At 37.6% G+C, this 113170-nt stretch overlaps 11 protein-coding genes and 4 pseudogenes across 14 annotated transcripts; 14 read left to right on the plus strand and 1 right to left on the minus strand.

Moving 5' to 3' along the window:
* Nucleotides 1–2822: 2822 nt before the first annotated feature.
* LOC149037860 (melanocortin receptor 5-like) lies at nucleotides 2823–4471 on the plus strand. The gene has a single exon (XM_089188519.1). It carries the CDS (start codon nucleotides 3090–3092, stop codon nucleotides 4038–4040), a length of 951 nt encoding a protein of 316 aa, XP_089044645.1. The 5' UTR covers nucleotides 2823–3089; the 3' UTR covers nucleotides 4041–4471.
* A 5361-nt stretch (nucleotides 4472–9832) lies between these two features.
* On the plus strand, nucleotides 9833–11911 carry LOC113668939 (melanocyte-stimulating hormone receptor). The gene has a single exon (XM_089186311.1). It carries the CDS (start codon nucleotides 10374–10376, stop codon nucleotides 11313–11315), a length of 942 nt encoding a protein of 313 aa, XP_089042437.1. The 5' UTR covers nucleotides 9833–10373; the 3' UTR covers nucleotides 11316–11911.
* A 7276-nt stretch (nucleotides 11912–19187) lies between these two features.
* LOC149037861 (melanocyte-stimulating hormone receptor-like) lies at nucleotides 19188–20430 on the plus strand (annotated as a pseudogene).
* Nucleotides 20431–27315: 6885 nt separating this feature from the next.
* LOC149037862 (melanocyte-stimulating hormone receptor-like) lies at nucleotides 27316–28630 on the plus strand. The gene has a single exon (XM_089188523.1). The coding sequence runs from the start codon at nucleotides 27618–27620 to the stop codon at nucleotides 28560–28562; it is 945 nt and encodes a 314-aa protein (XP_089044649.1). The 5' UTR covers nucleotides 27316–27617; the 3' UTR covers nucleotides 28563–28630.
* Nucleotides 28631–35415: 6785 nt separating this feature from the next.
* Nucleotides 35416–40759, plus strand: LOC149037863 (melanocyte-stimulating hormone receptor-like). The gene is made up of 2 exons (XM_089188524.1): nucleotides 35416–35494; nucleotides 39778–40759. Exons 1-2 carry the CDS (start codon nucleotides 35416–35418, stop codon nucleotides 40641–40643), a joined length of 945 nt encoding a protein of 314 aa, XP_089044650.1. The 3' UTR covers nucleotides 40644–40759.
* Nucleotides 40760–42040: 1281 nt separating this feature from the next.
* Nucleotides 42041–43838, plus strand: LOC149037864 (melanocyte-stimulating hormone receptor-like). The gene is made up of 2 exons (XM_089188525.1): nucleotides 42041–42137; nucleotides 42359–43838. Exon 2 carries the CDS (start codon nucleotides 42426–42428, stop codon nucleotides 43365–43367), a length of 942 nt encoding a protein of 313 aa, XP_089044651.1. The 5' UTR covers nucleotides 42041–42137; nucleotides 42359–42425; the 3' UTR covers nucleotides 43368–43838.
* A 7971-nt stretch (nucleotides 43839–51809) lies between these two features.
* Nucleotides 51810–53860, plus strand: LOC113668936 (melanocortin receptor 5-like). The gene has a single exon (XM_089188526.1). The coding sequence runs from the start codon at nucleotides 52842–52844 to the stop codon at nucleotides 53775–53777; it is 936 nt and encodes a 311-aa protein (XP_089044652.1). The 5' UTR covers nucleotides 51810–52841; the 3' UTR covers nucleotides 53778–53860.
* Nucleotides 53861–63750: 9890 nt separating this feature from the next.
* Nucleotides 63751–65400, plus strand: LOC149037865 (melanocyte-stimulating hormone receptor-like; annotated as a pseudogene). Its single transcript, XR_016181412.1, has one exon. The product of XR_016181412.1 is annotated as a melanocyte-stimulating hormone receptor-like (transcript).
* A 5852-nt stretch (nucleotides 65401–71252) lies between these two features.
* Nucleotides 71253–73967, plus strand: LOC149037866 (histamine H2 receptor-like). Its single transcript, XM_089188528.1, has one exon. The coding sequence runs from the start codon at nucleotides 72221–72223 to the stop codon at nucleotides 73160–73162; it is 942 nt and encodes a 313-aa protein (XP_089044654.1). The 5' UTR covers nucleotides 71253–72220; the 3' UTR covers nucleotides 73163–73967.
* A 732-nt stretch (nucleotides 73968–74699) lies between these two features.
* Nucleotides 74700–79735, minus strand: LOC149037867 (uncharacterized; annotated as a pseudogene). Its single transcript, XR_016180743.1, has one exon. The product of XR_016180743.1 is annotated as an uncharacterized LOC149037867 (transcript).
* On the plus strand, nucleotides 74939–76571 carry LOC149037868 (uncharacterized). The gene has a single exon (XM_089186265.1). It carries the CDS (start codon nucleotides 74939–74941, stop codon nucleotides 76298–76300), a length of 1362 nt encoding a protein of 453 aa, XP_089042391.1. The 3' UTR covers nucleotides 76301–76571.
* A 326-nt stretch (nucleotides 79736–80061) lies between the features above and the next one.
* LOC149037869 (melanocyte-stimulating hormone receptor-like) lies at nucleotides 80062–82869 on the plus strand. Its single transcript, XM_089188529.1, has one exon. It carries the CDS (start codon nucleotides 81381–81383, stop codon nucleotides 82326–82328), a length of 948 nt encoding a protein of 315 aa, XP_089044655.1. The 5' UTR covers nucleotides 80062–81380; the 3' UTR covers nucleotides 82329–82869.
* A 7040-nt stretch (nucleotides 82870–89909) lies between these two features.
* On the plus strand, nucleotides 89910–91334 carry LOC113668938 (histamine H2 receptor). The gene has a single exon (XM_027184916.2). The coding sequence runs from the start codon at nucleotides 90121–90123 to the stop codon at nucleotides 91060–91062; it is 942 nt and encodes a 313-aa protein (XP_027040717.2). The 5' UTR covers nucleotides 89910–90120; the 3' UTR covers nucleotides 91063–91334.
* A 1346-nt stretch (nucleotides 91335–92680) lies between these two features.
* Nucleotides 92681–93567, plus strand: LOC149037870 (uncharacterized; annotated as a pseudogene).
* A 6875-nt stretch (nucleotides 93568–100442) lies between these two features.
* Nucleotides 100443–112591, plus strand: LOC113668934 (mucolipin-3). 2 transcript variants are annotated; one of them, XM_089186516.1, is made up of 13 exons: nucleotides 100443–100691; nucleotides 100778–101112; nucleotides 103060–103218; nucleotides 103771–103924; nucleotides 105325–105412; nucleotides 106070–106160; nucleotides 106848–106959; nucleotides 107567–107682; nucleotides 108568–108717; nucleotides 109401–109505; nucleotides 110033–110155; nucleotides 110863–111069; nucleotides 111565–112591. In XM_089186516.1, exons 2-13 carry the CDS (start codon nucleotides 100780–100782, stop codon nucleotides 111691–111693), a joined length of 1767 nt encoding a protein of 588 aa, XP_089042642.1. In that variant the 5' UTR covers nucleotides 100443–100691; nucleotides 100778–100779; the 3' UTR covers nucleotides 111694–112591. The 2 variants fall into 2 exon arrangements, with proteins under 2 accessions (XP_089042642.1, XP_089042643.1); XM_089186517.1 differs by having other exon boundaries at nucleotides 100635–101112.
* Nucleotides 112592–113170: the final 579 nt, after the last annotated feature.

The following is a 113170-nucleotide window of genomic DNA, read 5'->3' on the forward strand; positions in this document are numbered from 1 at the left end:
ATTTGCTTGCGGTTTGCTGCTAATTAAAATTCGCAGAAAAACCTGGCCCCTTTTTTTCTTTGTCGTAAAACACACCAGACAGCTTGTCAGAGCATTTTGCATAGTCAAATGCTACTGATGAACTCTTTATGTAATTATTATTCACAAATTGAGGTTTGGCTAATTTACAAGATCATGTTTGACAACAGCCGAACAAAACAAATGCACCGAACATGGCGCGATACAGAAAATATCTTAAAGTTTAAACCGATTATCAAATTTCTCCATAATTGGTGGCATAGCGAATGTTGCAGTTTTCTTTAACTCCACATTTTTGAACTCTTTTCTTTACCGTTGGAAGATCAAAGATCTGAGACAATCATACATAAAATTTGCCATGTTTTGTTTCTTCCAAAGCTGTTTAACAGTTGTGGTTGTTAGTAGAGAGGAAAAGATATACCATTTGATAAAAGGGTAATATCGTGTGCCAAAGATTAATTTGAGCAAATAATTTGAAAGGCACCTTTATTAACAAATTCGAATATTCAAGAAGAGTTATGTCTCTATCACAGGCCGTGTACACACAACTGCTCTTATGAGAAAACATTTTCTCATTTTAATGACAATCGAGTACAAAAGCTGCTTACACCCGCTCTTAGGTACCTACCGCTGCACCTAACGAAAAAGATTTGTATGACAGCTCACCACTGCAAGGATCATTCCCGAGTCTGAATTTAATCTGATGGCCAAAAAAATTATTTATGTCATTCAGAATTCTGAAAAAAAAGTGAATAATTATAATTGAAGGAATAAGTTTCCATAAATAAAAATATATATCATCGATAAAACGAGAATCAAATAAATTTGGTGGGTGATGTTTGCTAGTTCAAAAATATTTATCGATCGACTGATTTCCAACCACGATTTCTAGATATCGTATATTTACGTTTTAAAATAATCCAGAAAAATTTTTAAACGTTTCTTTATTTACTTTGTCTTGCTAAGTCATGAGCTATGCCAGGCTGAAACCGATCTTAAAATAGATTATAATGAAATGATGTAGAATGACCCAGGACGTTAAGCATGTCTATGTAAGCAAAGCTCATATTTAGCTGGTGTTCTCATCACTAGCCTTTTCCAGGCGTTCATTTAGTAAAACGGAGCGAAATGGCACACAGGAGGATAGTAGCGGCGGAGTGGAAAAACGGGTCGGGTGAAAGCCGTTCTTTACCCATCTCGACCCAGTCTCACTCTTTTTTCGCTCCGCCGTGACTATCGCGCCGTTAACTTACTTTGCACTTCGTTTTGCAAGCTGAACACCTCGAAGAGGCTGTGTTGTCACCCGATAAGCTATCAGTAAAAGCTGTGATACAGACTTCAAGTGACTACAACGGATATTTTCTTCGAGTCAGTAGTGGGGCCATTTATTTCGAAGGGGGAATCGAGAGACAAAATGAATGCAACCATCTGTCGTGTACATAACAACTTTAACTGTTACCACGGTAATGTTTTGCAATCAAATAATGACTCAACGAAAAATTCAACTTAACTTACTTCAGCGTTATTAAGCAGACAATATAATAAGGTTTCTTTGGCTTTATGCTTGGCGATTTTAAAATGAATGAATTTTTTAAAAAACAAAACAAAACAAAATAAAACAAAAAAGAACCAAAACCTCGGCTAAAATAACATGTTATTGGTGACCATAGATTCATCCAAAGAAAGTATTCAAACTGCTTCCTGACCTAGTAACATCCGCGCTGCAACCTTTTCCTTTTTTTTATATGTGATCATGATTCTGACAAGTCCCATGATCACAGCATTGCCATAAGCACTTCATCATCTGTCAATAGCTTTCAGTGAAGGCTTTCCTATGTCAAAAACTGATGTTTTTTGCCATTTCTTTTGAAACGATGGTCACAGAGAGTGTAAATTTGTCCCTGTTATACGATGCCATTTCCAAAATTTGGTTTACGAACTAGATAAACAGGTAACTAAGACAAACAGCATTGTTCGGTAGCGAACTTCCGCTTTAAATCAAGATATAATTTGCACACAGCATGTCTTCCGTGGGAGGAATATTTGAGTTATTTGGATCTTTTGAGAAACATTTCCACCCTTTGACAAGTGTGACATGTAGAGAACAAAAATTCAAACATTTTTAGAATAACTTTCCATCTGTAATCTACATTAATTTTGAAATTGGAATTTTTCTCCCAGTTTGCCTAACCTGATAACAATTCATGTCGTCCCAAGTCACGTAAATTAATAATTCACGCTAGGCAGCCAATCTGATCAAATTCGTCAAAGTGTCGGTCGACTGTCGGTGTCCTATCAATGAAGGTTTGTTTAAGTGAGGAGTTATTTGTTTTTCTGTTGTATTATGAAATCAATCAAACAAAAATACTGGAGACAGTTACAAGTAAAACGCACGGTAAAAGGTTCAGACTGTTTTGTATACTTTACTTGACGCCTTAAATAACTTTATAATGCGTTTTCTTTGCAATTGAATTGTTTGCCCATGGATCAATTTGAGTCCGGATAACAAAGATGAAATTAAACATACTTCCAATATCAGAAAAGTTTCAATAGGAACGATCGATTTACTTCATGTTACTGGAATAAAAGGAGACAAAATTATGGAAATTTTTTCTCGTCTAAATAGTGCATCATCTATAGAACTGATATGAATGATATGAATGATATGAATGAGTAATTCACGCAATTGTCCTGGTAAGGCGACGAATCCGATCCAAACAACACGTTATCGAGCGACTGTCGGTCGACTTTCGATATCCTGAAAGTTTATTTGATAGAAGAAGTTTTTTTTCTGCTGTGTCGGGACAAATGCAATTTACTTTCTCAATATTACTAATTCAAATTCATGCGGCAAACATAGTCCTTTTTTTCTCTTTCGTGTGACAAACATCACAGCTTTCGGGAATTTTACAAGCGCAGGAGCTAAACTGATGTTTTTTTTTTTATCCTCTGTAATTGCTATTCAGAAATGAAAGTTTAACTGATCTTGACTTGGAGTATGCTGTTAAGGCGAAATATTCCTCGTTGTAACTAAGGAAAACGCGCAAAAGAGTGGAAACGACAACTGTAGAATGATGGCGACAACAAATATAACGGGAAGTGGAACAAACGCGCAAACATTTGAAGAATCGCTATGCTCCTCGGTTTGGGTGGGTGAGTTTAAACAACAGTCCATTTCATTCTCAGCAATAAACATTCTCCTCTTCACCACAGCAATTCTTGGGAATTCTCTTATTCTTGTTGCCCTTCACAAGGAATCTTCCCTCCATTCGCCATCCAAACTCTTGTATAGTTGTCTGGCAACGACTGATCTATTGGTTGGTCTTGTTACCCAGCCTCTCTATACTACCTACTGGATGTCTTTGGTTCACGAACACTGGAGTCTTTGTCAGTACGCAAGGAACGCAGTCTACGTTTCAAGCTATGCATTATGTTCAGTGTCTTTGTTGACTTTAACAGCCATAAGCGTGGACCGACTTCTCGCCATGTTGTTGGGACTGAGATACAAAGAGGTTGTAACTTTGAGGCGTACGTATATTATTTTAGCCATCTTTTGGGTTGTATGTATAGTCGCTGGTTTATTCTCTCATCTCAATTACCGTATAGGCCTTTGGTGTAGCTTTTTAATTACACCATCCTGTTTGATAATCTCATTCGCCTCGTACACAAAGATTTTCTGCGCTCTCAGTCATCATCAGGCTCAAATACGAGATTATGCTCAGCAACAGCCGAGCCAACCGAATGCACTGAACATGGCGCGACACAAAAAGGCAGTCTACAATGCGCTGTGGGTGCAGTTAGCTTTAGTTGTCTGTTATGTGCCACAATTTACAGTGAAAATTGTGATCTTTCTTAGTACAAAGAGTGGAATTTCGAATTTCTTCATATTCCTGGGAATGGCAAATGTCTTAGTGTTCTTCAACTCTACTTTAAACCCGTTCCTTTACTGCTGGAAGATAAGTGAAGTGAGACGAGCAGTAAAGCAGACAATCAGACAAGCAATCTGCTATGCAGAGGGGTAGACCTATTTTAACGTTGGTATGGACTGTTTCTTCTATAACTTATTTGAAAAAAGTATAGATGTTAGGAGAAAAGGGAAGATATGCCATCTCATGATGAAAAGAGCAAGGAAAAATATGAAGAGCTCCTTCTCAATAGTACATCGTAATCGAATTATTTAACGAACAACTAACAGGTGAAAAATTATAGTTTAGTAGCCATAAAAAAACAACAACATTTCTCCAATTTGCGCATTAGTAATTAAGTAATGACGGCTATTATTTGGAATCAAAATGAATTAAGGATTTTTCTTTTGATCAAAACTTGATGAGATATGTCGACTGAGCTCAGAAATACGGTTTAGTGATAACGTGCTTTTCACGAAGCCAGCCTCTCGATTTTGTTATGATGGGGAATTAGCCAAAGTGTTTATTACGAAATAAAAAAATTCCGTTTACTGTGGACTTCGTTTTACTAGCTGAACGCCTTAAACAGGCTGCGTTGTCACTCGATAAGCTGTCGAAAAGAGAAAAAGAAAAAGGAAAAGAAAAAATCTGTGATGCAGAAAAGAAGAGACTACTACAGATACTTTCTTCTTGTCAGTAGTGGAGCCACTTATAGCGAAAATGATTGTAATACCTGCTGTATACATAACAACTTTAATTAATTCGACGGTAATGTTTTGCAATCAAATGATGACTCAACAAAAAAAAATCTGACTTACCTAACTTAATGGTTTACAAAGCATAAAATATATATAATAAAGGTTTTTTTTAGCCTTGTGCTTTGCACCTATGAAATGATTCAATATTTCTAATCGATAACAAAACCATTTTGTAAAAAAAACGCTGGTGTGGTAATTTTTTTTTTCGGCGTAAATAACATGGTATTTTTGACCATAGATTCGTCCAAAGGAAGTCTTCAAACTAACGGATTGACATCTGCACTGCAACCTTTTGTATTTCCGTTTGCCGTACGTATGTGATCATAATTTTGACAGGTTCCAAGATCACAGCACTGGTATAAGCACTTCGCTAGCTATCAATAGCTTTCGGTGAAGGTTTTCCATAGTCAAACACTGATGTTTTCACCATTCCGGTCCAAAATGTCGTTTACCAATTTGATAAACATGTAACTAAGACAAACACCATTGTTAAGTAGCAAACTTCCGCCTTCAAACCAGAGATCATTTGCATACAAAATTTTTCCCATGGGAGGAATATTTGAATTATTTATGATCTTTGGAGCATATTTCCACCCTTTTAACTATCTGGAGACCTTTCAGGATAAAACGGCAAGATAAATTGTCGTAGAATCTTTTCTTGCTGAAAAACTGATTCCCTTATAGGGAATTAGTTATTTAATGCTACACATGCCAACCTCTGGGGAAATGTCAATATTAAGTTTTCAAACACAAAAGACACTTGAGATCGTTAGCGCATTCCAAATAATGTAAATATATCGTTCAAACGCTTGATTATCTATGCATTATGAAAAAGCGAGGTTTGAGCCACAGTTAAAGTGAAGTTGTTAGCAGGAAGCAGCAGTTTTGATGATGATAACGAAGTTAATGTATTTTTTAACATGGCATCAATTTCGACATTCTTCTCTGGTCAGGCGATTGAATCTTCAAGCAGTAAATCCGGCCAGTCTAGAGAAAACGAAGCGGTCAAAAACACAAACAAACTGGTTCTCGATCGACGAGAACTTTGGAAAAGGTGAGTTGCTAAAGGAACGGATTAAGAATTTGAAGGACTAGAAAACTTTCACTCTTGCCACAAAGCTCTCCCGCAAGCGGACGAGATCAAAAAATGCTCCTAGGAAACTTATCTCAAAGTTGGGTGGCCGAGACGAATGAATCTTCTCCCAGCTGCCAAAAGCGAAGACTTTTAGATCTCACGGTCCCCGGAAATTTCGATGAGTAGGGTTTTGTCTTGCCCCATCAAAGAACCTATTTAGAGGCACCCAGTCAAGTTTTTTTTTCGGCTGTTGCCGTTGAAGACTCGAAATCCCCCAGTGGCTTTCCATCGTTGTTTTTTTTTTTCTGATCTGGAAGCCTCACAGAACTCGTAAGTACTTAGTCAAACTCTAAACTTGTTTTCTCAGGTTTATTCTTAATAAGTTAAAAATACAGCAGCTAAAAAAGAAAACAAAGATTCTTATTTCTTCATTTGTTTCAACAATTTCTTTACTGACTGCCTTGATCCCCATCAATAGAGTACAGCTGAATTTTCATCACATGGAAATCAAATTTCATTGATGTCCTTCCGCTGCAAAAAACTGTCAAAGTAATGTTATCTTTACTTCTAACTTCTATGTGAATCAAATTCTAACAAATCATTTCCCAACCAAATTTGAATTTCGGCACCATAATCCTCAATTGTGACTGTAAACTGTCTTTTTTGATGTCACCAGCCAAATTATGACTATGATGTGTAGTTAATTGCTAATTTAAACTGTGATAAATCTGGAGTGCAGCAAAATGACTGTAAGTAACTATAAGGATGCAATTAACAATATGGAATTTCTCTTCGAGTGTTTAACTCGATAGCTCACGAGTGAGTGCAGCGAACGAGTGAGATGTCAAGTTGAATACGAGAAGAGAAATTCCATATCTGAAAGGAACCATCTATTATTTTGTTTATCATATAAGCGCAATAGCCCTTTGTGGAGTTTATATGAAATAATTCATATTTGTACTGCGGTTGTAGATGAAGGTGGAAATGTGATCATCGCAGTAAATTTTCCAATTTAAGCAATTGGAAAGAAGAAGCCTGAAAAAAATCAGGGCTTCAACGGGATTCGAACCCGTGACCTCCGCGATACCGGTGCGATGCTCTACCAACTGAGCTATGAAGCCACACATTGGGAGCGAGGTCAATTTATTGAGTTCATATCTTCCCGTGCAGTGAAATGATGTGGAGTTTATATGAAATAATTCATATTTGTACTGCGGTTGTAGATGAAAGTGGAAATGTGATCATCGCAGTAAATTTTCCAATTTAAGCAATTGAACCGGAATTTTCGGAAGTCTCTCCAGCAAAATACAAGTGTTAAGTCTTTAAATATGGAGTTGTTTAAAGGCAAATAGTTCACTTTCGCGAGGGAATGGATTAGAAAAAAGGTCTTCAAGGTCTTGGTTTGAACGCCTGGTCAATGTGGGAGGGGAGGGGGAGGGGGGGTGTCCGAGGGGGATTTTGAAGCTCGAATTGATTAACAAGTAACACAATACGCCTTTGAACCGTACACGTTTATAAACTCCTGCTTGGGAAATTAAACTGAAAATGAGGCGATTTGGTTTAGAAATCTGCAACACAACCGCGAATAAGCTTTGAAAAACAGGGTATTCAATTCATATTGATGGGGTTGGAAGATCAGGAAACAAGGCATTATGTCATTCATTATTGGCTGGAAAATGTTTGTTTAAATAAGAAATTCGATTTCTTATCATTTACAGCAAATGTAAACTAGCGCACAATTTCATTACATTCTTTATTTTACACACAGACCAACAAGCACAAGGCAAATCATTTCGTAACCAGTGGTCTCCTCTTTGAAATAGCCGAGCAAATGAAAAATGGGTAACTCACTTTATCAAAGTCTTGAAAATGGGAAGATAAAAGTTGACTTGTATCCCATTAGTTCCTCCTTTTTCTCCCTCTTAGTTGCCTTGTGCTTGTTGTATCATTTGTTTCCATTTCGTCTTTTATAGCACATTCACTTTTTCAAGTTATAAACTTTCTTTTCTTTAAAGTCTTGTGAGATTGATTCTGTAGATGTGCTGTGTACGTTGTCTGACCCGATTTGAATGGCTCCACTCAGTGACCGCGTGCTACGCAGGACTCTGTACATCAATAAGAACTGAAATATTTAATAATCAGTCAATTGTTTTCAACTGTGATAAACAAACCACTTAATTCGCCTTAGTATTCGCTTATAATTTTAATTACCAAAGGCGAACTGATAATCGCACAGAAAAACAGCAACAAAGAGAATCCAATCACCTGGCATATACATGACAGCTCGCTTGAAACAAGAATAAGAAACAAGAAGCTTACCTCACTAACGTGAACTGGGTACCATAAAGAATTTAAAAACTAGCATTTTGAACGTTAGCACTACGCCGGAGCGATTGGAGCAATTGTGGGTTGTGTGTGGGTTCATATACAGAAATGGAGCTACGCTATTGGTGGGAATATAGTGACGAGTAAACAAGAATAAATTAGTTAAATGAAAAGCGCTCGTTGATATCGCGGGTATTAAGAGTGCTGATTTGAAAGATAAATTTTCGTTTTACAGTTTAGCTGCTTTCCAAACTGCCTAGATGTAGGAAAAGACGTCCTTGCCATTTCTATGTACGTCGCAAAGGTGTTATCGGAATCGGTAACCTAGTCGTCTTCCTTCCAAGAAACAGGAAGCTTACCTCACCATTAATTAGATATTGGAAAAATTGGGACCTCAAGCTTCTTGACCTTTAATTTTCTCATGACCACAATAAATAATCTGGCTAAATTTGTGGCCATTAAAAGAACTTAGTAAATGGTGAATGAAACAGTTTAGATAAAGATGGGCTAACAACGTAACTTCTTACACCTGTCGCCGTTTCGTTCCTAAGTCAACACAGGTGCGACACGTAGAGAACAAAAATCCACGTGTCTTTAGAATAACTTTGCATCTGTAACCTGCATTTATTTTGAAATTGGACTTTTTTTTCAGGCTGTAATTTCACTAGGACAATTTTGGCTAAATAAAGTCGGAGAAGTCCGGAAATTCAGTGAAAACAGTTCGTATTGAGTTTAGCGAGTTAAGAATGCACGGTATTTTCACCAGTAATAACATGGGATTATCTAACCTATATGACCGGAAGTTCACGCCAAGTTATATTACCTCGCGAGATGGTATAACTTGTCCTCGTAAATGCTGCAAATCGCATCGTGCGTAGTGACAGACGCGTGCTAAATACTCTGGAATTGTTACTTACCAGACGCTCGTATCTTGGGTTAGTTTGCCTCGTGGTTTATTAAAATTCGGAAAATGTCTGACGACTTCTATAATGCTTCCCGTTTTTACCGATTTACCATCCCTCCGCTGCAATTGGATTCGCCAATTCCTCGGCCAGGACCATACTTATTCCATGGGGCTGGTGTACAGAACCAGAACCAGATTAGCCTACGTGTACCCGTACCCTTCCCCCCGCCAAGGTGAAACAGAGGCGAGGTAACGTCTACGCAAACCTGGCACTATTCGTGTTCCGTGACGTCACTCTCTTGCAAGAAAATGTGTTATGATTTTTTTTATTGGTTAACCCCTACGTCCCTAAAGCAAAATATATATTTGAAATCGGACGCTGAAACGCAAATTTACTCGAAAAATGGCGAATGAATTCACTTCAATGTTGTTGTTTATCTCGATAATCTTCACGCTAACACGTGCTATTTCACAAAAAAATATTATCAAATGACATTATTTTGCATAAATTAGAGTGGCGTCACGGAACACGATTAGTGTCAGGTCTGCGTAAACGTTCCCTCGCTTCCGTTTTACCTTGGAGGGGAGGGTACGGCTACGCGTAGGCTAGAAACAGATGGGTATTGTTTTCATTTTAAATCGACAGGATTGCCCTATTTCGTCGAATTCTCCTTGTTTGAAGAGGAATCAAATGCATCCTCTGCAAGAATCGCCTTCTCACTCACATCAATATGGCGAAAATTAGCACAAGATAGGTCATCAAGAACGCTTCGTCTCCCGCCATTTTTGCAATGTGCGCACCTTTGTAATTTGAATCGTCAGAGTCAGCGGGTTAAATTCTGGGTCAAATATCCCAATGAAAACAGATGTCACGTTTAACTAGCAAATGTTGGTTTGTAAACGAACACGAAGAATGTTTAGCTAGTTAATCGACCTGGTAAAAAAGCAACCTCAGTTTGCCTATGCCGATAACAATTCATGGCGTCCCAAGATCACGTGAATTAATAATTCAAAATAAGTCAACTGTCGACCGACTCTTGGTCGACTTTCAATATCCTATTACTAAAGGTTTATTTGAGCTTTTTTTTCTTTTTTTTTTTGTCATGTTGTATTGGGATATTAACCTATCACAAATGCAGCTTTAATTTCCCCTTATTACTAATTAAAATTCACGCAGGAAAACCGGTCTTTTTTTCTCTTTCGTGTGACGAACCTCACAGTTTTCGGGCATTTTACATAGTCGGACGTTACTGATAAATTTTTACGTGTTGTAAATTGCTACTCAAAAACTAAGGTTTAACTGATCTTTACTTGGCGGGTGCTGTTAAGACGAAATATTCCTCGTTGTAACTAAAGATAACCTGCAAAAGAGCGGAAACGATAGTAGGATGATGGCGATAGCAAGTGTAACGGGAAGTGGAACACAGACGAAACTATTTGGCGAATCGCCATGCTCCCCAGTTTGGGTAAATGAGTTCGAACAGCAGTCCATTTCATTCTCAGCAGTCAACATTCTCTTCTCCATCACAGCAATTATTGGGAATTCTCTTATCCTTGTTGCCCTTCATAAGGAATCTTCCCTCCATCCGCCATCCAAACTCTTGTATCGTTGTCTGGCAACAACTGATCTGTTGGTTGGTCTTATTACCCAGCCTCTGTACGCTACCTATTGGATGTCCTTGGCTCAAGAGCACTGGAGTCTTTGTCGATATTCTTTTGATGGATGTGTTGTAACAGGCTATGCATTATGTTCTGTGTCATTGTTGACAGTGACGGCCATCAGCGTGGACCGCCTTCTCGCTATGTTGTTGGGACTGAGGTACAAAGAGATTGTTACTTTGAGGCGCACGTATGTCATTTTAGCTATCGTTTGGGTTGTATCTCTAGTCACTGGATTATTCTGTCATCTCGATGACCGTATAACCGCTTGGTACAGCCTAATAGGTGTATCATGTTGCTTAGTTATCTCCATCGCCTCGTACATTAAGATTTTTTGCGCTCTCAGTCATCATCAGGCTCAAGTGCAAGATCACGTTCAACAACAGCCGAGCCAACGAAATGCACTGAACATTGCGCGATACAGAAAGGCAGTGCACAGCGCACTGTGGGTGCAGTTAGCTTTAATTGTTTGTTATGTACCAATTTTTATAGCGGAAACTGTAATTACTCTTACTAAAGAGCGATTTCGAAATTTCGTCACAATCGATGGAATGGCAGTTGTCTTGGTGTTATTTAACTCTACTTTAAACCCGTTCCTTTACTGCTGGAAGATAAGTGAGGTGAGGGGAGCTGTAAAGCAGACAATCAGACAGGCAGTCTGCTATGAATAGGAGCACACCTATATTAACGTTAGCTTGTGCTGTTACTTCTATAGCTTATTTGGAAAAATTATAATTGTTATGAGAGAGGGGAAGAAATGCCATTTCACGATAAGAAGAGTAAGGAAAAATATAAGGAGCTATTTCTAAATGGTATGTTGTACTTGAATTATCTAACGAACAACTAACAGGCGAAAAAATTGTGGTTTAATAACGAAACAAAACAATGATATGTCGCCAATTTGCGCATTTCTAATGAAGTAGTGAAGGCTATCAGTTATTTTGGAATCAGAACGCGCTCAGGATTTTTCTTTGCGATCAAATGTTGATGAGATATATATCACCTTAGCCGCAGCCGCTTGATTTTGTCATGGTTGGGAATTAGCCATTAGGTTTACAACGAAGTATTGTAAATTAAAGATGCGGACTTTGTAAACATCTGCTCAAATACACAGAAGGTAATGCTTAGAAAACAAGTTTATCATCTCTATTTCACATGGAGTTATTGTTTGAGACCAAGATGATTTGCAGAAAAAAGGATTGTCCCAAGTGAAGGAGAATTCGTAATTGTAATGATGTTTGAAGCAAATAAAATTTTGAATAGTTTTATTTAGTCCAGTTTTCTATTTTTTCCAATACCAATTAGCGTCTTCAAAGAGGGTTTTACATTCAACTAAGATAATTCACGGCGTCTTAAGGTTGCATAAATTATATCAAAAGTCGATAAACCACCTCATCAATGAAAGTTTATATGGGTAAACAGGGTTTTTGTAGTCATATTGTGAAATAATTCTACCACTGATGTATATTTGCTTGCAGTGTGCTGCTAATTCAAATTTGCAGAAAAACCTGGCCCCTTTTTTTCTTTTCCGTATAACACACCAGACAGTTTCTTAGTGCATTTTGCATAGTCCAACGCTACTGATGAGCTCTTTATGCAATTATTATTCACAAATTGAGGTTTGGCTCATTTACAAGATCATATTTGACAACAGTCGAACAAAACAAATGCACCGAATATGGCGCGATACAGAAAATATCTTAAAGTTTAAACCGATTATCGAATTTCTCCATAATCGAGGGCATAGTGAATGTTTTAGTTTTCTTTAACTCCACTTTTAAACCCGTTTCTTTACCGTTGGAAGATCAAAAGTGTAAGACAATCAGAAATGAAATTTGCCATGTTTTGTTTCTTTCGAAGCTGTTTAACAGTTGTGGTTGTGGTAGAGAGGAAAAGATATACTATTTGATAGAAGGGTAATATCGTGTGCCAAATTCGCACACTTGTGATGAAACAGTGAAGACTATTCTTTTCAAGCAGGATACGCTTAAGATTTTGTTTTTCTGTCAAAACTGGATGAGATATGTCACTTTGACTAAGAAACACGGTTAAGTGTCAATGTATTATAACAGGAGCTACGGGCTCGATTTGTTTTGAACGAAACTTGTAAAATAGTGGACTTGTAAAATAGTGTTTTCATCGGTTACTGTTTTGAAGTCAATTCTTGAAAAAGATAAAAGTTGGTCATCACTATTGTCCCATAGATTTATGGTTTGAGACCAATCGTTTGCCAGAGAGGAAGTTCTCAAATTATGACAGAAGAAACTTATGATCAGAAATAGTTCAAAAACTCTAACATGGCTGAGAAGACTAGCTTTTATAAACTATGTTACCAGCATCAATTAAGACTGTTAATCGTGTGCAAATTTTTAGTCCTCAGAAGTTATCCATAGATTAATTTGAGCAAAAAATTTAAAAAGCACCTTTCTAACCAAATTCGAATATTCAAGAATAATTTATGTCTCTATCACAGGCCGTGTACACACAGCTGGTCTTATGAGAAAACATTTTCTCATTTTAATGACAATCGAGTACAAAAGCTGTTTACACTCCCTCTTGAATACCTACCCCTGCTCCTAATTAAAAAGGTTTGTATGACAGCTCACCACTGCAAGGATCATTCCCGCGTCTGAATTTCATCATCAAGGTCAAAAAAATCATTTGTCATTAAAATTCTGAAAAAAAAAGACATTAATTATAACTGAAGGAATAAGACTGTTTTAAAAACTACTAACCTCTTTTGTACGAGGGCCTTTAACGCTTCCCTTTCGTCCTCGGGACCGTTACGAATATCACGGAATGAATGTCAGGTTGTATGCGAATTTTTGATTAGTAAATGATTTGAGGAAGTTGCCACAAATAATTTGGTGGGTGATGTTTAAAAGTTCAAAATTATTTATCGATTGACTGATTTCCAACTACGATCTCCAGATATCGTAGATTTATGTTTTAAAATAATCCAAAAAATATTACAATGTTTCTTTATTTACTTTGTCTTGCTGAGTCATGAGCTAAGCCAGGCATGCCAGGCTGAAACCGATCTTAAAATAGAATATAATGAAATGATGTAGAATGACCCAGGCTGTTAAGCATGTCTATGTAAGCAAAGCTCAAAGTAAGCTGGTGTTGGCATCACTAGCCTTTTCCAGGTGTGCATTTAAAATGGTACACGGCAAGATAGTAGCGGCGGAGTGGAAAAACGGGTCGGGTTGGGTCGGGTCAGTTCGGGTCGGGTTGGGTCGGGTCGGGTCGGATGAAAGCCGTTCTTTACCCGTCTCGACCCAAGCCTCACTCTTGTTTCGCTCCGCCGTGACTATCGCGCCGTTAACTTACTTTGCACTTCGTTTTACAAGCTGAACGCCCCGAAGAGGCTGTGATGCAGATAAGCTATCGATAAAAGCTGTGATGCAGACTTCAAGTGACTACAACAGATGAGACAAAATGAATGCAAACCCTTGTCGTATTTATAAATAGCAACTTTAATTGTTACCATGGTAATGTTTTGCAATCAAATAATGGCTCAACGAAAAATTTAACTTAACTTACTTCAGCCTTATTAAGAAGACAATGTAAAAAAGTTATTTTGGCTTTATGCTTTGCACCTTTAAAATGAATGAATATTTTTATGCGGTAGCAAAACCTTATTTAAAAAAAACAAAACAAAAAAGAACCAAAATCTTGGCTAAAATAACATGTTATTGGTGACCATAGATTCATCCAAAGGAAGTATTCAAACTGCTTCCTGACAAGTTACATCTGTGCAGCAACCTTTTCGTTTTTTAGTTTGCCGTAGATATGTGATCATGATTCTGACAAGTCCCGTGATCCCAGCATTGGCATAAGCACTTCATCGTCTGTCAATAGCTTTCAGCGAAGGCTTTCCTTTGCCAAAAACTGAAGTTTTATTGCCATTTCTTTTGAAACGATGGTCACAGGGAGTATAAATTTGTCCCCGTTATACGATGCCTTATCCAAAATTTTGTTTAGGAATTTGATAAACAGGTAACTAAGACAAACAGCATTGTTCAGTAGCAAACTTCCGCTTTGAAACAAGAAATAATTTGCACACAAAATGTCTCCCGTGGGAGTAATATTTGACTTATTTTGGATCTTTTGAGAAACATTTCCACCCTTTGACAGGTATGACACGTAGAGAACAAACATTCAAATATTTTTAGAATAACTTTTCATCTGTAATCTACATTAATTTTAAAATTGGACTTTTTCTGCCAGTTTGCCTAACCTAATAACAATTCATGTTGTCCCAAGATCACGTGAATTAATAATTCACGCTAGGCAGCGAAACTGATCCAAACAACACGTGGGCCGATGCATTCGTCAAAGTGTCGGTCGGCTGTCGGTGTTCTATCAATGAAGGTTTGTTTAAGTGAGGAGTTATTTTTTCTGTTTTATTACGAAATTAACCTATCACAAACGCAGTTTTGCTACCCCCCTTATTGCCAATTCAAATTCCAGCTAAAAAACCGGCCTTTTTTACTTTCGTGTGACAAACCTCACAGCATTCGGGCATTTTACACAGTCAGATGCTACTGATGAATTCTCAATCTCTGTTGTTGCTATCCAAGAACTAAGGTTTAACTGACCTTGACTTGGAGGCTGCTGTAAAGATGAAATATTTCTCGTTGTTACTAACTTAAGGATAATTTGCAAAAGGGTGGATACGCAATATGCAATCTAGCTTTCTACTTTTTCCATGCCGATAAACCTTTTAAAAAATTGGCATTTTAGATGTAGAAAATCAAATAATTTAGATGGTAAATTTTGGGCACGATACTAAACCAGACAAAAAAATGTTTTTTGTCTTCTCACGTGCGTAGAACGAAGAAGAAACCTTGAGTCTCCCTACAGGAAAGTATTAGGAAAACTTTTTACCATAACAATCACGGATGTACACAAAAGTGGGTCAATAAAACCAATGAAGCTTAGATTTTGTTGTGTTGAAAAATACTGGGGACAGTTACAAGTAAAACGCACAGAAAAAGTTCAGACTGTTTTGTATACTTAACTCAACGCCTCAAATAACTTGATAGTGCGTTTTCTTTGCTAATGAATTGTTTGCCCATGGATCAATTTGAATCCGGATAACAAAGATGAAATTAAACATACTTTCAATATCAGAAAATTTTTAATAGGAATGGTCGATTTCATGTTACTGGAATAAAAGGAGACAGAATTATGGAAATGTTTTCCTGTCTAAATAGTGCATCATCTATAGAACTGATGTAATGATATGGATGTTCCTGGCTTCAATGAAGTTAAAAGTCAATCTTGAAGTTAAAAATACAGCAGCTAAAAAAGAAAAAAAAGATTAATATGTCTTCATTTGTTTCAACAATTTCTTTACTGACTGCCTTGATCCCCATCAATCGAGTACATCTGAATTTTCATCACAAGGAATTCAAATTTCATTGATGTCCTTCTGCTCGAAAAAACTATCTGAGTAATGTTATCTTTACTTCTAACTTCTATGTGAATGAAATTCTAACAAATTATTTCCCAACCAAATTTGAATTTCGGCACCATAATCCTTAATTGTAGCTGTAGACTGTCTTTTTTGATGTCACCGGCCAAATTATGACTTTGATGCGTGTGTAGTTAATTGCTAATTTAAGCGGTGATAAAACTGGAGTGTAGCAAAATGACTGTAAGTAACTTTAAGGATGCATTTAACAATTCCTCTAAATCAGTTTTTTTTTTGGGCCCAAGGATACCGCAATTCAAATGGAACTTAAAGCAGACAATTTCTGAATGGATGAAGAGATAGGGAAATAGAGAATAATAGATAGCCGCGCGTAGATATGGAATTTCTCTTCGAGTGTTTAACTCGATAGCTCACGAGTGAGCGCAGCGAACGAGTGAGATGTCAAGTTGAATACGAGAAGAGAAATTCCATATCTAAAAGCAACCACGTATTATTTTGTTTATCATATTTTAAACTAGCGCACAATTTCATTACATTCGTTATTTACACACAGACCAACAAGCACAAGGCAAATCATTTCGTAACTAGTAGTCTCCTCTTTGAAATAGCCGAGCAAATGAAAAATGGGTAACTCACTTTATCAAAGTCTTGAAAATGGGAAGATAAAAGTTGACTTGTATCCCATTAGTTCCTCCTTTTTCTCCCTCTTAGTTGCCTTGTGCTTGTTGTATCATTTGTTTCCATTTCGTCTTTTATAGCACATTCACTTTTTCAAGTTATAAACTTTCTTTTCTTTAAAGTCTTGTGAGATTGATTCTGTAGATGTGCTGTGTACGTTGTCTGACCCGATTTGAATGGCTCCACTCAGTGACCGCGTGCTACGCAGGACTCTGTACATCAATAAGAACTGAAAGATTTAATAATCAGTCAATTATTTTCAACTGTGATAAACAGACCACTTAATTCGCCTTAGTATTCGCTTATAATTTTAATTACCAAAGGCGAACTGATAATCGCACAGAAAAACAGCAACAAAGAGAATCCAATCACCTGACATATACATGACAGCTCGCTTGAAACAAGAATAAGAAATAAGAAGCTTACCTCACTAACGTGAACTGGGTACCACAAAGAATTTAAAAACTAGCATTTTGAACGTTAGCACTACGCCGGAGCGATTGGAGCAATTGTGGGTTGTGTGTGGGTTCATATACAGAAATGGAGCTACGCTATTGGTGGGAATATAGCGACGAGTAAACAAGAATAAATTAGTTAAATGAAAAGCGCTCGTTGATATCGCGGGTATTAAGAGTGCTGATTTGAAAGATAAATTTTCGTTTTACAGTTTAGCTGCTTTCCAAACTGCCTAGATGTAGGAAAAGACGTCCTTGCCATTTCTATGTACGTCGCAAAGGTGTTATCGGAATCGGTAACCTAGTCGTCTTCCTTCCAAGAAACAGGAAGCTTACCTCACCATTAATTAGATATTGGAAAAATTGGGACCTCAAGCTTCTTGAACTTTAATTTTCTCATGACCGCAATAAATAATCTGGCTAAATTTGTGGCCATTAAAAGAACTTAGTAAATGGTGAATGAAACAGTTTAGATAAAGATGGGCTAACAACGTAACTTCTTACACCTGTCGCCGTTTCGTTCCTAAGTCAACACAGGTGCGACACGTAGAGAACAAAAATCCACGTGTCTTTAGAATAACTTTGCATCTGTAACCTGCATTTATTTTGAAATTGGACTTTTTTTTCAGGTTGTAATTTCACTAGGACAATTTTGGTTAAATAAAGTCGGAGAAGTCCGGAAATTCAGTGAAAACAGTTCGTATTGAGTTTAGCGAGTTGAGAATGCACGGTATTTTCACTAGTAATAACATGGGATTATCTAGCCTATATGACCGGAAGTTCACGCCAAGTTATATTACCTCGCGAGATGGTATAACTTGTCCTCGTAAATGCTGCAAATCGCATCGTGCGTAGTGACAGACGCGTGCTAAATACTCTGGAATTGTTACTTACCAGACGCTCGTATCTTGGGTTAGTTTGCCTCGTGGTTTATTAAAATTCGGAAAATGTCTGACGACTTCTATAATGCTTCCCGTTTTTACCGATTTACCATCCCTCCGCTGCAGTTGGATTCGCCAATTCCTCGGCCAGGACCATACTTATTCCATGGCGCTGGTGTACAGAACCAGAACCAGATTAGCCTACGTGTACCCGTACCCTTCCCCCCGCCAAGGTGAAACAGAGGCGAGGTAACGTCTACGCAAACCTGGCACTATTCGTGTTCCGTGACGTCACTCTCTTGCAAGAAAATGTGTTATGATTTTTTTTATTGGTTAACCCCTACGTCCCTAAAGCAAAATATATATTTGAAATCGGACGCTGAAACGCAAATTTACTCGAAAAATGGCGAATGAATTCACTTCAATGTTGTTGTTTATCTCGATAATCTTCACGCTAACACGTGCTATTTCACAAAAAAATATTATCAAATGACATTATTTTGCATAAATTAGAGTGGCGTCACGGAACACGATTAGTGTCAGGTCTGCGTAAACGTTCCCTCGCTTCCGTTTTACCTTGGAGGGGAGGGTACGGCTACGCGTAGGCTAGAAACAGGTGGGTATTGTTTTCATTTTAAATCGACAGGATTGCCCTATTTCGTCGAATTCTCCTTGTTTGAAGAGGAATCAAATGCATCCTCTGCAAGAATCGCCTTCTCACTCACATCAATATGGCGAAAATTAGCACAAGATAGGTCATCAAGAACGCTTCGTCTCCCGCCATTTTTGCAATGTGCGCACCTTTGTAATTTGAATCGTCAGAGTCAGCGGGTTAAATTCTGGGTCAAATATCCCAATGAAAACAGATGTCACGTTTAACTAGCAAATGTTGGTTTGTAAACGAACACGAAGAATGTTTAGCTAGTTAATCGACCTGGTAAAAAAGCAACCTCAGTTTGCCTATGCCGATAACAATTCATGGCGTCCCAAGATCACGTGAATTAATAATTCAAAATAAGTCAACTGTCGACCGACTCTTGGTCGACTTTCAATATCCTATTACTGATGGTTTATTCGAGCTTTTTTTTCTTTTTTTTTTGTCATGTTGTATTGGGATATTAACCTATCACAGATGCAGCTTTAATTTCCCCTTATTACTAATTAAAATTCACGCAGGAAAACCGGTCTTTTTTTCTCTTTCGTGTGACGAACCTCACAGTTTTCGGGCATTTTACATAGTCGGACGTTACTGATAAATTTTTACGTGTTGTAAATTGCTACTCAAAAACTAAGGTTTAACTGATCTTTACTTGGCGGGTGCTGTTAAGACGAAATATTCCTCGTTGTAACTAAAGATAACCTGCAAAAGAGCGGAAACGATAGTAGGATGCTGGCGACAGCAAGTGTAACGGGAAGTGGAACATAGATGAAACTATTTGATGAATCGCCATGCTCCCCAGTTTGGGTATATGAGTTCGAACAGCAGTCCATTTCATTCTCAGCAGTCAACATTCTCTTCTCCATCACAGCAATTATTGGGAATTCTCTTATCCTTGTTGCCCTTCATAAGGAACCTTCCCTCCATCCACCATCCAAACTCTTGTATCGTTGTCTGGCAACAACTGATCTGTTGGTTGGTCTTATTACCCAGCCTCTGTACGCTACCTATTGGATGTCCTTGGCTCAAGAGCACTGGAGTCTTTGTCGATATTCTTTTGATGGATGTGTTGTAACAGGCTATGCATTATGTTCTGTGTCATTGTCGACAGTGACGGCCATCAGCGTGGACCGCCTTCTCGCTATGTTGTTGGGACTGAGGTACAAAGAGATTGTTACTTTGAGGCGCACGTATGTCATTTTAGCTATCGTTTGGGTTGTATCTCTAGTTGCTGGATTATTCTGTCATCTCGATGACCGTATAACCGCTTGGTACAGCCTAATAGGTGTATTATGTTGCCTAATTATCTCCATCGCCTCGTACATTAAGATTTTTTGCGCTCTCAGTCATCATCAGGCTCAAGTGCAAGATCACGTTCAACAACAACCGAGCCAACGAAATGCACTGAACATTGCGCGATACAGAAAGGCAGTGCACAGCGCACTGTGGGTGCAGTTAGCTTTAATTGTTTGTTATGTACCATTTTTTATATCGAGAACTGTAATTACTCTTACTAAAGAGCGATTTCGAAATTTCGTCATAATCCATGAAATGGCAGTTGTCTTAGTGTTATTTAACTCTACTTTAAACCCGTTCCTTTACTGCTGGAAGATAAGTGAGGTGAGAGGAGCTGTAAAGCAGACAATCAGACAGGCAGTCTGCTATGAGTAGGAGCACACCTATTTTAACGTTAGCTTGTACTGTTACTTCTATAGCTTATTTGGAAAAATTATAATTGTTTTGAGAGAGGGGAAGAAATGCCATTTCATGATAAGAAGAGTAAGGAAAAATATAAGGAGCTATTTCTAAATAGTATGTTGTACTTGAATTATCAAACGAACAACTAACAGGCGAAAAATTGTGGTTTAATAACGAAACAAAACAATGATATGTCGCCAATTTGCGCATTTCTAATGAAGTAGTGAAGGCTATCAGTTATTTTGGAATCAGAACGCGCTCAGGATTTTTCTTTGCGATCAAATGTTGATGAGATATTTATCACCTTAGGTCACAAATTTGGTTACTTGATAACGCACTGTTAACGGAGGCAGCCGCTTGATTTTGTAATGGTTGGGAATTAGCCATTAGGTTTACAACGAAGCATTGTAAATTAAATTAATTAAAGATGCGGACTTTGTAAACATCTGCTCAAATACACAGAAGGTAATGCTTAGAAAACAAGTTTATCATCTCTATTTCATATGGAGTTATTATTTGAGACCAAGATGATTTGCAGAAAAAAGGATTGTCCCAAGTGAAGGATAATTCGTAATTGTAATGATGTTTGAAGCAAATGAAATTTTGAATAGTTTTATTTAGTCCAGTTTTCTATTTTCCCAATACTAATTAGCGTCTTCAAAGAGGGTTTTACATTCAACTAAGATAATTCACGGCGTCTTAAGGTTGCATAAATTATATTAAAAGTCGATAAACCACCTTATCGATGAAAGTTTATATGGGTAAACAGGGTTTTTTGTAGTCATATTGTGAAATAATTCTACCACTAAGGTATAATTGCTTGCAGTGTGCTGCTAATTCAAATTTGCAGAAAAACCTGGCCCCTTTTTTTCTTTTTCGTATAACACACCAGATAGTTTCTTAGTGCATTTTGCATAATCAAACGCTACTGAAGAACTCTTTATGCAATTATTATTCACAAATTGAGGTTTGGCTCATTTACAAGATCATATTTGACAACAGTCGAACAAAACAAATGCAACGAATATGGCGCGATACAGAAAATATCTTAAAGTTTAAACCGATTATCGAACCAGCATCAATTAAGACTGTTAATCGTGTGCAAATTTGTAATCTTCAGAAATTATCCATAGATTAATTTTATCTGATGATATCATTGATGTCCTTCCGCTCGAAAAAACTATCTAAGTAATGTTATCTTTACTTCTAACTTCTATGTGAATGAAATTCTAACAAATTATTTCCCAACCAAATTTGAATTTCGGCACCATAATCCTTAATTGTAGCTGTAGACTGTCTTTTTTGATGTCACCGGCCAAATTATGACTTTGATGCGTGTGTAGTTAATTGCTAATTTAAGCGGTGATAAAACTGGAGTGTAGCAAAATGACTGTAAGTAACTTTAAGGATGCATTTAACAATTCCTCTAAATCAGTTTTTTTTTTGGGCCCAAGCATACCGCAATTCAAATGGAACTTAAAGCAGACAATTTCTGAATGGATGAAGAGATAGGGAAATAGAGAATAATAGATAGGCGCGCGTAGATATGGAATTTCTCTTCGAGTGTTTAACTCGATAGCTCACGAGTGAGTGCAGCGAACGAGTGAGATGTCAAGTTAAATACGAGAAGAGAAATTCCATATCTAAAAGCAACCACGTATTATTTTGTTTATCATATAAACACAATAGCCCTTTAGTGAGAAGAAAAGCCGACTTCATCAATGAATGAAAATAAATGAATTGACAATCCCCGAATAACAATCGTAGAGTGCGTTGGCGCAAATTCTAAGAGGAAAAATTCGTTAAATCATGATTACAAATACAACAAGGGTCGTAATTTTTAATTTAAAAAACTATTATTTGCATACACAGAAATGGAGCTACGCTATTAGTGAGAATATGGTGACGAGTAAACAAGAATAAATTAGTGAAATGAAAAGCGCTCGTTGATACCGCGGGGATTAAGAGTGCTGATTTGAAAGATAAATTTTTGTTTTACAGTTTAGCTGCTTTCCAAACTGCCTATCTAGATGTAGGAAAAGACGTCCTTGCTATTTCTATGTACGTCGCAAAGGTGTTATCGGAATCGGTCACCTAGTCGTCTTCCTTTCAAGAAACAGGAAGCTTACCTCACCATTAATTAGATATTGGAAAAATTGGGACCTCAAGCTTCTTGACCTTTAATTTTCTCATGACCACAAAAAATAATCCGGATAAATTTGTGGCCATTAAAAGAACTGAGTAAATGGTGAATGAAACAGTTAAGAATAAGATGGGCTTACAACGTAGCATCTTACACCTGTCGCCGTTTCGTTCCCAAGTCAACACAGGTACGACACGTAGGGGTCAAGCGTCTTCGTCTTCGTCGCAGCATTAAAAGGGAAAGCAAAACCTCTTCATCCTCCGACGAGCTTGAATCTAGATTTTCACCGACATCGGCCATCTTGACTTCAATAAAACATGGCAAGGACGCATGCGCGTTCGCATTAATTCCTGAGCTGATAGCTCAAAACGCGCGCACACTGTGAGTCAATGTTCACTCGTGCACAAAATTATTCAACATGAATATTCTGAGCTCATGGCACGCGTGACAAAAATCGTAGAACAGGACACCGCACACTTGAGGAAACAGCTTACGCCAACATCCACGAGTGACGCTCAGCTCAGCTGATAGCTCTAGTGTGAGCCGGGCTTAAATGCTGCAAATCGGATCGAGCGTAGTGACAGACGCGTGCCAAACACTTTGGAATTGTTTCTTACCAGACGCTCGTATCGTGGCTCAGTTTGTCTCGTGGTTTATTAAAATTCAGAAAATGTCTGACAACTTCAAATATAATGAAATGATATAGAGTGACCCAAGCTGTTAAGCATGTCTATGTAAGCAAAGCTGATATTTAGCTAGTTTTGTCATCACCAGCCTTTCCAGGCGTTCATTGGGTAAAACGGAGTGAAATGGTACACGGCAAGATAGTAACGGCGGAGTGGAAAAACGAGTCAGAGTCGGGTCGGATCGGGTCGGGTGAAAGCCATTCTTTACCTGTCTCGACCCAAGCCTTACTTTTTTTTCCCTCCGCCGTGAAGATCGCGCCGTTAACTTACTTTGCACTAGCTGAACGCCTCGAAGAGGCTGTGTTGTCACCCGATAAGCTATTAATAAAAGCTTTGATGCAAACTACGAGTGTGACTACAACAAATATTTTCTTCGAGTCAATAGTGGGGCTATTTATTTCGAAAGAGGAATCGAGAGACAAAATGAATGCAATCACCTGTCATATATATACGTAACAACTTTAATTGTTACCACGGCAATGTTTTGCAATCAAATAATAACTCAAAGAAAAATTTAACTTAACTTGCTTCAGCTTTATTAAGCAGACAATGTAAAAAGGTTTCTATAGCTTTATGCTTTGCGCCTTTAAATTGAATGAATATTTTTATTCGGTAATAAAACTTTATTGTAGAAAAAAAGCTAACAGTTTAAAAAAAAAATTCACGCTATTATCCAGGTAAGGCAGCGAATCTGATCCAAACAACACGTTGCTATCCAAAAACTAAGGTTTAACTGATCTTGACTTGGAGGCTGCTGTAAAGACGAAATATTCCTCGTTGTTACTAACTTAAGGATAACTTGCAAAAGAGTGGAAACAACAGTGATGGCAACAACAACAAATATAACAGGAAGTGGAACACAGACGAAAACATTTGAAGGATTGGAATGCTCCCCATATTGGGTTGGTGAGTTAAAACAACAGTCCATTTCATTCTCAGTAATAAACATTCTCCTCTCCATCACAGCAACTCTTGGGAATTCTCTTATCCTTGCTGCCCTTTACAAAGAATCTTCCCTCCATCCGCCATCCAAACTCTTGTATCGTTGTCTGGCAACAACTGATCTGTTGGTTGGTCTTGTTACCCAGCCTGTCGCTGCTACTTATTGGATGTCTTTGGTTCACGAACACTGGAGTCTTTGTCGATACACGAGGGACGTAGGTACATAACAGGCTTTACATTGTGTGGAGTTTCTCTGTTTACAATGACGGCCATAAGCGTGGACCAACTTCTCGCCATGTTGTTGGGACTGAGATACAAAGACATTGTAACTTTGAGGCACACGTATATCACTTTAGCTATCGTTTGGGTTGTATGTCTTATTGCTGGTTTATTCTCTCATCTCGATCACCGTATAACCTTTTGGTGCAGCCCTATAAGTATATCATCTTGCCTGGTAATCTCAGTCGCCTCATACACAAAAATTTTTCGCGCTCTCAGTCATCATCGGGCTCAAATACAAGATCATGCTCAACAACAACCGGGCCAACCAAATGCACTGAACATATCGACTTTGTTTTCATCTGTTTAAATATTTTGAAGTCAATTCTTAGAAAAAGAGTTGATTATCACTATTTTCACTTATAGATTTATCGTTTGAGACCAATCGTTTACCGAAGAGCAAGTTTTCAAATTATGACAGAAGAAACTTGTAATAAGAAATAGAGCCAAACTCTAACATGGTTGATAAGAATAGCTGTTTATCAGTCTGTTATCTGCATTAGTCAAGACTCAAGACTGTTTATCGAGTACAAAATTGTAGTCCTCGGGGGGTTATCCATAAATTTCTTTGAGCAAGTAATTTTGAAAGCACCTTTATTAACAAATTCGAATATTCAAGAAGATTTCGTGACTCCACCACAGGCCGTACACACACAGCTGGTCTTATGAGAAAACATTCTCTCGTTTTAATGACAATCGAGTACAAAAGCTGCTAACACGCGCTCTTGAGTACCTACCACTCCTCCTAATTAAAAGATTTGTATGACAGCTCACCACTGCAAGGATCATTTCCGCGCTTGAATTCCATCTGATGGTCAAAAAATTATTTATATCATTAAAGTTCTGAAAAAAAAAATAATAGGAATACAACATTGTTTTAAAAACTACTACGCTCTAACTTGGTATTTGATTTCACTATCTCATCCAATCTTTTTGATATTATACATGTAGAAAATAAATGGTAAATTTTGTGCACGGTACTGAACTAGAGAAAATATCTTTGTTATCTGCATGAATTAAAAATGTCTATCGAGTGCAAAATTGTAGTCCTCAGAAGGTTATCCATAGATTTCTTTGAGCAAATAATTTTGAAAGCTCTTTTATCACCAAATTCGAATATTCAAGAACATGTCGTGACTCTATCATAAGCCTTGTATACACAGCTGGTCCTATGAGAAATTATTCTCTCATTTAACGACAATCGAGCAAAAAAGCAGCTAACACGCGCTCTTGAACACCTACCACTGCTCCTAATTAAAAGATTTGTATGACAGCTCACCACTACAAGGACCCTTTCCGCGCTTGAATTCCATCTGATGGTCAAAAAATTATTCATGTCTTTAAAGTTCTGAAAAAAGAATAAGTATAATGGAAGGAATAGGACTTTGTTTTAAAAACTACTGCGCTCTAAAATCTTTTATGTGGTTTCCTTTAACGCTTCCCTTCCGTCCTCAGAACCGTAAAGAATATCACAGAATGAATAACAGGTTGTATGCGAATTTTAGATCAATAAATAATATGAGGAAATTAACGTTGCCATAAATAAAGTTATATCTCGTAGACAAAATGAAACTTAAATAAATCTACTTTGTCTTGATGAGTCATGAGCTAAGCCAGGCAAGCCAAGCTGAACCTGATCTTTAAACAGAATGTGATGAAATGATGAAGGATGTCCCAGGCTATTAAGCAAAACTTATATTTAGTTGCTGTTGTTGTCACTAACCTTTTCTAGGCGTTCATTTAGTAAAACGGAGCAAATGGTACACTGCACGATAGCAGCGATAGAAAAAACGGGGGATAATGGGGTCGGGTTGGATCGGGTTGGGTCAGGTCGGGTGAACACCCTTCTTTACTCGACTCAGCCCAAGGCTCACTTTTTCTTTTCGGCTCCGCCGTAACTATCGTATCGTTTACTGTGCACTTCGTTTTACAATATGAACGCCTCGAACAGGCTATGTTATCACTCAATAAGCTGTCCAAAAATAATAATAATAATAATAATAAAGCTGTGATGCAAAATAAAAGTCACCACCATAGATATTTTCTTCGAGTCAGTACTGGAACCACTTATTACGAAAAAGGAATCGATAGTTTGACAAAATGAATGCAATCACCTGTCGTTTACATAACAATCGTTACCACGTTAATGTTTTGCAACCAAATAATGACTCAACAAAAAAGATTAACTTACCTTAATAGTTTATAAAGCAAACAATATTTGTAGCTTTATGCTTTACACTTATGAAATGATTGAATATTTTATTCCATAGCAAAACCGTATTGCAGAATAAACGCTACTGTGATAGTTCGAAAAAAAACTTTAAAAAAAACCTTGGCTTAAATAACACGGTACTGGTGACAATAGATTCATCGAAACGAAATATTCAAACTACTTCCTTATCGAGAGACATCTGCGCTGCAACCTCCCTGTTTTTCAGCTTGCCGCATGTATTTCATCATAATTCTGACAAGCGCCGAGATCACAGCGTTGACATAAGCACTTCGTAATCTGTCAATAGCTTTCAGTGAACGTTTTACTTACTCATACATTGATTTTTTTCCACCACATATTTTGAAACAATTGTCACAAAGGGAATAAATTTGTCCCTGTTATACGATGCCATATCCAATATGTGGTTTACAAATTTGATAAACAGGTAACTAAGACAAACAGCGTTGTTCAGTAGCAAAATTCCACCTTGAAACAAGAGATAATTTGCTCACAAAATGTTTCCCGTGGGAGGAATATTTAAATTATTTATTATCTTTTGAACAACATTTCCATCCTTGGATCTATCTAGAGACCTTTCAGGGCGTAACGTCAGAATAAATTGTCGTAGGATTTCTTTTCGCTGAAAAACTGATTCTCTTTTAGTATGGTTACTTAATACAAATTACACATGCCGAGCTATGGGGAAATTTTAATTTGTTCTGTGGCACAAAAGACTCTTAAGATCGTTTGCGCATTTCAAATAGGGTAAATGATACCATTTAAAATGCTTGAGTATATACATGCATTATTAAAAGATGAGATTTAAGCCACAGTCGATGTGAAGTTGTCGTGAAGGCGAAATATCTCTGTTACATCCAGAGAAAAGTAGATACTGACGATGTCGACCACAAATTTAACAGTATTCGAAAGGCAAACAAAAACATTTGAAGACCTGATTTGCTCGCCATCACTGGCAGGTGGATTGCAACGACAATCAATTTATTTCACGGCAGTTCACATCCTCCTCTCGCTCATGGCACTTTTTGGGAACTTTCTCATCCTTGTTGCCCTTCGCAAAGTATCTTCCCTTCATCCGCCGTCCAAAGTCTTGTATCGTTGTTTGGCAGCAACTGATCTGTTAGTTAGTATTGTTAGCCAGCCTTTCACTGCCAGTTATTGGATGTCCTTGGTTAACGAAGAGTGGTATCTTTGCCGAGTCGCATACATGGCAACTTACATAACAACCTATACATTATGTTTAGTGTCTTTGTTGAAAACGGCGGCCATAAGCGTGGATAGACTTCTCGCCCTGTTGTCGGGGCTAAGATACCGACAAATTGTAACTTTAAAGCGCACTTACTGCATGGTAGCAACCTTTTGGGCACTGTTTGTCGTCGCTTGTTTATGCTATATTTTAGACTACCAAATAGATATGTGGTACAGCCGTATAATTATACCATCTTGCTTAATAATCTCAGTGGCTTCATACACAAAGATTTTCTGCGTTTTCAGTCATCACAAGGCTCAAGTACAAGGTTTTATACAACAACAGCACAACCAACCAAATGCACTAAACATGGCGCGATACAAAAGGGCAGTGTATAGTGCACTATGGGTGCAGTTAGCATTAGTGAGTGGTTATGTCCCAATAGGTGTATCAGGAATTGTTATTGCATCTAGTAATACACACTCATCGAATTTAATCGTCACCTGGGGAGTGGCACTTGTTTTAGTTTATTTTAACTCGGCTTTAAACCCCGTTCTTTACTGCTGGAGAATCAGTGAGATGAGACAAGCAGTAAAGCAGACAATTAGCCAAGCATTGTGCTGTCCATTGAATTAACTCTCCTCTGACTTACACATGTATCAATCCTGAAAAGCTGATGTATGAAATTATCAAAAGCACGGCCATTAGTGTTTGTCTCTTGAAAATTGTTCTCCCCCCTTACCTCGATATGAAATTTGCGTAATGAAAATATCATTCTCTACTTAAAACACATCTTTACATACTTACAGTGATCGATATGACATGTCCACTGTCCATTATGAACCAGCGCGTTACAAGTTTTGATCAAAACTTTTACTCTGTGAAGAAGGGGAAGACATGCCATTTCTTGATAAGAAGAGTAAGGAAACATGGAACATGGAACATGGAACATGGAGAGCTACTTATAAATGGTATATTACATTCGAGTTATCTAATGAAGAACTCACAGATGAAAAATTGTAGTTTAGAAGCCACGAGAAAACAATAACATGTCTCCAATTTACGCATTTCTAATGAAGTAGTAAAGCTATTATTTGGAATCAGAATGCACTCAGGGTTTTTCTTTGCGATCAAAACTTGATGATGATGTCACCTGAGCTCAATAATATGGTTTAGTGATAACGCGCTGTTAACGAAGCCAGCCGCACAATTTTTTCATGATTGGGAATTAGCCATAGTGCTCCTAGCGAGACTTTGTAAATTAAAGATGCAGACTTTGTTAACAGCTATTCAAATGTGCAGTAGGAAATGCTTAGAAAGGAAATTGGTAATCTCTATTTCATATAGAGTTATCGTTTGAGACCAATCGTTTGCCTAAGATTAAGCTCGCAAATTATATTATTGTTCGTTTTACTAGCTGAAAGGGTTAACAGGCTGTGTTGTTACTCGATAAGCTGTCAATGAAAGCTGTGATGCAGACTACGAGTGACTACTACAGATATTTTCCTAGAGTCAGTATTGGAGCCTCTAATTACGAAAGAGGAATCGAGAGTTAGGCAAAATGAATGTAATCACCTGTCGTACACAAAACAGCTTTAATTGTTACTACGATAAAATTTTGCAAAGGTTTCTGTAGCTTTATGCTTTGCGGCTATGAAGTTATTGAATATTTTTATTTGGTAGCAAAACTGTATTGTAAAAGGCTATTTTTGTTTTTCGAAAAATAAAAAAAACAACAACAAAAACAACAAAACAAAACCATGGCTAAAATAACATGGTATCGGGGACCATAGACTCATCCGAGTAAAGTTTTATAATTGCTTCCTAACCGTGTAACATCTACGCCGCAACCCTTTTGTTTTTCAGTTTTTCATACGTATGTGATCATAATTCTGAGAAGTCCCGTGATCACAGCAATGGCATAAACACCTCGTCATCTGTCAATAGCTTTCAGTAAAGGTTTTCCTTAGTCAAACACTGAATTTTTTCACTATTTATTTAGAAGCAATTGTCATAGAGAGTATAAATTTGTTCCTGTTATACGATGCCATATCCAATACGTCGTTTACCAAAGCTTACCAATTTGATAAACAGGTAACTGAGACAAACAGACAGCATTGTTCAGTGACAAAATTCCGCTTAAAACCGGAGATAATTTGAACACAAATTGTCTCCCGTGAGTGGAATGTGTGAATTAAGATCGTTTGAGTTTTCCACCCTCGGATCTATCTGGAGACCTTTTAGGGTATAAAGGCAGGATAAATTGTCGCAAAATTTCTTGTCACTGAACAACTGATTCCCTTTAAGAATGGTTATTTTATGCAAGGCACACATGCTAATCTCAATGATATGTTTTGCGGCACAAAAGATACTTGAGATCGTTTGTGCATTTCAAATAGGGTACCGTTTAAATGCTTGAGTATATATTCATTTAAGCCACAGTGGATGTGAAGTTGTTGTGAAGGCGAAAGATCTCTGTTATATCCAAAGGAAAGTAGATATTAATGATGCCGGCTTCAAATTTAACAACATTTGAAGGCACACAAAAACATTTGAAGACCTAATTTGCTCGTCATCATTGGCAGGTGGATTGCAACAACAATCAATTTATTTCACGGCAGTCCACATTCTCCTTTCGCTTATGGCATTTTTGGGGAACTTTCTCATCCTTGTTGTAAAAATTAAAGTTTTTATATATACTACAGGCGATTGCATCGATTCCTTTTTCGTAATAAGTGGCTCCACTACTGACTCGAAGAAAATATATGTAGTAGTGACTTGTACTCTGCATCACGACTTTATTATTATTATCATTTTTTTATTTTTATTTTAACAGCTTAGCGAGTGATAACATAGCCTGTTCGAGGCCTTCATATTGTAAAACGAAGTGCACAGTTAACGGCACGATAGTCAAGGTCGACCCAACCCGATTCGACCCGACCCCTCTCCACCGTTTTTTCAATCTATCGCTGCTATCGTGTAGTGTACCATTTGCTCCATTTTACTAAATGAACGCCTAGAAAAGGTTAGTGGTAACAACAGCAACTAAATATGAGTTCTGCTTAATAGCCTGGGACATCCTTCATCATTTCATCACATTCTGTTTAAAGATCAGGTTCAGCTTGGCTTGCCTGGCTGAGCTCATGACTCAGCAAGACAAAGCAAATTTATTTAAGTTTCATTTTGTCTAGGAGATATACCTTTATTTATGGCAACGTTAATTTCCTCATATTATTTACTGATCTAAAATTCGCTTACAACCTGTTATTCATTCCGTGATAATCGTAACGGTTCTGAGGACGGAAGGGAAGCGTTAAAGGGCACCACATAAAAGACGTTAGAGCGTAGCAGTTTTTAAAATAAAGTCCGATTCCTTCCATTATACTAATTATTTTTTCAGAACTTAAAAGACATGAATAATGTTTTGACTATCAGATGGAATTCAAGCGCGGAAATGGTCCTTGCGGTGGTGAGCTGTCATACAAATCTTTTAATTAGGAGCAGTGGTAGGTGTTCAAGAGCGCGTGTTAGCAGCTTTTTTGCTCAATTGTCATTAAAATGAGAGAATGTTTTCTCATAAGACCAGCTGTGTATACAAGGCTTATGACAGAGTCACGACATGTTCTTGAATATTCGAATTTGGTGATAAAAGAGCTTTCAAAATTACTTGCTCAAAGAAATTTATGGATAACATATATAAAGTCTTTATATATGTTATAAAGACTTTATATCTATTTCTCATTATAAGTTTCTTCTGTCATATTTTGCAAACTTGCTCTCCGGGAAACGATTGGTCTCAAAGGATAAATCTATAAGTGAAAATAGTGATAATCAACTCATTTTCTAAGAATTGACTTCAAAATATTTAAACAGATGAAAACAAAGTCGACATATTTTTGTTATAAGCAGATCGAGCCCGTGGCTCCTGTTACAATCCGTTAAAACTTAACCGTGTATCTGAGCCAAAGTGACATATCTCATTCAGTTTTGACAAAACAGAAAAATCGTCAGCGCATTCTGCTTGAAAAGAATAGTCTCCATTGCTTCATTATAAGTGTGTGAATTCGGCATGTGATATCCCTGTGATATATTTTATTACCAAACTAATGTTTTACCTTTTAGTTGTTCTTAAGATAACTTGAATATAAAAATGAGCAGTGACTCTTTATGGTTTTCCTCACTCTTCTATATTAAATGGTATATCCTCTTCTCTCTTGTAACAAACATGATTGTTAGATAGCTTTGGAAGAAACATGTAAACGTCGAAATGGGTCGAAACCTATGTAAGGCAAATTGTTTGTCTGATTGTCTGCTTTACTGCTTGAAACGGGTTTAAAGTGGAGTTGAGAAAAACTAAAACATTCGCCATTATGGCGAATGATTATTATGATTATGATAAATTAGATAATCGGTTTAAACTCAAAGATATTCACAATTTGCACTGTTAAGTTTGCTACATAACAAACAGCTAAGGCTAACTGTAACCAAAGTGCACTGCATATAATTTATGCAAACTTAGGACGCCGTGAATTATCTTAGTTTCGTTGTAAACAGTATGGCTAATTCCCAGTTATAACAAAATCAAGCGGCCGGCTCCTTTAAAAGCTCGTTATCACTAAACCATATTTCTGAGCAAAAGTGGCATATCTGATCACAATTTGATCACAAAGAAAAATTCTGAGCGCATTCTAAATCTAAAATAATTGATAGTCTTTACTTCTTCACTACAAATTCGGGAATTGGAGACGTAATATTGTTTTGTTAAACTATGCTTTCTCGCCTTTTAGTTGTTCGTTAGATAACTCGAATACAATGTACTACTTATGTCATATTTTTCCTAACCCTTTTTCATTACCTTCCCCTCTCTCCTAACGTCTAGAATCCATTCAAAAAATCTATATGAGAAAATTTACATGCCAACGTTAAAATAGATCTACTCTTACGCATAGCAGATTGCTAGTCTGATTGTCTGCTTTACTGCTCGTCTCACTTTACTTATCTTCCAGCAGTAAAGGAACGGGCTTAAAGTAGAGTTAAAGAACACTACGACATTTGCCATTCCCCTGATTACGATGAAATTCGATAATCTCTTTATACTCAGACATCGCAATTTCCACTGCTTTGTTTGGTACATAAGAGACAACTAATACTAACTGCACCCACAGTGCACTGTACACTGCCTTTCTGTATCGCGCCATGTTCAGTGCATTTGGTTGGCTCGGCTGTTGTTGAGCATAATCTTGTATTTGAGCCTGATGATAACTGAGAGCGCGAAAAATCTTTGTGTAAGAGGCGATTGATATAACTAGGCATAACGGTGCACCTGTAAAACTGAGCCTAAACGTAATTCGATAATCAAGACGATAGAATAGGCCAGAGACTAGAGATACAACCCAAAAGATAGCTAAAATGATGTATGTGCGCCTCAAAGTTACAATCTCTTTGTATCTCAGTCCCAGCAACATGGCGAGGAGTCGGTCTACGCTTATGGTCGTCAGTGTCAACATGGAAACTGTACATAACGCATAGCCTGTTACGCCGGCTGCGTAAAGTGAGAATCGGCAAAGACTCCAGCGTTTGTGAACCACGGACATCCAATAAGTAGCATAGAAAGGCTGGGTAACAAGACCAACCAAGAGATCAGTTGTTGCCAGACGACGATACAAGAGTTTGGATGGCGGATGGAGGGAAGATTCCTTGTGAAGGGCAACAAGGATAAGAGAATTCCCAAGAGTTGCTGTGATGGAGAGGAGAATGTTGACTGCTGAGAATGAAATGGACTGTTGTTTTAACTCAGCAACCCAACCAGGGAGAATAGCGATTCTTCGAATGCTTCCGTATGTGTTCCTCTTTCCGTTATATTTGTTGTCGCCATCATCCTGCTTTCTTTATTCCAAGTTACAAGGAATATTTCGTTTTAACAGCACCCTCCAAGTCAAGATCAATTAAACCTTAGTTTTTGAATAACAATTACAGACAGGAAAAATTCATCACTGGCATCTGACTAAGTAAAATGCCCGAAGCTGTAAGGTTTGTCACACGAAAGAAAAAAAAAGCTGGGTTTTTCTGTGCGATTTGAATTAGAAATAAAGGGGAGGAAATCTGTATTCGTGATAGGTGAATTTTACAATAAAACAGAACAAAAACCTCTTCACCGAAATAAACCACCAGTGATCGGATATCGAAAGTCGACAGATAATCGGTCGACAGTCGACCGATTGTTTGTATTGGCCGACGTGTTGTTTGGATCGGATTCGTTTCCTTATCCAGATAATACGGTAAATTACTAATTCACGAGAATCTTGGGACGCCATGAATTGTTATCAACGCGGGCAAACTGAGAGAAAAAGTTCAATTTCAAAATTAATGTAGGTTACAAATGCGAAGTTATTCTAAAATATTTGAACTTTTGTTCTCTACGTGTCGCACCTGTCTGGACCTAGGAACGAAACGGCGACAGGTGTCACATGTTACGCCGCTAGCCCATCTCTATCTTAACTTTTTAATTCACTATATTTACTTACTTCTTTCATGGCCGCAAATTTAGCAGGATTATTTCTTGTGGTCACGAAAAAATGTATGGGTCGTATTAAGAAGCTGGAGGTTCCATTTTTTTGAAGTATCTAATTAATAGTGAGGTAAGCTTCTAGTTTCTTGGAAGGAAGACGATTAGGTAACCGATCCGAGAACACTTTCGCGACGTAGAAAGAAATGACAAGGACGCATCCAAACCGGTTGCAAGACATTTTAATCTCCCTAATCATTCTAAGCAGCATATGGCAGCTTGCGACCCTTCCTTATATCTAGACAGTTCGAAAAGTAGCATAACTCTAAAACAAAAATTTCTCTCTGAAATCGACACCCTTAATCCCTACGTTATCACCGAGCAACCTTCGTTCAATTTATTCTTGTTTTCTCGTCACCATTTTCCCACCAATAGCGTAGCTCCATATTTTGTATGCAAACCCATACACACCCCATAATTGCTCCGGTCGCTCTCACGCTGACGCTCAAAGCGTCAGCTTTTAAACTCTTTACGGGGGTTAAATATGTTATTTGATAAACATGTAACTAAGACAAACAGCAGTGTACAGTAACAAAAATCCATCTCGAAACAAGAGATAATTTGCACACAGAGTGTCTCCCGTGGGAGGAATATTTGAATTATTTATGATCTTTTGAACAACATTTCCATCCTTGGATCTATCTAGAGACCTTTTAGGCTATAACGGCAGAATAAATTGTCGTAGGATTTCTTTCGCTGAACAACTGATTCTCTTTTAGTATGGTTACTTAATGCAAATTATACATGCCGACCTATGAGGAAATTTTAATTTTTTCTGTAGCACAAAATAGGATCAATGATACCGTTTAAATGCTTAAATATATATATGTATTACCAAAAGATGAGATTTAAGCCACTGTGGATGTGAAGCTGTCGTGAAGGCGAAATATGTCTATTACATCCAAAGAAAAGTAGATACTGATGATGTCGACCACAAATTTAACAGTATTCGAAAGGCAAACAAAAACATTTGAAGACCTAATTTGCTCGCCATCATTGGCAGGTGGATTGCGACAACAATCAATTTATTTCACGGCAGTTCACATTCTCCTCTCGCTCATGGCACTTTTTGGGAACTTTCTCATCCTTGTTGCCCTTCACAAAGTATCTTCCCTTCATCCGCCGTCCAAAGTCTTGTATCGTTGTTTGGCAGCAACTGATCTGTTAGTTAGTATCTTTAATTATCCATTAGAATCGAATTCAGACTAAGATCATTGTGTTTAACACAGTCTTTAAGTTAATTTGATAACTGAAGGGGTGTATTCTTGAGTTATCTAATGCGTAGAAAAAATATATATACCCCATTCACTTGTCATGTCTCATCTTATTTTCAAATCTCTCGAATAAAGGAAAATGATCGAAAAAAAATTAACGCAGAGTACAATTTCTCGCTCCAGTAAACCAACTTCCACTTTTGAATTGAATCATTTAGAATTTAGAGGAAAGGATGAAAACCTAATGAAAGAAATTATGAAAGCAAAAAGTGTATGAAGGAAACCTGGGTTTGGTCTGATTTGTTCGTTTTTTCTCGATTTCATGTTCCCGTCAAAGCGCAGCTCTATTTTCTGCATATAAACACACACAACCCACAATTCCTCCATTCGCTCTGACAAGGGACTAACGCTCGAAACGTCAATTTTGAAACTCTTTACAGTGGACAATTTACGTTATTAACTAAGATGATAATACCAAATTACCTTGTTCCAGGCTAGATAATTTTAAAATTGCAATTTATCATCATCAAATTGCAAAATAATTTAGTGCAAAAAAAAATAAAATAAAAATCGTTCACCTCCCGTTTACGTGGCAGCTTTTTAAGAGGGCGTTTTTCAATTGACTTGTGGGAGTTTTTTACCACTCGATGTTTTCTTTTTTTTTTTGGAAACCAGCCGCAGCTAAAACGAGCGCCTTTTCATTTTCGAAATGTGCAAAGAGCGCTCAAGAATCTTCGTAGAGTTGGCTGGTCCAGGCAAGGTTGCGTCAAAGATAGGAAAACGGTGTGGAGTCGTTCTCGATAGTCGTTCACTACATTAACTACATTGAGACGGTGAAAAGTCTGTTCTTTCCTGGAAAAAGTTCACTACATTAACTACATTCAGACGGTGAAAAGTCTGTTCTTTCCTGGAAAAAGAGGGGTTGTAACTTACACTCTAATTAAAGCCGGATTGAAGATCGAAAGCATTTCCGTTAAATGGTTGTTTTCTAAACAAAGAATTCAGCTCAAAAGTGTTTGACATACTCCATGAAGATTAACTTACAGACAAAGAGAAAAGGTTACATAGACAAAGGTTTTTTCAATTTTTGTCTTTTCGCGAGCGTGGAACAAAGAAAAATTCTGAGTCCTTGTAAAAATTTGAGCCTTAGGCTAGGAATTCTTTGCCCTTACCACTGAACAACAGAGACTCTAAGGAAACAAGGCCATGACTAGCTTCATGTATAGAACGTGCCCTAAAGAAATCCGCAATGTCATTTCGTTCATATCCTTCCTACTCTAACCGGTAAATGGCATTTCGGTTGACTAGCTTGGAATTGAACATGAGAAAAGTAGATCAATTTTTAATGAATTCGCTGGATTTTCTCTAGCCTAATGCTTTATTTTCTGTTTTCCACGCAATTTAGTAACAGCTAATACTAAAGAAACGTCGGTTTTATCCACAATTCTTTTAGAGAGACTATGCCGACAACATTTCGAGATGTCCTCGAAAGAAAAAATTGCAAGCTGTTAATATTCCGCTGGCTTCTGTTAAATTAAGAATCCTCCCAGAGACGGTGATATATCCAAGCTGCTCCGAGTCAAATCTTATTGTTTTTATACCTCTTGACATGGCTTCACCAAGCATTTAAAATCAAAAGACAAACAAATTACAAAAAGCAAGGAGGAAAGAACATTTACTATCACATACAGCAAATGTAAACTAGCACACAACTCGATTTGACTTTTTATTTCCACACAGACCAGCTAGCACGAGGCAAATCATTTTGTAACCAGTGGTCTCCAGTGGGGAGATAAAAGTTGACTTTTATTCCTTTAGTTACCCCTTTTTCTCCCCCTCAGGTGCCCCGTATTTGTTGTATCATTTGTTTCCATTTCGTCTTTTTTATCATATCCACTTTTCAATTTATAAACTTTATTTTGTTTTGCTTCTGTAGATGTGCTGTGTAGTGTTGCTTGGCCCGACTTATAGGACTCTGCTGACCGCGTGCTTCGCAGCTCAGGACTATGTACCTCAATAAGAATTGAAAGAGTTAATAATCAGTCAATTATTTTCAACGGTAATTAGCAGACAACTTCATTGTTTTTAGGCTACGTTCACAGGGCACCGGACAAATTTTCGACCGTGGGAGATTTGTGCGTTTAGACGTTTCGTTCACATGGAACCACGCCAAACTTCTTTACTGATTTCTGATTTGCTATCTCTCTTATTCTATTTACCAAATGACATGAGTACAATTTTATGCCAAAATGGAACGCGTTGGTATATTTACTGCGGTGCTCGGTAATATTTACAGCTTTATTGCATAACATTATTTCGAAAACGTCTAGGACGTTACGAGCCAACCATGCAGATTGGCGATGTTGTGTTAGTGTCTTGATAATGTCCGACAATCAAGTTAAAAAACGTCGCTCATCTATCTGAAAATCGAAGAAGTCGAAGCAGCGAAAACACTGGATTAAGAAGCCTTGTGCGCATGAGAAGACGGTAAAACCACTGACGAATGTCACAAACTTTAACCGTTTATTGGTTCCATCTGAACAGAACGAAATTTTCGCACAGTTCCACGTGAACAGAACATCTGGTCGAAATTTTCGGCCGGTCGAAAATTCGTCCGGTGCCGAGTGAACGTAGCCTTAATATTCGAATATTACTAAAGGTAAATCGTTAATCGCGAGAAAAATAGCAACAAAAAGAATCCAGTCACTTGCCGAATACATGACTTGAAACAAGAACAAGAAAAAATAATTTAGGGTAATTCAGGAGTATTGAGTGAGTTGATAACTTAATTAACCTCCGTAAAGAGTTTAAAAGCTGACGCTTTGAGCGTTAACGCGAGAGAGACTGGAGCAATTATGGGGTGTCCATGGGTTTGTCTACAAAATATGGAGCTACGCTATTGGTGGGAATATAGTGACGAGAAAACAAGAATAATTGAATGAAGGTTGTTCGTTGATACCGTAGGGATTAAGAGTGCCGATTTTAAAGACAAATTTTTGTTCTAAAGTTTTGCTACTTTTCGAACTACCTATATGTAAGGAAAGGCCGCAAACTGCCATATGCTGCTTAGAATGATTAGGGAGATTTAAGTGTCTAGAAACTGGTTTGGATGCGTCTTTGTCATTTCTTTCTACGTCGCGAAAGTGTTCTCGGAATCGGTCACCTAATCGTCTTCCTTCCAAGAAACTAGAAGCTTACCTCACTATTAATTAGATACTTGAAAAAAATGGGACCTCGAGCTTCTTAAGATGACCCTTACATTTTTTCGTGACCACAAAAAAATAATCCTGCTAAATTTGCGGCCATGAAAGAAGTAAGTAAATATAGTGAATTAAAAAGTTAAGATAGAGATGGGCTAACGACGTAACATCTGACACCTGTCGCCGTTTTGTTCCTAAGTCAACACAGGTGCGACACGTAGAAAACAGAAATTCAAATATTCTTAGAATAACTTTGCATTTGTAACCTGCATTAATTTTGAAACTGGACTTTTTCTCTCAGTTTGCCCTTGTTGATAACAATTCATGGTGTCCCAAGATTCCCGTGAATTAGTAATTCGCCGTATTATCTGGGTAAGGAAACGAATCCGATCCAAACAACACGCCGGCCAATACGTTGGTAACAGTGTCGGCAAACAATCGCTTGACTGTCGACCGATTATCTGTCGACTTTCGATTTCATATCACTGGTGGTTTATTTAGGTGAAGAGGTTTTTGTTCTGTTTTATTGTAAAATTTACCTATCACAACTATAGTTTTACTCCCTCTTACTTTTAATTCAAATCGCGCGGAAAAAAATTGGCTTTTTTTTTCTCTCTCGTGTGATAAACCTCACAGCTTTCGGGCATTTTACATAGTCAGATGCCAGTGATAAATTTTACTCGGTGTAATTGTTATTCAAAAACTAAGGTTTAATTGATCTTGACTTGGAGGATGCTGTTAAGACGAAATATCCCTCGTTGTAACCAATTATAAGGATAACGACAAGAAGATGATGGCGACAACAAATATAACGGGAAGAGGAACACATACGCAAACATTTGACGAATCGCTATGTTCTCCAATTTGGTTAGGTGAGTTTAAAGAACAGTCCATTTCACTCTCAGCAGTCAACATTCTCCTCTCCATCACAGCAACTCTTGGGAATTCTCTTATCCTTGTTGCCCTTCACAAGGAATCTTCCCTCCATCCGCCATCCAAACTCTTGTATCGTTGTCTGGCAACAACTGATCTTTTGGTTGGTCTTGTTACCCAACCTGCCTATGCTGCCTATTGGATGTCCGTGGTTGACGAACACTGGAGTCTTTGCAGATTCTCGTTTTACGTAACCGGCGTAACAGGCTATGTGTTATGTACAGTTTCCATGTTGACGCTGACGACCATAAGCGTGGACCGACTTCTCGCCATGTTGCTTGGACTGAGATACAAAGAGATTGTGACTTTGAGGCGCATATACATCATTTTAGCTATCTTTTGGATTGTATCTCTAGTCTCTGGCTTGTTCTTTCATCTTTATTACCGTATAACTTTTTGGATCAGTGTTACAGTTGCACCATTATGCCTAGTTATCTCAATCGCCTCGTACACAAAGATTTTTCGTGCAATCAGTCATCATCAGGCTCAAATACAAGATTATGCTCAACAACAGCCGAGCCAACCAAATGCACTGATTATGGCGCGATATAGAAAGGCAGTGTACAGTGCACTGTGGGTGCAATTAGTATTAGTTGTCTGTTATGTACCAAAAATAACAGTGGAAATTGTGATATCTTCGAGTTTAAAAGGATTATCGAATTTCATCCTAATCAGGAGAATGACAAATGTCTTAGTGTTCTTTAACTCTACTTTAAACCCGTTCCTTTACTGCTGGAAGATAAGTGAAGTGAGACGAGCAGTAAAGCAGACAATCAGACAAGCAATCTGCTATGCATATGAGTAGATCTATTTTAACGTTGGCATGTAAATTTTCTCTAGACGTTAAGAGAGAGGGGAAGGTAATGAAATAAGTAGTACATTGTATTCGAGTTATCTAACGAATAACTAAAAGGTGAGAAATTATAGTTTAACAAAACAATATTACGTCTCCAATTCCCGAATTTGTAGTGAAGAGGTGAAGGCTATCAGTTATTTTGGATTTAGAATGCGCTCAGAATTTTTCTTTGCGATCAAATTTTGATCAGATATGCCACTTTTGCTCAGAAATATGGTTTAGTGATAACGAGCTTTGAAAATAGCCGGCCGCTTGCTTTTTGTCATAACTGGGAATTAGCCATACTGTTTACAACGAAACTAAGATAATTCACGGCGTCCTAATATGCAGTGCATTTTGGTTACAGTTAGCCTTAGCTGTTTATTATGTACCAAACTTAACAGCGCAAATTGTGAATATCTTTCAGTTTAAAACGATTATCGAATTTATCATAATCATAATAATCATTCGCCATGATGGCGAATGTTTTAGTTTTTCTCAACTCCACTTTAAACCCGTTTCAAGCAGTAAAGCAGACAATCAGACAAACAATTTGCCTTACATAGGTTTCGACCCATTTCGACGTTTACATGTTTCTTCCAAAGCTATTTAGCAATCATGTTTGTTATAAGAGAGAAGAGGATATACCATTTAACAAAAAAGAGTGAGGAAAACCATAAGGAGTTACTTCTCATTTTTATATTCAAGTTATCTTAAGAACAACTAAAAGGTAAAACATTAGTTTGGTAATAAAATATATCACAGGGATATCACATGCCGAATTCACACACTTATAATGAAGCAGTAGAGACTATTCTTTTCAAGCAGAATGCGCTTACCATTTTGCTGTTTTGTCAAGACTGAATGAGATTTGTCACTTTGGCTCAGATACACGGTTAAGTGTGAACGGATTGTAACAGGAGCCACAGGCTCGATTTGCTTATAACAAAAATATGTCGACTTTGTTTTCATCTGTTTAAATATTTTGAAGTCAGTTCTTAGAAAATGAGTTGATTATCACTATTTTCACTTATAGTTTGCCGGAGGGCAAGTTTATGACAGAAGAAACTTATAATAAGAAATAGAGCCAAGACTCTAACATGGTTGATAAGACTAGCTGTTTATCAGTCTGTTATCTGCATCAGTTAAGACTGTTTATCGAGTACAAAATTGTAGCCCTCAGGGGGTTATCCATAAATTTCTTCGAGCAAGTAATTTTGAAAGCACCTTTATTAACAAATTCGAATATTCAAGAAGATTTCGTGACTCCACCACAGGCCGTGTACACACAGCTGGTATTATGAGAAAACATTCTCTCGTTTTAATGACAATCGAGTACAAAAGCTGCTAACAAGCAAACAAGACGTCGGCCGATGCGTTGGTAAAGGCGTCGGCAAACAATCGGTCGACTGTCGACCGACTATCCGTTGACTTTCGATGTCCTATTACTGGCGGTTTATTCAGGTGAAAAGGTTTTTGTTCTGTTTTATTGTATAATTATCACAAACACAATTTTCCTCCCTCTTATTTCTAATTCAAATCGCGCAGAGAAACCCGCCTTTTTTTCTCTTTTGTGTGACAAACCTCACAGCCTTCGGGCATTTTACATAGTCAGACGCTAGTTATGAATTTGCACTCTCTGTAATTGTTATTCAATAACTAAGGTTAAACTGATCTTATCTTAGAGGGTTACAACGAGTATTCCCCGTTGTAACTAAGGATAATGCGCGAAGAGGCGGAAACGATAGCAAGATGATAGCGACAACAAATATAACAGGAAATGGAACACAGACGAAAACATTTGAGATATTGGTATGCTCTCCGGTTTGGGTAGTTGAGTTTAAACAACAGTCCATTTCATTCTCGACAATCAACATTCTCCTCTCCATCGCAGCAATTCTTGGGAATTCTCTTATCCCTGTTGCTCTTCACAAGGAATCTTCCCTACATCCGCCATCCAAACTCTTTTATCGTTGTCTGGTAACAACTGATCTGTTGGTTGGTCTTATTAGCCAGCCTCTCTGTGCTACTTATTCGATGTCCGTGGTTCACGAGCATTGGAGTCTTTGTCGATGCGCAAGGGACGCATGCTACATATCAGGCTTTATGTTGTCTGGAGTTTCTTTGTTTACAATGGCGGCCATAAGCGTGGACCGACTTCTCGCCTTATTATCGGGACTGAGATACAAAGAGATTGTAACTATGAGGTGCACGTATATCATTTTAGCTATCGTTTGGGTTGTATGTCTAGTCGCTGGTTTATCCTTTCATCTCAATTATCGTACAGCCTTTTGGTACACCCTTATAGGTATATCATCTTGCCTGGCAATCTCAATCGCCTCGTACACAAAGATTTTCCGCGCTCTCAGTCATCATCAGGCTCAAATACAAGATCACGTTCACCAACAGTCGAGCCAACTAAATGCACTGAACATGGAGCGATACAGAAAGGCAGTTTACAGTGCACTGTGGGCGCAGCTAGCTTTATTTGTTTGTTATGTACCACAATTTACTGTTCAAATTGTGATCTCTCTTAGTACTAAGCGATTTTCGAATTTATTCACATTCCTGGGAATGGCAAATGTCCTAGTATTCTTTAACTCCACTCTAAACACGTTCCTTTACTACTGGAAGATAAGTGAAGTGAGACGAGCAGTAAAGCAGACAATCAGACAAGCAATCTGCTATGCATAGGGGTACACCTATTTTAACGTTAGCATGTAAATTATTTTCCACAGCTTGTATGAAAAATTATAGAAGTAAGGATAGAGGGGAAGATATGCAATTTCATGATAAAAAGAATGAGAAAAAAATATGAAGAGCTACTTCTAAAGAGTATACTGTATTCGAATTATCTAACGAGAAACTAACGGGTGAAAAATTGTGGTTTAGTAACCATAACAAAACAATGACATGTCTCCAATTTGCACATTTGTAATTAAGTGGCTATTATTTGGAATCAGAATCCGTTTAGGATTTTCCTTTGCCATCAAAACTTGATGAGATATGTCACCTGAGCTCAATAATATGGTTAAGTGTTAAGTAGCTGTTAACGAAGCCAGCGCTCAATTTAGCCATAGTGTTTAAAACGAAACTTTGTCAATTAAGGATGCGCATTTTGTTAATATCTGTGCAAATAAACAAGTTGATCATCTCTTTTTCAAATAGAGTTATCATTTGAGACCAATTGTTTGCCTAAGATTAAGCTCGCAAATTATGTTATTGTTCGTTTTACCGCCTGAAAGCGTTAACAGGCTGTATTGTTACTCAATAAGCTGTCAATAAAAGCTGTGATGCAGACTACGAGTGACTACTACAAATATTTTCTTCGAGTCAGTAGTGGAGCCTCTTATTATGAAAGAGGAATCGAGAGTTAGACAAAATGAATGCGATCACCTGTCGTATACATAACAGCTTTAATTTTTATTACGATAATGTTTTGCAAAGGTTTCTCTAGCTCCATGTTTTGCGCCTATGAAATTATTGAATGTTTTTATTTGGTGGCAAAACTTTATTGTAGAAGGCTAGTTTTGTTTTAAAAAACAAAAACAAAAACAAAACCTTGGCTAAAATAACATGGTATTGGGGACAATACATTTATCCGAGTGAAGTCTTATAATTGTTTCCTAACCGAGTAACATCTGCGCTGCAACCCTTTTGTTTTTCAGTCTGCCGCACGTATGTGATCATAATTGTGACAAGTCCCGTGATCACAGCATTGGCATAAGCACCTCGTCATCTGTCAATAGCTTTCAGCGAAGGTTTTCCTTAGTCAAACACCGATTTTTGTTCACCATTTATTAAAAAAAAATTGTCACAGAGAGTATAAATTTGCCACTGTTATACGATGCCATATTCAAAATGTCGTTTACCAATTTCATAAACAGGTAACCGAGACAAACAGACAGCCTTGTTCAGTAGCAAAATTCCGCCGTAAAACCGGAGATAATGTGCACACATTAGTGGAATATTTGAATTATTAAGATCTTTTGAGCAACATTTCCACTCTCGGATCTATCTTGAGACCTTTTAGGGTATAAAGGCAGGATGAATTGTCGTAAAATTTCTTTTGGCTGAACAACTGATTCCCTTTTAGGATGGTTATTTTATGCAAGGTACACAGGCCAATCTCTGGGGTAATTTTCATATGTTTTGCGGCACAAAAGACACTTGATATCGTTTGTGCATTTCAAATAGGGTAAATGTTACCGTTTGAATGCTTAAGTATATATGCATTATTAAAAGGTGAGATTTAAGCTACAGAAGATGTGAAGTTGTTGTGAAGGCGAAAAATCTCTTATATGTTTCCAAAAAAAGTAGATACTGATGATGCCGACCACAAATTTAACATCATTTGAGAGACAAACAAAAACATTTAAAGACTTTTTTTGCTCGCCATCATTGGCAGGTGGATTGCAACAACAATCAATTTATTTCACGGCAATCCACATTCTTCTCTCACCTATGGCATTTTTGGGGAACTTTCTCATCCTTGTTGCCCTTCACAAGGTGTCTTCCCTCCATCGGCCATCCAAACTCTTGTATCCTTGTTTGGCAACGACTGATCTGTTGGTTAGTATTGTCAGGAAGCCTTTCACTGGCACTTATTGGATGTCCTTGGCTCACGAGGAGTGGTATCTTTGTCGATTCGCATACAAAGCAACGTAGATAACAGCCTATGCATTATGTTCAGTGTCTTTGTTGACAATGGCGGCCATAAGCGTGAGCAGGCTTCTCGCCCTGTCGTCGGGGCTAAGATACAGACAAATTGTAACTTTGAAACGCACCTACTGCATGGTAGCAACCTTTTGGGACTTTTTTTGGTGTCGCTGGTCTATGCTACTTTTTAGACTACCGAATAGATATGTGGTGTGGCCGTATAATTATACCATCTTGCCTAATAATCTCAGTGGCCTCGTAAACAAAGATTTTCTGCGTACTCAGTCATCACAAGGCTCAAGTACAAGGTTGTATACAACAACGGCAGAACCAAACAAATGTATTAAACATGATGATGGCGCGATACAAAAAGGCAGTGTATAGTGCACTATGAGTGCAGTTAGCATTAGTTGGTTGTTACTTGCCAATAGGTGTATCAGGAATAGTGATTGCATCTAATAATACATACTCATCACATTTAATCGTCACCTGGGGAGGAAGATGGACGTATATTTTCGAGCTCCGTTGGTTCTTCTGTTTATTGGCCTATTTACCCGCTTTTATTTGATCCCGAGACCGCCTGCAGCTACCTCCAACTCAAATAACAAGAGTGAACTTACTATCAAGTCTGAATCTACTTGTTTGTTGGGTTTCGAAGCTTTCGCTTCATCTTATCGCAACCAGCGACGTTCAACCATCTTTGTCAGATCCAAGTCGTATTTGTTACTAAACCTACTCCTACTTTGTGGGGACATCGATACCAATCCTGGCCCAAATTGGAAATATCCTTGCGGTTCATGTAAAAAGCCAGTAAAGCCAAATCAACGTGGAATACAATGTGATTCATGTGATTCTTGGATTCACACCCGCTGTTTGGAGATGAATAATGACGAATACCAACTACTTGCAAATTCTTCATGCTCGTGGATTTGCCCTGATTGTGACCCTCCAAGTTTTTTCTCACCTGCGCTTCTGGACTTGTCTTCAGACACTTTGAACTTATCAAATTCTTTTGATATTCTGTCTGGTTCTGTGGTCGACAATGGAAATAATTTTCCAAGATCTAATCCAGCGACGAGTTCATCGAAACGCAACACGAAAACAAAATTAAAAAGGAATGATAATTAATTGTAATGGTCTTAACAGCTCTAAACACTCTACTGAATTTCAAGCTCTACTTGATCTACACGATCCTGATATTGTTCTGGGAACTGAATCAAAACTCAATCCAGATTTTTTATCATATTCAATCTTCCCGCCTTCATATGCAGTCCTCAGAAGAGATAGAAACGCGTTCGGCGGAGGCGTCTTTCAAGCAATTAAATCAGACCTTGCAAGTATTGAAGAGCCGAATTTTAATGTGGATGGTTGCGAAGCCCTTTGGTCCTCTCTCAAAATTGCAAATAGGAAGACATTATACATCTCGTCCTTTTATAGACCACCAAACTCTTCCACTGAGATACTTGACCATTTAGACGACTCTCTTAACAATGTCTTCTTGAGAGTTCCAAACTACCCCAATATTATCATGGGCGGTGACTTCAACCTATGCGATATTGATTGGAACCAGGAGATTCCTTCTACAACTAACCCTGCGACTGCATCTCAGTATAATAAATTCACGGACATACTTGATGACTACTCATTATCCCAGCACGTTAAAGTCCCAACTAGACCTGCATCTGGGAAAACGCTCGACCTACTTCTATCTACTTATCCAAACAGTGTCTCAAATGTATTTACGTCTACCGGCTTGAGCGATCATCTTGCTGTAATTTTCGAGATCAACTTGAAACCTCTTCGCTCCACTAAACCCCCACGTAAAGCTTATATTTATAAAAAAGCTAATTTTGATGGTTTAAATGACTTTATATCTAAGTTATCATCAGAATTTTTTGCTTCGAATCCATGTGGTAACTCGGTGGAACAAAACTGGAACTCCTTTAAACATGCAGTAACAACTGGAATCTCTCAATTTATCCCTCAAACGTCTTCTAAACCTAAGTTTAATTTACCGTGGATCACTCCTAAGTTAAAGCGTGAAATGCGCAAAAAAGATCGCCTCCACAGAAGAGCTGTTCGAACAAAAGACCAACATCACTGGAAAGCTTTCAAACGCCAACGTAATTCCGTGTCCAATCTTATTAAAGACTCCCACAATTCATACTTAAACGACGTTATTGGTGATAGCCTTACAGAAAACCCAAAAAAGTTCTGGTCTTATGTAAAACACAACAGGTCGGAGAATCTTGGTATTCCACCTCTCAAGACTGAACAAGGCGTGTTTGTTACAGACAAAGATAAAGCTGAAACCTTGAATTCCTACTTTTTTTCTGTTTTCACGAATGAACAATTACCTTTACCTAAAATTCCTATATCTCCTTACTCTTCGATTGCTGACTTACATATATCACCCGAAGGAGTTGCTAAACAACTATCCCAGCTCAACCCTAACAAGGCATGCGGTCCTGACGAATTGCCTGCACGTGTATTGAAAGAGATATCTCAATCTGCTTCTGGATGGCTTGCTTATATTTTTCAGCAATCACTTAATCTCAACACGGTCCCTTCAGACTGGTCCAAGGCCCTTATCACTGCTGTTTATAAGAAAGACAATAAATCTCTTCCCTCAAATTACCGACCAATCTCTTTAACCTCTTTATGCTGTAAAGTAATGGAGCACGTTGTGCTCAGTCATATGGCCAAACACCTGTCTAAAAATAACATCATTATCGACGAGCAACATGGCTTTAAACAGCGTTTCTCCTGCGGAACCCAATTGATAACAACCATACACGACTGGGCCAAATAAATTAATGTATGCCGCCAGACTGATGCTATCCTGCTTGACTTCTCGAAAGCTTTTGACTCGGTACCCCATCAAAGGCTACTGCTGAAATTGGACTATTACGGTATTAGAGGAAATTTGCTGTTATGGATAAAGGCCTTCCTGTCCAACCGTTCTCAATTTGTCTCCATAAATGGCACTCAATCTTCTTCCAAGCCTGTTTTATCTGGGGTCCCGCAAGGTTCAATTTTGGGGCCGGTGTTGTTTCCATTGTATATAAATGATATCTGTATAAATGCTAATTTGCGTCTTTTTGCTGGTGACTGTATTCTATACAGCGAAATTCAAAGTTCGCAGAACTGCTTGTCTTTACAGAACGACCTGGACCAGTTATCTTCATGGTCGAAAAGTTGGCAACTTAACTTTAACGTTAAAAAATGTTCTCATCTTGGAATAAGATGTAAAAAGTTCTCAACCCTGTTTCAATACACTTTAAATGGTCTGCATATCTCCAAAGTTAACTCTACAAGGTACCTTGGTGTCACGATATCAAGCAACTTAAGCTACAGTACTCATGTAGATAATATTTGCAAAAATGCTAACTTAACTCTGGGTCTTTTGCGCCGAGTGTTGGGTGGATGTAGCCATAAAGTTAAAGACATCGCACACCGTACTCTTGTAAGGCCTAAACTCGAATATGCGTCCTCTGTATGGAACCCATATAGGCAGCATAACATAAGCAAAATTGAATCTGTCCAACGAAGAGCCGCTCGATTTGTCTTTAACGACTACTCGCGTTATAGCCACGTTACACCTATGGTACAAATTCACTCCATCACCGAAGACTTCTTTCACAAGGCACTATGTTTTATAAAATCTATATGGGCCACGTTGGCATATCACTCCCATCTGATGTCACACCAAATGAAAGACCATCACAAGCTCCAAACTGTCGTCCTTTCAAACAATTGAAAGTGAATAATGATATGTATATGTAATCACATGAGGCCAAGTACTATTGAGGATTAATTGCACGAGAGTTTTCAAAATTTTCCAAAATTGCCCGAGTCGCGAAGCGACGAGGGCAATTTGGAAAATTTTGAAAACTCAAGTGCAATTATTCCTTAATAGTACGAGGTCTCATGGGATTACTTGTTTATCAATAAAGGGCAAAATTTATACGAAGGAAAATCACGCGCGCAGTCTATTTTTAACAAATTTCAAGATAACGAACAGTTGCTATGCAACGGATTAGCCAATCATTAACAGGTAATCATGCCCTCTCTTGATTACTAAAAATGCCCTCGATTAAGAAAAAATGCCCTCTCCCTCAACCAATCAGCGCTCAGTAATTTTGCCCTTTATTGATAAATATATAAATACTCTTTTTATCCAAGGACAGTAATTTTGTGGAACAATATATCTCTAAGCTCTTCTAACATTGTTAATATAGATATATTTAGATCAAATGCTCTTTCATTTATTAGGTCGGTTTAACCCATACTAATTTTACCTTTACGCTATTATATTATTTTGTTTTATCCAAGCTTTGTTTTATCCAAGCTTTGTTTTTCTTACATTGTTAAATCTTAAACTGTATGAAAATTATTTAATTTTATTCTGTGTAATTAGTCTTTTTGGTATAGTTATTACTGTTTCAGGAGTATCTCGATTAAAGGCACTTGTTTTAGTTTCTTTTAACTCGGCTTTAAACCCCGTCCTTTACTGCTGAAGGATCAGTGAGATGAGACAAGCAGTCTACTCCAATCTTTTTTACATTATATGTGTATACATGTATAATTACATTATATATGCCCTTACCACCGAACGACAGAGACTCCAAGGAAACAAGGCCATGACTAGCTTCATGTGTGCCTCGTGCCCTAAAGGAATCGCAATGTCATTTCATTCATATCCTTCTTATTCCAACCGGTAGTTGGCATTTCGGTTGACTAGCTTGGAATTAAACACGAGAAAAATAGATCAATTTTTTAATGGTTTTCTGGGTTTTATCTAACCTAATGCTTTATTTCCTGTTTTCCACGCAATTCAGTAACGGGAAATACTAAAAAAAACCTCGGTTTTATCTACAATTCTTTTAGAGAGACTCTGCCAACAACATTTCGAGGTGTCCTCTAAAGAAAAATTTGCAAGTTGTAAATATTCCGCTGACTTCTGTTAAATTAAAAATCCTTCCAGAGACGGTGATATATCCAAGCTGCTCCGAATCAAATCTTATTGTTCTTATACCTCTTGACATGGCTTCACCAAGCATTTAAAATCAAAAGACAAAGAAATTACAAAAGACAGGGGGGGACGAACGTTGACTCGAATTCGAACTTGCCCTGTGGATTGAAGAATAATTTTTTTACGTATAGAGAACTGTCTTGACTAATAGGTTCCTTAACCCGTTAACTCCCATGAGTGATCAACCAGAGAAGTAATGAGAATAAATCAATATATCAATTTGGGGATAATTAGTTGATCCAATATTAAATTCTCTGAACTAACATTATAAGAATTGCATGGTTGACAGTAAGGAGAATTACAAATTTGACCTGGGAGTTAAAAGGTTTAACTTAATACTTGAATTCAGGCGTTGAAAGATACTACAACTAGAAAGTGGAGCGACTAACAAATATGAAATGTATGCTCTGATAAAAGGTATCACATTTACAGCATTCCCAGCCTTAGATTACTATTGAAAATATCTGAAGGCGACTCCGTCAGCTGCTTGTCTCCTGAATACCTAGCAACATAAAATTATATAATCTAACGATGTTAATGAATGGATGTCACATTTTGCTGGAAGTATTACTTTATAGCTAATCCTCTACGTTGTAGGTAATAATTACTCCATAATGCACCTATCATTTTAAAGCTTCAACATTTCTAGTTGAACTCAAAATGAAGCGATCTGGTACCGAAACATCTGCAACACAACCGTGTGTAAGCCTTGAAAAAGAGGGTGTTCAGTCCTTATTGAAAGGTAGCAAAATCGGGAAACTAGGCTCTATTTCATTCATTATTATCTGGAAAAATGTTTCTTTAGTTGAGAAAATTCGATTCCTTGTCATTTTAGCAAATGTAGACTAGCGCGCAACTTGATTAGACTTTTTTATTTCCACACAGTCCAGTAAGCACAAGGAAAACCATTTCGTAACCAGTCTTCTCCTCTTTGAGTTAGCCGAGCAAAAGAAAAACGGGTAACTCTTCCCCTAAGTGCCATGTATTTGTCATATTATTTGTCTCCATTTCGTCTTTTATATCATATTCACTTTTCGATTTCTCAGTAATGTAATCAGTACAAACGCTGTTCTCAAATGCAAGATAAAACTTAAATGTGCTGAAAATATCATTGCAATTGCTTAATGGCTGGCTTTGATTGTCTTGGCCAAAGTTTCCCGAACAGTCGTCATAAACATCAACTTGAATGTATTTCAGAAGTTTTTTTATGTACTTATCTCGAGTTGGCCCTCAATTGGAAATAACATAACATAACACAACACAACACAACATAACATAACATAACATAACATAACATAACATAACATAACATAACATAACATAACATAACACAAATTTGTTTTTCTCAGCTGCATAGTCAGGAATTTTTGCTGGTTTCTTATTAATTGGCTGACGGCAAAGAAACATATTTCCATAAGGATAGGGAAAATCTGACTCCCTTTTGAAAGTTATAGTTCAATTAAAGAACCCCTCCGGCAAGGAAAGACGGTACTTTAAATCTGGGTTATTGACAATGGATTATTGGTTTAGAAACGCCATTCTTTGCTGTGGGCACCGGTAATTGTGAATCTGTTGAATTTCTTTCGTTCTTACATAACTTTGCACATCACGAGCATGAAAAATAACTAAATCACTTTTTCCTATATCGTAGACATTATACGTTATTTGGGATTTTTTTTGTCAGACATTTCAAAAGATACTCTTCCGTGGAGTTGGCTCCGGGCCATGGCTTGCTACCAAACATAGGAGTGTAGAGAAAAATGGTTTTGGTGTCATTACTAAAGCAAGCGCTTTAATGTCTTGCGAGGTTGATTTTGTATATGTGCTGTTTCCGTTGGCTGGCCCGACTTGAATGACTCCGATGACCGCGTGCTACGCTGGACTATGTACCTCAATGAGAATTGGAAGAGTTAATTATCAGTCAATTGTTTGTTCGTAACCAGTGCGTGCTTTTGTAATTGTAATTTGAATCGTCAGCGGGTTAAATCCTGATTCAAATTTTCCAGTTAAAACAGATGTCACGTTTATCTAGCAAACGTTAGTCTCTAAACAAAAATCTACAAAGAATTTTTAGCTAGCTAATCGGCCTTGTAAAAAGGCACTCTCAGTTTGCCTGAGCTGATAACAATTCATGGCGTCCACAGATCACTAGAATTAATAATTCAAAATGTGTCGAATGTCGACCGACTGTCGGTCTACTTTCGATATCCTATTACTGAAGGTTTTTCTGAGTGAAGAGGTTTTTCATTTTCTAATTTTTTTTCTTTTTTTATGTTGTGTTAGGAAATTAACCTATCACAAATGCATTTTTAATTTCCCCCTATTACTAATTCAAATTCGCGCAGAAAAGCCGGCTTTTTTTTCTCTTTCGTGTCACAAATCTCACAGCTTTTGGGCATTTTACATAATCAGACTCTAGTGTTGAATTTTTTGTAACTAAGGATTACCTGCAAAAGAGTGGAAACGACTGCAGTATGATAATAATAACAAATATAACGGGAAGTGGAACACAGACGAAAACATATGAAAGATTGTTATGCTCACCAGTTTGGGTAGGTGAATTAAAACAACAGTCCATTTCATTCTCAGCAATCAACATTCTATTCTCCGTCACAGCAATTCTCGGGAATTCTCTTATCCTTGTTGCCCTTTACAAGGAATCTTCCCTCCATCCGCCATCCAAACTCTTGTACCGTTGTTTGGCAACAACCGATCTGTTGGTTGGTCTTGTTACCCAGCCCCTCTGTGCTACTTATTGGATGTCTTTGATTCACGAACACTGGAGTCTTTGTCGATACGCAAGGGAAGCAATTTACATATCAGGCTATGCATTATGCGGAGTGTCTTTGTTGACTCTGACGGCCATAAGCGTAGACCGACTTCTCGCCATGTCGTTGAGATACAAAGAGATTGTAACTTTAAGGCGCACGTATATCATTTTAGCTATATTTTGGGTTGTATGTCTAGTCGCTGGTTTATTCTCTCTTTTCGATTACCATATAACCTTTTGGTGCGGCTTTATAGTTATATCATCTTGCCTGATTATCTCCATCGCCTCGTACACAAAAATTTTCCACGCTATCAGTCATCATCAAGCCCAAGTACAAGATCATGCTCAACAACAGCCGAGCCAACCAAATGCGCTGAACATGGCGCGATACAGAAAGGCAGTGTACAATGCGCTGTGGGTGCAGTTAGCTCTAGTTGTCTGTTATGTACCACAATTTACACTGAAAATTGCGATGTCTCTTAGTAAAGAACGATTTCCGAATTTCATTATAATCAGTGAAATGGCAACTTTCTTTGTGTTATTTAACTCTACTTTAAACCCGTTCCTTTACTGCTGGAAGATAAGTGAAGTGAGACGAGCGGTAAAGCAGACAATCAGACAAGCAATCTGCTATGCATAGGGGTAGACCTATTTTAACATTGGAATAAACTGCTTCTTCTGTAGCTTATTTGAAAAATTATAATTGTTAAAAGAGAGGGAAGGTATGACATTTTATGATAAAAAGAGTAGAGGTATGAAGAGCTACTTCTTAATAGCATATTCGAATAACAAATAACCAATAGGTGAAAAATTGTAGTTTGTAGTCAAGTTGCGCATTTTCGATGGAGTAGTAAAGGCAATCAGTTATTTTGGAGTCAGAATACGCTCAGGTTTCCTTTGCGATCAAAATTAAACTTAATGAGATATGTCACCTTAGATCAGAAATATGGTTTAGTGATAGCGTACTGTGAACGGAGCCAGCCGCTCGATTTTTCATGAGTGGAATAAGCCATGGTGTTTTTAACGACACTTTGTAAATTAAACATGCAGACTTTGTTAACATCTGTTCAAATATAGGGAAATGCTTACAAAAGAAGCTGATCATCTCTTTATTATAGAGTTATCATTTGAGACCAATTGTTTGCTTAAAATTATCTCGCAGATTATAGCACAAGAAAATTATAATAAGAAATGACTAAAAAAGCTCTAACATGGTTGATAAGAGTAGTTATTTTTCAGTATGTTTTCAACATCAACTTTTTACCGAGTACCCTAATGAGCCCACAAAATTTTGACCGCTGTAAGGAAGAATATCGTTGTCGATAACAGCACAGACCACAATGAACCATGGCCACGGTCGATTTCTTAAATGGAGAATTTTCGCTAATAGCAATGTTTACTACTAGAACCTAACATATATTATAAAAGCTGAAGATGATTTGCAAAAAAAAAGTATTGTCCTTAGTGAAGGAGAATTCGTGTTGTTAATAATGTTTGCAGTAAACTGTTCCCCGCTAGATCTATTTTCACACTTTCTAGGGCACAGAGGCAGAATTCAATGCAGTTTGATTAGTAGAGAGGTTGTCATTACCTAAATGTTCCATTCAGGTGTGTCACGTAGAGAACAAGGAACAAAAATTTAAATATTTTTAGGGGTAACTATGCATCTGTAACCATACATTAATGTTGAATAGGTTTGTTTAATCCAGTTTTGTATTTTTCCCAATACCGATTAGCGTTTTCAAAAAAGGCTTTTAGCTTCACTTAAGATAATTCTCGGCGTCTTAAGTTTGCATAAATTATATCAATAGTCGATAAACCACCTTATCACTCCCCAATGAAAGTTTATTTGAGTAAACGGGGTTTTTGTAGTCGCGAAATAATTCTACCACAAATGTATATTTGCTTGCGGGGTGCTTTTCTAATTCAAATTCGCGGAAAAACCTGGCCCCTTTTTTTCTTTTTCGTGTGACGCACCAGACAGCTTGTTTGTGCATTTTGCATAGTCAAACGCTACTGATGAACTTTATATGTAATCATTATTCACAGATTGAGGTTTGGCTTATTTACAAGATCATGTTTGACAACAGCCTAACAAAACAAATGCACCGAACATGGCGCGATACAGAAAATATCTTAAAGTTTAAACCGATTATGGAATTTCTCCATAATCAGGGGCATAGCGAATGTTGTAGTTTTCTTTAACTCCACTTTTAAACCCGTTTCTTTACCGTTGGAAGATCAAAGATGAAGAAGAAGAAGAAGAAGAAGAAGAAGAAGAAGAAGAAGAACCTTTATTGATTTATACCGCTCAGGGTAGCCCCTTCAGATGCAAAAAGCTGTCTGCTATCAATGGAAGCCCTGAGGACAACAAAGCACTAAAAATATGGTATATATGTGCATTACAACGATACTGATATTAATATAGATAGAAAACTATGTACAAGTAAAAAATTTACAACTAAATAAATACGAAATACCATCAAGATAGTTCGTTAAAAAGAGTGAACCCATAGTAATAGAAAGATCGTTTTGTGATCTCAGTCCTCACAGCGGGCGGTGGAAAAGGTTGCTTTGTCTAGTGGCGCGGGCGTAAATTATAATATATAGATTTAGGCAAGCCTAAAAGCGGAGCTCGCGTTTTTTTTCCCGCACATCTCTTCAACAAAGCTAAAGCCCCTACTATGGATAAATTGTGTGGTAATATTAATGGATTTTCATTCGCAACTTCTCCATGTCCGTGTAGAGGACTAATTATATTATAGATGCCATGGGTTTAAATTTAAAAGTATATGTTTACTAACAGTATATATACTATTGATGGTAATCAAAAGTCTATACGCAAATTTTGGGGGTCTCCATAAAAAAAGCTTGCAGCGAGAAGATGAAAATTATCAAGAACAGAAAAGAAAATTATGGAAACCGTTAAAAATTTTTCCCAACAAGAAAATGTAAGGACTCGTTTAATTTTGAGCACGTATGGTCACTTGCGATTTTTCCAAAGAATGTGAAATTGCGGTCTCAACCTCTCAATACACTGCTAGTGCTCATAAAGCACGATACGCAGTATTCCAAATCGCTAATAATTGTTATCCGGAAGCGCAGAAGGCGCTCAGAAACTTACTAAGCAACCGAATTAAACGAGGTACAACTTGTGAAAACATCCATAAAGGAGCAAAATGGAAGCGCGAAATTGAAACAGGCGATGTTCCTCTCTAACAATTGCCAGCTTAAATTTTCGCGCCGAAGGAAGAAAACGCGGGCAGCGTCCATTTTAACGTCATTTCAGTTTTTAACGTCATACAGTTATTTGGAAGGTGAGTAAAAAGCACATCGATGTTATTTGTTTTACGCATTTCCCACAATCAAACAAAACGTAACAAGGAGTTATTACTCTAATTTCCGCAATCTCAATAATATATAGATTTAGCCAAGCCTAGAAACGGAGCTCTTATTACTTTATTTTCCAGCCCTACGTTACACTGAATAAAAACTGTAATAAAACTATTTACTGGCAAGTCTCTATAATAAAACTATCTACTGGCAAGTCTTTGTGTTATATTTCAACCCAACCATTTCCTCAACATATAAACACTATTTCAAAGTAATTAGTCAGGGAAATGGAAAACTTGTGGCATATACACCATGTTTGGAATGCCATGACCGTAATAAGCTTACAAGATTGAGGAGGATGAATGTGGGAATAGGCCGTCATGCCTGTATCAATAATTTGCTTATCACTCCTGTTGGCAATGTTTTGATGAGGTTGGGCTATCAAGGCAAAGGAACTGAGGATTTTAGTAATTTCAATCTCAATACTACTTGTGTCTACGACATCTCAACAAAGTCTCGTCACATGAAATAACTTGGAAAAATTCGTGGAAGTGGAAGAGTCACGGCCATATTCAATGCAGAACGCTACGTAAAAAAGAGAAAAGAAGTTGCAAAATAGCCCAATTTTCTCAATATTGTCGCAATCTCTATTTTCCATCATCACTCTTATATCCGATTGAGGGAATTTGAGCGAGATGACACTGAAAAAACTATCAAAGAAGCTTAAGAAACGTTTTGCGGGGTTTATCGATACAGCTGAGATAAGGCCGCCGGTGATATTCGATGGATTTTCTTTGATACTCTTTTCAATTCAACTTACTGACAGCACATGAAATTAAAGATAACATATTAAAGTGACCTTAATTTCATTTCCTTTATTAGAGTCAACAAGAGCCGTGGGAGGTAAGGCCTTAATTTTTAAGGAGAGTTTTTTCTAAGATGATTACGATAAATTTTAGTTGATTGTTATATTTCCAACAACCTGGTAATGTAAAGACTGCCTTACACCTTACGAGATGGTGGGCATAGAGGCGTGATTATTTGTTTATGATAACCACTGGTTTATTGCATTTCATTCATGAGTAAGACATAGCAGAATAAAACGAGCATGCAGCGTTTCTTAGTGCACAAAGCCTCCCTTCATCAACTAGCCCAACTAATGCTAACCAAATAAAACAAAGTTGAATCACTTACCTTTTTGTGAATATCGTTAAATTATGAATCAACTTTGCTCTCTTTCCTTTCCCAGTTGGGAAGAAAATAGACAAATTTCAATTTATTAAACGTAATTACAGCAATTACACTGTTTATGTCAGACTGACAATTTAAGACGTCAGAAAAGGTCGAGGGATGTTGCGTCATAGTCTAAAAAGAAAGTGTTAATGCAAGACATACCAATGGAAAGGGTCTATTTTAATGTTTTGCTTCCATCTTAAGATACTTACTGTAATAAAATTGTAATAAACAATCACGAGAACATTATGGCATTCTTTCTTTCAGATGTCAAAAGAAAACGAATTTAACGGTGAGGATCTTTTTTTAACGTTTATTAGAAAATTAAAAACCATAAAACATCATACGCATGTTTAGCGATAACGCTATGGACATTCCCCCACGCAGTCGGTGGCACCGACTCGTAGGGTAACGTGGGTATTACATTGTACTGTCCCTCAGCGCCCTTCAACACGGCCATCTGAAGGAGGTTTCTACAATAACTTTGTTCATTTTGAATTAAAAGAAGTCCTTCATAGCGAAAACATGGAACGATTACTAAAAAAAAAAGACGTGTCTAAGAATTAACACACAAATTGGTATCAAAGGCAAATAACTTAAATAACAATATTTTCATCGTCGTTAATAGTCTTTAGTAATACGCGGCAGTAACAGAAGAAACGAGAAGCGAGTGCCTAACTAGCAAAAGAAATTATGGAATACTTTTCATACGACTCCTCGCTTACCAAGCTGCGAACTACTTTCTACTTACCACTCATAAATGAGTAAAAGTCGGCCATTGAGACTTGCAATGAAAACTCCGCCCGACAAAAGAAAGGCCAGCACAAGATCTCCAAAATAAGACATCTATTACGGCTAATAAAGGAAGAAATACAACACGTTTGCGTTTCACATGAAAATTCGAAGTGAAGATGAACTGAAGGATTGACGATTGATTGTACATTCTGGGTAAGCTATGTACAAGCTCCCATTGGAGCAATAAAGAGGTATGACGGAGGTGTGTCCATAACCATGGTTACTGAAATGAACTTTTTGAACTTTTTTTTCCTGCAGGAGAGAGGATAGTAACTCGTGAATCTGCTTCGACTGCAACTGATCGATAAACCGATAAACATGTAATGCGGATATATTGCACAGCATCACACGGATAAACATTTTTATCTCTGAGACGTAATTTATTGGCTCCACTGCGGTAAGTTATTAGAATGTTCACAATTATTTACCAAGTATCAACTCATGCAAACCAGATTGCAATATTTGAGACCTGCTCCTCTTTTATGTTTCTTAAAGTAAAGGAATGTCGACGTGTGTTGTTTCAGGAAATACCGAAGGCACCCTATAGCAGCCAAGCTGTGAATGGTGTATACATGTATCCTAATACACAGTGCAAGAATGAAAACCAAGGGCAAGGAGTTAGTTAAGATTATCGATATATGCGACAGTCGTGCACACTAGATTTTTCCAGTTGTAATAAATTTCAATATCTGTTGGAACACCACAATTCAAACTTAAGAGAGTGTCTCTGTAAGAGCGGTCCGGTCGATTTTGCTTGAGACACGGATTTCGCTCATTTCTCGTGTGTTGTAAGTCATTCATGTACCTGTACTAAAACCACAATCAGTTTAATCGGATCTCTTTATTTTTCAGAGTTTTACGGAAATTAAATTTCACTCGAGCGAAGGCTTGTCCTGACACTTTTCAAGACTTTAATTTCATACAACTTTAGAGGACAATTTACAAAAAACTACGGAACTCAGCAAAAGACAAATACCACAGCCATGAATATTAACTCTATTTTATCTATCGAGGCGACTTTCGTAAACATCATGTGGCAATCAAGGAAACAGTAAGACTTGAATGACACCTTATCGGTTCGCCTAAATCACACACGCCAAAACCGATCAAATTCAAGGTAAATTTTTGAAAAAGTGAGGCGTTCTTAACTGATCCAACTAACATAGCTAGGAAGTAGGTGCCATAGAAAAGGTAACTACAGAAAAAAACTTTGCGGCTCGATCTTTATGAGAACTTTATAACTCCGTGAACTTACCTAATTTTCGGCAATCTCCAAGTTTGGCCGCCATTTTGAGGGACTTGTCAACATGACGCGTAACCGATATAAATCAAGTAAGTAGATCTAAAACCGTCAGAAATGCATACGAAAGTAATTCAAATGAACTTTATTTTCAATTCAAGCGGCAAAATTTGAAATTGTTCGTTAAACTTACCATCCCCATGCGACCATTTATTCCAACAATTCAAACACTACAACTTTTTGAATTCCCCTCGTCGATTCCACCGCAAGAAATAACTTGTGCCACCTAAGCTTCGACTCGAATGTGAAGTACGAATCAAATAACATAACTACTTCATCTTTGCGGCAATATCACGCTGGTATTTTGATTTTCCGATCGACAAGAACGGTGATCAAGAATCGATCGGTTTGTTTACCCCATAAACGTGACCGCTGACCAGCTGCTGAGTGAAAACAGTACGGTTCAAACAAAAAAATGTATATGAATTAGTATATCAATCCAAAGATACTCAGTCCATTGGTTGTTAGTAAAAAACTTAAAAAAATACAATGCCGTTGCTGGCGCATATGTAATCATACTGATAAAGGACTTGCTTTACGCGCTGCCCGATACGAAAACACGAAACAAAATCAGGGATAAAAATTGGGAACGTATTGCCCAACCACATGCAACCGGCGGCACAAACTCTGGGGGTAAGAGGTGTAAATTACTGACTAAAATTGTGATCAATACATTTTGAAAGATCGAGTATTGAGCTTAATACCGTACAATCATCGATCCTTGCGAAAAACCTTTACAACAATCGCCCACCAATTAGGGCTCCAATACATATATGTTATCACTAACTGTAACCATTATTTTGCTAACTTCCATTTTTACAATATTGTTGCCTTGAAGTAACACTTATAAGGAGATCTCAAGTATTTCAAACCACTAGACAATTTAACAACATTTACATCTGATATATTGGTCTACTACTGCCATAGTAACCGACAGTGAAATTACCATTTTATAATTAGTGTGGGGAGGGGGAAGGGGTTCATTGTAGGGAAGCTTTAAAGTATCTACCGATTGTTTTTTCAGCAAATTTCATCACGGATATTGTAGTATACACATGCATTAAGTTATCATTAAAGCTGACTTTTTGTGCTCACATAAAGTGACAGATGATTAAAAACTACATAGAATCAATTTTGTTAAATAAAAGAAATTTACAAAGTTTCAGCGCAAAATAAAGATTTCATTATAACTCAAAGTGAGGAGTTATTTTTTTCTGTTGTATTGTAAAAATGCAAAAAATGCAGTTTTGCTAACCCCTTATTGTTAATTCAAATTCCCGCTGAAAAACTGGCCTTCATTTACTTTCGTGTGACAAACCTCGCAGTATTCGGGCATTTTACATAGTCAGATGCTAGTGATGAATTCTTACTCTCTGTTATTGCTATCCAAAAACTAAAATTTAACTGATCTTGACTTGGAGGCTGCTGTAAAGACGAAATATTTCTCGTTGTTACTAACTTAAGGATAACTTGCAAAAGAGTGGATACAACAAAAAGAGCTACAACAACAGATATAACAGGAAGTGGAACATAGACGAAAACATTTGAAGGATCGGAATACTCCCCCTATTGGGTGGGTGAGTTTAAACCACAGTCCATTTCATTCTCAGCAGTAAACATTCTCTTCTCTATCACAGCGACTCTTGGGAATTCTCTTATCCTTGCTACCCTTCACAAGGAATCTTACCCCCATCCGCCATCCAAACTCTTCTATCGTTGTCTGGCAACAACTGATCTGTTGGTTTTTCTTGTTACTCAGCCTGTCGCTGCTACTTATTGGATGTCTTTGGTACACGAACACTGGATTCGATACCCGTGGGACGTAGGCTACATAACAGGCTTTACGTTACGTGGCGTGTGGAGTTTCTCTGTTTACAATGACGGCCATAAGCGTGAACCGACTTCTCGTCGTGTTGTTGGGACTGAGATACAAAGATATTGTCACTCTGAGGTGCACGTACATCATTTTAGCTATAGTTTGGGTTGCATGTCTAGTCGCTGGTTTATTCTCTCAACTCGATCACCGTATAACCTTATGGTGCAGCCTTATAAGTATATCATTTTTTCTGGTGATCTCAGTCGCCTCATACACAAAGATTTTTCGCGCTCTCAGTCATTATCGGGCTCAAATACAAGATCATGCTCAACAACAGCCGAGCCAACCAAATGCACTGAACATGGAGCGATACAGAAAGGCAGTGTACAGTGCACTATGGGAGCAGTTAGCTTTAGTTGTCTGTTATGTACCACAATTTACGATGCAAATTGTAATCTCTCTTAGTACGAAACAATTTCCGAATTTCTTCATATTCCCGGGAATGGCAAATGTCTTACTGTTCCTTAATTCTACTTTAAACCTGTTCCTTTACTGCTGGGGGATAAGTGAATTGAGACGAGCAGTAAAGCAGACAATCAGACAAGCAATCTGCTATGCATAGGAGTTGACCCATTTTAACTTTGGCATGTAAATTTTCTTCTATATAGATTATTTGAAAGAATTCTAGATATTAGGAGTGAGGGGAAGGTATGCCATTTCATGATGAAAAAGGGTAAGGAAAAATATGAGGAGCTACCTCTAAGTAGTATATTGTATCCGAATTATCTAACGAACAACTAAAACGTGAGAAAGTATAGTTTAACGAAACAGTAACACGTCTCCAATTTCCGAATTTGTAGTGCAGGCTATCATTTATTTTGGATTTTTAATGCGCTCAGGATTTTTCTTTGCGATCAAATTTTGATTAAATATGCCACTTTTGCTCAGAAATATGGTTTATCGATAACGAGCTTTGAAAATAGCCGGCCGCTTGATTTTGTTATAACTGGGAATTAGACATACAACGAAACTTTGCAAATCAAAGATGCACTTTTTTGGTTGTCATAATGCTTTTTACCTTAAACTTAGATAATTCATAGCGTCCTAAGTTTGCAGAGATATGCAGTGCACTTTAGTAACAGTTAGCTTTAGCTGTTTGTTATGTCCAAACTTAAGAGCGCAAATTGTGATATCTTTGAGTTTAAACCGATTATCGCATCTAAGAGAAGGTTGTCCATAGATTTCTTTGAGCAAATAATTTTAAAAGCACTCTTATTCAGTAGCAAAATCGAATATTCAAGAAGATTTCGTGACTCTATCACACGCCGTGTACACACAGCTAGTCTTATGAGAAAACATTCTCTCATTTTAATGACAATCGAGTACAAAAGCTGCTAACTCATTTCCGCGTCTGAATATCATCTGATGGTCAAAAAATTCTTTATGTATTTATATATTTAGTGGCTGTTGTTATCACTAACCTTTTCTAGGCGTTCAAATGGTAAAACGGAGCAAATGGTGCACGGCACAATAGCAGTGGTGGAGTGGAAAAACGGGGGAGAATTGGCTCGGGTCGTGTCGGGTCGGGTCGGGTGAACGCCGTTCTTCACTTGACGCTCTACCGTGACTAACGCGCCGTTTACTTTGCACTTCGTTTTACCATATGATCGCCTCGCACAGGCTATGTTATCACTCAATAAGCCGACATATGTTAACAAGTTACTATTACAGATATTTTCTTCGAGTCAGTAGTGGAGCCAGTTATTACGAAAGAGGAATCGAGAGTTAGACAAAATGAATGCAATCACCTGTCGTTTACATCACAACTATAATTCCTACTATGGTAATGTTTTGCAGTCAAGTAAGGACTCAACGAAAACAATTGACTTACCTTACTTAATGGTTTATAAAGGAAACGATATCTGTAGCTTTATGTTTTGCGCCTTTGAAATGATTGAATATTTTTATTCTTTAGAAAAACCGTAGTGAAGAAAAACGCTACCGTGATAGTTCGAAAAAAGAAATAAACAAAACCTCAGTTAAAATAATATGGTATTGGTGACAATAGATTCATCTAAAGGAAGTCTTCAAACTGCTTCCTGATCGAGACACATCTCCGCCGCAACCTTTTTTTGTTTTTCAGCTTGCCTTACGTATGTGTTCATAACTCTGACAAGCGCCGAGATCACAGCGTTGGCATAAGCACTTCGTCATCTGTCAATAGCTTTTAGTGAAGGTTTTCCTTAGTCCAACATTGAGTTGAATTATTTATGATCTTTTGAACAAAATTTCCTTCCTTTGGTCTATCTTGAGACCTTTCAGGATATAACAGCAGAATAAATTGTGATAGGATTTCTTTTCGCTGAACAACTGATTTCCTTTCAGGAAGGTTAATTAATGCAACGTACGCATGCTAACCTCTGAGGAAATTTTGATATGTTTTGTAGCACAAAAGACACTTGAGATCCTTCGCTTATTTCAAACAGGGTAAATGATACCGTTTTAATGCTTGAGTACAAATGCATTATTAAAAGGTGAGATTTAAGCCACAGTAGATGTGAAGTTGTTGTGAAGGCGAAATATCTCTGCTATATTCAAAGATAACTAGATACTAACAATGCCGACTACAAATTTAACAGCATTTGAAAGGCAAATAAAAACATTTGAAGACCTAGTTTGCTCGCCATCATTGGCAGGTGAATTGCCACAACAATCAATTTATTTCACGGCAGTCCACATTCTCCTCTCGCTCGTGGCATTTATGGGGAACTTTCTCATCCTTGTTGCCCTTCACAAAGTATCTTCCCTTCATCCGCCGTCCAAAGTCTTGTATCGTTGTTTGGCAGGAACTGATCTGTTGGTTAGTATTGTTAGCCAGCCTTTCGCTACCAGTTATTGGATGTCCTTGGTTCACGAAGAGTGGTATCTTTGTCGACTCGCATACGAAGCAGCGTACATCACAAGCTATGCATTATGTTTGGTGTCTTTGTTGACAACGGCGGCCATAAGCGGGGACAGACTCGGGGCTAAGATACAGACAAATTGTAACTTTAGAGCGCACGTACTTCATGGTAGGAACCTTTTGGGTACTGTTTGTCGTGGCTGTTTTATCCTATATTTTAGACTACCGAATAGATATGTGGTACAGCCGTATAATTATACCATCTTGCATGATATTCTCAGTGGCCTCGTACACAAAGATTTTCTGCGTTCTCGGTCATCACCAGGCTCAAGTACAAGGTTTTATAGAACAACAGCAGAACCAACCAAATGTACTAAACATGGCGCGATACAAAAAGGCAGTGTATAGTGCACTATGGGTGCAGTTAGCATTAGTGAGTTGTTACGTGCCAATAGCTGTATCGGGAATTGTTATTGCATCTAGTAATACATACTCATCACATTTAATCGTCACCTGTGGAGTGGCACTTGTTTTAGTTTATTTTAACTCGGCTTTAAACCCCGTCCTTTATTGCTGGAGAATCAGTGAGATGAGACAAGCAGTGAAGCAGACAATTAGCCAAGCATTGTGCTTTCCATTGAATTAGCTCTCCTCTAACTTACACATGTATCAATACTGAAAAAGCTGATTGATGAAATTACAGCTGCAAGAAGAGAAGAAACGATTTTATCAGTAGAAGCTGTCAGATTTAGATCCATTGTTTTTTTCTGATGATCAAAGGTTGAAAAGAGAATCGAAAAGCCAACCATGCCTTACCAGTAATGTGTTTATCATGGTGGCAACAACTTGTAATAAAAAAAATATATATATGTTTTAGAAACAAACTTGATGTTTGATTTTACTATCTCATCCAATCTTTTTTACATTATACATCTAAAAATAGAATAAGTAAGGTGATAAATTTTGTATACAGTACTGAACTAGAGAAATATGTTTTTCGTCTTGTCAAGTGCGTAGAGCGACGAAGAAATTCTAAGTTCCCCTGCAGGAAAGTACTGGAAAAAAAAGTTCACCTTAGCAATCACGGATGGACGCAAACGCAGGTCAATAAAGCCGATAAAGCTTCGATTTTGCTAATAAAGTATTGGAGACAGTTACAAGTAAAACGTATGAAAAAAGGTTAAAATTGTTTTGTATGCTTGACTCGACGTCTTGAATTGATTGATCGTTTGTTTTTCTTTGCAAATAAATTTTTTGCGCAAGGTTAAATTTGAATGCGAAAAAACAAAGATGAAACTAAACATACTTTCAATATCCGAAATTTTTTTATGAGGAATGGTCGATTTACTTCTTGTTACTAGAATAAAAGGAGACAAAATTATGGAAATGTTTTCTTGTCTAAATAGTGTATGACCTGCGGAAATGATGTAATGATGTGAATGTTCCTGGTTTCAGTAGCGCGGCCATCAGTGTTTGTCTCTTGAAAATCGTTCTCCCCTCTTACCTCGATATGAAATTTGCGTGATGAAAATAAAAATATCATTCTCTTCTTAACACATCTTTGTAAACTTACAATGTTCGATATGATATGACCACTATCCGTTATGAACCAGTGCGTTAAAAGTTTTGATCAAAAGTTTTACTCGATCGAACGTAGAATATCTTTAATTATCCTTCAGAATCGAATTCAGACTAAGATCATTGTTTAACACAGTCTTTAAGTTACTTTGATAACTGAAGCGGGATATTCTAAAATTATCTAATGTGTAGAAAAAAATATATACCCCACTCACTTGTCATGTTTATTTTTAAAAAAGTCTTTCCTCTTCTTATTGCCAAATCCGCTTTGAAAAAAGGAAAATAATCGAAAAGAAAATTAACGCAGAATACAATTTCTCGCTTCCGTAAACCAACTTCCACTTTTGACTTTAATCATTTAGAATTGAGGGGAAATGATGAAAACTCAATGAAAGAAATTATGAAGGAAAAAATTGTAAATGAGAAACCTTGGTTTGGCCATATAATATTTTCCAGCTCTCTTTTTCTTTTTCAGGTTTAATTACACTTAGATGTGAGCCGTATGAAAAGCTGGAGATGTTCGTCAAACATTATATAAATGAACGTCTACAAACATTTAAAGTATAGGTTTTTTCTTTATTATATCCTCTGTCAGTTGGATTGAGAATGTTCTTGGAGACTTCTAGTTTCTTTAAATAAAAGTTTACCACTGATTTTGCTTTCTATATATTTGAAGCTGCTTTTTTTTCTCAAAAGGGCATCAGATATCCCATAGATGCTCCTCAAAACATTTGCAATGGTTTCACCTGTTTTCTACCAAATTTGGGGCAGTTAATTATCAAAGGCTGTTCTACAAACTTATCGAGGCTTTAATCTTTTAATGACCTTTTTCCAAGTTTAACTTTATACAAAATTATGCAGTTGATATGGCAACGTAATTTTGTGAAAACTGAAATTGCACAATTTGTTTGTGGGAGAGTTTGTGGAGTGTTATGTTAGAAATGTTATATTTACTTTGAAAATAGAACTCAAAAATATCTTGGAGAAGGAGGCATAAAATTGTTAAAAAAAAAGCCTCTCTAAAAAAACGTAGTCAATTCTTAACTTATAATCCATCAAATATTTTTGCTTGTGCCCGATTGGTTTAAAAACATCGGGAGACCGAATATTCCCGGTTAAAACTGGGGAATATCCGAGAATATACCACAAGACAGAAACTTTTATCCCCTCTTTTTTAAACTTAGACGTCCAGTGGGATGAAAGTCTTCGTTTGAAATTTATTCAAGACGAGAGAACGTTTGATTGTTCCAGAAGAAGAAATATGTTTATTCATAAAATTGTACCAGAAAACATTGAAAATTAAACATCCCACGTAGTGAATGGTAAGCTATTCGTAAGATATTTTACCGCGCGTTGCAAAAATATCTAAGGGGTAATAAACAAAATAACCTGCAATGGTGCGAAAATATGCTCGTATGTTAGTCTATGGCCATTATCTGTTCGTAAAAGCTCACTGTTTTCTTCGAGCTTCGCTCTCAGAAAAGCGTTTGCGACTTTACTATCTTTTCACAACCTCTACTAATTTCATTCAAACGCGACAAAAACATAGGCAACTTTTTGGTCAGAAGTTCATTTTAAACTAATGACAACCTGGAACTTTCAGATGCGCTCGCTCACGATGCAGAACTTGTCCTTTCATTTATAACTTGGAGAAAATGTCGGGGACCAAGAGATTCATTGAGATTACTGATCACTTTACGTGCACCTCCGCTAATGTCATTTGCTACGTTACTTGCACTTATCGCAAAAAGTCATACATTGGCGAGACAGGAAGACGACAAGGTGACCAATTCTGAGAACACCTTCGCAACGTAGAAAGAAATGACAAGGATGCATCCAAACCAGTCGTTAGACTGAAATCTAATTGCAGCTTTTCCTTGCTCCTAGGCAGTTCGAAAGAAATTAGAAAGGAATCTAAGCAGTTCGAAAGCCGAAAAACTTCAGAACAAAAATTTATTTTTCAAATCGCCAAAGTGTATCTCTATTTTCTGCATAAAAACACACACACAACCCACAATTCCTCCATTCGCTCTGACGAGTGACTAACGCTCGAAACGTCAGCTTTGAAGCTCTTTACGGTGGACAATTTACGTTATTAACGAAGTTGATAATACCAAATTTCCTTGTTCCAGGCTTGGTGATTTCGAATTACTATTCATTATCATCAAATTGCAACAGAATTTAGTGCAAAAAAAAAAATTTTTTGAAAAAATAATTCACCTGCCGTTCACGTGGCAGCTCGCTGAGAAAAGGCTTGTGGGAGTTTTCCACGACTTGATCTTTTCTTTTTCTTTTTGGAAACCAGTGGCAGCTAAAAAAAGCAAAGAGCGCTCAAGAATCTTTGGTCCAGGCGAGGTTGCGTCAAAGATAGGAAAACGGTGTGGAGTCGTTCTCGATAGTCATTCACTACATTGACTACATTCAAATGGTGAATAACTCTTCCAATATGGTCTGTTCTTTCCTGAAAAAAGAGGGGTTGTAACTTACACTCTAATTGAAGCCGGATTGAAGATCGAAGGCATTTCCGTTAAATGGTTGTTTTCTAAATAAAGAATTAAGCTCAAAAGTGTTTGACATACTCTAAGTAGATTAACTTGCAAACAAAGAGAAAAGGTTACATAGACAAAGGTTTTTTCAATTTTCTTCAAGTCGCGCGCGTGGAACAAAGAAAAATTCTGAGTCCTTGTAAGGAATTGAGCCTTAGGCTAGGAATTCTTTGAGCTTACCAGTGAACAACAGAGACTCCAAGGAAACAAGGCCATAACTAGCTTCATGTGTGCCAAGTGCCCTAAAGGAATCCGCAATGTCATTTCGTTCATATCCTTCCTATTCTAACCGGTAAATGGCATTTCGGTTGACTAGCTTGGAATTAAACATGAAAGAAGAGAAGATCAATTTTTTAATGGTTTCTCTGGGTTTTCTCTAACTTACTTCCTTATTTCCTGTTTTCCATGCATTTAAGTAAAAGCTAATACTAAAAAAAACGTCGGTTTTATCCACAATTATTTAAGAGAGACTCTTCTGACAACATTTCGATCTGTCCTCGAAAGAAAAAATTGCAATTTGTAAATATACCTCTGGCTTCGGTTAAATTAAGAATCATTTCAGGGACGGTGATATATCCAAGCTGTTCCGAGTCAAACCTTATTGTTTTTATACCTATTGACATGGCTTCACCAAGCATTTAAAATCAAAAGACAAATAAATTACAAAAAGCAAGGAGGAAAGAATATTGACTATCACATACAGCAAATGTAAACTAGCACACAACTCGATTGGATTTTTTATTTCCACACAGACCAGCAAGCACAAGGCAAATCATTTTGTAACCAGTGGTCTCCAGTGGGGAGATAAAAGTTGACTTGTATCCCCTTAGTTACCCCTTTTTCTCCCTCTTAGTTGCCCTGTTTTTGTTGTATCATTTGTTTCCATTTCGCCTTTTTTATCATACCCACTTTTCAATTTATAAACTCTATTTTGTTTTCTTCTGTAGATGTGCTGTGTAGTGTTGTTGCTTCCGACTTGAAGGATTCCGCTGACTGCGTGCTTCGCAGCTCAGGACTATGTACCTCAATAAGAATTGAAAGAAGGGGTAAGTTTCTAAAGAAACTGCGGTGCTGCGTCGGTGGGAGAGTATAACAGGTAATTTAGTGTTAACAACTGGGTTGAAAACGTAAATTAGCCACCGTAAAGGGTAAAAAAGCTGACGTTTCGAGCGTTAGCCCTTCGTCAGAGCGATTGAAAGAATAGGATAAGAATTGAAAGAGTTAATAATCAGTCAATTATTTTCAACTGTAATTAGCAGACAACTTCATTCTTTTTAGGCTACGTTCACATGGCACCAGACAAATTTTCGACCGGTGGGAAATTCGTGCGTTTAGACGTCTCGTTCACAGGGAACCACGCCAAACGTACGAAAATTTGGACGCCCCAGCGTTCAAAATTTTGCACACCAAAATTGAGCACGAATTTTTAGCCGGTGCAGTCAATAACTTGACCGCCACGGTGTGAACATCTTAAACGTAGAAAGTTTTGCACTGTGAAGGCGCGGCTGCATTGATGCGTGGTATCTAAGTAAAATGACATGGGAGTTACCACATGACGGTCGACGAACCAGGGAAGAAAAAAATGTCAGAAATACTAGTGGTCAGCAGTGAAATAGCTTTCATGACGCATGAAGAAACAAATCATTTGCTGCTCCAGTTAATAATCATGTTATTTATCCTAAAATGATAACAGTATATAGAAAAGGAGAGATGGTAAGTTTTGAGCTCGGTGAGGAAATAGAGAAGGATGTTTTTCGTCTTGTCATTAGCGTGGGACGAAGAGAAAATCTTTCTCTACTTCTTTACTGATTTCAAAACTTGCCATCTCTCTCATTCTATTTACCAAATGACATGAGTACAATTTTATGCCAAAATGGAACGCGTTGGTATATTTACTGCGGTGCTTGGTAATATTTACAGCTTTATTGCATAATATTATTTCGAAAACGTCTAGGACGTTCCGAGCTTACCATGCAGATAGGCGATGTTGTGTTAAACAAGTTAAAAAACGTCGCTCATCTATCTGAAAATCGAAGAAGTCCAAGCAGCGAAAACACTGGATTAAGAAACCTTCTGCGCATGAGTAGACGGTAAAACCTTTATACGGTTATTGGTTCCATCTGAACAGAACGAAACTTTCGCACGGTTCCGCGTGAACAGAAAATCTGGTCGAAATTTTTGGCCGGTCGAAAATTCGTCCGGTGCCGATTGAACGTAGCCCTAATATTCGAATATTACTAAAGGTAAATCGTAAATCGCGAGAAAAATAGCAACAAAAAGAATCCAGTCACTTGCCGAATACATGACAGCGTGCTTGAAACAAGAACAAGAAAAAATAACTTAGGGTAATTCAGGAGTATTAAGTGAGTTGATAACTTAATTAACCTCCGTAAAGAGTTTAAAAGCTGACGCTTTGAGCGTTAGCACGAGAGCGACTGTAGCGATTATGGGGTGTGTATGGGTTTGTCTACAAAATATGGAGCTAGGCTATTGGTGGGAATATGGTGACGAGAAGACAAGAATAAATTGAATGAAGGTTGTTCGTTGATACCGTAGGGATTAAGAGTGCCGATTTTAAAGAAAAATTTTTGTAATAAAGTTTTGCTACTTTTCGAACTGCCTATATGTAAGGAAAGGCCGCAAACTGCTATATGCTGCTTAGAATGATTAGGGAGATTTAATTGTCTAGCAACTGGTTTGGATGCGTCCTTGTCATTTCTTTCTACGTCGCGAAAGTGTTCTCGGAATCGGTCACCTAATCGTCTCCCTTCCAAGAAACTAGAAGCTTACCTCACTATTAATTAGATACTTGAAAAAAATGGGACCTCGAGCTTCTTAAGATAACCCCTACATTTTTTCGTGACCACAAAAAAATAATCCTGCTAAATTTGCGGCCATGAAAGAAGTAAGTAAATATAGTGAATTAAAAAGTTAAGATAGAGATGGGCTAACGACGTAACATCTGACACCTGTCGCCGTTTCGTTCCTAAGTCAACACGGGTGCGACACGTAGAAAACAGAAATTCAAATATTTTTAGAATGACTTTGCATTTGTAACCTGCATTAATTTTGAAACTGGACTTTTTCTCTCAGTTTTCCCTTGTTGATAACAATTCATGGTGTCCCAAGATTCCCATGAATTAGTAATTCACCGTATTATCTGGGTAAGGAAACGAATCCGATCCAAACAACACGCCGGCCAATACGTTGGTAACAGTGTCGGCAAACAATCGGTCGACTGTCGACCGATTATCTGTCGACTTTCGATTTCATATCACTGGTGGTTTATTGAGGTGAAGAGGTTTTTGTTCTGTTTTATTGTAAAATTTACCTATCATAACTATAGTTTTCCTTCCTCTTACTTTTAATTCAAATCGCGCAGAAAAAATTGGCTTTTTTTTCTCTCTCGTGTGATAAACCTCACAGCTTTCGGGCATTTTACATAGTCAGATGCCAGTGATAAATTTTACTCAGTGTAATTGTTATTCAAAAACTAAGGTTTAATTGATCTTGACTTGGAGGATGCTGTTAAGACGAAATATCCCTCGTTGTAACTAATTATAAGGATAACGACAAGAAGATGATGGCGACAACAAATATAACGGGAAGAGGAACACATACGCAAACATTTGACGAATCGCTATGTTCCCCAGTTTGGTTAGGTGAGTTTAAACAACAGTCCATTTCACTCTCAGCAGTCAACATTCTCCTCTCCATCACAGCAACTCTTGGGAATTCTCTTATCCTTGTTGCCCTTCACAAGGAATCTTCCCTCCATCCGCCATCCAAACTCTTGTATCGTTGTCTGGCAACAACTGATCTTTTGGTTGGTCTTGTTACCCAACCTACCTATGCTGCCTATTGGATGTCCGTGGTTCACAAACACTGGAGTCTTTGCCGATTCTCATTTTACGCAACCGGCGTAACAGCCTATGTGTTATGTACAGTTTCCATGTTGGCGCTGACGACCATAAGCGTGGACCGCCTTCTCGCCATGTTGCTGGGACTGAGATACAAAGAGATTGTAACTTTGAAGCGCACATACATCATTTTAGCTATCTTTTGGGTTGTATCTCTACTCTCTGGCTTGTTCTTTCACCTTAATTACCGTATAACTTTTTGGCTCAGTGTTACAGGTGCACCGTTATGCCTAGTTATCTCAATCGCCTCGTACACAAAGATTTTTCGCGCTATCAGTCATCATCAGGCTCAAATACAAGATTATGCTCAACAACAGCCGAGCCAACCAAATGCACTGATTATGGCGCGATACAGAAAGGCAGTGTACAGTGCACTCTGGGTGCAATTAGTATTAGTTGTCTGTTATGTACCAAACATAACAGTGGAAATTGTAATATCATTGAGTTTAAAGGGATTATGGAATTTCATCGTAATCAGGGGAATGGCAAATGTCTTAGTGTTCTCTAACTCTACTTTAAACCCGTTCCTTTACTGCTGGAAGATAAGTGAAGTAAGACAAGCAGTAAAGCAGACAATCAGACAAGCAATCTGCTATGCATAGGAGTAGATCTATTTTAACGTTGGCATGTAAATTTTCTCATATAGATTTTTTGAAAGAATTCTAGACGTTAGGAGAGAGGGGAAGGTAATGAAAAAGGGTAAGGAAAAATATGAAATAAGTAGTAAATTGTATTCGAGTTATCTAACGAACAACTAAAAAGTGAGAAAGTATAGTTTAACAAAACAATATTACGTCTCCAATTCCCGAATTTGTAGTGAAGAGGTGAAGGCTATCAGTTATTTTGAATTTAGAATGCGCTCAGAATTTTTCTTTGCGATCAAATTTTGATCAGATATGCCACTTTTGCTCAGAAATATGGTTTAGTGATAACGAGCTTTGAAAATAGCCGGCCGCTTTATTTTGTTATAACTGGGAATTAGCCATACTGTTTACAACGAAACTAAGATAATTCACGGCGTCCTAAGTTTGCATAAAATATATGCAGTGCACTTTGGTTACAGTTAGCCTTATCTGTTTGTTATGTAGCAAACTTAACAGCGCAAATTGTGAATATCTTTGAGTTTAAACCGATTATCTAATTTATCATAATCATAATAATCATTCGCCATAATGGCGAATGTTTTAGTTTTTCTCAACTCCACTTTAAACCCGTTTCTTTACCATTGGAAGATCAAAGATATGAGACAAGCAGTAAACCAGACAATCAGACAAACAATTTGCCTTGCATAGGTTTCGACCCATTTCGACGTTTACATGTTTCTTCCAAAGCTATTTAACAATCATGTTTGTTACAAGAGAGAAGAGGATATACCATTTAATAAAGAAGAGTGGGGAAAACCATAAAGAGTCACTTCTCACTTTTATATTCAAGTTATCTTAAGAACAACTAAAAGGTAAAACATTAGTTTAGTAATAAAATATATCACAGGAATATCACATGCCGAATGCACACACCTATAATGAAGCAGTGGAGACTATTCTTTTCAAGCAGAATGCGCTGACGATTTTGCTGTTTTTTCAAAACTGAATGAGATGTGTCACTTTGGCTTAGATACACGGTTAAGTGTTTACGGATTGTAACAGTAGCCACGGACTTGATTTGCTCATAACAAAAATAAGTCGACTTTGTTTTCATCTGTTTAAATATTTTGAAGTCAATTCTTAGAAAATGAGTTGATTATCACTATTTTCACTTATAGATTTATCGTTTGAGACCAATCGTTTGCCGGAGAGCAAGTTTGCAAATTATGACAGAAGAAACTTATAATAAGAAATAGAGCCAAACTCTAACATGGTTGATAAGACTAATCGTTTATCAGTCTGTTATCTGCATCAGTTAGGACTGTTTATCGAGTACAAAATTGTAGCCCTCAGGGTCAAAAAATTATTCATGTCTTTAAAGTTCTGAAAAAAGAATAAGTATAGTGGAAGGAATAGGACTTTGTTTTAAAAACTACTGCGCTCTAAAATCTTTTATGTGGTTCCCTTTAACGCTTCCCTTCCGTCCTCAGAACCGTTACCAATTCTTGGTTTTCACCCACGTGACCTATACGTTGACAACGGTTGCTACGCCGCCATATTGGTGTCGTATAATTCAAACACTGTTCGCGTGTTATCAAAGCTTTAGAATATTTTTCATCATGGTTCATTATATTATGGTTGATTGTTTTCATAATAGTGGAAAGACGAAAGGTATAGGGTTTTATAGGATTCCAGTAGTAGTCACTAACCAAGGAGAAAAAGCAGAAGAGCTAAGCAGAGAACGAAGAGAAAGATGGATCGCCGCCATTAGCCGCGACGACATCACTTCGAAGGATGTCCTCAGTAATGAAAGAGTCTGTGGACGACATTTCGTGTCAGGGCAATCTGCAAAACCCTGGGATAATTAAGTGCAACGTCGACTGGGTTCCTACTTTGAATCTCGGGAAGACAAAATATCAACAGGAAAACCACGACATTAAAGAGGCAAGAGCTAAACGAGCGAAGGAACGCCGCAAAAGATCACTCGAGCGTCAAGAACGCGAGGCAGCTGAGAAACGAAAGAAAATCGATGTCAGTGGCCTTCCCGTCCGTGATGTGGATTTCAGTGATCCTAAAGAAGGATCTTCCAAGGAAATTGATTCTTCTGAGGATATTTTTGATCACGATTGCGCATTTCAAGACCACACTTGCTCAACTCTCGTTGACAGTTCAACTCAAACCCAAGTTGATGTATCTGAAGCTATGACTCAAACTGAAGAGTTTGAATACCTTTTCAAAGAATCATATAAGCCAATTGATCGAGATTTTTTTGATTCTGATGAAAAAGTTCGCTTTTATTCTGGACTGCCTTCAATGGATATCTTAATGACTGTCCTTGACTTTGTGTCAGCCCACATCAAACGAAGAACCCAAAAACTTAGCCTTTTCCAGGAAATGATTATCGTGTTGATGAAACTGAGACTGAATATGCCTTATCAAGACTTAGCCTATCGTTTTCAAGTATCTGTGATAACAATATCAAGAATATTTGCATCATGGTTACCAGTGATGAATCAGCATTTGTCCCCACTTATTTACTGGCCTGAAAGACACCAGCTATGGAAGACAATGCCTCTTTGTTTCCAACAAGCCTTTGGAACCAAAGTCACTGTTGTTATTGACTGTTTTGAGATTTTTATTGATAAGCCTACAAACTTGTTAGCTCGAGCTCAGACATTTTCATCCTACAAGCATCACAATACTATCAAAGTACTGATTGGTATTTCTCCCCAAGGAGCTATTTCCTTCGTGTCAGAGGCATGGGGAGGACGTACCTCTGATAAGTTCTTGACAGAAAACTGTGGCATTCTTGAAAAACTTTTGCCAGGTGACATGGTTATGGCAGACCGGGGTTTCACAATCACAGAAAGTGTTGCTCTCAAACAGGCAAGACTCATGATACCAGCCTACACGAAAGGGAGGGAACAGCTGGATCCTATTGATGTAGAAAAAACAAGAGCTCTAGCAAGTGTACGGATACATGTTGAGAGGGTGATTGGTTTGCTGCGTCGCAAGTATACTATTCTTCAAAGCATTCTTCCCACTGATTTCTTGAACAATGACAATGGACAGGATGAAGTACCAATTATTGACAGAATTATTAAAGTATGTTCAGCTCTTGTAAACCTGTGTCCACCCATTGTACCATTTGATTAGCTCCATACTTCATACAGTACTATTATAGTCATATATTGTAGCTAATGAAATGATATGATGGGGTGGAGAGTCTGTGTATAATTTAAGAAATATTATAACCCCATGAAAAGAGAGCAAGTGACTGGGAATGAGCACTGTGTAAGATCAATAATTTAAAAAAATATACTTCCATTACAAGAAGGATCAACAACAATGACAACATTTCATTTGTGCTGTGATATTTCATATATTTACAGAAATTATATGAATTAAAATATGAATTATGTTTGCAGGGGGCAGTAAGGACTGTTTATTGAGCACAGCTGCTTAAAATAGCTTGAGTTCATTATTCTTCTTGGATTTTTTTTTAATGACTGCTACTCTTGAGATTAGCATGAAACAACAAAACAACATTTTTAGTGTAAAATGTATTCAAAAATGTGGAAAAACTTTGATTTCACCAGCTCTCAAACATTCAAGTAAATGTGGTCTCATTCTTGGGATGTCAAACATAAAATCTGAAGGGTTGAGTTCAAACACAAGGCATGTTGCAAATGCTACAGCAAAAACGCCACAGTCACTGCCATTCATTTGTTGCTGCACTGGTACGACTTCAATGCCAACAAAGTTATCTGGTAGCAGATCTTTAACTTGCTGCTCAACTTCATCATCAATAATGTCATTGTACAGACTGTCGTACAAATTAACACATCCTGATGTGCAACCAATAGAACTAATGCACACCCAATGTGAATTACCCGTGTGTAAGATTTGAACAAAGTCACTGGTCATTATGTCAAAGTTCCTTACTCTTCCAAGAGTTGGTCTTTGAAAACCCTCAATGAGAGGATTCACTTTCTTGATGCATATTTGTGCTGCCTGTATTATTTTGCAATCCAACCAGCCATCAGGAGATGAGATTATGTCATAGTCATGCTCATCTAGATCTCCAAAAGATGCAATTCTGTTAGCTACACCTTTAGTCACACAGATTATTTCTAAGTCCTCATCACTTTCATATTCATCTCCAGTAGAGTATTTATTTGACTCATTTTCATGTAGATCTTCAAAAGATTCAGAAGCTGTTCTGCTTTCAGTCACACAGGGTATTTCTATGTCCTTGTCACTTTCATATTCAGTTCCTGACACAACTGAAGCTGATGGATTATTGACAGTACATGTAGTACTGGTGGTATAAGAAGAACATGTGGTAGGGATAGTTAATGAAGACTTGTCTGCAGGTTTTTTCTTCACTTTGCAATTTTTGCAGACCCAACATAGCTTGCTGTTATTGGGCATCCTCTTGTAGTTTAGACATTTCAGATGGAAAAATTTCCCACTCTGACATTGACTATGACATTTCAGCAGCTTTTCCCCTACAACAGGTTTAGCTTTGCAAACACAAATGGACTGTAATTTCATTGCTTCATCGAAATCAGGGTTCTTTTGACAATCAGGCTTGATCTTGGTAACTCTCTTGGCTTTCTTACATTCTGGAAGTAACTGGCAGCTTGGACAGTACCATACTTTGGGTAAGATATCCCTAAACATGAGAGGTGAAACTCAATGAATGGGCACTTGGGGTTTTGACAAGGCACTGTGCTTTCGTCTGGTTTGGGTTTTCTGCAGTAGCAAACAGGCTTTATATCACCTGCTGGTACAGGTGCAGCAATTTTATGCTTCCTAGTGTACCATCTTCCTAAGATTTCAGGTAGGATACAAGATCTCCACACTTTGGTGAGTTTTGGAAGAACTGATTCCCAGTGTGAAATGTCCTTGTAAATTCTCTCCAAGAAAAACCTTGTTTGATTGTTATTGTCAAAAGAGCACACAACAAAGTCACAATACTGAGAGTCTGTGATAAACAACTGTTGTTGTACTTGAAAAAAGTACTGGTGATTTCTCTTGAGCTGTACCTTTCCATTGACCTTTTCAAGACATGAATTCTTCTTTTCCACATAACTTTCAAGGTCACAGTTTTCAATGTTGTAAGGGCATTTGACTTCTCCACAACCATTCCCACAGCATGAACATGATACCAAAAAATCTGGAGTAGCATTTATCCAGGGGTGCTGTTTATCCACTATCATACCACATTGTTCAACTTTCAGATCTCTGTGAGTCTCTAGCATAGTCTTGGCATAAGCATTCACTGCAGCAATCTCATTCTTGCGGCCTTGACTGATTGCTTTAGTAGTAACTTTGAACAGATCAGGATAAGAGATGGACTTGATTAAGGATTGTGATGGCATAGCAGGGTTAGTATGAGCTACTGCCCAACTCAGAGATGCACCAATGCGCCCAGCTCTGTGCCTGAAAAATGCATTTCCTTTAGCCTGTTCCCTAGTGTCTTGCTCAATTAATTCTACCTGTGATTCTGAAATAGTCAGATCAATATTTTCACACTTTTCTAGGAGTTCTGGATATGACAAGTCAAAATTACATGGATCAAAAAGGTCAGAAATGGTTGGGATACTTCTACTTTTCATGATAAACTGTTCAGAATAGGGTTCAATCAAGCTTAAGGCAACAGGTTTGAACTTGCACTCATTTATTTTGGCAAGCAAATGTTTAAGCTCAGTTCCTCCAGATGTAACCCGTTCTGTCGAGACCTTAGCTTTCTTTGTAGTGCAAGGTGCTGATAAGGAAGGTGGAGAGTTTGCTGATAGTCCCTCAATACAGGCATCTAAGTTATCTTTCAACTTTTCCGCCGACTTGAAGTTGATATCTTTGACCCTTGCATAAGGAACCTCACATATGTCGGTAACAACCACGTGCACTTTACTTGAGTACATGCCAGCGTTTCATTAATTCTCGTTGAAGCTTCGATATGAAATAAAATACTTGCAATATGTGAACAAGTCTCAGCTAGTCCAGCTTTACAACCAGTGGGCTGATAACACGGTTCCCTCCTTATTAGTAATAATCCAAACTGCAAATGATCGCTCATTCATTCGTTGAGAATGTCTCACCTTTCCGATCACCACGAATTTTTCACCTATGACTTTGCCTTCAACACTGGAAATAAAACCCGAAACCATCTGATTGTAGGCCTCCAAGCTTTTGAAAGCTTTGAACTGTTTCTTTTTGTAATAACTCGTATCGATAACCAAATAGCACAGGAGATCTGTAGCTTCTATGGGTGGTAAACATTGTGGATCTAACTTTGCGTCGATCAATGTAGCGGGATCGATCCCCACGAGTGATATTTTTTCTAAATACCTTTGTTTAACATGTGGCTCTAGTCTTTTAACATAGTCGCTTAAAGGTATATTGCAAATATCTTCCTTTTTTTCTTCCTTTTTGATGTTTTCAGAAATTTTGTCCAAATCACGCGACATAATTTTAAAGAATCATGCACCAAAACACTGCATTTTGACATATGCTAATAAGCTTTTGCGACACCAATATGGCGGAAGCCTAATTTGCATATGCCGTGACGTCACGTGAAAACCAAGAATATCACAGAATGAATAACAGGTTGTATGCGAATTTTAGATCAATAAATAATTTGAGGAAATTAACGTTGCCATAAATAAAGGTATATCTCATAGACAAAATGAAACTTCAATAAATCTACTTTGTCTTGATGAGTCATGAGCTAAGTCGGGCAAGCCAAGCTGAACCTGATCTTTAAACAGAATGTGATGAAATGATGATGGCTATTAAGCAGAACTCATATTTAGTTGCTGTTGTTATCACTAACCTTTTCCAGGCGTTCATTCAGTAAAACGGAGCAAATGGTACACTACACGATAGCAGCGATAAAGTGAAAAAACGGGGGAGAATGGGGTCGGGTCGGATCGGGTTGGTTCGCGTCAGGTGAACGCCGTTCTTAACTCGACTCGACCCAAGCCTCACTTTTTTTCCGCTCTGCCGTGACTATCGTGCCGTTTACTGTGCACTTCGTTTTACAACATGAACGCCTCGAACAGGCTATGTTATCACCCAATAAGCTGTCAAAAAAAAAACTGATAATAATAATAAAGCTGTGATGCAGAATACAAGTCACTACTACAGATATTTTCTTCGATTCAGTAGTGGAGTCACTTATTACGAAAAAGGAATCGAGAGTTAGACAAAATAAATGAAATCACCTGTCGTATATATAACAACTTTAATTTTTACCACGCTAATGTTTTGCAATCAAATAATGACTCGACAAAAAAGATTGACTTACCTTAATAGTTTATAAAGCAAACAATATTTGTAGCTTTATGCTTTACACTTATGAAATGATCGGAATATTTTATTCCGTAGCAAAACCGTATTGTAGAATAAACGTTACTGCGATAGCTCGAAAAAAAACAAAAAATAAAACAAAACCTTGGCTTAAATAACATAGTACTGATGACGATAGATTTATTCAAACGAAGTCTTCAAACTGCTTCCTGACCGAGACACATCTGCGCTGCAACCTTTTTGTTTTTCAGCTTGCCGCATGCATTTAATCATAATTCTGACAAGCGGCGAGATCACAGCGTTGGCATAAGAATTCGTAATCTGTCAATAGCTTTCAGCGAACGTTTTACTTAGTCATACACTGATTTTTTTTCCACCACATATTTTAAAACAATTGTCACAGGGGATATAAATTTGTCCCTGTTATACGATGCCATATCCAATATGTGGTTTACAAATTTGATAGACAGGTAACTAAGACAAACAGCATTGTTCAGTAGCAAAATTCCAACTCAAAACAAGAGATAATTTGCACACAGAGTGTTTCCCGTGGGAGGAATATTTGAATTATTTATGATCTTTTGAACAACATTTCCATGCTTTGATCTATCTAGAGACCTTTTAGGGTATAACGGCAGAATAAATTGTCGTAGGATTTCTTTTCGCTGAACAACTGATACTCTTTTAGTATGGTTACTTAATGCAAATTACACATGCCGACCTATGGGGAAATTTTAATTTGTTCTGTGGCACGAAAGGCTCTTGAGATCGTTTGCGCATTTCAAATAGGGTAAATGATACCGTTTAAATGCTTGAGTATATATATGCATTGTTAAAAGATGAGATTTAAGCCACAGTCGATGTGAAGTTGTCGTGAAGGCGAAATATCTCTGTTACATCCAGAGAAAAGTAGATACTGATGATGTCGACCACAAATTTAACAGTATTCGAAAGGCAAACAAAAACATTTGAAGACCTGATTTGCTCGCCATCATTGGCAGGTGGATTGCAACAACAATCACTTTATTTCACGGCAGTTCACATTCTCCTCTCGCTCATGGCACTTTCTGGGAACTTTCTCATCCTTGTTACCCTTCACAAAGTATCTTCCCTTCATCCGCCGTCCAAAGTCTTGTATCGTTGTTTGGCAGCAACTGATCTGTTAGTTAGTATTGTTAGCCAGCCTTTCACTGCCAGTTATTGGATGTCCTTAGTTCACGAAGAGTGGTATCTTTGTCGATTCGCATACGAGGCAACTTACATAACAACCTATGCATTATGTTTAGTGTCTTTGTTGACAACGACGGCCATAAGCGTGGACAGACTCCTCGCCCTGTTGTCGGGGCTAAGATACAGACAAATTGTAACTTTAAAGCGCATCTACTGCATGGTAGCAACCTTTTGGGTACTGTTTGTCGTCGCTTGTTTATGCTATATTTTAGACTACCGAATAGATATGTGGTACAGCCGTATAATTATACCATCTTGCCTAATAATCTCAGTGGCCTCGTACACAAAGATATTCTGCGTTCTCAGTCATCACCAGGCTCAAGTACAAGGTTTTATACAACAACAACAGAACCAGCCAAATGCACTAAACATGGCGCGATACAAAAAGGCAGTTTACAGTGCATTATGGGTGCAGTTAGTATTAGTGAGTTGTTACGTGCCAATAGGTGTATCGGGAATTGTAATTGCATCTAGTAATACATACTCGTCGAATTTAATCGTCACCTGGGGAGTGGCACTTGTTTTAGTTTATTTTAACTCGGCCTTAAACCCCGTCCTATACTGCTGGAGAATCAGTGAGATGAGACAAGCAGTAAAGCAGACAATTAGCCAAGCATTGTGCTGTCCATTGAATTAACTCTCCTCTGACTTACACATGTATCAATCCTGAAAAGCTGATGTATGAAATTATCAAAAGCACGGCCATTAGTGTTTGTCTCTTGAAAATTGTTCTCCCCCTTACCTTGATATGAAATTTGCGTAATGAAAATAAAAATACAATTTTCTACTTAAAACAAATCTTTACAACTTACAAAGAATGAAGGATGAAAACCTAACAAAAGAAATTATGATGGCAAGAAGTGTATGAAAGAAACTTGGGTTTGGTCATGTAATATTTCCAGTTCTCCAGATGTGACCCCTTTGAAAAGCTAGAGGTTTTTGTCAAATGTTATATAAATGAACGTCTAAAAACATTTAAAGTAGATGGTTTTTTCGTAATTATATCCTCTGATGGTTGAATTGAGAATGTTCATGGAGAATTCTTGTTTCTTTAAATAAAAGTTTACCACTGATTTTGCTTTACATATTTGAAGTGGCCTTTTTCTCAAAAAGGCATCAGATGTCCCATAGATACTCCTCAAGACATTTTGCTTTGGTTTCATCTGCTTTCTATCAAACCTGGCCTAGTTACCTATAAAAGGCTGTTCTACAAACCTATCGAAGCTTTAATCTTTTAATGACCATATTTCAAGTTTAACTTTATACAAAATTATGAAATTATGCAGTTGATATAGCAACGTAATTTTGTAAAAACTGTAATTGCACAATTTGTTTGTAGGAAACTTTGTGGAGCGTTATGTTATAAATGTTATATTTACCTTGAAAATATAACATAAAAATATTTTGGAGAGGGGGAGCATGAAATTAATAGTAATAATAAAAAAAGCCTCTCTGAAAAAACTTAGTTTACTTTTAATCCATCAAATATTTTTGCTTGCACCCGTTTGGTCTAAATACATTAGGTGACCGAATATCCCCGGTTAAGACTAGGGAATATCCGAGAATATACCAAAAGACAAAAAGTGTTATTCCCTCTTTCTCAAACTTATTCGTCCAGTGGAGTGAAAGTCTTCGTTTTATTCAATTTTATTCAAGATGAGAGAACGTTTTTTGATTGTTCCAGAAAAAGAAATATGTTTGTTCATAAAATTGTACTAGAGAACATTGAAAAGTAAACATCCCACGCAGTGAACGGTAAGCTGTTTGTAAGATATTTTACCGCGCGTTGCAAAATATTTGAAGGATAATAAACAAAATAACCTGCAATGGCGTGAAAATATGCTCTATGTTAGTCTATGGCTATTATCTGTTCGTAAAAGCTCACAGTTTTCTTCGAGCTTCGCTCTCAGAAAAGCGTTTGCGACTTTTACTATCTTTTCACAACCTCCACTAATTTCATTCAAACGCGACAAAAACATAGGTAATTTTTTCGTTAGAAGTTCATTTTAAACTAACAACAGCCTGGAACTTTTAAATGCGCTCGCTCACGATGCAAAACTTGTCCTTTCATTCATAACGTAGAGGAAATGTCGAGGCCCAAGAGGGTATCCGGACAACTCGCCCCCTGGACAATTAGCCCCAGACGACTAGCCCCCAGTCTCTGGACGATTAGCCCCCAGTATTTGGACGATTAGCCCCCAGTCTCTGGACTATTAGCCCCCAACCCACCAACCTTGAAATAAACTATGTTCTTGCCCTTTACTTTTTATGAACGTTTCCCTATCATATATTATGAAATAAACAATGTTCTTGTTATTTGCTTTTTACGAACATTTCTCTGCCATTCGTGTTAAATTATAAAGTAAACTACGTTCTTGCTGTCTTGTTGTTTGCTTGTTATGAACGTTTCTCTGCCGTGCGTATCGAATTATAAAGTGAACTGTGTTCTTTCTGTTTATATACTCTACAAAAATGAACTGTGTTCTTTCTGTTAACATACTTTACGAATGTTTCTCCGTCATGTTGTTTAAATAGGAAAGGAAAGAAACCAGGGACGAAACTTCGAAACTTTAACTTATTGGCGACTACTTGTTAATGTCAATCGGGCGTGTCGCAGGCAGATTACCGCAACGCTGTTAAAACCGGTGCGTCTATCGACTGGCGCTGCTTAACCTGTGACTTCCCTCAGGCCGAAAACACCGCTCTCAGTGAAAATTTAAGTGAAATCTCAGCATCTGCCAATTGCTGATTTGGACTCAGAGGAAACTACTAGAGGGTTGGCACAATGGACTGAACCGGCGTGCCAAAGGACGATCACAGCTGCCCCTGTAAATTCTGATCCAGGTACTTCACCGGGAAGCTACACTGGTCAGCATGCAGATCCGTCTGGTTTCAGACAAAAAGCTGAAGAGACATCAGCGGTCCAGCTACCGGACCATGCAGAGAAGACTCTTCGACCTCTGGAGTCAATACGAAGACGGCCTAAGGAATTCAAAGGAGCTTCTGGAGGCCTGCGCTCACCTCGTACAACCCATGTAATTTAAATTGAGTAAATGTTAATATAGATAGACATTCACAAAAAAAAAAGGGCTCCTTTAGGAGCCACAAACTCATAAAAGTCAATGACCAACAAATGAACGTAACTTCTCCTTTACATAAACTAAGACTGGGGGCTAATCGTCCAGGGACTGGGGGCTAATCGTCCAAAGACGGGGGGCTAATCGTCCAGAGACTGGGGGCTAATCGTCTGGGGCTAATTGTCCAGGGGGCGAGTTGTCTGACATTCCCCAAGAGATCCATTAAGATCGCTGATCACTTCACGTGCACCTCCGCCAATGTCATTTGCAGCATAAGTTGTATTTATCGCCAAAAGTTATACATTGCCGAGACAGGAAGACGACAAGGTGACCAATTCCGTGAACACCGCGACATGGAAGAAATGACAAGGACGCATCCAAACCATGACGTTAGACTAAAATCTCATTGCAACCTTTCCTTGCATTTAGGCAGTTCGAAAGCAGTTCCAAAGGCATCTACGCAGTTCGAAAGCCGAAAAAACTTTAGAACAAAAATTTATCTTTTAAATCGGTACTCTTAATACCCACAGCATCAACGAGCGCTTTCATTCAACTGATTTATTCTTGTTTTCTCGTTTTCATGTTCCCCCCAAAGCGCAGCTCTATATTTTGCATATAAAGACACACATAACCCACAATTCCTCCATTCACTCTGACAAGGCACCAACGCTCGAAACGTCAACTTTGAAACTCTTTACAGTGGACAATTTACGTTATTAACTAATATGCTAATACCAAATTACCTTGTTCCAGGCTAGGTAATTTCAAATTGCAATTCATTATCATCAAAATTGCAAAATAATTTAGTGCAAAAAAATAAATAAATGAAGATCGTTCACCTGCCGTTTACGTGGCAGCTTTTTAAGAAAGAGTTTTTCAATTGACATGTGGGAGTTTTTTGGAAGTAAAAAAAGCACCTTTTATTTTCGGAATGTGCTTTGGGAAAAGCGCTCAAGAATCTTCGCAGTATTGGCTGGTCCGAGCAAGGTTGCGTCAAAGATAGGAAAACGGTGTGGAGTCGTTCTCGGTAGCCGTTCACTGCATTAACTACATTCAGACGGTGAAAAAGTCTTCCAATATAGTCTTTTCTTTCCTGAGAAAAGAGGGGTTGTAACTTACACTCTAATTAGAGGCGGATTGAAGATCCAAGCATTTTCCGTTAGATGGTTGTTTTCTAAATAAAGAGTTAAGCTCAAAAGTGTTTGACATACTCCATGTAGCTTAACTTGCAAACAAAGAGAAAAGGTTACATAGACAAAGGTTTTTTCAATTTTCTTCTTGTCGCGAGCGTGGAACAAAGAAAAATTCTGAGTCCTTGTAAGAAATTGAGCCTTAGGCTAGGAATTCTTTGCCCTTATCCCTGAATAACAGAGACTCCAAGGAAACAAGGCCATAACTAGCTTCATGTGTAGAACGTACCCTAAAGGAATCAGCAATGTCATTTCATTCATATCCTTCCTATTTTAACTGGTAAATGGCATTTCGGTGGACTAGCTTTGAATTAAACATGAGAAAAGTAGATCATTTTTAATGAATTCGCTGGATTTTCTCTAGCCTAATGCTTCATTTACTGTTTTCCACGCAATTTAGCAACAGCTAATACTGAAAAATCGGTTTTATCCACAATTATTATAGAGACTCTGCCGACATCATTTCGAGATGTCCTCGAAAGAAAAAATTGCAAGTTATAAATATTCCGCTGGCTTCTGTTAAGTTAAGAATCCTCCAAAGACGGTGATATATCCAAGCTACTCCGAGTCAAATCTTCTTGTTGTTATACCTCTTGACATGGCTTCACCAAGCATTTAAAATCAAAAGACAAACAAATAACAAAAAGCAAGGAGGAAAGAACATTGCCTATCACATACAGCAAATGTAAACTAGCACACAATTCGATTTGATTTTTTATTTCCACACAGATCAGCAAGCACAAGGCAGATCATTTTGTAACCAGTGGTCTCCAGTTGGGAGATAAAAGTTGACTTTTATCCCCTTAGTTACCCCTTTTTCTCCTCCTTAGGTGCCTTGTATTTGTTGTATCATTTGTTTCCATTTCGTCTTTTTTATCATATCCACTTTTCAATTTATAAACTTTATTTTGTTTTGCTTCTGAAGATGTGCTGTGTAGTGTTGCTTGACCAGACTTGAAGGACTCCACTGACCGCGTGCTTCGCAGGACTATCTACCTCAAGAAGAATTGAGAGAGTTAACAGTCAGTCAATTATTTTCAACTCATCGCCAGAAATCAAGGACATTTCGAGCCCGCTAAAAATTATCAGCGGTATATTGTATTACACTCCGGAACAATAGAATATCAAGAGAATTCAATATGGCGGCGATCACGGCTCGATCTGCAAAGAAGAGTGTTTCGTACCATGACTTATACAATTTGAGCACCGCCGATCTTCTACTTGATGAAAAGAAAAAGAAAAGAAGACCTGCAAGTAAATCTTTGGGCCGGTGCAGTCAATGATTTGACCACCACGGTGTGCATATCTTACACATAGAAATTTTTGTACCGTGAAGGCGTGGCTGTATGGATACGAGGTATCTAAGTAAAATAACACGAACAGGGGAAGAAAAAATGTCAGAAATACGAGTGGTCAGCGGTGAAATAGCTTTCATGCCGCATGTAGAAACAAATCATTTGCTGCTCCAGTTAATAATCTCGTTATTTATCCTAAAATGATAACAGTATATAGAATATAAGAGATGGTAAGTTTTGAGCTCGGTGAAGAAATAGAGAAGGATGTTTATCGCTTTGTCATTAGCGTGGGACGAAGAGAAAATCTTTCTCTATTTCTTTACTGATTTCAAAACTTACTATCTCTCTCATTCTATTTACAAACATGACGCTATCGACATTGCTGATCCTAACAGAATGCAGGACGAGTGGCATGTGAACTTCGCATTAGACCTCTCTGTAGCTCAGTGGTAGTACATCGAGGCGCGGAATCCGTAGGTCTGAGGTTCGATTCCTCATGGGGACTCAGAATTTTCTCTTTGTCCCACGCCCGTGACAAGACGAAAAACATATTTCTCTGTGAACAATATACTTCGCCAATTCAGTAAAAAGTTAAGCAATTTTTCAAAATTGTTGACTGTACGCATATCTTTTACTGCTTTAATAAACAATGGGTTGATACAAACGTATTAAAGACTCGAAAAATAAATAAATCGAGAAATAAGTTTTTAGAAAATAAAGTTGCTTAGCTTTTCATTTTTCCAGAAAAAAAACAGTGGAGATTGCAAAATTCGAGTGAAAAGCAAACCAACTGTGATTTACACCTTGAACAACCGGAAGTCAATTAAGATACTTTTTTTTTCGTCCCACAACAAGTTACAAAACGTAAATATCATTCTTCTTGATGCGTTTCTCGATGTCACCGATGCCTCTGTCGGTTAATATAGCAGAAAAAAATATTGTTACATTCAAAGCTTTTGGAAAATTTCTTAACTTTTTAAGTAGCAAAGTATAACTTGGTAACATTTCGGCTTTACAACACGATTGTATCTGTCTCTATATGAAGTATTAAAGTTGTTTCACCGCTGACCACCCACATTTCGAACTATTTTTCTTTCCCGGCTCGTCACCCGTGATGTAGTAACTCCCAAAGGACATGTTTACAACTTTATGCGAAAAGGGAACTTGTTGGTACATCTATTGCGGTGCTCGGTAATAGGACATTCCGAGCTTACCATGCAGATAGGCGACGTTGTGTTGGTGTCTTGATAATGTCAGAAAATCAAGTTAAAAATGTCTCTCATTTATCTGTAAATCGAAGACGTCGAGGCAGCGAAAACACTGAATTAGAAGCGTTCTGCGCATGAGTAGGTGGTAAAACCACTGACGCATGTCACAAACTTTATCCGATTATCAGTTCCACCTGAACAGAACGAAACTTTCGCGCGGTTCCACGTGAACGGAATATCTGATCGAAATTTTCGGCCGGTCGAAAATTCGTCCGGTGCCGAGTGAACGTAGCCTTAATATTCGAATATTATTAAAGGTAAATCGTTAATCGCGAGAAAAACAGCAACAAAAAGAATCCAGTCACTTGCTGTATACATGACAGCGTGCTTGAAACAAGAACAAGAAAAAATAACTTAGGGTAATTCAGGATTATTATGTGAGTTTATAACATAATTAACCTCCGTAAAGAGTTTAAAAGCTGACGCTTTGAGCATTAGCGTGAAAGCGACTGGAGCAATTATGGGGTGTGTATGGGTTTGTATACAAAATATGGAGCTACACTATTGGTGGGAATATGATGACGAGAAAACAAGAATAAATTGAATGAAGGTTGCTCGTTGATACCGTAGGGATTAAGGGTGCCGATTTTAAAGACAAATTTCTGTTCTAAAGTTTTATTACTTTTCGAACTGCCTATATGTAAGGAAAGGCCGCAAACTGCCATATGTTGCTTAGAATGATTGGGGAGATTTAAGTGTCTAGCAACTGGCTTGGATGCGTCTTTGTCATTTCTTTCTACGTCGCAAAAGTGTTCTCAGAATCGGTCACCTAATCGTCTTCCTTCCAAGAAACTAGAAGCTTACCTCACTATTAATTAGATACTTGAAAAAATGGGACTTTGAGCTTCTTAATACGACCCTTACATTTTTCGTGACCACAAAAATATAATCCTGCTAAATTTGCGGCCATGAAAGAAGTAAGTAAATATAGTGAATGAAACAGTTGAATTAAAAAGTTAAGATAGAGATGGGCTAACGACGTAACATCTGACACCTGTCGCCGTTTCGTTCCTAAGTCAACACAGGTGCGACACGTAGAGAACAAAAATTCAAATATTTTTAGAATAACTTCGCATTTGTAACCTGCATTAATATTGAAACTGGACTTTTTCTCTCAGTTTTCCCGTGTTGATAACAATTCATGGTGTCCCAAGATTCCCATGAATTAGTAATTCACCGTATTATCTGGGTTAGGAATCGAATCCGATCCAAACAACATGTCGGCCAATACGTTGGTAACAGTGTCGGCAAACAATCGGTAGACTGTCCACCGATTATCTGTCGACTTTCGATATCCTATCACTGGTGGTTTATTTAGGTGAAGAGGTTTTTGTTCTGTTTTATTGCAAAATTCACCTATCACAAATACAGATTTCCTCCCCCTTGTTTCTAATTCAAATCACGCAGAAAAACCCAGCTTTTTTTCTCTTTCGTGTGACAAACCTCACAGCTTTCGGACATTTTACATAGTCAGATACCAGTGATAAATTTTTACTCTCTGTAACTGTTATTCAAAAGCTAAGGTTTAATTGATCTTGACTTGGATGGTGCTGTTAAGACGAAATATCCCTCGTTGTAACTAAGGATAACGATAGCAGGATGATGGCGACAACAAACATAACGGAAAGTGGAACACATACGCAAGCATTCGAAGAACCGCTATGCTCCTCGGTTTGGGTAGCTGAGTTTAAACAACACTCCATTTCACTCTCAGCAGTCAACATTCTTCTCTCCATCACAGCAACTCTTGGGAATTCTCTTATCCTTGTTGCCCTTCACAAGGAATCTTCTCTCCATCCGCCATCCAAACTCTTGTATCGTTGTCTGGCAACAACTGATCTGTTGGTTGGTCTTGTTACCCAGCCTATCTATGCTGCCTATTGGATGTCCGTGGTTCACGAACACTGGAGTCTTTGCCGATTCTCATTTTACGCAAGCGGCGTAACAGGCTATGCGTTATGTACAGTTTCCATGTTGACGCTGACGACCATAAGCGTGGACCGACTTCTCGCCATGTTGCTGGGACTGAGATACAAAGAGATTGTAACTTTGAGGCGCACATACATCGTTTTAGCTATCTTTTGGTTTGTATCTCTAGTCTCTGGCTTGTTCTTTCATCTTAATTACCATATAACTTTTTTGCTCAGTGTTACAGTTGGACCATTATGCCTAGTTATCTCAATCGTCTCGTACACAAAGATTTTTCGCGCTCTCAGTTATCATCAGGCTCAAATACAAAATTATACTCAACAACAGCCGAGCCAACCAAATGCACTGAACATGACGCGGTATAGAAAGGCAGTGTACAGTGCACTGTGGGTGCAGTTAGTATTAGTTGTCTGTTATGTACCAAACATAACAGTGGGAATTTTGATATCTTTGAGTTTAAAGGGATTATCGAATTTCATCGTAATCAGGGGAATAGCAAATGCCTTAGTGTTATTTAACTCTACTTTAAACCCGTTCCTTTACTGCTGGAAGATAAGTGAAGTGAGACGAGCAGTAAAGCAGACAATCAGACAAGCAATCTGCTATGCATAGGGGTACACCTATTTTAACGTTGGCATGTAAATTATTTTCCATACCTTGTACGAAAAATTATAGACGTTAGGATAGAGGGGAAGATATGCCATTTCATGATAAAAAGAGTAAGGAAAAATAGGAAGAGCTACCTCTAAATAGTATATTGTATTCGGATTATCTAACGAGAAACCAACAGGTGAAAAATTGTGGTTTAGTAGCCATAACAAACAATGACATGTCTGTAATTTGCGCATTTGTAATTAAGTGGTGAAGGCTCTTATTTGGAATCAGAATGCGTTTCGGATTTTCCTTTGCCATCGAGACTTGATGAGATATGTCACATGAGCTCAATAATATGGTTTAATGGTAACGTGCTGTTAACGAAGCCAGCCGCGCAATTTTAAATGCTTAGAAAGGAAATTGGTAATCTCTATTTCATATAGAGTTATCGTTTGAGACCAATCGTTTGCCTAAGATTAAGCTCGCAAATTATACTATTATTCGTTTTACTGGCTAAAAGCGTTAACAGGCTGTGTTCTCACTCGATAAGCTGTCAATAAAAGCTGTGATGCAGTAAAAGCTGTGATTACGAGTGACTACTACAGATATTTTCTTCGCGTTAGTAGTGGAGCCTCTTATTACGATAGGGGAATCGAAACACAAAATGAATGCAATCACCCGTTGTATTCATAACAGCTTTAATTGTTACTTCGATAATGTTTTGCAAAGGTTTCTGTAGCTTCATGCTTTGCGCCTATGAAGTTATTGAATATTTCCATTTGGTAGCAAAACTGTATTATAAAAGGCTAGTTTTGTTTTAAAAAAAATTAATAAAAAAATTAAAAAATTAAAAATAAATAAAAACCATGGCTAATAACATGGTATTGGAGACCATAGATTCATCCGAGTAAAGTCTTACAATTGCTTCCTAACCGAGTAACATCTGCGCTGCAACCCTTTTGTTTTTTAGTCTGCCGCACGCAGGTGATCATAATTGTGACAAGTCCCGTGATCACAGCATTGGCATAAGCACTTCGTAATCTGTCAATAGCTTTCAGCGAAGGTTTTCCTTAGTCAAACACTGTTTTTTTTTTACCATTTATTTTGACACAATTGCCATAGAGAGTATGAATTTGTCCCTGTTATGAGATGCCATTTCCGCATTGTCATTTACCAGTTTGATAAACAGGTAAATAGACAAACAGACAGCCTTGTTCTATAGCAAAATTCCGCCTTAAAACTGGAGATAATTTGCACACAAATTGTCTCCCGTGAGTGGAATATTTGAATTAATATCGTTTAAGCAACATTTCCACCCTCGGATCTATCTTGAGACCTTTTAGGGTATAAGGCAGGATGAATTGTCGTAAAATTTCTTTTCGCTGAACAACTGATTCCCTTTTAGGATCGTTATTTTATGCAAGGCACACATGTTAATCTTTGGGTTAATTTTGATATGTTTTGCGGTACAAAAGACACTTGAAATCGTTTGTGCATTTTAAATAGGGTAAATGATACGGTTTGAATGCTTAGTATATTTGCATTATTAAAAGGTGAGATTTAAGCCTTAGTGGATGTGAAGTTGTTGTTGTGAAGGCGAAATGTCTCTGTTATATCCAAAGAAAAGTAGATACTGATGATGCCGACCACAAATTTAGCAACATTTGAAAGGCAAACAAAAAAATTTGAAGACCTAGTTTGCTCGCCATCATTGGCAGGTGGATTGCAACAACAATCAGTTTGTTTCACGGCGGTCCACATTCTTCTCTCACCTATGGCATTTTTGGGAAACTTTCTCATCCTTATTGCCCTTCACAAAGTATCTTCTCTTCGTCCACCGTCCGTACCGCTGTTTGGCAGCAACTGATCTGTTAGTTGGTATTGTCAGCCAGCCTTTCATTGCCATTTATTGGATGTCCTTGGCTCACGAAGAGTGGTATCTTTGTCGATTCGCATACAAAGCAACGTACATAACAGCCTATGCATTATGCTCAGTGTCTTTGTTGACAATGGCGGCCATAAGCGTAGACAAACTTCTCGCCCTGTTGTCGGAGCTAAGATACAGAGAATTGTACTGCATGGTAGCAACCTTTTGGATACTGCTTGGTGTCGACTACCGAATAGATATGTGGTGTGGCCGTATAATTATACCATCTTGCCTAATAATCTCAGCCGCCTCGTACACAAAGATTTTCTGCGTTCCCAATCATCACTAGGCTCAAGTAGAACAACAACAACAGAGCGAACCAAATCCACTAAACATTTTGCGATACAAAAAGGCAGTGTATAGTGCACTATGGGTGCAGTAAGCATTAGTTGGTTGTTACTTGCCAATAGGCATATCGGGAATTGTGATCACATCTAGTAATACATACTCATCACATTTAATCGTCACCTGGGGAGTGGCACTTGTTTTAATTTAATTCGGCTTTAAACCCCGTCCTATACTGCTGGAGGATCAGTGAGATGAAACAAGCAGTAAAGCAGACAATTAGCCAAGCACTGTGCTGTCCATTGAATTAACTCTCCTCTAACTTACACACGTATCGATCCTCAAAAGCTGATGTATGAAATTACGGCTGCAAGAAGAGAAGAAACGATGTTATCAGTAGAAGCTGTCAGGTTTAGATCTATTGTCTTTTTCTAATGATCAAGGGTAGAGTAAAGAATCGCAATACCAACCATACCTAACCAGTAATGTGTTTATAATGGTGACAACAACTTATATATTTTAGAAACAAACTTGATGTTTGATTTCACTATCTAATCCAATATTTTTTGGCACTATAGATGAAGAAAATAGAATATGTAAGATGATAAATTTTGACCACGGTACTGAACTAAAGAAAAATATTTTTCGTCTTGTCAGGTGCGTAAGACGAAGAAGAAATTCTGAGTCCTCCACAGGAAAGTATTGGAAAATCTTTCGCCATAACCATCACGGATGGACGCAAAAGCGGGTCACTGAATTGAAAGGAGACAAAGTTATGAAAAAGGTTTCTTGTCCAAATATTGTATCACCTGCGGAAATGATGTAATGATGTGAATGTTCCTGGTTTCCATAGCACGGCAATTAGTGCCTGTCTCTCAAAAATCGTTCTCCCCTCTTACCTTGATATGAAATTTCCCTAATGAAAATAAAAATATCATTCGCTACTAAAAACACATCTTTTCAAGCTTGAAATGTTTGATATGATATGACCACTATCCATTTAAGAACCAGCAAGTTACAAGTTTCGATCAAAATTTTTACTCGAGGTAAAATATCTTGAATTATCCATCAGAATCGAATTCAGACTAGGATCATTGTTTTTAACACGGTCTTAAAGTTAGTTTGATAACTGAAGGGGAATGTTCTTGAGTTATCTAATGAGTAGAAAAAATATTAGCCCCAATCAGTTGTCATGTGTATTTAAAAAAAAAACCGTTCCCCATCTTATTTCCAAATTCGCTTTGTAACAAAGGAAAATAATCGAAAAGCAAATTTATGCAGAATGCAATTTCTCGCCCTAGTAAACCAACTTCCACTTTTGAGTTGGATCATTTAGAATAGAGTGGAATGAAAACGAATGAATGATGGATAAAAACGCAATGAAAGAAGTACGTAAGATTTTTTCCCGCGCGTTGCAAAACATTTGAAGGGTAATAAACAAAATAACCTGTAATGGCTCGAAAATATGCTCGATCGTATGTTAGTCTGTTCGTAAAAGCTCACAGTTTTCTCAAGCTTCGCTCAGAAAAGCGTTTGCGACTATCTCTTTCACAACCTTCACTAATTTCATTCAAACGCGACAAAAACATACGCAACTTTTTTGGTCAGAAATTCATTTTAAACTAACGACAACCTGGAACTTTCAAAAGCGCTCGCTCACGATGCAAAACTTGGGAAATGTCTGACCCAAGAGATACATCAAGATTACTGATCACTTCACGTAAACCTCCGCCAATGTCATCTACTGCATAACTTACACTTATTACAAAAAGTTATACATAAATGAAATAGAAAGACGACTAGGTGACCGATTCCGAGAACACCTTCGCGACGTAGAAAGAAATGACAAGGACGCATCCAAACTAGCCGCTTGACTCTTGAATCTCATTGCGGCGTTTCCTTACATCTAGTCAGTCCGGAAAGCCGCAAAACTCTAGAGCAAAAATTTTTCTCTCAAATCGGCACTCTTAATGATCAGGGTATTAACGAGCGCTTTTCATTCCAGTATCTCTATTTTTTGCATATAAACACACACACAACCCACAGTCCCTCCATTCGCTCTGACGAAGCGCCAGCGCTCGAAAAGTCAGTTTTGAAACTCTTTCCGGTGGCCAATTTCTGTTATGCTGATAATACTAAATTACCCTGTTCCAAGCTATGTGAGTTGAAACCGCAATTCAATATCATCAAAAGAATTTAGAGTAAAAAGAAAATCGTTTTCCTGCCGTTTACATGGCAGCTCGTTGAGAAAAGGTTATCACATATTTTCTAGTGCAGTATGGAATAGATAGGCGACAGGAATTTTCTAAATAACCTGCTAAACTGTACGAGCCTGTAGGGCAAATCCAGTTTGATACGTTTAATAGATATTCAGATGTTTTTCATGGGAAAAAAATGAGAAAGCATCTCACAATTAGTATATAGAAGCAAAGCAAAGCAGAAATGATTCATATAAACTCTCAAAAGACCAATGAGCATTTGGTCAACGCAACTCTGTTCAAACAAGTAATAATCTTCTGATATTTTTTTCTTTTATTCCGGCTGAATTGTTTGTCATATATATATGAACTGAATTGATTACCTCTCCTTGGAATTATTTTACCTGAAAACTGCATTTCTCTCAGCCAATCTGAATGAGGAAATTTCTCTCGCTTTCAAATATAACTCGTAATCATACTCTCACCTCGACTCAGCTAAAAGTTTTTATTTTCCTTTTGCCGAGACTGATAATGATTAAAGACCTTCGAGAATACAAAAATGATATTTCACCTAACCTGTCAATGGAAATTTTAGTATTTGAATAAGAGAGTGTTTTAATTTGCACCACGTAATGTAAATTCGTACCTGAGGCACACTCACACATAAAAGAAAACTATTGATAAAAACAACAGACAGTTGTCTCGCGCTTTGCTTAATGTGATTATCATTATCAGGAAGGCATATTTTACGAGTGAGGCGAGTGTTAGTAAGACGAAATCTCTCCCGTTCCGATCGGTGGTAGCCTCCAGGAAAAGAAAATGACTGAGAGAATGACTTTAAAAAACAGTTCTACGGAAGATGGAATGCACCCGAATACCTTTCAAGAGCAGTTCTGTTTTCAATCATTGGTTGGTGAATTACGACAGGAATTAATCTCTTTCTCAGTGGTTAACATTATCCTCTCCACTACAGCATTTCTTGGGAATTTTCTCATCCTCGTCGCCCTTCATAAGGAATCTTCCCTCCATCCGCCGTCCAAACTCTTATATCGTTGTTTGGCAGCATCTGACCTGTTGGTTGGTGTTGTTAGTCAGCCTCTCTTTGCTGCCTATTGGATGTCCTTGGTTCACGAGGAATGGAATCTCTGTCGAAACCTATATGACACAGTCCACATAGCGGGTTTTGCGTTATGTCTAGTCTCCCTGTTCACGTCGACGGCCATAAGCGTTGACAGACTTCTGGCCTTGTCATTGAGACTAAGATACAGGCAAATTGTAACTCTGAAGCGCGTGAGAATAATTGTGGCCGCCTTATGGCTTGTATCAGGTTTCGCTGGTTTATTCTACATCTTGGATCCTCGTATATCCTTTTGGCTTGGTCAAATCCTAACCCCATCTTGTCTTCTGATCTCAATCGCCTCGTACGCAAAGATTTTCTGCAATCTCACTCACCATCACGCTCTAGTGCAAGACCAACAGGCAAGCCAATCAAATGCTCTGAACATCGCGCGGTATAAAAAGGCAGTGTACAGTGCAATATGGGTGCAGTTAGCATTAGCTGTGTGTCTTTTACCATACAACATACAGGCGAATGTAATCAACCATAGCCAAACACATTCATCACATTTCATCGTCATCTGGGGAATAACGGTTGTTTTATTTTTCTTCAAATCATCTTTAAACCCTTTTCTCTACTGCTGGAAGATTACCGGAGTTAGAAAAGCGGTAAAGCAGACAATCACTCAAGAACTTTGTTGTCGGCGGGGTTAAATCTTCTTTGACCTCCGTCAGGATGACAGCTAGTCTTGTGATTATCATTGTTGAAATAAAATATATCGATTTCAACAACTCCCATTTAGCGTATCCGTAATTCTGTCGTTTTCCGCTGATATAATCACAAAGTCAAGCCGGGGAATGCTGCTGATTTTTGAAAAATAGCTGATTTAATCGAGAACGAAAAAAATTAATGAGTGGAACACGAAGAAGACGATACATTGTTTTAGGTTACGTAATAACTTGCACCTGGTCTTTATCCTTTTGTAAATCCTGTCGAAATAAAAGCATAGCGTTGAGAAGAACCTTGGTGACTCTGTTTGTTATAAATTTGAATTCAAACCACATAATAGAAATAAGTTAGCCTATCCAACTTTTTTTTCATCTTTCCTGAGACTCATCTTGGACGTAACTTGAGGTTAGCAAAAAATCCCACGCAATTGCTCGTCGCTGAGAGGTTTCATGTTTCTCGTTATGGGTAATTACAATAATTGTAATGCAAACGCATGAATAGTATTTTTGACCAAACAAAGGAAAAAAACTGTTAAGTCGCGCACTTCAAATGAATTAACAATATTTGGGAAGTTGATGTTGTGAAGTTTTTATGAAGAGTAAACAATTTGCTGTTCTTGGAGTGGTTTACTGAAGTGGTTTTCTGCAGTGTTACCGCAAAATATCTTCCGTTATATATGTACAGAGAACCGCAGAAAAGAGGAAACGAGGGGTTTCTACATGACAGCAATAGGAACTTGATTTTTTCAGGAAGTCGATTGATCACACAATGATTTTAGAATTACAAGCGTCATTTCAATCCAATGACTGTTATTATTTCGTAATAGTAATATTGCGAAATAATTGTTACAGATGTTATTGGATGCTTGCCTTCAAATGCTAATTCTACTTTAAAAAAATGGAATAAATTCATTATTGTGTCTCCCGCCATTATCCCATTAGGTAGACTGCAGACAGTATTACCAAAAGGTCTGGATAGCAGCAGATATGTAACAAATTAAAGAAAATAAACTACACTTTTTTAGAAACATGTTTCGACAGTTTTTCTGTCATCTTCAGTTCTGATTTTACAAAGTACAAAGTTGAATTTAAAGTGTATAACAAAATGCTGATTGGACAAAACAAATAATAGTGACAGCTAGAAAAATGTATGCAATTACGAGGAAAATTTTAAATTAACATGATAAAGTTGATGATTAAGTGTGGGTCGCTCCCATTGAAAATCGCACTCGAGGTTCTGATGACTATTTTAGCATCTTAGATCACGCTTCCACAACTTACCAACTTAAAATCAAAGAAGCTATCCACATTCAATGGGAGCTGACGACACACCTGGCGATTTTGATCGCCGACGAAAATCGCCGATATATGACATGAAGAGAAATCGGCGGTATTAAATGCCAATCGCGGCGGTCCGCGAAAATCGCAATCGCTGCACCGGGCACACCTGACGATTTTCGCCGATCGCCTTGATCGACTTGCGAAATCGCTAAGTACGTCGCTGGTCTTGCATGAAAGTGGGGAATGTTGCTAATCTTTGAAGTACAGCAATGTTAATCGAGTATCAAAGATGTTGTAAAATAGAATTTAGAGGGGAGAGCACATCGTTTTCAATTGCGCAATAATTAACTTGCACCTTTCATATTTCGTTTGTAATTCATGGCTCTACAGAAGAATCTGGAAAAGTCTGTTGAATAAAAAGTAAGATTCAACTGCTTTTCAAAATAAGTATGCTTGTTTGACCATTCATAAAATTTTGAATAGTTTTATTTACTTTGAGATATATTTTTTTACAGATTTAACATCATTTTAGCTTGAATTTTTTATATCTAATTTGACAAAGGTGATTTTTATCTCACCGGTGTCTAGATCGTAATGCGATCATTTTGGAAATCATCTACCCTTGAACATGTTGAATAAAATTTTATCTTAACGCAGGCAGTGGTTTCGTGGCATTGTTAAACTAAGATCTTACAAACATTTTCTTTAACGTTCATTCCTAAACTTAGACTTTACTTATCTGTTGCACGAAATACAGTCACACACACACTTTTATTTAGTAATACTGAAAAATTCCACGCGTGGCTTTGATGCAAAAACGCTTCAGTTATAGCTTTTAAAGGAACTTCCGGTGGAGGAGTGGATTGATTTTGGGGGGGGGGGGTGGGGTGGATAGGCGTATAAATTGTTTTTGGTGTCTTGGCGCAACTCTCTAGGATATGATTTGAGGCTGGCATAAAATCTCACGGATCGAAATGGTTGTCGTTAGGAAGTCGTATGATTCAGTTTATCGGTAATAATAATTCTACACCACTCACACGAACTTCAAGGGAAAACTGTCATGTTTTTGTCATGTCAGTTCAGTTCGGTCGCACATGTTTGACGAATAATCAATTTTTAAGGAAGTTTAGTGAAATTGTTGAGTAGAGCTTTTCCTAATTGTGATCAGGCGAGTGCCTTTCTAACGACATATCTCCCGTTACAGGCATGACAAACCTGTGGCAAAAAAGAGAACTATTAAAGTGTATTAGATTTCAAGGAATTTACAGTAGGTGGAACACGTGAACTATGTGAAGAACTGATATGTTCTCCAGCTGTACAATCAGTCCGTCACTAGGCTTCCATGGTCAGCGGATTGGAGGCGACGATTTTCTAGTACGCTAACAAATTATCGTATATAAAAAAGACGTTTTTCGTCTTTACACGAGCGTAGGAAAAAGAAAAAAAGAGTCCCCATGAGGAATCCAACCTCAGACCTTCGGAGCCCGCGCTCCGATGATCTACCACTGAGCTAAAGAGACTCTTCGGTCAGCGAGGTCTATTACGAAGTTCGTATTACACGCGTCCTGCATACTGCTAGGATCAGCAATGCCGATAGCGTCAGAATGAGAAAGATGGAAAGTTTTGAGCTCGGTAAAGAAATAGGGAAAGATGTTTTTCGTCAGAATACTTTCTTTGTCCCACGCTCGTGACAAGACGAAAAACATCTTTCTCTATTTCTTTACCGATCACAAAACTTACCATCTTCCTTATTCCAAATTATCGAATAGGTTGAAATATAGATTTACCGCGCATTCTTAACCTTCCTCGTTATAAATCCCTTATTAGGCAATAAAAATAGCGGGATCGCTGTCTCTCAGCAGGCTACCGCCATTCCCCTGCCCCCTCCCCCCTACAAAAATTGTGGAAAAATCCTACCGTACGCGATGAACGCCGGGATTTTTCAGATGTTGATTAACAGAGTTGAGATGCATGAAAGTAACGTGATTTGGCGAAGACGATCTCAAAAGCTGTAAGTTTCTTTAAAAAGAAACTCTCTTGGGTGTTCTGTGCTTGAATGGTTAACCTAGAAAGAGATTCAAGACTGAGGAGTTTATTGCTGCCTTTACTCATGTCGCTAACACTTGAAATGCTGTTAAGTTAGCTGAAAACATCCGTTACGTAAGGAGAGGGTACGTATCGACGCAAGGATAGTATCTTTGGCTATGAACTCGCTCTCGAACTTTTAACCATCGCTAAACCGTTTTATCCTCTTCAGCAATGGGTAGCCGAGTCATTTTACCGACAGTCTCATCAAGATCTGCCCGTCATCTTGCCAGATCTTATCATGGGTCGACACAGGACAGTTTTGGCTCTGGTTTCGAAGACTTTACCGAACCACTTCTTCGCAGAACTAGTTTTGAAGGTTCGGTCCACTATCAATCGATTTATGATTCTTCTGAGTTCAACGGTGGCCAGAGAAATCGCATCGAAGTCATGAGAAAACGACTCAAATCGCATTTCATGAATCCGTACCAAAAGTACAAGCATCGTGGAAGAAAACCTTGGAAGCTTTTATTACAACTGCTTAAATTAATCATGGTTACTGTCCAGGTAAACTCATTATTATTGTTTGGATACGTTATTAATTCATATTCCTCTGCTTGACTAAATGTAACGTGGAAGTAATTATTTTCTAAGTTCACTCATGATCTAGTTGATTCCGTTCAACGTCAAACCTTATATTTACAGCTACGAAGTCTGTAGTAACTTTTCAATTTTTAATTCAAGCCATGCTTGATACATAACTGAATTCTTTAACGTTCACATATTTGTATGACGGTGAACGTTTTGAACCAAGAAATGACAATTGCTGTGTATTCAGATTGTCCGGGAGAGAGAAATCTTGTAAGTCGCAGTTAAAGTTGTACCAGCGATCCGGTATCAATCCTGTTTACGATTACCCTAAGACTCCGACGATCGGACCATACTCGATACATTGCATTTCTCTCTGTAGTGTTACAAGACTCGCTAACTGAGCTAGGCCATATCGTAATAGTTCCAGTGAACGAGGGAAAAATAATTCTTTTTCTGAGAAGTCTTTTGTGGAAATTGAACAATGGGATTGAAATGTATTGGTGATGTGATGTCATGATCACTTTCAGTTTCAGTTGTTTTTCTGTGTTGTGGTTCCTGATCATGATCTTGTAGTGAACCAGAATTCCTATTCTAGTTTACACATTGTTTGCTTGTTTGCTTTTTTGATATCATTGTTCATGCATGGGAGGATGAAAGAGCTTTTTGTTGTGAGTGGGAGAGAAAAGAGGAGAAGGGAAAACTTGTTGAGTTTTTAGCTAAGAAAGGTTATTTGAGGCATATTCCAAAAAAAAAAAAATGTTCAAATTACATATTTCACCACTGCTAGTGTATGTTGTATATAATTCTTCTTAGGTCTGTTACAATTTCAGTTTCAAAGTGCTAAGTCAGACACCAAAATTAGCTTGTCATGTGATAGAAACATGCTTTCTTATGTTAAAAAAAAAAGATCCAGAATATCTTTTTAGGTATTAGTGAAATACCCAGTGAGTCATAATGACTACTGAAGCTGACTATTCTCTTAAGTCCCTTTTGAAACCTGGTCTCTTCTCATTTAGTATCAATATTTTTTTAAGGCTGGTCACTCTTAGTGGTAAAGGGGGGAACCTTTTAACCACTAAGAGTGAACAGCATCTAATCACTCCAACAGTATCACTCTCAAATCACACATTTAGGTCTAGAGAATATGGAAATCATCAAAAACTAAAGAAGCACTAGATTGTTAAACAAATTCTCTTTGTTGGTACCTTAGGAAATGTGTAGAAAACAGAATGGAGAATGTGTATACTGATGTTAAGGGTTGACATTTGATAAACTGAATTATGCTCACATTTTGATTGGTTTTTACTTCAAAGATCTCTGAGTACAGACACATGGTTGACATCAATATTAACCCTTTAACTCCTAGATCAAATTTGAAATTCTCCTTACTGTCAACCATACAATCCATATAATGTTACTTCAGAGAATTCAGTATTGGATCTACTAATTATCCCCAAATTGAGATTTTTCTCCATTCCCATCACTTCTCTGTTTGATATTGTATTGATATTTTAAGGAGAAATTCTTTCTTGGTCACTCATGGGAGTTAAATGATTAACCAGTTTTTGCTTCTGTATAATGTAAATCAGATAAATTCCATGTTGCTGTCTTTGGATGGTAACAGATCACAGATGATGTCAGAATGTGATAACAACATTAGTGACACACTCAGCTGCTTTTCTTTTTTGCCATGTTTCCTCCACTTTTTTTTGTTCAAGATTACACATTTTTGTTTGAAATTATTTGTGAAGAACATATTTTGAATGCATTGCATGCCAGGCATGAAGATTTGTAATTGATTGGAAGGATCAATATGTAAAAAGGTGAAATTATCACAGCAAGACTACTAAACAGGTTTTTGGCATCATAAGGATTGAGGAATTTGATTTAATTTGTAATATTATCTTTATTTTGTTTTGGCAGGTGTCCCTCTATGCCTCAGAGCTTTTCTCTGTTGTTAACTTTTTGAAAGGTAGTGAGGAAGCATTTAATTACCTGTTCCTTCTCAACCCCAATCAGTCAGACTACTCAATTTACACAAAGGACCAGTTTTACTCTCAAGTCCGTCACACTGTTAGACAGGTTAGTCTGGAATTTTTTCTGGAACACTGTGTGAGATATACAATGACTTAGCTTGTAATCAGGGTTTTGAACTGTGGTGAGAGCTCCCAATTTTAGCCCTGTTTGTGTCAGTGTGTTGATTAGTTGGTTAATTAGTCCTCTTAGTACATGTATGCACATACATGTGGGCCATTTATTCTTGTTAGTTGCCTGTTGGTCAGATTGTGTTATTACTGCCAATTGTGGTAAAAATTTGTGGTTGACTTGGGTTGGAAAATCATCAGGTGACTTGCATCATCCTCTTTTCAAATGTGTCCAATGTTTTTAATTCTTTGATTCTTAGAAGTGATTAACATTTAACTTCTATGTATAATATCCATACATTATCCAAAAAGCAGGTAATGAGAATGCCCAATTTTATCTTGAAAGCAGAGGGTGTTATCTTGATCTGATACCAAATTCTTGTAACTAATTTACAAGGAAATGTGTAGTGGTTAGAGAGGAGAATTTGCAGGCAGATCTGGAAATTAAAGGATTAAGTGTTTGGTCTAACACTCTTAGTCTTTCTTTCAGTATTATCAAATCCAAGACATTGCTGTTGGAACATTTGGGTATCTGAAAAAAGATGGCAAGATTAATCCACCATTGTTGTGCACGCATCGATACATCAATAGTTCTGTGGACCCAGAAAAAGAGTCTTATTACTTTACACGAAAGACAAGCTATTGTATCCTTACCATATAATGACTTGATGTCAAATGTCAAATTACTGATTCTGTTTAATTCAATTAAATCAGGGCTGGAAAATCTTTTTTTGTGTGTGTGTGTGTGTGTGTGTGTGTGTGTAGAAATCCTTCAAACTAACAGATACACTGTAGGTCTTACCTTCTCAAAGACCATGTTAACCTACAAGTCTCTTTATCTGATCATTATGGTTGCTAGTAATCCTTGCTATTGTCAGTGGTGCATCCCTGCAAGATTATCAGTCATGAGAATTTGGTATTTTATTGATTTAATGCCCTTGTCTGATGTTTTCTTGTAACCTGTTTCCAGCTGGTTATGGTTTGAAATTGTAAGTAGAAGGTACATGTTAATCCCATCTCAGGGTTGGAAAAGTTATGGGGGAATTGAAAAACCTATTTTACTGGTCGGCTGGGCATGCTACATTTCTCTATCTGCTTTTCTGCCTTATGAGAAATGAGTAGGAAAAAAAAACAGTTGGAGAATTAGTAACTCATTAGACATTTTGGTGTGTAGTATTGCTTAGTATTTTTACTTGTCGTTCATGTTTGACTCTCCCTGTAGGCTCTTCAGAATATGGCACAACTTGCAAAAATACTCAGCGATACCACTACACACCAAAACATCTAAAAAAAAAAATATATATATATATATATAATACATCTTTCGCTTCACCATTAATTATAGGGTAGAGAAATTTGGTATCAGGAGAACAGTGTTAAGCAACTCAAGAATACCCTCCACATCTGCACAAAAAATAGCTCTTGTCATCGAAGTTTGGCTGCAGAATTCTATCTTGTAGGATATAATCATTTTCATTTTCCACAATTCTCTGTTTTTCATCTTTCTTTTAAAAGTTCAGCTCCCTTTAACTCTTTATGTATATATATATATATATATATATATATATATATATATATATATATATATATATATACACATAAGTTAAAGAATTAAAGAGGACACATCAATTCTCTGTGACTCTGAGTTTCGTGCCTAAGTGCTCATCAGAAAGTTCTGACTGACAAGCGCTCAGGTGCAAAACTCACAGTCACAGAGAATCGATGCGTCCTCTTTAATTCTTAACATGTGTATACTTAACTCTGCTACCACAGCATTTAGCACTTTATGCCAGGGTAGACTCCACATTCATTTATATGTATGTATGTATATGTATATATGTATGTATATATATGTAGTATTGGTTTTGCTATATTGTGTCTAGAAGATTTAATTAGAATTTGGTGTGTGGAGTTCATAGAGTTTGAAGTAAAATATTTTGCTACTTTTCTATTTATTTGAATTAGTACCCTTGTTATGATCTGAAGGAGAAAAAAGACTTTTTCATTGCATCTGGTGAATTTTCCTTTACACATGAATATACAGCTTGCCATCCTTTGTTAAAAACAAATGCATCTGATCAAAACATCACATACTTCTTGAAACAAAACAAGCTTCCTGAGTCATTTGAAGGGTAATTTAACAACCTAAATCATTTGAAAAACTTGTAATATTGTTTTATATTTTGTGGCTGAAATGTTAGCTTGGCTTGGTAAATACGTTTCAAACTCACTGTTTGTTCTTCTCCTGTGTTTTAGCTGGTGATATTTAGTCTTTGTTTGAAACAAAAGAATATTATTTAAACTGTTTGGAAGAAGAAGAAGAAAAAACTTTGATTTAAGCTGAGGAAACATTTGAACTGCATGTTTTTGTTTTAAGTCTTACCTAAGATACATTGTATGTATTGGATATAAAGTATGGGTAGCAACCACAGGAACCCTGTTTGGCTTGGTTATTCATTTGGATTAGCACAAGGAATAATTTTATAGCAGTGATAGTGCTGTATGCAAATCACAAAGCATGTAAACTTTAAACTAAAAATAGTTGAGTAAAATTTATACAGACCTACAAATGGCTGCCAAACCTGAGTTTGCCCAATTGGCATACTTGCTGAAAAATTTAGTGATCAAAATATTTTATGACACTTGTAATGGCGTAGACCTGTTGCAGCTTGGTGTTTGGATAGCATGTATGTTGTGGTAAAGATTAGACATATATATGTACTGTCATGGTGACTCTTATAAAGCATTCCTAGAAATTTTTGCTTATTTTTATGTTTTTCCTTTTTCAGCATCATTAGTATCTCTCTGTATGTTGGATTGCGTTCTCTTCATGTGCAAGAGCCTCCTAGAAAACCAGTATGCTACAAGTTCAATGTCACTGTAAGTGCAAATTGCAAGCCAGTTTCTGTAAACTTGGTCGTCAGTATTTGTTTCTTATTTGTTGAAGGTCAAGAGTGTAAATTTGATTGGCTCATGGGAAGACAAATCGACAAAGAACAGAAAGTCAAATAAGATAATTTGGTTTGATCAACTGAGTTGATAGAGTCAATTGGCCACTACAAAGAGTTTCTATAGCTGGTGTTTGCCCTTTGCGTTTGCTCCGATGAAGGGCAAACACTCGAAATGTCACCTCAAACTCTTTACGGTACCCAATTTACATTATCAACTCAGTTGATCAAACCAAATCATCTTATTTTAAACCCAAACAAGTTTGAAATCATTTTATGACCCAAGCTTGGGACAAGGTAAAAGACCTGAACCTCAAACAAAGAAATGAACCTAAGGCCAGATTGTTTGAAGCTGGGCTAAGAGAACCCAGGATTAGTGTGAAATTAGATTTCATATCTAATAGCTTTAAAAGAAAATTCATTATGAATAATTTTGTCTAAAATTTAATAATTAGGTGCTCTAAAAAGAAAAGAGGAAATTATCCCAACAAGGCTTTTGGAGAAAGGAATAAAGAAATCTGGATAAAAGTTTATCCTTGGGTTATGGCCAATAGGTCTTCAAACAAATGGGCCCAAAATTTTAGAAAATATCATAAGAATTTCTTCTTTAAATTTGCAGATACTTTTTGATAATAGTAACCACGATGGAAAGGTGCCTGTCACTTTGATTTCTGAGGGAAGCAATACAAATGCCTGCGCTACTAGTAACTCAACTTATCAAGGAGTTGAAGGTACTAGAAACACTAACTTTGTTCTCTTTATACAAACTGCAGACGCATAGATGTATGCTGTAAAAATATACCTACCAGGTGTCATGCCTGCGGGCAGATCAAAAACTTCAATTATATAGGCAGGGATATAGCTAAAGTTTTTGACAGGCGGGAATCTTGCTGTGATGGGCGGGTATTTGGGCCGAAGGCCCACTCTAGCGTGCCTTTGGCACGCTATACCTAGATTTGAAGGTGTAAACAAATGAAATAAATAAATAACAATCTTCTGACAACATTTAAAAACATTTTGGAGAAAGAAGTAGTACTTCACAGCCGGAAAAATCGCCTTCACAGCCGAGTAATTTTCCCGGCTATTATCCACATCCCTGATAGGGAAAAGAGAATTTGTTTGACAATAAGGAGCTTGATCATTTCCATTTCTCTCATGACCTCTACGTTTGATCAAGGCTCATACTGTAAGGAGAAGTAAGAGGCCAATCACTCTCAGGGGTGAAAGAGGTTTTAAAAAGTTAAAACTAGCTCCTTTGTATTGCCTCTTACACCTAAGAATTTTGGTTTATACGCATTTATATTTATATATATTGTTTTTGCTTTGATCGTTGTTTAGATTATCAAACATCCAAAACACTGCGCATATTTGTGGACATTTTGCTAATAATCTGGTGCATTCTCTCAGTAACCCTGTGCTTACGTTCAATCTTCCGCCACTTGCAGCTTGTAAAGGTAAAACATTAAATTGGTTGAAACCACTGCCTGAGTTTAAGAATTTAACCCCCTTGATGGCTTCTTGGGAATGCTTGTGTTGTTCAAAGCGTAATATGACCCTTACGGTCAGATGACGCCATCATGTGGAATGCACACTAGGCGCAGCAGGGAGTGTCACTGATTTTCCTATCACATTTTGACGTCTGTCATCTATTACTAAACAGACGCACGATAACATGGAATCTTTTTGCTTTATATGATTTAAAAAAAAAAAGCGTGATATGAAAGCAAATTCTTGTTGAAGGTGACGTTATATTTGCGTTTGTGTATCGATAGATCATGACTTAGAACCATTCAAAATGCCTGAGCTGATGAGGGTAAAGCCCGAATCAATTTTCACGCACAGAAATCGAGAGTAACTAAGACTACGGTAATTGTTTCTCCTCTTGTATGGGATTCTATAGTACCCCATTGTGACAGGTTTTCTCCCGAGAAGATCGCTTTTTTTTTTCCCAAAAAGAGATTTGAAATAGCTTCCAAGCATCTTGAGCCCTCTTCCGATCGGCACACTAGCCGTTGAAAGAATCTCGTACGTCAATGAAGCATGCCATCTTAAATAACCACAAATAAGTTTCCAACCCAAATCTGTTCTCTCGTTAAACTTATTTGCGTTGCAAATTTTGATGATATTAAATGATGTATTTCAGGTTAACCGGAGATTTTTCTCTCGAGAACTTAGACCGTTGAACCCTTTTCCGATCGGCACACTAGCCGTTGGGAGGGTCTTGTACGTTAATGGAGCATGCTATCATAAATAATCAAAAACAAGTTTCCAACCCAGATCTTTTCTCTCTTTAAACCTATTTGCGTTACAAATTTGAATGATATTTTGTTCTATTTCAGGCAACCCGAAGATTTTTCTCTCGTGAACTTGGAGACCACCTGTCTTGGTATGACTGTTTAGACCTTATGAACTTGTGGTTTGTGTTGATTGCCATCAGTGACACCTGCGCTATCTTTGGATCCGTGATGAAATTTCTGATCGACTTAAACGTAAGGAGTTTTCTTTTGTAACAATCAAATAGACTTATCACCTTTTGTATAGTTAACCTAGACCTCGCTCTCACAGGCTTATCTCTATGTTATGGAAAGTTTTGTTCTGTCGGTGGCACACTTCTTTCCGAGAGATTTTCAAAGGTGATATGATATTGGAATTTTAGCCAGTCACTGGGAAGAGGGGGTATTGGCCACGGACTAGCTTCCCTTCTTGGGATAGTAGCAGGTCTCCTGTTCGTCATGGTATGGGAATTAAGCCGCAAGACTCACTTCATTCAACTTTCGTGCGAGAATTAGAAAGCCTTAATCATTCTAGGATCAAAAAGGAGCCAGTTATATTTCAGAAGAGTTTTCAAATACAACTTCCCTTAGCGACGGAGGGGGGAGGGGGGGGGGAGATGTAGCTCACTACTTCCCCCGTCTCCTTGCATCTCTACAAACTAGTAATATTTCCAATTCATGTAGTGACAACAAAGTTAGGTGGAGATTAATTACTGATTTAATAAATGTGTTGCCCCTATTTTCCGCTTTCCATCAACGAGTACCATTTTTTCAGAGCAACTGAATGTTCTGGATATGTGAGTATCATTTATTGCGAAGTGGTAAAAGAGATAAGTGGAGATTCAGTTCTGATTTTTGTGTTGCTAACGAGGGTTCTAACCCGTGTATCTGTATTGTAGGTTACGCAAGAAGTTTACGATCTTTGCAGCATATTCCTCGGGGTGGCGGTTTTGCTGACCTGGTGTGGATTGTTGAGATACCTCGGTCATTTGAAGAAGTACAATGTAAGTTAAATCAAGATATCCGATCTGCAAAGATTAGTGATAAGGAAAAAATTGGGTTCTTTCGAGGATTGGATGATACATGTTTGACTTTTCATGAGAAACGGGAAAGTCTTGGCAGGACAGAACTAAGATCCGCATATTGCTAGCCCGTATTTGAAATCCATGACAAGCTCTGATTTTATTTAATTTCAGCAATTATTCACCGAAGTGGAAGTGTTTAATGGCGGTTATTTACCGTGCAATTTTCGTACGTTTGGAACAGCTGCCACTTTCTTCGAAAATAATAATTTCTTATTTGACAGTCGTACCGAAACGGGAAGCCTCTGAGTTTTTCTGCAGTTGCTCGAGTATTTAGGTGAATATTACTCCGCAAATCCCCTCTGAGCCAGGCAATCAGCGCGAAAAAGATCCTAACGTTTATAGAACTTTTCAACAGCATTATCGTTACGATCATTCCCTTGGTAGAACATTGAGTAATTAAACAAATAATCAATCCCGTCTGAGTTAAAAACCATATTTTCTTGCAGATTCTTTTGGTTACTTTAAAAGCAGCTGCACCCAGCGTGCTGCGTTTTTCAGTGTGTGGTTCATTGTTGTATTTTGGTTATCTTTTCTGTGGTTGGATCGTTCTTGGACCTTATCATGAGAAGGTATGCCACGAATTATTTTCCGTAAGCGTTACGCAGTTGTTAGACTTTTCGTCACGCAATGCTCTATACATTTTGTGGTCGAAATAACTGCAGTGAACAAATTTGAGCGGCAGACTCCATGTCATGACGGTAGTTGTCGTTTGGGTTCGTCACACAACTTGCTCTATCTTGTTACGTGACGAGCCAAGCGAAGGGTTCGAGTGGGAGTTTCCCGAGTTGCGTGACGTATTTACGATGGTTGTAAGGAAACACGTCCTTAAAGAATTGTCGCACATTCTTTACTTTGCTTTCTGGTTCATTAGCATCGAACATCAGTAAGGAAGGCACGATGTCCCCGGCTACGCGATCAATACGAGTTAGATGATATGGCTTAAGTAGAAAATATACGGATGATATTAAATACATCAAAAAACGAATACTCTATCTGAACTGCGCAAAGATACAAATTTTTAGTAGCGAAAAGGAGCCCGAAGTCAACTCGCGTCTTGGAAAGACACGAACTGCATTTACACATTACTTTGTGCTAGGGTAGGAAAATTTCTAAAATTCGCAAAATTTAAGAACACAACAAGGAACCTAGAGAATGAAGAAGATTAACACACCATTTTCAGTGGCGAGTGTGCCAATTTTATGTTAAATATTAGGGATCCTAGAAATACAAAATTTTCATGCTCTGTCATGTTTCACCGTCTCTTCACTTTCCTCAGTTCCGTGACTTGTGGACCGTATCAGAATGCATGTTCTCGTTAATCAATGGAGACGACATGTTCATGACGTTTGCAGAGATGAATCAGAAGAGCTACGCTGCCTGGGTTTTCAGCAAGATCTACCTGTATACCTTCATCTCACTGTTCATTTACGTGGTCCTCAGTTTGTTCATTGGTATCATCAGCGATACGTACGAGAGGATAAAGGTAGGAATGACTGCGTTACATTTACTAGGTGCTGCGTTGTATATTTGAAGCATGGAGAAGGGGGATATGAAGCGAAAACCGGCTCTTTAGTTGACAATACCAGTGTCATGCGTGTGATATCGAGAACTAAACGGTGCCTATGAGCACTGACACAAACATTGCTAATATTTGTCGTTTGTGAGTAAAGAGTTGGAACACGACATCAACTTAAGTAACTAACCCAAAAGGGCAACCTCGCTTTACCAACAGATCGATATTGACCAATCACAACTGAAGTAGGTGAAGTGAGTCTCGAAGACAATGACTTCTCGTCAAAACCGACCAATCAGTGTCTTTTAAGTATACTCGGAACTTCCGACTAGCAACGAAAAAACCCTCCCTCAGATAAGCGTGGCTTTTGGAATGTCAGGCGCTCGAAACGACAACAGTTCATACTTCCGAGACTCAAGTTAGCCTTTTTTATTTTTTTTTAATTTTTAACGTCATTTCTTTCAGGATTGGGGTCACCCCCCTTGCACGAAGCTACAGCGATTCGTCCACGGTAATAATTGCCAGCGGTGTAACGTGGAGTACAGAGACCAAGGAGAGGTGAATGAAGAGTTAACAGGAGGAGCATCAGATTAGAATATCACGATTTCAAACACATTTAAAAATAAATATAAACAATTAAATCTACGAAATTATGTATATGATATTTTAAAAAAGCATGGCTTTTACTCGAATCTAATTTGACGTATCAATTTCACAATGATCCAAATTAAGGTATATTTTTTCTCTAAGGAATCGTTGTTTAAAAATCTCTTTTCCAGGTTATCGATTTCTGTTCACCCTGGTGTAAAGCATGAAACAATGTTAATTTGTTTGTGCCCCATTCGAAAAGTTTAAAGTATCCTTGTCGGATTCAATACGAAAATTTTATGGTGGCAAATAGTCCAAAATACATTCGATTTCAGACGTAAAATCAGCCTCACTGATCCAACCATATTCAAATTAATCTAATAAGTGGAACTAAAAAAACAGAGGGGAAAATATTTTTTTACATTTCGAATCAATTTGGTCTTCCTCTTGTCATAAGTGGGCTGTAAGTTATCTTATTTGTTCGTCCGGGTTTTTTTTTCTTTCTGGTTTTTTTTGTTTTTTTTTTCCTTTTTGTGATCGTCTGGATAGAGTTTCTGCAAATGGTGCTTACTTAAATTTGCTCCTCTTCAAGGCCGGTCTCTCTTTGTTAAACACTTCTTTTGCTTGATACTGGAAAGCCTCTTTTTGGGAGTGTTGATGAATTTTTTTATTTTCATGTAATTCATTTTTGTTTGCTTCTTTCTTTTTTATTGGGAGTGGGAGTGGGGGGAGGGGATGCAAGGCAGGATTGGTCTCTGTCAAAATTGTAAATATTCAGAGGGAACAAAGAATTGAAAGAAGCTCGTCTTAATGTCTGGCGAAACCACACCCTTGAGACTTGTAGATTATCTTTTTGACGTTTGCAAGTCATAACGGTAAAATAAAGTTTAAAGAAAAATAAAAAGCCTCTTTTTTTTCATTATTTGTTCGTTTGTTTGTCTTTTGTTTTATTTTGTTTTGTTTTTTTGTTTTTGTTTTGTTTTTTTGTTTTTGTTTTGTTTTTTTGTTTTTGTTTTGTTTTGTTTTTTTGTTTTTGTTTTGTTTTTTTGTTTTTGTTTTGTTTTTTGTTTTTGTTTTGTTTTTTGTTTTTGTTTTGTTTTTTGTTTTTGTTTTGTTTTTTTGTTTTTGTTTTTGTTTTTTTTGTCGTAATATTCCAAGCAAGGTTGGCGGGGCACAAATCACACCTTTTTTTCCAAAACTCGCTAACCCGGTTCGCTTTTTTCTCGTTTTTCATTTGAATTACCATGACACATGAAATTACAGAATTTTGTACTGCTTTGATCGTATTGTCCCTAAGCACTAACTTGCACAGCTCATCGACCCTATTTATATCTTTATTTACTTTTTGATCTTGCATGTTCTTGTCTAACTGTCTGACGAAATCAAATCGTGCTTTTTGACGAGAATGACCAGTATACGACACATCACATAACTTACACGAGTTGACAATTTGTGTCAGTACTCCTTAGGTCGCAAATGGGAA

The sequence above is a fragment of the Pocillopora damicornis genome, chromosome 11 (assembly GCF_964200805.1).
Source record: "Pocillopora damicornis chromosome 11, jaPocDami1.2, whole genome shotgun sequence".
Taxonomy (NCBI): Eukaryota; Metazoa; Cnidaria; class Anthozoa; order Scleractinia; family Pocilloporidae; genus Pocillopora; species Pocillopora damicornis.

Bases quoted from the DNA above. Each gene is read 5' to 3' on its own strand.
- LOC149037860 (XM_089188519.1), top strand. From the start codon at position 3,090: ATGATGGCGACAACAAATATAACGGGAAGTGGAACAAACGCGCAAACA.
- LOC113668939 (XM_089186311.1), top strand. From the start codon at position 10,374: ATGATGGCGATAGCAAGTGTAACGGGAAGTGGAACACAGACGAAACTA.
- LOC149037862 (XM_089188523.1), top strand. From the start codon at position 27,618: ATGTCGACCACAAATTTAACAGTATTCGAAAGGCAAACAAAAACATTT.
- LOC149037863 (XM_089188524.1), top strand. From the start codon at position 35,416: ATGTCGACCACAAATTTAACAGTATTCGAAAGGCAAACAAAAACATTT. The intron at 35,495-39,777 runs GTGGATTGCGAC...CAATTTGGTTAG, and splicing joins TTGCTCGCCATCATTGGCAG to GTGAGTTTAAAGAACAGTCC.
- LOC149037864 (XM_089188525.1), top strand. From the start codon at position 42,426: ATGATAGCGACAACAAATATAACAGGAAATGGAACACAGACGAAAACA.
- LOC113668936 (XM_089188526.1), top strand. From the start codon at position 52,842: ATGATAATAATAACAAATATAACGGGAAGTGGAACACAGACGAAAACA.
- LOC149037866 (XM_089188528.1), top strand. From the start codon at position 72,221: ATGATGGCGACAACAAATATAACGGGAAGAGGAACACATACGCAAACA.
- LOC149037868 (XM_089186265.1), top strand. From the start codon at position 74,939: ATGTCCTCAGTAATGAAAGAGTCTGTGGACGACATTTCGTGTCAGGGC.
- LOC149037869 (XM_089188529.1), top strand. From the start codon at position 81,381: ATGATGTCGACCACAAATTTAACAGTATTCGAAAGGCAAACAAAAACA.
- LOC113668938 (XM_027184916.2), top strand. From the start codon at position 90,121: ATGATGGCGACAACAAACATAACGGAAAGTGGAACACATACGCAAGCA.
- LOC113668934 (XM_089186516.1), top strand. From the start codon at position 100,780: ATGGGTAGCCGAGTCATTTTACCGACAGTCTCATCAAGATCTGCCCGT. The intron at 101,113-103,059 runs GTAAACTCATTA...TTGTTTTGGCAG, and splicing joins TAATCATGGTTACTGTCCAG to GTGTCCCTCTATGCCTCAGA. The intron at 103,219-103,770 runs GTTAGTCTGGAA...TCTTTCTTTCAG, and splicing joins TCCGTCACACTGTTAGACAG to TATTATCAAATCCAAGACAT.